Source organism: Talpa europaea (genome assembly GCF_964194135.1).
Source record: "Talpa europaea genome assembly, chromosome: 15".
NCBI classification, from domain to species: Eukaryota; Metazoa; Chordata; class Mammalia; order Eulipotyphla; family Talpidae; genus Talpa; species Talpa europaea.
This window is the reverse complement of record NC_140083.1, coordinates 5441552-5571776: the sequence shown is the minus strand read 5'-3', so window position 1 is coordinate 5571776 and position 130225 is coordinate 5441552. Positions and strand designations below refer to the sequence as shown.

General features: G+C 57.1%; 3 protein-coding genes across 7 annotated transcripts; 1 reads left to right on the top strand and 2 right to left on the bottom strand.

Annotated features, from left to right (window-relative positions):
* Positions 1-36880: 36880 nt before the first annotated feature.
* On the top strand, positions 36881-50555 carry PICK1 (protein interacting with PRKCA 1; the record flags this gene model as incomplete). The annotated part of the gene is made up of 12 exons (XM_084255174.1): positions 36881-36921; positions 37934-38045; positions 41976-42104; positions 44270-44336; positions 45353-45442; positions 47271-47324; positions 47651-47713; positions 48487-48620; positions 48912-49004; positions 49226-49276; positions 49787-49931; positions 50284-50555. The coding sequence occupies 12 exons, from the start codon at positions 36881-36883 to the stop codon at positions 50553-50555; spliced, it is 1251 nt and encodes a 416-aa protein (XP_084111300.1).
* A 5767-nt stretch (positions 50556-56322) lies between these two features.
* BAIAP2L2 (BAR/IMD domain containing adaptor protein 2 like 2) lies at positions 56323-77596 on the bottom strand (the record flags this gene model as incomplete). 2 transcript variants are annotated; one of them, XM_084256408.1, is made up of 14 exons in its annotated part: positions 56323-56398; positions 56508-56551; positions 57107-57320; positions 57600-57713; positions 59659-59875; positions 60076-60214; positions 60525-60677; positions 65172-65318; positions 66107-66223; positions 66443-66514; positions 74975-75036; positions 75442-75528; positions 76422-76497; positions 77546-77596. In XM_084256408.1, the coding sequence occupies 14 exons, from the start codon at positions 77594-77596 to the stop codon at positions 56323-56325; spliced, it is 1569 nt and encodes a 522-aa protein (XP_084112534.1). The 2 variants fall into 2 exon arrangements, with proteins under 2 accessions (XP_084112534.1, XP_084112535.1); XM_084256409.1 differs by having other exon boundaries at positions 60076-60208.
* Positions 77597-79065: 1469 nt separating this feature from the next.
* Positions 79066-115753, bottom strand: PLA2G6 (phospholipase A2 group VI; the record flags this gene model as incomplete). 4 transcript variants are annotated; one of them, XM_084255085.1, is made up of 16 exons in its annotated part: positions 79066-79210; positions 79406-79479; positions 79987-80154; positions 81197-81351; positions 81751-81887; positions 90133-90283; positions 91484-91647; positions 93437-93515; positions 95123-95272; positions 96240-96348; positions 97081-97263; positions 97825-97921; positions 100557-100744; positions 102285-102468; positions 103692-103907; positions 115474-115753. In XM_084255085.1, the coding sequence occupies 16 exons, from the start codon at positions 115680-115682 to the stop codon at positions 79066-79068; spliced, it is 2409 nt and encodes an 802-aa protein (XP_084111211.1). The 4 variants fall into 4 exon arrangements, with proteins under 4 accessions (XP_084111211.1, XP_084111209.1, XP_084111210.1 ...); XM_084255083.1 differs by lacking the exon at positions 95123-95272 and having other exon boundaries at positions 115474-115682; XM_084255084.1 differs by lacking the exons at positions 95123-95272; positions 97081-97263 and having other exon boundaries at positions 115474-115682.
* Between the last annotated feature and the right edge of the window lie 14472 nt (positions 115754-130225).

Sequence of the window (130225 nt, the reverse complement as noted above, 5' to 3'; positions counted from 1 at the left end):
GGTGTAGACCATGGTGTGCTGGGGAGCAGAGGACAGAGAGCGTGGTTGGGAGGCAGGCTCTGGTGTATGTCGCCCCGCCATGCCTCAGTGTCCATCTATAACAGCGGGAGAATTACAGGTGGGGTTGGGGGGGGGTCGTTGAGGCTGATGAGAAGCACTTAAAACAGGGCCTGGCCCACATACCTTTATACCTTTCTTTAGCAGGTGTTTCTTGAACAACTGTGGTGGAGGAGGACCGCACAGGCAAAACAGAACAAAAATACAAATTTCAGTTGAGGACGACAAACAAAACCCCAAATAAGTTATTTTACATGGTGTTATGTGGGGGGATGTCACACAGGAAAGGGGTGTCATAGGTGGGTGGTGAAGGGGACTGGGGCAGACCTAGATCTGAGGTTGCTCCAGCATGTTGGCCTATGGCACTTGGAAAAGAACATTCCAGATACGGGGGCAGCCAGGGCACAGGCCTGGGGCTTCGAGGGCGGGTACCAGTGAGCCAGGGGCGTGTGGTGGAGTAGATATGGCCTGAGGGAGTCAGACAGGGGCTGGGAGCCAGTGAGCAGAAGTCACTGAGGGATTCGGTGACAGGAGATGGTGGCACAGGGCGGCCACAGTGCCTCGGTGAGAAACAGGTGGCTTCTTCTTGGTGTTTTGGTGTTTTAAAATGATTTTTTAAGATTTATTTTTATTTATACAAGAACTGGGGTAAAGGCCAGAGGCGTGGGAGGGTGAGAGGATTCACCAGAGACAGAACGGGGAACAGAGCAGGCAGACAGACCAAAGACACTGCTGAGGGTAGCAGCAGGCGAGGCAGGAGAGGTCTGCCGTGCCGTGTGGGTATCTCCCTGGCTGGCTGGAAATCGAACCCAGGCTGCACAGCCTGTGGACAGCTTCATAGTGCTATACTCAACCCGCTGTGCCACCGGGGGAGGCCCTAAAATGATTGTTTTTTGAATAGCTTCACAGGTAGAGTTGACATACAGGTCTGTATACACTTGTGAAACCATCATCCGATTAATAAAAGAACATCTCCATCCCCCGAAACGTTCCTCCTGCTCCCTGGTCCCCAGGCAGCCCCTACCCGCTCTCTGTCTCTGTAGACGAATCTGAATCTCTGGGCTTGGGTCTCGATGGAGTCACACCGTATCTGCTCTTCTTATTTTGGGCTTTGGTGTCTTTCACTCAGCCTAATGATTTTGAGATTTCTCCCTGTGGTTGTGTGCATCAATAGCTGATCCTTTTTGTTACTGAAGAATATTCCTTTGTAGGGATAGACCACAATTTGTTTATCCACTCACTGGTTGATGGACATCTGGGTCATTTCCAGATTTTGTCTATTACAAATAAAGCTGCTGTGAACATCCATGTAAAGTCGTGGTGTGGACATGTTTTCCTTTCCAGAAGGTAAACACCTGGGGGAGGAGCGCCTGGGTGGTAGGCTTGGTGTGTATTTAACTTTTTAAGAAATGATCAGTGTTCCAAAGTGGTTGTGCCATTTCACACCCCGACTGTGTGTGGGGTGCTGCTTCCTGCACAAACTGGACACCAGCTTGAGGGGGGCAGTCTTAGTAATTCTGACCACCAGTGAATGAGCAGCCTGTCTCACGTGCGGTGGTTTTAACCCGCGTCTCTGCTGGTGATGAATCATCCTGCACGCCCATTATAAATCTCCTTTGGTGAAGTGGCCCATTTAAAAAAATTGATTGTTTTCTTATTTTTGAGTGTTGAGAGTTCTTCATACACCCTGATTATAGTCCTTTAGAGGATAAACAATTTGCAAAGATTTTTTCCCAGTCTCTGGCTTGTTTTCCTAAGAGCAAGTGTTTTTCATTTTGATGAAGTTCAATTTATCATTTTTTTCTTTTATGGGTTGTGCATTTATATTGTATCTAGGGAATCTTCACCTAAGTTCCCAAAGATTTTCTCCTATATTATCTTCTAGAGGTTGTATAGTTCTAGCTATTTAAGTCTGTGATGTTTTGAACTATTTTTTTGTTAAATTTTGAATGTTGTGTGATAAGGGTCAAAGTTCATTTTCTCCTGCACATGGCTAGTCTATTGTTTGAGTACCATTGGTTGAAAGGGCTGCTGTTGGCAATGTGTGTGGGTCTGGTCTTGGTGCTCTATTTTTATACCGATCTGTATGTCTTTCTTTACGCTAATACCATACTGTTTTGTGTATTGCAGTCTTATAACGTCTTCAGATCAGGCAGTATCATTCCCTTGACTTTGTTCTTTACTCAAACATTTTAGAGCTTTTGCATTTCCATATGAAGTTGAGAAGTTGAAGTTGTCCATTTCTTCAAGCAATTGCTGGGATTTTTATTGGGATTGGATTAAATCTGTAGAACAATTTGGGAAGAATTGATATGCTGAGGATCTTGAGTTTTTCAGTCAATGGATGTGACATCTCTCCATTGACTTATGTCTTGTCTTTCATTTCTCTCAGCGATGATTTGTGGGTTTCATCTTTTGTCCAATTTGTCCCTGAGTCTGTTGCATTTTTATGCTGTATTATCTGATAGCTTTTCTTACTTTATAGGTTGAAATAATTTTAGACTTACAGAAGAGTTGTAAAGACAATACAAAGAGTTCCTGTATATCCTTTAGCAACTTCCTCTAATGCCCTTTCTGTTCCAGGATCCAAGCCAGGACCCCACGTTACCTTGACTTGTTGTCTCCACCCTCCCTCCATAGTCTTTCCTGGTTCCCATGACCTTGCCACTTTTGAAGAGTACTGGGTAGGCATTTTGTAGAATGTCCCTTGATTTGGGTTTTTCTGAGATTTGCTCATTATTAGATATGGATTCGGGGAGAGCACCAGCCTGTGGGGGGTATACCTTTCTCATTGTATCACATCAGTAGACACTTGATATTGAATCACCTTGTAAAGGGCACTGACAGCCTTGACCACCGGGTTCAGGTAGTGTTTGCCAGGATCCTCTGTTGTAAAGATGCAGTTTTCCTTTTCATACTCTATCTGTTAGAGCGAGTCGCTAAGTCTGGCTCACTCTCCAGGAGTGAGAAGTTCAGCTCCATCCCCAGTGCTGCACAGCTGATGCTAACCCAGACCCTTGTTTGCTGGTATCTCCTTCTCTGACAGTGAGCAACCTGGTTGTCATCAATAGTCTATTTATCTATTTGTTCGAACTTAAGGGTACATGTGATGGGCCTCCCTGGTGGTGCAGGTGGTTAAGCGCAGCACTGTGAAGCTGTCTGCAGCCACTGCAGCGCTGATTTGATCCCTCCCAGCCTCGGAGCAACCCACATGGCGAACAGACCTCTCCTGTCTCGCCCACTCTCCCCTCAGCAGTGTATTTCGTCAGTCTGCCTGTTCTGCTCCCCACTCTGTCTCTGGTGAATCCTCTCACCCTCCCGCGCCTCTGGCCTGTACCCCGGCACTTGTATAAATAAAAAAATGAATCTTAAAAAAAAAAAGTACATGTGAGATGTTATCATAATGGTGAGGAACAATTTCACCGTACAAACATGCACACAAGTGTTTGTGTACGTCTCTTTCTCTCTATAGCTGTACAGAATCTAGTAAAAACACCATTGCAGACAGTTATTTAGTTCAGGTCCTTTCTTTTCCACCCTCTTCAGTATCGTTACAACGTGCATTTATAATAGACATTTATCCCTAGGTGTTTCATGTTTTATTTTCAATGAAATATAAACTTCAAAATTTCAGGTTGTTTTAGCTAGTATGTAGAATATAATTAATTTGGGAGGGTATATTGATTTTGTGTCTTGAAACCTTGCTAAACTCATTTTTTATTGTGGATATTTTTTGTCGATTATTTGGGATTTTCTTTATCAATGACTTTGTCACCTGTGAATAAAGGTAGTGTGACTGGTTCCTTTCTGATCTGTATACCCTTTAATTTCAATTTCTTGCCTTATTGCACAGGCTAGTCCTTGTGCAATGTCGAACTGAAGTGAGATGGAACATTCTGGATATGTCCTGAAGGCATAGCTGACAGGGTTTCCTAAAGGATGGGTATGGAGTGATTATTATGATACCGACTTTCCTCTGTTAGAGAAAGAGTCACTAGCCACACAGGTGGCCTGCCACCCCAGCAGGGGTGGTAGGGATAGTTTTTGGGGAGCAGGGGTTGTCTGAATGCTCCTGCTTGGCTGAGGTGAGAGGTGGGTGAACCTTGATTGACCTTTCTAGTTTGTGCTTCAGCATGAAGGGACTAAGAGGATTCCCTGTGGATTTTTGTTTTGTTTTTCTTCCTGGAGGGAAGATAGGCTGAAGTCCATTTTGGGATTAGCCCTAAATAGGTCCTTTTCCAGTCTTTGTCCCTGAATCAAGGTTCGTAGTTCTGGGAGTCCATTCCAAAGCAGATTCCCGAATTTGGAGTGTGGAGTCCTGGGTTAGAATCCTGGTTCTGGAAATGCCAGCCGTGTGACCTGAGGGGAATCCCAACTTCAGTTGTTGCATCTGTGGGGCCGTGACCTGTATCTCAGGGTGGTTGTGAGTGTCAGCAACCATGACCATGACAGCGGTGGCCACGCCTCTGGAGCCCTGCTGTGCACCAGTTCTGTTCTCAGTACCTTACTGGTATCACTCAATCTTTTCAAGTACCCTGTCAGAAAGTATTATTATTCCTCCCGTTTTACTAAGAGGAAGTGCGGCGGGGGAGGGCCTCTGACTTCTGGCCTCTGCTGGAATGGCCGCTGTGCTTTGCTCTATCTGCCTCCTTGGCTCAGACTTTGCCTCCTCCAGAAACTCTCCCCTCAGTGTCCACGCTGCCGCCCAGCACCGATGGCTGACATCAGGCCCCCTTCTCTGGGCTCCACACACTCCCCCTAATTCAGCCACTGTCCTGCTCATCAGGGACTCAGGACCCAGCACCTCATCCGACGTGCCCCTGAGAGGGCGTGAGAGGGCAAGCTGAATGCCCCGCTCAGGCAGCAAACTGGGTGGCCATCTTGCCGACTCAACTGTGGGCTCGGGCCACACCCTTGGGGGTCCCTAAGAAGCAGGCTCCTCCAATGAGACCCTGGCCTGCTCTGGAGGAAGCCCCTGGCCTGAGGGCCTCTCGGAGCCCGCTCCTCCCGCCACCGCAGGCCCCGGGATGCTCCAGGAAGTGCTGCGCCGACACCCGCCCCCTCGCCACCTCCAGAGAAGGGTCCATTGTGTGCGAAGGGTTAACAGGGATGCAGGGATGCGAGGAAGGGGCCCTTTAGCCATGATGCCCTCTGACCTTTCATAAATCAGAGGGGCTGGGGGCGAGGGGGCTGCTTGGCAGGACTTGCTGGGGTGGGGGCTCAGAAGCAGCTGCGCGCGACGTTGACATTGTTCCCACCATTCTAAGTGCAACAAATCCCTCTATTGTGTTCCTGGTTTATCTGGTTCCTCTTGTTTATTAGCCGGGTCCTCTGGCCTCGGTTCCAGCCCTGGGCGGGTGGAGGGAGTGTTGGCACGCACCTCGGGGGGAGGGCGCCGGAGGGCCGCCGTCAATGCCCGCATTGTCCCCGCGCTTTTTGTTTCTACTGTAATGACATGTTGGAAGAGAGGGAGGAGAGAGAAAAAAGACGTGAGCTGGGGAGGGAAGAGGAGGGCAGAGAAGGAAGGGGGGCGAGGGCCTGGTGTGGATTGATGGCTGGGCCTGGGCGGATGTGCCGGCAGCTGGGCAGCCGGGCTGGATGGAGCCAGGCCGGGGTGCCCGGGGGGCGGTGGCGGCACGAGGGGCCATCCACCCCCATCCCTCCTCTGCCGCCTGGCACCAGGTCCCCCCACCATCCTCCAGCCCTCCTGAGGCAGCTGTGGGACCAGGCTGGACGGGCAGGTGCCAGGGTCGGGGGTCCTTATCCTGACGTGCCCCTGCCTGGCCATGTGGCCCCAGACGGGCCGCTTGGTCCCTCGGGTGTCCCAGGTCTGCAGGGGCTGCAGGGGGAGAAAGGCTGTCCTAGCATTTTGGAAAGCGTTGCATACCCTGGGGCTATGCTTCTGAGCCTGGGGCGGGGCGGGCACTCACGCAGGCACACAGGGCAGTGCGAACCAACCCAGAGTGACGGTGCCCAGTGCCAGCCTGGCAAGGTGGACCTCGTCTCCCTTCTAAGCCGGTGCAGACAATGGGGGGAGCATGGAGGGGCCTTGTCTCCGTTCTAGGCGGGGTGCAGAACAATGGGGGGGCATTGAGAGGAGCCTGAGCAGGGGAGGGGGGCCCTGGCCCTCCTGGCCGGGCCGGGACTCTGGGCCCTCCTGGGCCTGGCAGTCTGGGCGGTATCCAGGCGGCTGGCAGGTTGGGAGGAAGAGGCGTGAAGCCCCCTCCACAGCTCTGCGGCCGCGGGCTCCTCCTGCCCCTTTCTGTAGCTTCTCTGTGCACTGGCCAGCAAGTCCCCCGCCTCCGCTGGCCGGCCTCCAGCCTCCAGCCTCCAGCCTCCAGCCTCCAGCCTCCAGCCTCCAGCCTCCAGCGACGCGCGCTCAGGACGCGGCCCACAGCGCCTCTGGCCTTGCCCAGCCCGGACTTTTGGAAAGCTCTTCCCTCAGCCGTCTCCCTAGCGCGCCCACCTTTCGGTGTTGGTTCCGTTCCCGCGCTCAACGGAGCCCGTCCCTGAGGCTGGGTGTCCTCCCTTGGAACATGCAGATGACGGTTCCGCCTCCCCTCCCCTGGTAGAGGTGGTGCCAGGGATGCGTGGAAAGTTCTCCAGATCGTCGAGGCTTCAGCGAGGCCTCTGGGGAAGGGGCGAGGGCTGCTCCTCAGGGAGTAGAGGCGGTTTCCTGAGAGGATCCGCTGGAGCGAGGGCTCCAGGCAGGAGGGACGCTGGGTCTGGGCTCAGGCTGTAGCTGGGGTGAAAGTTCATCCTGAAAGAGGGTCAGGGCACTGTGTGGGGTCAAGATCAGGGCTGCGGCTCCGGCCAGGATCAGGGCGCCTTGGGGTCAGGACCCGGGCTCACAGGGCTTGACCGCGGCTCAGGGACAGTTTATTTATTTTTTTAAGATTTATCTATTTATGCATACAAGAGTTGGGCTATGGGTCAGAGAGGCGGGGGGTGAGAAGATTCACCAGAGATAGAGTGGGGAGCAGAACAGGTGTATCTACTGACACACACTGCTGAGGGGAGCAGCGGGTGAGCCAGGAGAGGTCTGCTGTGCCATGTGGGTAGCTCCCTGGCCGACTGGGGAATTAAACTCGTGCTGCAGAGGCTGTGGACAGCTTCATAGGTTGTGTCTTAATCCCTTGCGCCACCAAGGAGGCCCCATTTTTACTCTGGAGTTAAGGTAACAGCTCAGTCTGGGCATCGCTGCTCAGTGTGTGCCCCGGGGAAGGGTTCACTTCTGGGTCAGGATAGAGTCCAGTTTGAGGCCAGGATGGGGGGTGGGGGGCCAGCCTTCATTCTGGGTTTAGGGTTGGACCGCCAGCTGGGGCCCCAGCTAAGGCCACCATCAGACTGTCTCCAAGGACAGTCATGGCTCCATCTGTGGTTGGGGGTCAGCTCCAGTTTGACCTCCTGAACGCATTTTTTACGTCTTGTTACCAAATGGCTCAGCTCACCCAGTTTTTCCATGGCCGACTCCAGCCTCTGGACGTGGTCACCACAGCCAGCAGACCAGGGGAGGTGACCAGGGCGTGTGCTTGTGAGGGGCAGCTGGGGGTCACTGGCCAGAGCTAGGCCTCTGGAGGGCCTGTGTGGCCTGGGCTGGTGACTCCCCAGGGGCTTGAGAGCCAGATCACTGCCTCAGGATTTCCAGCCGACTCTTGGGGTGGCTGGGGCTTGGGAGATGCGGCTGCCAGGGTGGCAAGGGGAGAGTGAAGTGGGACGGGGAGGAAGGTCGGGGCCCCCCCCCTGCGCGGATGAGCAGATGTGCCTTGTATGGTGACACATGCGTGTGTGCTGGGGAGTGTCGATGGGAGGCACTTGTGGGGGGTGTGGGGTAGCAGTGCCTATGTCTGGGGTGTGATGGTGACTGCACATGGGGGCCACCCAAGGGTCCTGCCCCTCCCCACTTGGCTGGCATCTGAGTGTTGGGTGATCCGCAGCAGACAGCCAGTCGCCACAGCTGGTGGCAGAGGACGCTCAAGGACCAGCCATCTCTGGACCTCCATGACCTCACCCAGGATGTCCTCAGGGGGTGGTGGGACATCAGATCCTCAGGTGACAGGTCACAGCTGTGACCTCCGTGGACCACACACCTGTCCTCCAGATGGCCCGGTGCAGCGGGAAACCACCACTGTCCCCAGAAACCTGCTGGGGAAGATGGTCTAGCCAGGGCGAATGGAGGGGTCCCAAGGAGGCAACGATGGGTGCAGAGTGAGGCACCAGCTGAGGCCAGGCCACTGTCGGGGGACGGTGGTACACCCCTGTCATGTGGGCGTGGCCCCTGGTCCCCTAGCTTCCCCCTCTGCTCCCCCCACTCTTTTCTTGATTCTGTTCTGCCATCACCATTGGGACTAGAAAGGAGAAGAGTCCCTTCAAAACCGCCACTCCCTTGTCCTCTGTGTTCTCCTCACCTGTCCCCGGCCCGCTCACTTCTGGGCATTCTTTTTTTTTTTTAAAGATTTGTTTATTTATGCATACAAGAACTGGGGTGCAGGCCAGAGGTTCGGGGGGTGAGAGAATTCACCAGAGACAGAGCGGAAAGCAGAACAGGCAGATTTACTGAAATACACTGCCGAGGGGAGCAGCGGGCGAGACAGGAGAGGTCTGCCGCACCACGTGGGTAGCTCCCTCCCTGGCCACTGGCCGGGATGGAACTCAGGCCACAGTGGCTGGTGATAGCTTGATAGCACCGAGACCTAACCCCTGCGCCACCAGGGAGGCCCCGAGGGTGCTTTCTGATCTGAGAGTTGGCTCCACCATCACTCACCTTGGGGCCAGGGACATGGTGGCCGAGCATGACAGCCCCTCCAGTGTCACGCCTGCTGCCTCTCTCCCAGCCCTGCTGTGTCCCAGGCCCAGCCGAGCACCCAGGGCTGAGAAGAGGGTGCTCAGCGAGCCCACAGCCACTGTGGGGTAACCGCCGTCCAGGGACGGCCCTCAGCGGGGCAGGTGCCCTTGAACTGGGGTGTGTAGTCAGGGAGGACCCAGGTGGAAGGAGTGTTGGGGTGTGGGGAGCAGTCCAGAACTTGCTGATAAAGAGGGAACGGACTGTTGGGGGGCCTGGCCAGGTTCTCCCTCAGTTTGGGGAGAGGAGCTCAGGCAGAGTCACGCCGCTTGGGGTTGGACCAGCTCAATGTTGCCTCATGACTTTGGAGAATCGAACAAACCTGCCTGAGCCTGGTCGTCCGAGCGGGTAATGAATTCCGTCTCCGGGAGTGGGGCGGCCACGCATCTGCTGGTGGCTGTGCCCGTCACTGCTCCGACGGTCCCGCCTCTGTGTCTGGCTATTTTCGATGATGGGCCTTTCTCAGGAGAGATGGGGGGCGGGATGCCCCGGAATATGTCCAGATATACCTCGCTATGGCGCCCGCTTGGCTCCTGAGTCGGGAGGCCAGAGCGAGACGCTGGTTTCGGCGGAGGCCACCCTTGAACTACGTTCCGTTCCCGAGTGAGGGGTCGCGAAGCTCCCAGAACCCTTGGAGTCTGTGTCGCATCTGGAGTCTATCTGTTTATTTAGTTACAAAGAACATACGCGCGCCACTGTAGTCAACATCACAGAGTAGAACTGTCGAAACAATGAGCATAAAAACAAAAATGGACAGAAATGCTAATATTTTCTTTCTGCCCCACCGGGTCATTTTGTGTTTCTCTCGGGGTCTCCCCTTGGGAGCTTCTTGGGCTGAAATGTGGGTACCTGAAGGAGGCATCTGGAGTGGTTATCCCAGAGGGTGGCAGGGCGGGGGAGACCTGGGCACAGGTGGCTCCTCCCTGAACCTGGCCGGGCGTCGGTCTCGCCCACGCCTGCGCGGGCCTGGGTCCCGGGGAAGCCGGACTTGAGCTCCGCCTGCATCTGCTGGTGTCTGTTCATCTTTTCCGATTACTAGCAATGGGTTACACAGAAGGGAAACTGTTTCCTAAAATCTAAAAAGAATTTCCTTGAAAAATTTTCTCTTCCTGATGCTGCTTCCCCCTCCGGGCCCTGCCCCAGTGGTGATCGATACTTAACATAAAATTGACCCTTTTGATCATTTCCAACTGTGTGGGTCAATGGCATTAAGTATATTCCTATTGTTGTGCAACCATCACCCCCTCCATCTCCAGAATGACTTCATCTTCCCCGACTGAAACTCTGTTCCCATTACCCGCTAACTCCCCAGCCCTCCCTCCCCCAGCCTTGGTGAATTCTGTTCCACTTTCTGTTTCCATAAACTTGACCATTCCAGATCCCTCAGAGGAATAGAATCAGACAGTATTTGTCCTTTTGTGTCTGGAGTAATTCATTTAGCATAATGCTATTAAGCCATGTGTAACCCATGTGGACTGCATTCCTTTTTTAGGACTGAGTGATATTCCACCGCGTGGTAAACATACCACATGTTGTTTATCCACTCATCTGTCAATGAAGCTTCGTGTTGTCTCCACCCTTGGGCTATTGTGAGTCACACTGCTATGAGTGTGGGTGCACAGATACCTGCGCGAGTCTCTGATTTTAATTCCTGGTTCCTTTTGCAGGGAGAAATCCTTGACAAGTTTGCCCATGGTTGTGGGTCTAGTGATCACAGTTTCATGAATTACAGCATACCGTGAGGACGAGCACGGATGTATGTGGGAGGACAGTCACAGTTCTATGTGGGTGCGGGAAGGCAGAGGAAGGAATACATGGGGGAGACCAGCACTTGGCGACTGACACAGTGTTTCCCCGGCAGCCAAGGTGGGGAGCAGGGAGAGAGGTGGGGTGCGTGAGCAGGCTATTTGACCTGGCTGAAGAGTGGGGTGTGGAAGAATCCAGAATGGGCAGAGGAGCAGGGACCCTACTGAGGAATCTGGGTTTCTCTTGCAAGGAAGAGGAAGTCCAGAAGACCCCCGACGGACCTGGGAGAGGGACTAGTTAAGACCAGCCCCATGCAGGGTCTGGCTTCACTGCCTACACCTCCTTGGCTTTGGGGAGGCCAGTGGGGCAGGTTTCTCCTCTCTCAAGGTCTCCTAGTTTCTCAGAGTTCCCTTTCTGGTGCCTTCAGCCACCAGCAAGGACATCCTCCTGCTGCTTAGCCTCTTCACGCACGATATTTGAAGGCTTAATTCGGTGCCTTTCCCAGGAAACATTCCTCATGCAAGTCCTTCACCAGACACACAGGTGCACGCACTGTTCACACACATGCTGCTATGCTTAAGCCACACACTTAACACATGTGCTTGCACACAGCCATACAACACATGCACACGCGTGCAAATTCATCCACTCGTGTGCATGCACACCCTCACTCACACCACCGACAGCTCAACACACACATAAACACACTCATACACATGTACACACACCAGCTCCATACTCGAGTGCACCCCAAACTTGCCCCACCCCTCTCACTTCCAGACTTCTCTGGGAGGGCGGAGCTTACATTTACGGAGGACTGTCTGGGGATCAGCCACCAGGATGGGTTCTCTCCTGTCTCATGCTAGTCTTCCCAGCAGACATCACCCCATTGTATAGGTGCACAGCTGAGCCTGGAGCCCGGGGCCTCCTGGTAACTCGTGGGGGTAAGGTCTCAAGGCAGGATCTCAGAGCCCTTAACCTGCACCCCCTCTTGGCAATTTTGCACTGATGAACCCCATGTTCTCTTCTGTCGTAAACAATCCTTGTGGGTTAGCATGATGAGTCAGGCCTGCCTTTCCTCTCTGTGTCTCCCGTGTGCTCTGGAGCCAGAAGATGCACAGTAAATCTCTTAAACCCACCCCTCTGGATTCTGATGTCAATGGGGAGAGTTCAGAAGTCACGCTGTGTCCCCAAATGTCCCCCTGCCTGGAATGGCCCCACCACTGCATGCAGACTCCCCAGAACCTCCAATATCCTCATATCCTCGTCCCCCATGTTTGCATCTCTCACTCTGGAGCTCTTGGGGGACTCTTTCTTGGCAGTTGTTTACCATTGGACTCCCCTGTGGGAATAGGAGTGCCTTGGGAACCGGCTGTCTCTGATTCATGCTGGGTGACCACCAAGAGCAGGCTCCTGGACAAGGTGCCTTGAATGGGGGCACTGTGTGGGATCTGGAACATTCTCGGCACATGCAACTGGTTCAATTCCCTGACTAAGGGGAGCCTTTGGTGGAGGACTCCCCTTGGGTGTCTCTGCCCGAATCCCCTGGTACCCCATGCAGTCTGGCCTCAGATGCACCGGGTGTGCTTGGGGCCCTGATGCACCCTCCCAGGCACTGAAGCCCTGTGGGCAGCTGATGAGCAAACTGCCCTGCTTCCTCCTCTCTCCCTTATGCCCAGGGCAGCTGGCTTTGGCTGATCTTGGGGACCCAGGTCCCTTCCCCTCCAGCATGGGTAAGGCATGGGCACAGGCAAAAGACTCCAAGAGACCTGGGATCACCCTCTCTCTGCAGCCGGCCGGCGCTGGCTCTGTGGTCGTACACTGCTTCGGGCCTCAGTTTCCCCCTCTAGCACCAGGGGTTGGCCTTTCTGACCCCAGGGCCCTCCCCAGCTGTGCCCTTTGGTGACTGAGATTCTGAGAGCAGAGGCGGGAAGGCGAGATGGCCCCTTTCCCCACCGCCTCTCCCTGTCCCCCAGGGTCACCCCAAAGTCGCCCCCTCCCCCGGCTCCCTGGAACTTCCCCGCAGCTGCAGGCCTGGTGAGACAATTGGGTGTTTTAGAGAAATACATTTTTGGGCTAATTTGCCATGCATAAGTGTTTCTTCTTACCCTTTAAAGGCAGAGAACAAAGAGGCCTTTCTGCACCCAGGCAGGCTGCTGGGGAGGGGACCGCAGCTGTACCGGGCCAGCGACCCTCCCCCTCCCTGGTCCCCGAGAGCGCCCCATCACGCTGCCCACCGCCCCCCAGGAGAGACAGCCTGGACTTTCCCAGCCTCCCCAGGCCCCTGCCCCGGCTGCCTCGGAGGCCCCTCTGGCCCTGCCCTGCCCCAGCCCCCACCCTCCCACCAGCTGCCCGGGGCGAGAGGGAAAGTGTGCGTGGGTGGAGGGTGGCTGGGGCGGGGGCATGTCGGGAGAGAGCAGCTTTCCGCGTGGCTCCCGGGGCGGTGATGGCGGGCTGGTGTGTGGCAGAGTCTGCAGGCCGTGCGGCGTGGTCATGGGGCATGGGGTGGTGTCTGCGTCAGGCGAATGACTGGTGTCAGAGGTCACTCCATTCATTCATTCCTGCATCCTTCCATCTGGTCCCCACTGAGCCCTCACACTTGCAGGTTTCAGGGTGCTCTCTCTGGAAGGACAGAGAGGCACTGATGATGATAGAAAGTGTGCCAAGTTCACGTACAGCTGAGAGGCGCTGCCATCTGTGGGAGGAGCTGCATGAATACAGGTGCAGAGGCGTGAAAAGTAGGCTGGGGCGGGGTCCAGAGCAGCTTCCCTCGTGGTGCCCACATCCAGAGGCAGGTGCCCCCCCTCTAGGCCACAGCCCACCACCTCTGCTCTGCCTTCCTGCACCTGGAACTCCCTCCTCTCATTCTCTGGTGTTCTAAAGCCACACATCCCCTCTTTTGGGGGCCCTTCTAACTCTCGATCCTTCTGCATCACAGATGGCCCCTCAACTGCCCTCGTCTGTCTGCCCCAGTGCCCCCACACCACTGTGTGCGCACACCTACAGTCATGCACACCCGGGGCTGCCAGGCGCTCTCCCCCTGGCTGCATCCTCTCCCCACTTTCATGAGCTCACTAAGGGTGGACAGTAGGGGTGTCTTCTGAGCATCCATCTGGGGGTGAGCACTCAGGAAAGGAATAGGGGGTGCTGGCTGCTAATGTTTATTGAACATTTACTACATGCTGGACTCTACGGGAGATGTCTGGTACCCCTCAATCCTAATGACTCTTTAAGGTAGGCGCTGCCCCCTACCCCGGGCCCACAGAGGGGAGGCTGAGATACAGAAAGCCTAATCCTCTGTGCTGGGCGGGAGGAAGACAGCGTGTCCCCTCCGCTCACTCCCAGACCTACCGCCCTCCAAGGTTGGAGCAAAACAGGTGAAAAGGGGTGTGGCTGTTTGCCGGGGGCTCAAGGGGGAGCCCTGCATGATGGGCAGCAGCTCTGGGCCTGTGCGGACAGGACTTGGGCTGCACCAGGGCCCTGCACGCTGCCTGCTCGGTCGCGGCCCATGGCGGCCACTCACGCGTGACGACAGGTGCTCACGCGTGCTGACGGTGCTGGCCGTGGCGGTGCCAGGGTGGGCGGGCGAGAGGCGCACCCAATGTCCAGGGATCTGAGGCATGAGTGGTGAGGTCTGCCATGGAGGGAGTATGATGGCAGCAGAAGAGGGGGTGCTGCCCAGGCCGGGAGTTAGGGAACGAGTTTTGAAGGCTAGAGACGGTGAGGAGAGGGAGGAGGGAGGGTATAAATTCATGGAATCTTAGAAAGTGAGCAGTAGAAGGTCCTTGGAGACTAATTTATACAGAGGGGGAAACTGAGGCCCAGGGGGAGGGGTGACTTATCCAAGAGAGTACTAGGGTCAGCTTAAGTCAGTTCAACACCTTTCTAAATCATTAAGTAATAATAAAATATAATTTGTTTTTTTTTTTTAAAAAAAAAAGTCAGTTCAACAAGCAACTCCTCAGCCCATGAGGATACAGGGCTGAGCCCCCACCAACAATTCAGCGTCCCGTCAAGGGACAGACAGGCAGGAAGCACTCCCCAGTGGCACAAAAACATGTGTAAAGCAGAGGGATGAGGGAGTAATAGAAGACTGTTCTCTAGGCAAGAAGTAGCATCTAGTTGGGTTTTTTTTTTTTTTAAAAGATTTATTTATTTATTTATTCAAGCACTGGGTACAGTCAGAAGCGCGGGTGGGTGAGAGAATTCACCAGAGCCAGAGCGGGGAGCAGAGCAGGCAGAAGGACCGAAGGACACTGCTGAGGGGAGCAGCGGGCGGCAGGAGAGGTCTGCGCGCCATGTGGGACCCTCCTCCGGTGGCCGGGGAGCAGCGGGGGTTCGAACCGGCGCCGCAGACCGTTGCTCAACCGCTGCGCCACCGGGGAGGCCCCATCTAGTTGGGTTTTGAAGGATGAAGAGGAGTTCAAACATTGAGCAGGGAGTGAAAGGGATCGGTTTCCCGGCAACCTGGGTGGCTTGCTTTAGCTCCTGTTTTTGCCCCTGTGAGGGCAGTGATCATTTTGTCCCCCACCTCATTACCTCAGACACTACCAGCAGGTGGGGCGTAGCGGGAGCATTTGGGTACGTTTCTGTCCTGCGGTGGGGAGATGAATTCAGGGTTTCCCAGGGCCCCAGGCTTGGCCAAGACCCCAGTTCAATTCTGGTTTCAGGGCCTCAGTTCAACCCCTTCCATTCAGTCAAAGATCTTTTATTGAGTTCCAGCGATGAGCAAGCCTGATAGAGGGGGAGGGGTTCCACGGGCAGCAGTGAGGGAAGGGCATTTCAGGAGAAGGGACCCGCCTGAGCAAAGGCTCGGCTGCTGGGATGTAAGGCCGATTGGACAAGTGTGGCTGGCGCAGGGGGGCGTGAAGGGAGCGGGGCAAGATGCAGCTGGAGACTGTTGTCTGAGGCTGGAGCTGGCCAGCGGGGGAGGAGTTTGGATTTTCATCTTCAGAAACAGAAGATGCAGTGAATTCTCAGCCAGAGCAACTGCCCAGGAACCCAAGACTGGGCTGGGAGCTTGGAAGGACCAGATGCCTTCGGGAAGCAGGAGTGGGGACCCCTGGACAGTGGCGTGCTGCTCAGTGCCTAACAATCAGCTCTGTTGGGGTTGGGGATGGCCATAGGGACCATTTCACAATGTAAAAACGCCCACCAGGGTCAGTTTCAAGCTTCCAAGGTGACATTAACAGGCTTGGAAAATTCCAGAAAATGTGACCAATTGGCTCTCATGAGCAGTCACGAGCCAATGCATCCCGGTGGGCAGACTGGACTTGCTGACAGTGCCCGGTGCTCAGCTGCGGGACGAGGACCCAGAAGGACGTAGAGGGCTTGTCCAGGCTCAGGGGTGGGGGTGGGGAGTCTGCCCCGGTCTGAGAGCTGCAGGGCCCCTCACACCTCTGGGCTCACATGCTCTGCAGACCCCTCCCTCCTGGGCTGAGGAGATGCTGCAGGGGGTGGGTGGGGCTGGCAGGATTGGGCTGGGAAGGCCTCACCGAGCATGGGTAAGGGTCCCCCACCCCAAAGTCCATCATTTTACCAGTTGGGGTGGGGCAGGCAGAGGCCTGTGCCGTGAGGGGCCTATGGACAGAGTGGGGGCGGGGAGAACCACGCGGGAGACCCCGGGCAGGTGACAGACCATCCAAGCCTCATGCCCTGCCAACGGAGGGGGTTTCTGGGGCTCAGGACATGTTAGTCCTGTGTCTGGTGCTGCCCCCTGCCCTGTCGCTTGGAAAACTCCTACTCAGCCAGCAGGTCTCAGCTGCGGCACGCCTCCTCCGGGAAGCAGGATTGGGGCAGCGGCACCTGCTGGTGGGCCACGATGCTCAGCAGCTGTGGGACTGTGGGACGGTGGCCGGGGCTCCGGGGGCTGCGCTCACCCTGGGAGCCTCCTGATAACTGTCATTATGGCTCAGTTACTCCCCTTCGTCCACGTCCCACAAGGTAGACGCGGCCCTCTGAGGCCCCACCCTGCCTGGCTGTGGCGACGGCCACATGCCTCTCCCGTGGGATGGTGAGCCCTGGAGGGGGGGCTGTGTTTGGAGTCACCTCAGGGGCCCCGGAGAGCAGACCTCGCCCTGGCCCCGCACAGGCCTCGCTGTCCTAGATGGAGGCTGACCCTGGCCACGCCCCAGCCTCCGGCCTGACCCCCCACGGCGGTGTTCAGGCGCCCGCCGAGCTCCGTTTCCTCGCGTGTGACCTGGATGATCTCTGAGGTTGCTCTAGTGGGAAAACGCCGTGAGCCCGCCGTCCCGAACCCCAGTCACACCGCTGCGCCCGAACCAGCCCGCGCCCCATCAATGGCGCCAATGTTCTCCGGCGACCCAGGCGTGAAACTCACTCATTTTTGACTCACCCACCCCTCGCCCCCATGGCTCGTCATCAGCAGTGACCGTCCCCTTCGGGACATTGCTCACATCCGCTGCCCCCCGCCCCGGCGCCTTGGTCCCCTCTCTTTGAAGTCTGGATGATTCTGTCCACTTTCTAACTGGCCAGAGCGCCCTCCCCTGTCGCCAACACCTCCCCAGCAGAGCACCCCACATCCCATGGACCACTCCTCCGGGGAGAACTGTCCTGCGGGGGCTGTGCCGCAGTCTGTCCAGCTGGAGCCAAGCTGCTCCTCGGGCTGAGCTGGTGCTGGAGAGATGGGGGGCTCGGTCTTGGGGGAGGAACAAGGGGCCCTGAGTGGAGGGTGGGGGTGCAACCGTCCACTTGACCTTCCTGGGCTGCTGTGGGCCACTCCTGCGTGCCAGCACTCGGCACAGCCGCTGAGCTGGCCATTGGTGAGCCGGGCGCGGGGCCGGGACCCCAGGCCCATGCGGACACAGCCCTGCCCACAAGGAGCGCACACTCGCCCCGTGGGGGGCCGGGGACTGAGGAGGCAGGGAAGTCGGAGGGGAGCACCTTAGGGCCCATCTTAATGTGCGCACTCGGGGTCTCCTGAATGGACCTGACTTCCCCAACCCGAGGGCGACTCCTCCCTGTGAAAATCAGAGGGACAGCGTTGGCCCAGCACATCCCGGCCCGCAGGGCCGCCCTCCCGGGTCCCTGTCTCTCCCGCCTGCCCCCTGCGGCAGGCTCCCCTGTCCACAGGTGGTGAAGCGCGGCCCGCAGAGGGGAAGGGCTGACCCGGGGACCCGCTGGTCTTTGCACAGCCAGACCTGGAATTTTCCTGGCCCTGGATCCCAGAATCTCGGGGCTGCAGGGGCCTCTGTAGGCACCCCAAGGTCCTTCTGGGCAGAGGCTGGCTTGGTGGTGTCAGGTGTCAGGGCCAGCTGCGGGTATGGGGGACTAAAGATTGTGTCCAGGCCAAAGCTGACTCTGATGGGCTGGGCAGCTTCTGTGGCCAAGCCCCCCTGGGGTGCCCTGGGCAGGGGTCTGGCCCGAGGGAGTGGGAGGGACTGGGTGGCGGATTTGTGTTTCCATTTGATTTCTTCAGCTGTTTTCCAAGAGCCGAGGCAGCCTCCCAAGGGGTGGGGTGGAGGTGGGGAGGCGGCCGGAAGGCGCCGTGGCCCTGCTGCCCGCCCCTCATGTGACTCCCCCGACTGACGGCAGTGCCACGTGGAAGGGCCTCGAGGCTTCCGGCCTGTGCCCGCCTGGCGGGCGTGTGACGCGGGCAGGGCCCTGGGTCCGCCCCGGTGACTTCCCGTGTGACCCGCACCGACTCAAGTGCACTTTCCACTGGGGGCCCGCCCCGTGGACGGTGAGGTGAGAGGCCTGTGACTGCCGCCTGACCCCCACCTGCAGCACGGCCCTGGGGGCAGGCACCCAGCAGGGTAGGGGTGCCTGAGACCTGGGGTGATCACCACTTCGGGCCATGGTCACCTTGACTGACCGGCCCCTGGTGGTCTTTCCTGCCTGCCAAGGCTGCCCAAATGCTGGCGACCGGGCCACAGGCTGGCCTCTTCCCTTTCACTCACCCCTGCATCCCTATCCTGTTTGTGCTTTCTTAGACCCTGGGGAGCAGGGGGAGGCAGAGGGGCGACCTCTCTTGGCGTCAGAGTCTGCTCTGCCACCTTCTGGGCAAGTCCCAGTCCCTCTGAGCTTCAGCACAGGCAACAGGTGCAGAGGTGGGGCGCTGAGGTCACAGCAGAGCTCAGCGGAGCCAGGCCTCCCTCCTAGCAAAACCCCCTAGCTTTGCCCCCTCGGACCTCTCTGGAGCCTCCTGGATGGAATGAAGCTCTCCCAGGGGAGGGGTTCTCAACCTGGAGTTCAGGGGGGCATCCGAGACAAGGTGGAGCCCCATGCCCCTGAATAGAGTCAAGCCGCATAGACCAGGTTGGAGAGGGTGGGGCCAGGCGCTTTAAGCCCTGGGCTGGGAGTTGGGGAGGTGAGAAAGAGCTGGTGCCTAGGAGGACCCCACCTTCTCCCCCACCTCACCAGCAGGGGGGCTGAGGTCCCCTTTCTTGCTTTGCCAGCTCATCCCCTCTCAGGGCCTTACCCTCCTGGTCCTCTGGCCCACAGTCCTCCTGCACCCCCTGCTATGGGAGCCCCCCTCCCCAACCCCTCCCCCTCCACCCCGCCCCCTCATGCCCCAGGACCCGGACAACCACACTCACTTCCTCTGGGGAGACTTCCTGCCCCCTCTCCGGCTTCCTCCCGTTTTCTCTCTCCCGTCTGCACAATCTCAGGGTCAGGCTCATCTTGAAAATGGCACCCAGGCCTGCAGGACCCCGGCTACCATTCACAGCCACCCACGGCAGCCCCCCGCAGGCTGCCCACCCACCCCAGTGCCCGCACACCCTCCATCTGATATGCTACAGCGCTTCCCACGGGGCTCCCAAGTGGAGGGGGGCCCATTTGACAGATGAGGATGAGAAGCCACAGTGTGCCAGTGGGGGGCAGACAGGCTCTCAAGGGCCTCGCTTGCCTCCCCTGCTGCCTGCCCAGGGCCGGGGCCAGGAGGACCCCCTTCTATTCAGCTGAACCTCAGTCTGTTCTGCTTTTGTCTTTCAGGGCCATGCAGGCTTGGGGTCCCCTCTGCTGGCCCGGGGGCTATTGGAGCACCCCACCCATCACTGCTTTCTTCAGGGCTGCCCCCTCCACCCACCCAACCCCCACCCCAGGCTGTCCAGTGTGCTGAGCTGTGCACCAGGGGACACCCGGGACATGTGTGTGTTGGGGTGGGGGACGGGAAAGTTGTGGTATGGGGTCGGGAGGTGCTGCCCCCCCCCCCGCTGGTGATCCTGACACATCCCTTACCTCGGAGCCCCCTGAATGAGCTGCTTCTTTTCAGTGACCCCCCCAAACTTGCAAGTTATGTGTGGTTTTACGTAGAAGGAAACTGAGGCCCTAGAAGGGCGGGATCTGCTGCGGTGGGAGGCAGGTGCAGTCCCTGCTCTTCAGGGCTGACTCCCCAGCCAGGGTGCGTTCAGGGGGTGGGTCCTGAGCACCTTGTGAACGTTTCAAAACTACCTGAAAAGGGGCTTACTTAGAGGAACGGGGTTCCCCTCCAGGCTCCTAGAGCCTCTCCAGCAGGAAGTGCCAGGGCTCATGCCCTCCTCAGGGCCTGCTCTGCCCCCAAGACCAGGCCTGTTCTTAGCTCACAGAGGGGCGAGTCAATGCTTGCTTGGAGAGACGCACCCTACCCCAGGGAGGGCAGCCACCAGGGGGAGTCCCTGCCAGGGGTGGGAGTGCACGAACTTGGGGGTACAGCAAAGCCTCCACTTCTCCACCTGGCAGTTCTCCACCTGTGGCTGCCGAGGAGCCTGGACTCTGACCCCTGTCCCTGCGCGCCTAGCTCCCTCCCCCCCTCCCCGCCCCGCCTCTCTGGCCTCCTGTCTGTTCCTAGACTCATGGCATGTTCCCTCTTGGGGCTTTGCCTGTGCTGCTCACACGTCTGGAAAATTCTTCCCCAATATTCTCCCTCTTTGCTCTCTGACCTCTGATGTCACACCCCTGCAGGGCCTTCCCTCACTCGGGTCTGAAGCAGAAGCTCCTGTCCTGCTCTTCCTTCAGCGGCTCCGTTTTCGTTGCAGGGCGTGTGGCGTGTGGCCGCCTGTCAGGGGACTTCCTCGTCCATCTTCCCAAGAGCATCCCCACCACAGGGCAGGAGTGCTCTGTTGTGTCCACTGCTGTCGCCCCAGAACTGGGAGGGGGCTGCGCACATGGCCAGTGCGGAGGGTGTCCTTGGAAGGGAGGGAGGGAGGGAGACAGGGTGCGGGGAGACAGGAAGGAGCAGAGAACCCTTCTTCCTGCGGGATCAAGGGCAATCACACAAGCTTTTGATCCTGGACGCCTCCCGTGTGGCCCTGTCAGGCGCTTTGGAACAAGTGCCCTCAGCAGAGGGGACGCAGCTCCTCCAGTCAGTCTGGCCCTGAGGTGGCGATGGTCAGCAAGTGACTGGACGGCAAGTGACCAGGGCACAGAGGCTCCTTTGAGGTCATTAGCCTTCTTATCGGATGTGGTCTCCGGGAGCCTGAGAACAGGGCTTGTGGGTAGAGGTGGGGGAAGGGGGATGAAGGAGGTTTAATTAATTTTAGGGGATGACTTTCTAACAGACAAAACTGCAAAGATGGAGGGAACTTCCTCAGGAGGAAAGACGCTCCCTGTCAGCAGAAGGAGGCAACTGGAGGCTCCTGGGTGACCCAGGGCCCGCCAGGATGTAAAGCCAGACGATAGGAGGTTTCAGTGGGTCCCTCCAAGATTTGTATTCCAGAAAGGTCAGACGGGCTGCGTGTCTCAGCCCTGGACTTGGCGCTCTAGACCCAGGCAAGTAGAAGCCCATGACTCCAACCCACGGGCCAATGGCTGCTGGGTCTTGGCCAAGCGGCCATGTTGGAACTCTAGTTCCATTAACCAGAGACCAGGCCTGGAAGACAGGAAATTGCCCCACGCACGGCCCAAGAGGCCCCCAAGCATGCCCCCCCTCCCTCCCCACCTCCCACAGCGGCCTCAGGCCCCTGCACCCCTGCACCCATGGGGTTAAATCTCTCCCCGTCTCTCTCTGCTCCAAGTTGTTTTCCAAATGAGGCAGAGAATGGTTCTCTTGTTACCAACATGGCTTCTGGGCATTGGGTAATGCGCCCTCTTCTCCCTGCCCTGCTCCACAAAGGGACCTTTTGTTCCACTCCCTGCCCCTCTCTCTGGCTCTTCCCCTGCCCCCCCACCCACCCCAACTCCCTCCTCCCTGCCCGTCCCGGCCCACACTGCACCCCAGAGCTGCGAGGAGTGACCGTGGCCTGGCCGCGGTGCCCTTCCTCCCCGCAGAGTCCTGGGAGCAAAAGGGGCCTTATGGCCGTGGCGGCCATTTTGAGAACTGCCTTTCCAGGCAGCCCGGGGCTGTTAGTGAGGCCCGCTGTGTTGGGAAGGTCACTGTGGGGGTGGCTGGGTGCACCTCCTGTCCTCCGGGAGATAGGGACTCTCCCCGCTGCCAAGCCCGCCCCGGGTCGCCTCCTTGCACGGAGACCAGACACCTCCCATCCACCATCTTGATGATGTGCACGGCAGCCTCTGGAGGGGAAGTGAGGTGGAGCCTGAGGCTCGGCAGGTACGTCTGCGTCCCCACCTGTGGCCCGGCCAGCAGGTGCCGCAGCAGGACGGAGCCCAGGGCTTCTCCCCCCTGACCTAAGAAAAAGCCCTCAGAATGTGCCATGGCCCATGGGAAACACCAAGACTCAGTCTGGGCTGCCAGCAAAAACCTGACAACAAATATACTGGATTAAAAGAAAGAAGAAGGAAAGAAGGAAACAGAATGTGTCCAAGCTGGGAGCGCCAGGAAGCCAGTTAGTTACCGCAGTGTCTGCTCTCCGGGAAGACAGTGTCTGCCGCCCCCCACGCCCCGCGGTAGCGCTGTAAGGAGGAAACTGAGGCCTGGAGAGGCCCACGGCCAGGAGCGGGGCCTCGCCCAACTGATCCAGCCATGGGCACCCCCTCCCTCTTCCCTTCCCCCCCCCCACTTCCTGAGTCCCTCGTGCCACTGGGGCTCCGGAACTGACGCCATCCATTATGCAGGGGGAGGCAGGGCCCCAGCCTGGTAGCCATCCCGCCATCCAGGCCACAGAGAATGCAGGGTCACCCCTTTTGCTTATATCTGACTTCCCACCCTGAAGCCAACCTGCTGTCACCCCTCTGTTATCACCCAGGAAGCAGAGATGGCTCGTGGGAGGCCGGGGTGGCAGGTGGGGCTGCACAGGACACCAGAGCCCGGTTGGCGATGGTGACTGGTCAGGACGGCCAGGGAGAGGTGGGGGGCGGGCACAGGGGGTGGGGGGCAGCAAGGATGCCCCCGGGTTTCTGGGCTGGACGACCAGGTAAACGTTGGTAGGTCAGCGCAGGTCCCGAGGGCCGGAGGTGGGGGTGCGGGGCTGTCGGCCAGTCTGGGGAGAGGTCTGGGCTGGGGATCTGGGTGACAGGCAGGGTGAGAGGGTGGCGGGGAGCCCCGCCCCGGAGGCAGTGTCCAGGAACAACAAGGACAGGCAGGTCACGAGTGCTCCCTCTGTGCCAGACACAATCCTTACTCCGGTCCTCCCGAGAAGGCCTATGAGGGGCGCTGCTGCCGCCCATGGCGTGTCCCAGTCTGTTTTATTTGTTTACTTATCCCGCCCTGGGTCACCCCTCCGCCCTCCTGGCCCTCCTCCCTCCCTCCCCCCCTTAAACCCGCTCAGCCGGGTCATCAGTGTCTGCTGGCCAATCTGCTCACCTCACCTGCCACCTGCGGCTCCGCAGAGCGCGCCTGTCCCTGAACTTGGCCAATATTTGTCTTTATTTTTCTGGCTTATTTTGCTTTGGGTGAGCCCTTCGAGTTTTTCCATTTCGCTGTAAATGCTCCGCGGCTGGACCCCGCCTGCCTCGACTCCTCCAGCAGGGCCTCAGCTCTCCGGGCCTGGCTGGCGCAGGTGATGCTGCGCGGACGTGGTGGGAGGCTTGGTTTCCGCCAGCCCGTCCGCCGCTGGGGAGACTGAGGCAAGAGAGGGTGAGCCGGGAATGTCCGGGGCCGACACAGCTGTGGACAGTGCATCTGTGGTGGCTGAGGGCTGGGGGTCACAACTGAAGGGCACAGGGCTTCATTTTGGGGTGATGAAACTGAAAAGGACCAACAGGGGTGTGGGACAGGCCGCCCTGGGAGGGCGGAGGTTTGAGCGTTGCTCCCCTCCCCACAGGGCCAAGGTCTGAGGGGGGGGGTTTCCCCCGGGGGCTTGTCACTGCAGGATCCCTGGCGGCCTGCTCAGAGGGGCCCCGGGCCCTGAGGGGGACAGTGGGGATCCCCAGGGAGTGTGTCTCCCTTGGACCTGGGCCTCTCAGCCCTGGAATTTCGCCCCCCTCAGGGCCCCACTAGCAATCTGGGGCGTTCTGCCTGACGTGGGCAGGGGAAGGGGACAGTTTGGGGAGGATCGGGGTGGGGGGTCAGAGAATGCCTCGGTTTGCTCTTCCTGAAGGAGCAGGGCCGCCGGCAGCAGAAGGCCCAGAAGCCGGGCGCCTCAGCCTCTCCCGGGAGCGGGGCGGCACCTGCGGGGCTTCTGCGGCCTGGAGGAGCTGAGAGGCTGGCCTGGGCTTCTGTTCCCGAGAACCGAGGGCAAGTGGGTGCGGCAGGCAAGGGCCTGGGAGTGCGCTGGGGCACTGCAGGCAAAGGCTGGCCGTCTGGGGCAGCTGGTGTGGCACCGGCTATGAGATCAGGGGGCTGGCCCGGGGAGACAGGCTCTCCTGCAGGAAATGGGGGGCAGGGCAGGTCTTGGGGCTGGAAGAGGGGCTACCACAGGCCTGAAGGCCCTTCAGGAGGGACGGTGATGGCTCTGACTGAAGCCCATGAGGGGCTGCATGGAGTCTGAGGGGAGCATGGACGGGCCTGGGGGCTCCAGCAGCTGGTACAGAGGAGGAGGGGGAGGGGGCGGGGGTAAGGCCAGGTATGGATGGGGGAGGGGGGTTGGAGGCCCTTGGGAACCTCCAGGTGGACACGGTTGCCTTCACGGGTCTGAAGCCCAGAGGAGAGGCGGGAGCCCAGGCGGTGGAGGAGCTGCCACGTGAGCTCTCTGGGTGGGGAGCGCGGTTGCCCAGCGCGCGGGTGGGGTGTAGGGCCCACCTGAGTGGGGGGCTCGGCTGGGAGGAGGTCAGGGCAGGAGGCCCCTGTCACAGCGGCGGGGAGAGACGGGGAGTGTAGCCTGGTGTGGGGGTTCCCAGGCCAAGAGGCCTCCCTCCACGTGGGCGGGGGAGAGGGAGCAGCACTGGGGCAGGGCCAGGTGCAGACAGCGAGCGCAGACAGCCCTGTGGCGGGAGAGACAAGGGGAGGTGCAGGCCGAGGGCTGGAGGGGACCTGCGGAATCCTGGTTGTTCTTGTTCTTTTCCGGGCTGAGGGGAAGAGGCTGGTAGCTGTAGCGGAGAGTCAGGGCTGCGGCAGAAAGATGGACTTGGGGAGGGCTCCTGGGTGGGGGTGGGATGGTCCCAGCTGGCAGGAGGGACAGGAGTGGCTTGGCCCTGAGAGCCACGAAGTCACTTGTGGGGAGCAGGCGGGGTGTCCAGGGACCCTGCGCACTGGCCCCTCCTCTCTGCAATGGAGGGACTTGGGGGTCCTGAGATTTGGTGTCTCTATAAAAGGCTTCAAAGTGGGGTGTCTAGGTGACCAGAAAGGGTGGGCAGAGATGGGAGAGGGCCCAGCACAGGTGCCCATTGAGCTCAGAGGGCGCCCAGGTCTCAAAGGGCCTGGTTCTTTCTGCTGCCGAGAGTGCTCGAGCGGGCCATATGCCCCGGGCCTGGGGCTGTGAGCCTGTTCTCCCCGCTTCTCACCCCTGCCTGTCCCCACCCTGATTCTGGGTGCCCCACCCTGAGCCCCAGGCAGGAGGCAGACCCTGCCTGGGGCTCCCCAGGACCTCCAGCCCCGTCCATGTCCATCCCGTGGCTACACTCACTTCCTCTCCCACACCCAGCTGACCCTGAGGGGCGTCCTCCCATCTGCAGCCCAGCCCCTCCCTCCCCCACGGGGCTCAGCACACAGTAGGGCTCTACCCACCTTTCAGAGCACTTGCCCCACTTATGGGCCAGCATTGCCCCGACCCTGACAGAGCAGGAAGCGACCTCAGGACCCAGTTGGCGCCCCTGCACTCTTCCCGAGGGCGCCCCTCCTGCCTCAGAGCCTGTTGATTCTTTTGGACAGTCTGGTACCCGGGCTTCGGTTCCCTCGACCAGAGCAGAATAAACGGAGACGGAGCGGGAGGGAGGGAGGGCCAGGAAGAAACAGGTGCTGAGACTTAAACCCCCCCCCCCAGAGAGTCTGTCTTATGTTGTCTTCTTATCACAAAGCGGACAAAATATTCCCCGCCGGGGGTCCGCGTGCAGCTTCTGCCATCGCCCCCCCGTCTGAGGTTTCATGTTCCCTGTGTCAGCCCCCACCTCCGCAGTCAAGTGTGGCCCAGAAACATCATGAATGATGAGGTAGTTTTAGAGACATTGCTGTACATATTTCCAGCACTTTGCTGTAATTGTTCTTTTATTGCTATTGTCCGTCGCTCGCTGAGCCTGGTTTATACATGAAACTTGATCGTCGGGAAAGACACGGCACACGCAGGCTTCCGCCCGGCTCACGCTTTGGGCCTCCACTGCGGGTCTCTGACTGTCCCCAGGCACAAGGGGGGCTACTGTCCCTGGGACCCCACAGCTAGGGGCGCTGGGAGTGCAGGGGCGCCCCCTGGCCTGGGGCCTGATGTCGGGACTTGGCAGGAGGAGGGAAGGCCACGTGTGTCCCACCCCTCGTTCAAGCAAACTGAGTGGAAAGACTCACGTGCAGAGATGTCGGCTGCGGGAGGAGCCCAAGGGCGCCTCAGAGCTCATTGGCCGGGTGACCGGTGATGTGGGCCTGGTACGCCCCTATGGCCGCATTTGACAGCCAGGAGAGATGATGCTCGTGAAGAGTTTTAATGACAGAGGAAATGCTTTCCGTCTAATCTTACCCAGCAGGCTGGGAAATGATCTCCACCCAGAGAGAACTTCGGTGAGAACAGAAACCACACGAGAGCCCCGTTACTGTAAAAGGCCCAGGAATCGCAACAACCTGGCAGGAGCTTGGAGTGGAAAGATTTAGGATGGAACGTCTCACAAGGACAAAAAAGGTCTCACAAGGGACGATTAACCAGTTTTCAACCGGCCATGGAATTTTCCAGGAATCTGAGGTAGGATCAGAAAGGATTATCCTTTACAGAGAACCAACCCAACCTGACCTCAAAGAGATAAAATCCCACAAAGGAATGAATCCCCTCCATCCTGCCCCCCAAAAACAATCACTATGGAAGAACCCCCCTTTGCTCTGGCAAAGCACACCTCCTGCCCTTTAAGGCTGCCCACCTGCGTCTATGCAGGCGCCTCTTAACAACACTGACCCTCGCCAATGCAGCTCTTACTGAACAGGTCTATGCAGGGGTCTCTCCCCGAATAAACCTTTACAAAGCAGCCATCACCTCTTCATGTCTACGCAAACATCTTTTTCCCTAATTAACTTACCATCTGCCACTGGATGGGAAGCTGCTGAAATCTCTCTCAGAGGCACCAGGGACCCCAACATCTGACCCCGACCATAACCTTAGTTATTTCTGGGTAGTGGGACTTAGAGTAATTTTTGCATTTGCAGGGCTTGGTCTTTTGCTGCATTTCCAGCTTTCTACAACGAGCAAATTTTACGGTTGCTTGAAGTGAAGACCGAGGTGCAGCCAGGGCATGTTAGAGGCCGTCTCTCTGGGAGATCTCAGCGCACGCCGAGGGGCTGGGAGCAGATTGTCCTGCTGGAGGCGAAGAGCTTGAATGCGAGGAGTGCACCGGACAAAAACACAGGCAGCTTGCCCCTGGGAGCGGCTGCCTGTGCCCTCCAAGTCCTGTCAGGTGGTTGGGGGTGACCTGCCTCAGCAATGCTGGAGGACGATGCCGCTGTCGAAAGCAGCCGCCTGTCACCACGAGATCTTCTCTCCCCGGCTCTGGCCCATCACCATTTTTCTTTTTTTAAAGATTTATTTATTTATGCATACAAGAACTGGGGTACAGGCCAGAGGTGTGGGGGTGGTGAGAGCTTTCACAGAGACAGAGTGGGGAACAGAACAGGCAGAATGGCTGAAATCCACTGCTGAGGGGAGCAGCGGGGAGACAGGAGAGGTCTGCTGCACCACGTGGGTCAGCTCCCTCCCTGGCTGGGGATTGAACTTGTGCCTCAGTGACTGGCCTTCACCATTTTCCAACAGGCTTGTCCACGCCCCTGGACATTAAGAGGTCAGGGACCCTCGGCCGGCAGCTCCACTCCCCATCTTCTTGGTCCTACTTGGGGATGGGACGAGGCAGCCCAGAGCAGCCTGCTCATGGAGGCTGTTCCTGAGCAAGTGACTCCCCAAGGTCACATGGCTGCTCAAGAGCTGGGTGACTGAAGCATCAATGGGTCAAGGAGCCAGGATGAGAACCTGGCTCTCCGCGCGCATACCCCATCCCCTCCCCCCATAGCACGGCAGGTGAGGCCCTGCAGAATCTGAGCCCGCTGATCTGATCCGCTTAGCCTCCTCCTCACTCACCAGCGAAGTGTCCTGGCTCACACAGACGACCCTGATTTCATTCTGTGCCTTTGTTTATGCTGATCCCTCTGCCTGCAGTGCCCTTTCCTGCTGCCCCTGCCCCCTCTGGTCTGACTTCTACTCACTCTTTAAGAATCTGCTTTGGCATCACCTCCTCCTGGAAGCCTCCCTGACTTCCTGGTTGTACAATGGCTGCGGCTTCTGTTCCTGAGTAAAAATAACTTTGCCCAAGTCCCACACCTGTCTCTCTGTCCCAAATCTGGGCGAGTTGGGCTCTACCAGATCATAGATGGGCAGGGTTGGCAGGGACAGGCTGTGCCGGGGCCTGAGATTGGGTGGGGCCAGGACAGGTCAGTACCCTTGGTCACAATCGCTACTGCTACCAGCTGTAGGAAATGGGTATGGGGGTGAAGCAGAGGAGGTGGAGGTGCTGGGATCCAGTAGACTAGACTCCCACCCCCCCAAACAGGCTGGCCTGGCATCTCCACAGTTGGGAGGGCGGCCCCTAGCTGTTATCAAAGGCCAGCAGGGACCCTTCCCTCCAATGATGTTGGGGCGGGGGAGGGGGTCTTCCCTGAGGCTGCTCTCTCTCCCACTGCCACTGACAAGCTGGGCCATCCGTCAGCCTCAAGCATAATGGGGTCATTAACCCCTGACCCCAGCCCCTTTTTAGCCACTTCCTCTGGAGGGCTGCCCCCCTCTCACCCCTCAAGGCAAACAGCAGGAAAGTTCTGTTAAGTCTCCCTGTTCAAGGATGGGTCCAGGAGTGGCTGCCCCTTGACTGATTTAGGGGTCACAGCTCTACAGGCCCTTCCAAAGCTCCAGGGCTCAGAGTCTCCCGGTTTCATGCTCTGTGGCTGCCTTGGAGAGGGGGGGAGCCTGAAGGGGCCTCCTGCCTCTGCCACCCACAGGAGCACCCCTCAAGACAAAGCAGTTGTGTGGGGAGGGACACAGGGAACTCAGAGATCAGAGGTGCCTCTTCCATTTACATAGAACATTCAAAGGAACATTCTAGACTAGTCCTGCTTGTGAGATTAGATGCAAGAAACAAACCCAGCAATGAATGAATGAATGAAGAGGAAGCGTGACAGCACTGGGTCTGCCCCGGCACGCAGGAGTGGCGCACGCTTGGATGACCCACGCTGTCCTTCACCACCTTAATAAATTAAGGGAGGAGAGTCATATGATCACCTGGCACTGGCGCTACATTTCAACATCTACTTATGACAAAAATGCTTTAGCAAACTTGGGATAGGAAGGAACTTCCTTAAACTGATGAATATTATCTGCGAAAACCAGCACAAGTACACTTTTTTTTTAGATTTATTTATTTATGCATACAAGAGCTGGGGTACAGGCCAGAGATGTGAGGGGTGAGAGGATTCACCAGAGACAGAGTGGGGAACAGAACAGGCAGATTGACCGAAGTACACTGCTGAGGGGAGCAGCAGGTGAGTCAGGAGAGGTCTGCTGCACCCTGTGGTTTGCTCCCTGGCCAGCCGGGATTGAACTGGTGCTGCAAGAGGCTGTGAGGCTGTGGATTGCTTCATGGTGCCATGCTTAACAGCCCTCCCCCCCACAAGTACACTTCTTAAAGGTACAGGGCCACATCCCTTAAGGTGAGGGATGGTCCCTGCACCCATTTGTCACTTCAGCTGCACACCTGAGGCCCCAGCTGGAGCAGGAGGCATGGAAACGCCAACAGCAACATGGGAGCACTGGTAAGGATGTGAGACTGGCATTATCTGCTGATGACGTGATTGCCCAGAAATCCCCAACTAATTTGTAGGCACATGATTAAAATGATGGAAGATATTTAGCAGAAATATGGTATCAAAAAGAAGCGGCAGGGCCTCCCTGGTGGCGCAAGGGGTTAAGCACAGCACTGTGAAGCTATCTGCAGCCTCTGTAGCACCTGCTCCATTCCCAGCCAGCCAGGAAGCTACCCACATGTTGCGGCAGACCTCACCTGGCTCGCCTGCTTCTCCCCTCAGCAGTGTACTTCAGTCTGCCTGTTCTGTTCCCCACTCTGTCTCTGGTGAATCCTCTCACCCCCCGCATATCTGGCCTGTACCCCAGCTCTTGTATGCATAAATAAATAAATCTTTAAAAAAAACGAGTGGCAATTACAACGTGTGACTGAATCTTGGAAGCACCAGGATGGGTGAAAAATGCCAAACACGACAGGCCTCGCGTGATATGGGTCCCTTAGAGGGACTGTGCAGGAGACAGATCTGTGGAGACAGACAGCAGGTGAGCAGGGATGGAGACGGGGGTAGGGGTGGGTGAGGAGTGACTGCCAATGCGTAAAGGTTTCTTTTTGGTGTGATGAGCATGTTCTGGGATTAGATGGTCATGATGGTGCTACAACCTTGTGAATATCTTAAAAACCACTGAATAGTTCACTTTAAAATGTGAATTTCATGGTGTGCCGATTCTCTCTCAATAAAAAGCAATTGCATTTATAAACATTAGAGCTGAGTGTAATTTAAAAAATTCTCCTTGTTCAATAAAAACAAAAATTCAACCAAATATTTATAGAGAAAAGCATAAAATGTTGCTGATTGATATACAGTCACCTGGAAAAGAGGGCGGCAGTGTCTTGAAAAGGCAAACCTGCACTTACCGTCTGTTATGACAGAGAAACAAAACCTCACATCCACATGAACCTACGCGCTTGCATCTGGCAGCTTTATTTGTAATAGTCAAAATAGGAAGCGACGTCCTTTAGTGAGCGGCTGGTTAAACAAATGTGCCCATGCAGCCCAGGGAATATTACTGAGCAATGAAAAAGATCTGACTTTATGTTGATGCAGCACCAGGCTGGGTGGAGCTCTGGAGGGGGTGATGCTGAAGGCAGAATGTCCATCTTCAGAGGGCACAGCTGTGGGGTCCCCCAATTTGATCTTCTCAAAATGACTAAACTGCAGAGGTGGGGAGCGTCAGCAACTGGTGGAGTTGCGGCGGGAAAGACACACACACACACACGCACACGCACAAACACGCCCCTCTGGAAGAAATTAAATACTATCGGAAGACATTAGAGACCCCGAAGATTTGCTTCGACATACTGGATGGTGGGGTGGGAGAAAAAGAGGGAGTGGACAGGGTTAGGGTTGGAAATGGAGCCGCCGTGAGGGATCACTGGAAGGCTTGGGTGAAAGAGTTTCTTTATCTTTTTCTCTTCAATTTTGTACATTTGAAATTTTCCTTAATATGAAGTAAAAGAGAGAGAGCTAGCTCACTGCACAGAGACAGCCCTAAACTCGCGTGGGGAGGTGCAGGATTATAAAGATGTCTGTTCTTCCAAGTTCAAGGCAGACCTGATCGCGCCCCTGTGGGGCTCCGGGAGCTTGGCAAGCGGATTCTGAAGGCAGTAGGAGGCACAGAGTCTCAGAACAGCTGAGATGCTTCTACAGAGGAAGGTAGGGGCACCTGGGCATCAAATGTCAAGGCTTATTATAAAGCTGTAGGAATCAGGCCAGTGTAGTATTTTTTGGTGCGAAGACTGGGCAGCAAGATGAGACAAAATAGAGAAATGGGCACAGACCTGGCCCGTGGGCACCGAAGGGGGCATGTCGTCCGGTCAGTGGGAAGGGTGGGGAGACAGTCGCATTGGGGTCACGTGTCATCCTCGCAGCCTCCCGCGGGGGCTGGCTTCCCCCTCAGCATCCCAACACCGCGTTTCATACCCACTGGAGGCGCGGGAGGCCGGCCGTGGCCCCGGTCTCCTGCCTCGGTCCCAGACTTTCCCCAGTGGGGCCTGACCAGACTCCAAGGCCCCGTGTCTGACACCCACACACCACCTGCTGACCCGTGGTCTCTGGGAGGTCCTGACATCTGCACGGTCACGTCCCACTTGGGTTTGAGAACCCCCTTCCCTAGAAAGAAAGAGGGAGAGAGAGTGGGAGAGCGAGAGCTGCCGGGAGGGGAACAACTGGGCATTGTCCTGCTCTCCGCCCCCAGCCTCCCACTGGCTTTCATCACTGACCTAACCCAGGGGGCACAGCAGGAGGAGGAGAGGTCAGGGGTCAGCCCATGACATGCTAAGTAGAGCCAGGAATGGAGCCGCTTTGGGGGTGGTTGGGGGGACTTGGGGCCCCAGGGAAGCCTACATCCCATCTCTGGCCAGAGGCAGCAGAGTGGAGGGAATTGCCTTGCACCCCAACACAATGAGGCCCACGGTGCACTCAAAGCTTCTGGAAGGGTGCAAATGCCTGAGCAATGCTAATCCCTCTTGTCAGCCTCCGCCCACAGCCCCTAGTGGGAGAGGCCTTCCTGTCCCTGGAGATCCGGCCTCGGCCTCCGGAGGCCCTTTGTCCCCAGGGCTGGTCCACCAGGCCAGGGCGCCCTACCACCCTTCTCACCAAACCCATTTCCCTGATGTGCCCTGCTCCCCAGCCTTGCTTCAGCTTCAGGGGGAGGGGAGACACTGCCCCTCCCTCCCTCCCCCCTCCCCTGCTCCTGCCTCCTCAATCCTCAGCGACAGCCACTAGACTCTGGCCAGCAGAGATCTGACCTTGCTGTCCCTGTGCCTCCCCAGTGCCAGCCCAGATGGACTCCAGGGACCTGATTCTGGAATTTGCAGCCTTTGCTATCTGACGCCTGCCCGGGCTCTGGGGTCCTGCTCATGATGACAGTTATTCATTCATTCAGCAACTGTGCACGCACATTCTGATGCGCCAGGCACGGTGTTGCGAGGTGTTAATGATGGCCACGAGGCCCGGCCAGGCCAGGTTCCTGCCCTGGGGAACCGACTGACAGGCAGATGGACAATCCCACACTGCACTCCACGGTCCCTCCCAACAGACTAGCCAAGGGCGGGTTGAGGCAAGGGGTGAATGCAGACCAGATGAAGTGAGGGGGTGAGCACCCCTGGGCGAAGAATATTCCAGGCTGGGGGAGCTTCAAGAGTGGTGGGGGGGCAGGGGGGAGATGGCAGCTGCCCTGGAGCAGCACGAGAGTGGGGAGAGAGTGGGGAGGAAGGGGGCACGGCTGGGGGAGCGGCTGGAAATGGGCAGCGTGAGCAGGGGCTTGACTTCAATTTATTTATTTTTTGAAGATTTATTTATTTATACAAGCACTGGGTACAGTCAGAAGCGCGGGAGGGTGAGAGAATTCACCAGAGCCAGAGCGGGGAGCAGAGCAGGCAGAAGGACCGAAGTACACTGCTGAGGGGAGCAGCGGGTGGCAGGAGAGGTCTGCGTGCCATGTGGGACCCTCCTCTGGTGGCCGGGGAGCAGCCGGGGATCGAACTGGCGCCGCAGAGGCCGCGGGCAGCTTCGCAACCCAGCGCTCAACTGCTGCGCCACCAGGGAGGCCCTTGACTTCACTTTAAAGCCAACACTCGGCTCTTGGGCTCCATTTCACCCCCCAGCAGCTCCTGTGAGTCCACAGTCATGCCTCATCCTGCTGGGCTCCCCTCTTGATTGGGGTATGTGTCCCAGGCTCAGAGGGAACAGAGTACAGGGGTTCAGAGGCGGGGACCGTGCAGCCTGGTGGGCACAGGGCCAGAGCGGGCTCTGGGCAGACACCTCCGGATCCAAACCTAGCTGTCAGCACCACTGTGTCCCCCTCTGGGAAATGGGGGTAACACGCACAGGGTTTGGACTCTATCGACCTCTCTGACCTACATTCCAGCCAGCCTCACCCTCTAGCTGCCCCGTTTGCCCATCTCTCCAAGGTGCCAGCTCACCGCTCCTCAGGGGCACCTCCCGGCCCCTCAGCGCAGCCTCGTCACTGGCATACGTGAGGAACCCCCACTCCCACCACCGCTTCCACGTGCCCCGCCCCGTTTCACAGTTTCCTGCCACCTGCCGGGATGGCCTATTCTTGGTTCCTTGCCTGCCTCTCCCTCTGTGAGCTCTGTCAGGGTTGGGGGGTCTTGTTTTTCTTGCTCCCTGATGTGTCCTCAGAGCCTGGCACAGGAGGTGCCCAATACATATTTGTGGAGTGAATGGGCGTGTGAGTGAGTAGCACCACTTCCGAGGGCGGTGGTGAGGTTTGCAGGAGATAATGAATGAAAACTGCTTGGCGCGGGGCCTGGCCCGGAATAAATGCCCAAGCAGAGCCGGCTGCTCGTATCACCATGTGAGTTTAAAACCCTGCCCGAAGTCTGCGTGCAGCTGATGAGATGAATCGAATTCCACCCACCCACGCCCACTTTCCTGACCTTTACGGGGCCCGCGGCGCTAGTGATGAGTCAGTGGGGAGTCAGGCCCTGCGTGGGGCCACAGCCGGCACGTGCACGACCCGGCTCGCCCATCACCCACTCACTGTGGCCCACGGTGGCTCCAGCAGCCGGAGCTGGGCAGGGCAGCGGCAGTGACTTCACTGGCAAGGGGTGAGGGTGGCGGGGCTGAGGCGGCCCTGATGCCCCGGGTGTTGTTTCCCCCAATGGCCACAGTGTGGCAGCACTGCCCCGGGAGTCGGCGCGGGGAGAGCCAGACAAGCCCTTACGGATTGAACCTGCGGTTGAACCTGGGACTGAGTGGGAATTTAGAAGCGGAGGCAAAGGGGAGCAGGGGCTTCCCCAGGATCGCCCAGCTCTCAGTGGGAGGGCTGGGCGGGATGAGGGGCCTCCAGGCCCACCGGGCAGGAGCGGGGGTAGCAAGCTCTGAGGGTGAGGGTCTAAGAACCAGCTCGGCTTTGCCTCCTGGGAGTAGGTGGATGTCCTCATCCCAGTTTCCACCCCCAGGATCCTGCCCATCCTTGAGAAAGTGCTCGAAACCCCCCGCTGGAGCCTCTTACCATGATTCAGGCAGAGGTGGCCTGGGTGCTCCCCCAGGCTGGGACGGTGGCCTCGTCATACCTGTCACTACCCACACCGCCCGTCCCCCACCACCCCGTGAGTCCTTGGGACTGTGTCCTGTGCCCCTGCCGCCCGCAACAGCTGTGGCACCTGCCTCCTTCTTCTGGGTACCATCAGCACCGCCTCCAGGGCTCAGCGAAGATGTTGCTTCCTCCAGGAAGCCTTTCCTGGACTCCAGGCCCACGGAAGGCCCTGGGATCCCCCTGGGTGGTGAGGCCCCTGGGCAGGGATTGCTGGTGGACCTGAACAGGCCCCAGTGTGCACAGACGCTGCACACACACGTTCGACTGTCCGGGTCTGAAGGCTGCTGCTTTTTAAAACCCAAATTCTGGCATGAAAACAGCCCTAGGTCTGCCACGGCCCACCTGTGAGACAGGGGAAGCGGCCTCTCTGAGCCGCCCCTTCCTTACCCGAGAGCGTGGCCACAACACCGGCTTCCCCTCACAGGTCGCCGGGAGCCGCAAGTCCTGGGAAGGTGATCTGAACGCAGAGCAGCGGGTGCTTGGGAAGGCCGGCGCTGTGGTGGCGTCCTGCACATCTGCAGACTAGCTCCCTAAGGGGTTGTGGCGTGGGGTTCCATCGGGCCACGGGATACGTGGATGGTCATCTTTCTGCCTCTGTCCTTTCTCCACCGCCCATGGCCAGCGACGGGAGGAGGCTGAAAGGCCTGGATCCATGCTGCCTGGATGAACCGCTGCCGGGCTGTGGCTCTGGGAGCACCAGCACCCTCCGGGGACCCCACTGTGCACAACAGCAGTGGCAGCAGAGGTCGACAAGGAGACGAGATTTGGACTCCTCTGCCGGGCAGCGCTGATGGCATTTGCTGGGTCTCAGGTACAGGGGAGCTGTGACCCCCAGCGGGACCCCAGAGGAGCTGCTCCTCAGGACTCAGGAAGGAGATGGGGCGTGAGGAGTCCTTCACCAGATACCACAGGATGCACAAGGCCCTAAGGGTGCCCGCGGGGGCAGGAGGCACAGAAGGACAGGGAAGGGAAGGGAAGGGAAGGGAAGCTGTCCAGTCTGGCGTTCACAGCACAGGTGGGCAGGTGTTAAAGGGGACTGGACCGGGGGTAGCAGCCTCGGGGTCAAGTACATCTGTGAGGGGCTCTTGGCAAAACCTTTCCCCTCTCCGCCCTTCGGTTTCTGTTCTGCAAAACAGGGGCGAAAGGCTTGACACTACCAGGTTTGACACTGCCGGTCTAGTAGAGGGGTCACGGCGCCTCAGGACCGGTCCGCTGAACCTGGCCCGAGATCTCCCCGCCCAGGGAGGGTTCCGTTACCACGGCAACCGGCCCGCCGGCGTATCCCCGGCGCCCCGCTGAGGACGCTGGGAAGAGCCTGCCCTTCCCAAGATGGCGGCGGCCATAGGCCAAGGGGCGGGGTCGCGTCGTCGGCTTGTCCAGATCATCCCTCTGTTTCCGCTTCTTCACGCCCGCGGCGGGCTTCCGTCAACACCATTCTCCTTCCTGGTTCTGGGAGCCCCGGGAGGCAGGGAGAGCAGGGCGGCCATAAGGGATTGGGGCAAAGACCCAGAGGCGGAAGGAGGGACTTCCGCGTACTGCCGGAAGTGACGCGACAGTCGCGGCCGCCGACAGGTGGAACGGCAGGTGGGTTCAGGTGCCAGCCTGGCCCGGACCCGGCTGTGGGACCGACGTTTCCGGTGAGCGGCGGAGACAGCCCCCAAGGGCCTAAGACCCGTGGGGCGGGCTCTGGGATCTGAGCCCACCGCCCTGGCCTGGAGTGCCCCCCCTTACCTAGTAAGAACCACCTGCCCACCCCAACACCGTCCATTGGGAAGGCGGAGGGCCCGCGCTGCCGGATCGCCGAGGTTCGGGCTGGCATCTAGGCACTTCGCCTCCCTCAACCCTACGCACCCTTCTCTCCTGGATCCAGCTTCCCATTCCCCTGCCGAGCTGGGCAGTTAGCCAGCCCATCTCAACTCTCGGAACCATGTTTGCAGACTTGGATTATGACATCGAGGAGGATAAACTGTGAGTATTTGGTTTCCCCAAACCCTAGGAGTGCAGGTTCCTCAAATCCCAGGACTTCCCAGTTCCACAGACCGTTCCACAGGTCTCGTGCTGCTGCAGAAATGAACCGGGCCCCTCCAGGAGCTCACCATCCGCAGGGGGCTGTGGACGCTTTAAGAGATAATACAGTTCCACCCGGCCCCCGACGGAGAGCTGCAAGGAAAGCAGAGCAGATGGAGTAGTGCTTCTCCTGGGGTATTCAGGGAAGGTGTCACAGAGGAGGTGGCAATTGGGATTTTGAAGACAAATGGGAATATCGGAAACATAGCTTCCTCGCCAGTGTAGATGATTAGTGGGACAGATTTTTTTTTTTTAATTAACTTTGTCTCCCCATTGGAAGATACCCTCCCTGAGAGCACGGACTGGGTGCAGTGCCTTTCTGTGTCCTCAGCACCAAGTGAGGTGCTTGACATCAATGGTTTGTTAACAAATGGCTTTCGAATGAGTAAATGAATAACGGGGAATGCTTGCCGTGAAACAAATAATTGCTAATTTATAGTGAAAACTGAGAGGCAATCAAATAGAGCAGTGGAGAGATGGGTGATGGGTAGTTTAACATAAAGCTTCCCAGAAGAGGTGGCCACATGTGACAGACAGGGTGACAAGGGCAGAGTCTCACTCCAACCTGAGAGGTAGAATGAATGGGCCTGTTTTTTATGGAGCACCTGCTGTGGGCAGGGATAAGTGCCTTCCATGCACTATCTTACAAGCACCATTATCCCTGCTATTTCGTGGATGAGGAGACAGATGCAGAGAGGGTGATTTAGCCAAGCCCCACAGCAGATAAATGGCAGGTTTGACCTCACATGTGGATGATTCCAGGAGCCGTGTGTGGGCCAGCCCAAAATGCTGTCTTTTTGGCTAAGTGAGAAAAAGAAGACTGTGGAGCCTGGGGTGGTGGTGGTTTGAAGGACCTGTCCCCTCCGCTCCATCGTCCTCCAGGAGACTCAGCCTCATGCGCTTCTCTTTCTAGCGGAATCCCTACTGTGCCCGGGAAGGTGACCCTGCAGAAGGATGCTCAGAACCTGATTGGGATCAGCATTGGCGGAGGTGCCCAGTACTGTCCCTGCCTCTACATCGTTCAGGTAGTGGGTGCTTTGGAGGTGGGGTGAGGTCCTGGAAGGGATAAGCACCTCCCAACTTGGGCATGACACAGCCAGGTTCATATCTGCCTGTGTAGGACTGGCTCCTTCTCAGTCTTGAAGTCTCATGTCCTTAGAGACCCCCTTTCTGTGGGTCTGCTTTGGTTTTCTCTCCCCTTTCAGTCTGCTCTTTTCCTTTGCAGCACTCATCACCATCTGCAGTCACGGGTTTACTGGTTACTTGTTCCTTATTTAACTGCTTTTGCAGGATCTTTGCACTCTGAGGGCAAGAAGCCAGTTTGCTTTTCCACTGCAGTCACCAGCACCTCTCACAGCGCCTGCATGTAGCAGACCTTCAGGAAAAATGTCTTTAATGAATCAACAAAACTGTCAGCCTTGGTATGAGCACAAGTGTAGTGGAGAGACTAAAAACCTATGGAGTAGTGACTTGAAATCAAATGCAAACTTCCGTGCTTATTAACACAACACGCACAACTCATTTTATTATTGCGCCTTGCAGACTTTCCCACAAATTGAAGTTTTGGGGTGACCCTGCATCTGGCACTTCTGTTGGTGTCATTTGCCAACAGCTCAGGTGCTGGTTGGTATTTGTTAGCCTCAGCGTTTATCAGTGAAGGTAGTACGTTGTTTTTCCGAGACATAAGGCTGTTGCAAACTTAATCGTCTGCAGTGTAGTGTAAACATAACTTTTATATGCACTAGAAGCCTGAACTATTCGTGTGACTTGCTCTATCACCGCGTCACTTTGTTGCAGTGTCTGGGACTGATTCTCTGAGGTGCGCTGATATTTTATAGACTGAGCCTAGGGGTCTTCTATGGTTGTTTTTTAACATTTTTTTAATGGGATTCACATAATGTACAATTAACACTTTATTTATTTTTTAAAGATTTATTTATTTATTTATACAAGCACTGGGTACAGTCAGAAGCACGGGAGGGTGAGAGAATTCACCAGAACCAGAGTGGGGAGCAGAGCAGGCAGAAGGACCGAAGTACACTGCTGAGGGGAGCAGCGGGCGGCAGGAGAGGTCTGCGCGCCATGCGGGACCCTCCTCCGGTGGCCGGGGAGCAGCCAGGGATCGAACCGGCACTGCAGAGGCCACGGGCAGCTTCGCAACCCAGCGCTCAACCGCTGTACCACTGGGGAGGCCCCAATTAACACTTTTAAAGCACACAATTCAGTCGCATTTAGTGCAACCATTAGATGCAGCCCCTACCTCTTTCTTGTCTCAGAACTTTTTATCACCCAGAATACCCTACACCTTTTAAGTCGCCAGTCCTTGTTTCCTGCTTCTGAGCTCCCTGCCCTCCACCAATCTGCCCTCTGGCTCTGTGGACCTGTCTTCTGCGGATATAAACGGAATCTCATTACATGTCACCTTTTGTGTCTGGCCTCATTCACTCAGCATAACATTTTTGAAGTTCATTCAAGCACTTTGTCCTTTTCGTGGCTGAATAATATTCCACTGTTTCATGCATTTGTTGGTGGACATGGGGCTGCTTCCGTGTGGTGCTATCGTGAGGGACACTGCCGTGAATGTTCCCACACACATTTCTGTGTGGAGATGGGTGTTCACGCCTTTGGGAACTGGGACCTCTACCTAAGAGTGGAATTTCTGGGTCATGTGGTAACCGTGTTTAACCTTTTGAGAAACCTGTTTCTTTTTTAACTCAGTCTTTTCTTGTGATTCCACCTCTTCCTCCTCTTGTTTTTCTGTTTTCCCAATCTGCATTCCCCTTGTGTTCTCAGTGCATTTTCTTCAAACATTTCCCATCGTGTTGTTGCCTGTATCATGTCACCCCCCCACCCTTGGTTTACTTCCCCGTGTCAGTGGAGCACATCCTCCTGAGAAAGGCCACAGGGAGGTCATATTTTTGAGGGCTTATGTCCCTGAAAATGTCATTATTCTGTCTTTTAAAATTGTTACTCTGATGTCCTCTTGCTGTTGGTACAAGCAAGATGTGAAGAGCATTTCTGGGTGTGAGGAGCATCTTCACCTGGGGTTCGATGGCGTGCTTGCATGGTCTGTCAGCGTGCCTGTTGGGGCGTGATGATGCTGTTCTCATTAGTGAACCCCTCTTTGTGTGTGTGTGTGTTTTTTTTAAAGATTTATTTATGCATACAAGAGCTGGGGTACAAGCCAGAGATGGCGGGGGGTGAGAGGATTCACCAGAGACAGAGTGGGGAACAGAACAGGCAGACTGAGTGACATACACTGTTGAGGGGAGCAGCGGGCAAGTCAGGAGAGGTCTGCTGCGGGGAGCGAGCTCGTGCTGCAGAGGCTGCGGATAGCTTCATAGTGTGGTGCTTAACCCCTTGCGCCACCAGGGAGGCCCTCTTTGTAGTGTGTTATATTCTTAAGATGTCAAGACCTTAGGAGCTTATTTTTGCCCCTGACATCCTGAAGTGCCATGCTGGTGACCCTCCCTCCCCATGGGCCCATCTGTGTGTGGGTGCCAGAGAGAGGCTTTGCTGGGGAGCCCCTGTCCTCTCCTGGAGGTGCTCCTGCTCCCGTCTTCTCTCCCTTCCCTGTGGGCTCCTGGAGGTTTAACGCGGGCCTTCCCGACTTGAGGCTGTAGTGGTCTTCTGGTGTCTGTCCACTTCCTGCTCACTTTTCTCAGCTGGGTGCCCTTGGCATATTTAACTTCCGGCAATATTTTGCGTTTCTAAGAGAGCGTCCCTCTCTCCTGCTTGGCTCTTCCCACTGTCCTGTCCTGTTTCTCTGGTTGCCGGAGGTGCTCACTGTGGTTTTCCTCTGTCTGGATCATCCCTGCTTTGTTTCCTGTGTTTCCTGCTCTGTTCATTGAAGTGTTTCCACTCTCTCCCGTCTACGTTAGGGGCGAGACACAGCCGCTGGGTGTGTGCTGAGCTCTGCGGGCGGGCCCGGCCTGGTCCTGCGGGGCAGTCTCCTGACAAGCCGGAGGCCTTTCTTTTGGAGGGGAAGGGCACTCAGCTGGCTGCTAGCATTCTGGGGGCTCCCTGGGTTAAGGGGGCTTTGGGACTCACCCTTCAGTGTCAACACTGAGCCCCCTGCTGGAGACCGGTGCCTCCTTCCACCTCCCTCTAGTCCTGGCCCAGCAGACCCAAAGTTGGGAGGCCTCCTGAGAAGGGGGGCAGGGCCGTGTGGGCGGGGCCACCGCCGAGCCCATCCCCCAGCCTTCCACACCTGGCCTCCCCCACCTGTGGCTGCTTCCAGAGGCCCAGCTCTTGACCTGGCATTTTGCTGCAGAGATTAGCGACCTCTTATTACAGCCCCCGCAGGCCCTTGGAGCTCCGCTGCCCCATCTTCCCGACCAGGCCCCGCTCCTCGGCATCTCTCACCAGCCTCTTCTTTCTTTAAACAATGACTGAATTTTTAGTGATTCCAGAAGCTCACAAAAAAAGCATCTGTTTCCTGTCTTCCTTGCAGTATTGCATAGATGAAACATCAAGTGTTCTTTCTGCGTACTCTGTAGAAAGCAGAATTTAAAGGCGAGGTGGCGGGAAGACACAGTCACTGCCTGGCATTTGGGCTGTTTCCGTGTAGCGTCGGTGTCCTGTGCCCATCTGTGCACGCGGTGCTGGCCCTCACCTCAGGAGCCCTGGCAGCCAGGCCAGCCTCACAGCCAGGGAGCCCAGACCCAGGTGGGGGCTCCCCTTGGAAAAAGGGGAACCCACGTAGAGTGAGGTGCGGCTCTTTGGCGGCTCAGGCGCCATACAGGGCGTGACCAGAGGCGCTTCCGGGCTCCCATCAGCTCTGAGCTGCGTTGCTGGAAGTCCATTAGGAAACGCCTTGGAAGAGCGGGTGCTCAGAGGTGCTGGGGGCACTTTCCCCTCGCCTGCCTTCTCTGGTGCCACTTGAGAGGCTGGAGGGCGGGTTCGGATGGGGTGAAGGGAGTGACTGTGGTCCCTCTGGCTCCCCTGCTGCCCAGGTCTTCGACAACACCCCCGCGGCCCTGGACGGCACGGTGGCGGCGGGCGATGAGATCACTGGTGTCAACGGCAGGTCCATCAAAGGGAAAACGAAGGTGGAGGTGGCCAAGATGATCCAGGAGGTGAAGGTAAGAGCTGAGGCGGGAGCAGGGACACGCAGCCACGCCCCTCTGAGACCTTCAGCCCAGCCTGGAAGGGGGCGGCCGCGCTGCTGCCCTCCCTGGCGCACCAGCCCCTGCCCACGGTCCGGCTCCCTCGACTCCTGCTTTCATCCACTGGATACTGAGTGTGCTCCGGCGCCATGCTGGCCTGGCTGGGGGAACTGAAGCGCCCCTCAAGCTCACTGGGCAGCTCCCTCAGAGCCACAGCACGGAGGCCCTGTCCCCCAGCTCCTGGTGGAGCTGCCCCGTGGTCACAGTGCAGGGCCAGCCAGTGAGCCCCATCAGGCTGAGCCGCAGCTGAAGCACGTGGTGGGCCTGCCTGGGCTGGGAGATATCCAGTATCGTCAGCTGGGCCCTGCTGGGCCTTGGCAGGGTCAGAGAGGAGGAGCCCCCATCCCCGTTCCTGTGGGAGCTTCAGGCCAGGGGGCGTCCAGGCTCCCAGCTCTGCTGCAGTTCTGGTCTGGAGACCCCCGGGAGGCTGTCTGTTCCCACGTCCCCTCCCGACCCCCAAGGCCCCTATCCCCGAGTGACCAGTGGCATCCCCACCACCTGAAGTGCACAGGCAGCCTTTGCTGTTTCCTGGAGACCTCGCTGCTCATCACCCTTGGGAACCTTAGTCTAGGGTGGGAGGCGTGAAGCCACAGGATGATGTAAAAGTCTCAGAGTCGAGGCCGACTGTCAAGTGAGCTTGAGGGGCGCTTTAGTTGCCCCGCTCATCTGTCTGGCCCTCCCCTCACCCCCCGCCCCAGCCATCCCCCTTCATGTTTTAAGGACCCAGGTCCTGTGTCCTCTTTGCAGCGGCTTCTCTGCCTTCCCCTCTATTCTCGCTTCTGCCCCTTGGTCATCCCCACTGGCCTCCTGCCTTCGGGAAGGAGGGGTCGGTCCTGTGTCTTCTGCTCTGGCCCTGTCAGCTGCAGGGCCAGGGCTGGCGCTCTGATCTCCTGGGGGCAAAGGGAGGGGCAGGCTCCCTCAGAGCCAGGCGCCTCTCCCCTGGGCCCGGGCGGACTGTCTACACCTTCCCTGCGAGCCGGAGGAGCTCGGCCAGGAAGCAGGTGGGTGGGGTGTGGATCCACACCGGCTGGGGTGTGTGCCCCTTCTGGACCCCCTTGTCAGCCCCTCCCTGGCGCATCGGAACCTGCTGGTCTCCGAAGCCTCTTGCGCCACCAGCCCCCTCGCGCCCTCGGGCCCCGTGCTGTCCACGAGTGTGCCGCCTGGATGTTGACACAGGGCTCCCCTCAGTGCCCGCGTTTGGGTGCCAGCAGGGGTGACTGTCCCCATCTTACTGTGCCAGGGGGAGGAAGATATTTGCTTGTGACCTCACAGCTGACAGGAGCCGGGCCGGACTCCCCTGGGCCCGCAGTGCTCCTTCCCCGCCCTTCAGCTGCTCTCCGTGGTGGCCCCACGCTGTGCTGCATCTGGGGGAGCCTCACACCCCTGACTCTTGACTGCACCAGTCGTTTGGGTTCCCTTCAGAACTCGGTCTTGAGAGCCTGGTGTGTAGTTGAGTGAGTTCAGTCCCAAGTCCGGGGTCTAGAATTGCGAGGGTGAGAATGCCCGTGGGGCCTGGCGTGGGCAGGGCAGGCTGCCCAGGGGACACTGGCGCCTCTCCGCCACGTGCTTTGTGTAGCTGATCTGCATGGGCCTCCTTGGTCAGCTGGGACCTGGGGGACTGGGCGCCCCTACACCTACTGCTTGGCCTCCCTGCATGACGCAGAGACAGTGCCTAGGTGTGTCCGTGGGTGGGAGAGGGGACGGAAAGTGGGGGAGCTTAGAGCACAGGAGAAGATATTCTACATGGGGAAAATGACTTAGTGCAGGTTTAGGGGGTGGCATGCTGTGGGGAGCAGCCCCACCCATCTGGCCGGGGCTCAGGACATCAGCAGACATCCTTGAGACATGTGGCAGCAGGGGCCTTGTCCCCACTGACTCCCGGGGCCTGGCACGTGGGGAGAGGGGCCGGGGCAGCCTGGCGTGGCCCTCAGCCCAGAACACTGAATTCCGAGACGCCCCGTCCTGAGCTTTCCAGGCTCAGCTCCCTCGTGACCGCGGATTCCAGGGCAAGTAGGCCTTGCTGGGGAAGGGGCTGGGGCCCAGGACACACCTCCTCCACTCAGCCTGCCCTGCTCTCTTAGGGGGAAGTGACGATTCACTACAACAAGCTGCAGGCGGACCCCAAGCAGGGCATGTCCCTGGACATTGGTAAGTGTCCCGGGCCAGCCGCTGCCTACTCTGCCCTGAATGACGCGGTGTACAACCGCCTGGCTGCGGACTCTGCCTTTCCTGCCCAAGCCTGATCCTTGGGGGCAGGAGGACTTGGGGTGCACTCCCTGTCCCTGGTGCCAGGAATTTATCCTGGCCTCTCTCTCCCCAGAGTTTCACCCCCACCCACACTCCAGCCACCTCTTCAGGAGCCTTGCTGCCCTGGGCTGACCCCAGCTTACCATGGCCAGGTCCTCACTCTTCTGAGAAAGGGGCAGCAGCCCTGACTTGGTACCTCTTGGTACCTATACACCCCAACTCTGCCCTGGCCTGCCACCCTCCTACTCCCAGGAAGGCTCAAGATTTAAGCTGGCCTGTAGGCCTTGGGCAGAGCGCCACTGGCCAGCCCTCCTGTCCACAGCAGACCTGGCACACACTGCCTCCTGCTGGGCCAGTGGAAGTTTCAAGACTCAAAACTAGCCAGTGGTTTCGAGGTCCTCTGGGCCAGCCCCCTGTTGCAGCTCCAGGCCTGAGACCAGAGAGGGCTCTGTGCCCTGTGCCCCCCTCACACCTCTCCGCTGTGGCGCCCAGTGCCATTGCCCACCCCAGGGCCAGGGCCTCCTGGCTTTAAGGAAAGAGACCCTGGGTAGGCCGAGTCTAAAACATTCCGGCCCCATCTAAGGACTGAGGGTGCCGCCTCACATCAACAGTGGAGCCCACGGCCCAAGGTCAATTATCATCCACGGTCCCCAGCGGGACACCCCGTGCGGGACACCCCATCTGCATGTGGGAGGTGGGACGGGGAGAGCCTCTTGAGCTGCCCCCAGCCAGCGTTGACCCTGGGCTGCTCTGGGCTCCGGCGACAGCCTCTCCCAAGCCAGTACCGGCCCTTGGTGGGGCTCTCTTGATGGTGTGAAACCCCAGTTCAACCTTCTGCCCCCGGGGGCCCCTCCCGGTGAATCATGTGGCTGGGCTGCTGCCAGGTCCCCACTGAGCCGCTTCTGCTCTGACCCCAGTGCTGAAGAAGGTGAAGCATCGGCTGGTGGAGAACATGAGCTCGGGGACCGCGGATGCCCTGGGCCTGAGCCGGGCCATCTTGTGCAATGGTGAGTCCCCTCCTCCACCCTGACCCGGCAGCCGCGCCTGGGGGTGGGGGGTGGGGGGGTGCTGCGGCTGTGCATCCCACCCCTGGGGGTCCCTCTAGGCTGGCCCTGGCTCCTCCGTGGGCCTGTCTTTCCCATCTCTTGGCAGCCCTGAGAGCGCCCACAGCAGACAGCCGAGCCATTTTACAGCTGGCCAGGGCGCCCTCACCCCCAGGCCAGGGGTCACAGCCCCGTCACTCACAGTGGGAGATGCCTTTGCCCCCGCCTCCAGGCCTCTTCCGCAGTGCTCCCCAGTGCTCTCATCTCCCTGCACACACCCCTTCCTGCTCCCGCCCTGCCCAGCTGCCTGCTGCCTTTCTCCAGGAGGGGGCGCCGCAGCCCGGTCTCAGCCGCGCCTGCCCCAGGAGCGCCGTGACATGCACATGCACACCCACACACGCGTGTGCGCACACGCTCCCTCCCCAGGGCGCAGTAAAACACTCAGTCCTGCTCCTGCCGCTACCAGCCTGTGTTTATAAATAGCCGCCGCTCGCTGCGCCTGTGTGGGGTGGATATAAATACCCATATAGCTTGTGGGCTCAGCTGGGCACACGGCTTAATTGGCTGCGCCCTGGGGGTGGGGTCTGAGCTGGTTCCAAATGGCATACACAAGTGGCGCCTGCTATTTCCGGCCACTCGGTGTCTATAAATCCCTGGTACTGTAGTCACCATGCGTCGAGATGAAATTAGAACTGGTGGTTGTGTTTTTCCCCCCAAACCTTGCAATTTCCCTGGCCTTAAATAGGGTTTCTAAAATTGAGGCTGTCATGATGTCCCATGACCCAGCTAAAAACAACAGCGCAGTGCTGACGTGGCTCCGCCCTGCCCGGCACGCCTGGGGCCAAGGCCTGGCCGCCCAACCTGGGCCCGCCAGGTAGCCCAGCCTCCTGGAGACCAGCTGGAGCCAGCCTCTCCACATCCCGCCTTCCCTGCAGGGGGCGGCTGGGGCAGGAGCTTGGGGAGGCCAGGAGGGGAGGCCAGGCCAGCATGGACTCCGGCCCCTGCCCCGAGGGTGTTGCTGGTGCTCCCATGGGGAGGAGGGTGCTTATCTCCTCCCGGAGGTGGAGGAGGGTGGCGCTCACTGCTGGAGGGAGCCCTGAAGAGGACGCCCCCTCCCGGCCCTCAGATGGCCTCCTGAGTGCTCACCCGGAGCCCCCGCCCCAGCCCGCACTCCACTTGTGTCCATTTTGCTCCCTTGGGTAAGCGACTGCCCACCCGCCTCTTCCCGCCCGTCCTGTCACCTGGCCCGTCACCGCCTGGCCACCGTCTGGTCCTCGGCCAGCCATGAGCCCGGAGGGCACGCTTGGACCACGTTCACCGTGGCTGTGCCCTGGGCCCGAGGCAGTGTCTGCACGCGGCGGGTGTCGCGCACAGGCCGTGCTCAGTAAACGCCCTGGAAGCAAATGCACAGCATCGCCGCGGCGTGGGCCTGTGCGAGCTGCTCCTCGAAGCCCTCCTGAAACGCGCCCTGCCCACCGCAGCCCTCCGCGTTCTGCTTTGCCTCCCTGACGCCGCCGCCTCAGAGCCCCGGGCACTGGACAGGCCAGCACGAGGCCCCACAGGTCCAGCCTGGGCACTTTTGGAAATTCTGTCGCCATCACCCAGCTGCCCTTCAGTGTGCCCCTGCCGGCCAGGGCGGTGGCTTAGCCTTGGAGGCGCTCAATCCCCACCCGGGACCCCGTTCTGTGCGGGGGCCACCTCCCCGTCCCGCACCTGGCTCAGGCCGCCCTGGCACTCCTCGCCTGTGGCTCCCTGAGACCGACGCACCTCGCCTTCTCCCTGCTCCCCGCAGACGGGCTTGTCAAGAGACTGGAGGAGCTGGAGCGGACCGCAGAGCTGTATAAAGGTGGGCAGGCGCGCCCCTGGCTGGCAGGCCCTGGCGGGTGGGTGGGGGTGTCCCCGTCCAGGACCGTGGCCCTTAAGAGATCTTCAGAGAAAAAGCTGGAAGACGTTTTCTGAGTGTCACAACAGCATGGCCCCTTCTCTCCCGGCGGTAAAGCCACAGGGACCCCGTAGCCTCTGCCCGCATGAAGTCCTGGCTCCCCTGTCTGAGGGGGCTTCTCATGCTGGGCTGGGGCTGAGCCCTCACCCCATCTGGATTCTGGGGGGCATGTCCCGAGTCAGTGTGGTCTCTGCCACGTGCCCACTTCCCCTGGTCTGTCTCTCCCACAGGAATGACGGAACACACCAAGAACCTCCTCCGGGCCTTTTATGAGCTGTCGCAGACACACCGGGGTAAGGGTGCCCCCAAAGCTGCCCCCCTCCAAACTTAGCAACCCCGCCAGCGAAGGTGTGACCGAGGCCCTCCTTGGGGCCCCTGCCGTGCTCATGCCCAGGTGGACACAGTCTTTGACCTCAGGCCAGCCCTGGGCACTGTGTAGTTGCTGGGATGTGGAGAAGATGGGGCTAGTGGGGACCACCTAGATCTGCTCTTCCATGGGGCACAGCCACTTGCCCCAGACCTGCCCCTCCATGTGCCCTGCCACTTACATGCATGCAGCCTGCCCTGCGTGGCCGCCTTTCTGCAAGCTGGGCCGGCAGCTGGTTCGCCCTGTTAGCGTGGGGCAGGTGCTAAGGTTGAGGCCTCAGCCATAGCAGTAGAGCCGGCTCAGGACCAGGGGTCCAGGCCCACAGAGACGTGTCCCTCAGATAGCACCAGCCTTGACCCCGCCTCCTGGGGCCACTCACTCTGGGGGTGGAGGGCCAGCTCCTTTGGGGTCAGAGACCGGAGCCCTTGAGAGCATAGACCAACTCCTTCAGGGATCTAGGCCTGCCCTGGGCACAGATCAGCTCCTTTGGGTTATAGAGCAGCCTTCTCAGGGGAGTAGACCCAGCGCCTTCAGCTGTCCACTCACCTTCCTTCAGTGGAGCCCCGCCTCCGGGGAAGAGGCCCCCGGCCACCTTAGCCTCCAGCCCGCCACACCGCGCCCTGCTTCTCCCCAGCAAATCCCTGGCATCTCCCTGAGGGGTCAGGTAGGGGCGGCCTTCAGGGCAGACTTATCCTGCAGCCTTTGGGGACGTGTTCTCCGTGATTGGGGTGCGGGAGCCCCAGCCAGCGGCGAGCGAAGCTTTTGTGAAATTTGCCGACGCCCACCGCAGCATCGAGAAGTTCGGCATCCGGCTGCTGAAAACCATCACGCCGGTAGGTCGCACGGGGCACAGTGTCGCAGGCGGGAGGGGACAGTGGCCGCACAAGGGGGCCTGCCTGGAGGCGGAGCACCTGCCGCGGATCTGGCTGGTGCCCTGTCCTGTCCGGCGCACCCTGACCTTGAACTCTAGGCTGGCTTCCGGCCCTGGCGCCCCACTGAGTCTCAGCGCGTCTTAACCTGACCTGTCTTGCCCATGAAATGAGCAAGGGCGGCCAGGAGGGCTCTGGGCCTGGCCGCTGAGCCCAGCATCAGGGCAGCCGCGTCACCCACCGCCCCCCCTCCAGATGCTGACTGACCTGAACACGTACCTCAACAAAGCCATCCCGGACACCCGCCTCACCATCAAGAAGTACCTGGACGTGAAGTTTGAGTACTTGGTGAGTGGTCTGGGCCTCTGGGGTGGGGTCCCCCGAGGTGGGAGCCCCCAGCTGTGCAGCGAGCAGGCGGGGCCGTCACGTGTCGGCATGTGACGAGGTCGGGCTGGGCTTGGGTCCCACCCAACACTCGATGGGGCCTCTCGGAGGTGGGGGCCTGTGTGTGGGGGCCAGGGGGCACTGGGAGCCCACGGCCGCCCCACAGCCCGGCCTCCTGTCCACAGTCCTACTGCCTGAAGGTGAAGGAAATGGACGACGAGGAGTACAGCTGCATCGTGAGTGTCGCCGCGCGGGCGTGGCCCTGGTGCCTCGGGCTCGGGGTGTGCACACTGCCTCTTAGCGCCCCGGATGCCCCGGATGTGCCGGGGCGCCAGGTGGTCAGGCCAACCTGGGAGAAGCACGGGGGCTTGGGTTCTAGAGATCCAGGGCCATGCAGCACCCCTGGGCCCCAGTGCTGCCGCAGGACACCCCCATGCCTGCCCCTGGACCCGCTGCCCCCATCAGGGGCTCTTAGAGGCAAAGGAACTCGCCTCACTCCTGGGAGTGAGGTGCTTTTTATTGGTTTAATTTTTTGACATCAGGATTCATCTAGAACAAATGAATATGGCAAGGGCTTGGGTCTTTCTGTTATTTTTGCACAAGGCTGGTAACAGAGTGGCTTCCAGCAGGAACGAGGGGCCTGACAGCTTTGGAAAGCACCATGTGGTGCCGGGGTGTGAGCTGGCAGGTGGGCGCTGCAGCCCTCCGTGCCCTCCCCAACCCGGGGTCCCTGACGTGCCCCCCAGGCCCTCGGGGAGCCCCTGTACCGCGTGAGCACAGGCAACTACGAGTACCGCCTGATCCTGCGCTGCCGCCAGGAGGCCCGCACCCGCTTCTCCCAGATGCGCAAGGACGTGCTCGAGAAGATGGAGCTGCTGGACCAGAAGCATGGTGAGGGCGCGCTGGCCTCCGCCGGTGGCCCCGGCCTGCAGGCAGGCGCCACCTCCTCCCCCTGGCAGAACTGGGTTTCCCCACATGGAAAGCCCAGATGGTACTGGTCCAGGCCCGGTGGACACCTGGGGGACCATTCAGGGTCCACCCTCCTGCCAGGATTCCCTTGGTCCCTGAACTGGGAGCCAGGGGCCCCTGGCTCGCCCCTCTGAGCAGGGCCTGGCAGCCCTGGCCGTGCCCTCCCAGGGCAGGAGGCTCTGCGGCTCCGGCGTGGGAAGCCCAGGGGAGGACAGGGCCCAGGCCAGCTTGAGCCCCTTCTCCATGGCCCACCGGTCCCTGCCTCCCACCCCAGTGCAGGACATCGTGTTCCAGCTGCAGCGCTTCGTGTCCACCATGTCCAAGTACTACAACGACTGCTATGCGGTGCTGCGGGACGCCGACGTCTTCCCCATCGAGGTGGACCTGGCGCACACCACGCTGGCCTACGGCCTCGGCCAGGAGGAATTCACCGACGGGGAGGAGGACGAGGACGAGGATGAGGAGGCGGCCGCGGGGCAGCCGGGCAGAGAAGCGCAGGGGGCCGCCGGGCCCCTGGACAAGGGTGGGAGCTGGTGTGACTCCTGAGTGCCCAGTGGGGTGCAGATCTGGGGGGTAGGGCGAGTGGGCGAAGACAGCGGGAGCGGGGCGGGGCCGCTGCACATCAGGGTGGCTCATAAAGAAAGGCCTGCTGGCTCGGGGCGCTGCCTCCTGCTCCTCTGTCCTAGACAGCGCACCTGCCCCCGCCCGGGCAGGGCACCGGCCGCAGCCTGGGACCTGGACACTGGCCCCTGCACCTCCCTGCCCACCTCCCGGCCAGGGGGAGAGCTGGTCTCTGGCCCTGCCTTAGGAAGGAGACGGAGGGCAGAAAGGACGAGGGTTGGAGGTGGCAGGAAGCCCAGGACCTGTTGCTCACGGCCCCTCCGCTGGCCCCCCTGGAGCCTACCGGGAGTGGGGGGCCAGCGTGGGCAGCTGAGGTCGGGACCAGTGTCTCGTGTGCACCCCGACCTCAGCCCAGGCAGGCCCCACCCCGTCCACACTCACACCTCGGCGGCCTTTATTTATTTTGTTCCCCGGCTCGGCCGCTGCCCTGGAGAGGGCTGGGCGCTGGGCCTGTATTGAATAAACACAAACCAGACGAAGCGGGCTCGGTGCAGTGGCCTCAGACCCCCCTCTCCCCTCGGCGACCCCTCCGCTCGCTGCCTCCCCGATCTCAGGCAGGGTGGGCCGCAGGCAGAGTCGGGCCCGGGCGGCTGCGGTCAGACTGGGCTGTGCTCAGAACAGACATGCCTTGCCGGGGGCCACGCCAGGTCCAGGGCTGAGGGAGGAGCTCGGGTCCAGAGGGCTCCCTGGTCCACCCCTCCCAGAGCTTGCACCCCTCCCTCGCCCTCCCCCTCCCTCATCTTCCCTGCTTGGTGCTTCTGGCCATTAAAGAAACTTATTTGGGAAAGGGTAAGACAGAGCTGGGTCAGGAGGACCCGAGGTCCCACAGAGGGGAGTGCTGTGCCCGCCACGCCAGGGCTGGGGAGAGGCCTCGCGCCTGCGGAGGTGGGGCCAGGGCGCTGGTGTCCGGCCTCAGCGGTCAGCCGGGCCCAGCCCTGTGGACCTGGTGTAATGGTGCGGACCCCACCCTCTCTCTGGGGGGCAGTCCCGTGGCCATTCACATTGCCTCGGCCCCTCGGTCTGCATCTGTGTGATCTGTGTGGCCTCGGGGGTTCCTGAGTACCGCCTGAGCCGGCTGCTCCCCTCTGTGCCCCTCTGAGCTGTCCTCCCCCAAGCTTGCCTTCCTGGTCCCTGTCCCTGTCCGGCCTTCAAACCCCATGAGCTTTCTCTGCCCGTTAGACCCACCCCAGGGCCATGTGAGCCTCTGGGGAGTCTGGTCTGTGGCTTTGGTGGTGGACTTGGGAGTTGCCCACATGCTGCTGGAGGCCTTGCCATTCCCACTGGGCCCGGGCCCACCTCAGGTATAGCCTGGGCTCCACAAAGGCGACCTTCCCCATCGCTCCCCCCGCACCTGATCTCGGGGTCCTGCTCACAGGCAGGCCACCTGCTGCTTGAGGTGACCCTGCAGCCGGGAAGACCCCAATGTCCCCGCCCCCACCCTTTGATCTTAGTTCCTGCCTCACCTGTGTAGGCCAGTGTTCCCACCCCACGCCTGTGCATGCGCGCGCCTTCTCCTGCGGGTGCCCTGCCCCTGCAGGAAGCCCCCCTCGCCGCCCCCCCCTCAGAGGCACCCAGCAGGCAGTGTGCGCAGTGGAGACCCCAGCACCCGCGCGGCTCCCGCACGCAGCCTCAGCTCCCTCCCTCTGCTCCTGTCCCCAGGGCCGCACCCCAGGCATCCTCCAAAGCCCGGCCTGTTGTGCTCAGAGGCCGCCATCCAAAAGGACGGGTGTGGTGCTGCATAGAGCTCTGCGCTCATTCTGGACAGCGCCTGTAGCTGGCCTCTGTGCCTCAGTTTCCCCATGGAAAAGAAGCATTTGCACTTCACAAGGCCCGTGCCAGCTGCTGAACACCCAGCCAGCCAGCAGCTGTTCATGCTGGATTCCGGCCCCAGCGTGCCTGGCTGCCCCTCCCTCCCCACCCAGAGGAGGGGCAGGGCTTGGAGGAAGGGGCGTCACCCCACCCAGCCATGCCCGCCCGTGGGTTGCTTCTCCTCAATCCTGGTTATTCCATGTGGGCAGGAAGGGCTTCCCTTGACCTGGGGGCAACAGACGGAGCCGCCCCCCTCCTGCGGGGCGCACGGGCAGAAGGCGAAGGCGGTTCCATGCGCACAGCCACGGCCTCGCCCGGCAGCACCGGGCCCAGCGCCCTGGGGAAGCGGGGCGCCCCCGCGGCGGCCGTGAGCGCCTGGAACTGCCGCGCGCCCACCGCGCCGTCGGAGAGGCCGAACGCGGCCAGGGCGCCGTCGGAGCGCGCGCTGCCCGGGCCCGCGAGCCCGCGGCCAGGGGCCCAGGCTGAAGAGGCAGGCGGCGCGCCGGCGCAGGCGGGGCAGGGCCGCAAGTCGGCCGCGCCGCGACGTCCACGACGCCCACGACGGACAGCAGGAGGCGTCCTGGGCGCCGTCCACCAACAGGCCGGCGGGCGCCGAGAGCTCGGGCGCCCGGGCCAGCGGCAGCGGCGCCAGGCCCCGGCCGCCAGGGGGCGCGCGCTCGGGTCGGGGCCCCGCACGCCGCCGCTGCCCCGGCGCCCGCGCTGTCCGCGCCGTCGCAGCCGGGCCGGGGCGGCCGCGTGACCCGCCGCGCGCGCCGAGCAGAGGAGGCCGAGGCGCCAGCAGCCGCCACCCGCGGGCCAGAGGCGCCGCCGCCCGCAGCACGGCCCCAGCGCGGTGAGCGACCCCGGGTGGGGGCCGGGCCCAGGCCGGGGCGAGGGGCGAGGCGGCGCTGCGCCCGGGGCCCCCGAGGGCGCCCACCCCGCCCCAGCTGGGGGCAGCAGCCAGCCCGGGACGTGGGCGGACCCCGGTGCCTCTCCGGAAACCGAGGAGCGGCACCAGGCCGCGACCCCGCGGGGGGGCCCGCAGAGGCGCCCTCACGGCCACACCCCAGCCTCGGGCGCAGCTCCCGGAGGCAGGTGGCCGCGGACCTGGGCCCATGCCCGCCCGGCCGGCCTCTCCCGGGGCACATCCCAGGCGCCCCACGTCCGCGCCGGGAGACGGCGGGGGTCTGGCCGCACCTGGCTCGGCGGGACGCGCCAACAGATGCCGGGGGCGCAGGGCCGCAGGGGCGCGGGGCGCAGGGCCGCAGGGGCGCGGGGCGCAGGGGGCAGGGCCGCAGGGGGCAGGGGCGCAGGGCCGCAGGCTGCCCGGTCCGGAAGCCCCAGCCCCGCCCTCCGCGGACATGGACTCGAAACGCGCCGCGGCGCGGGGGTGTGGCCGCCCGGGGGCCCCTGGGCCGCCGCCCTGCGCAGCCTCCGCTCCCGACGCGCTGGGCCGGGGCGCCGAGCGTCGCCCGCCGCGGCGGTCGGGCCGGGGAGCCCCGGGAGGGCGGCCGCCGCCTGCAGCACGGCGGCGCGGGGCTGCGCGGGAAGGGAGCGGCCGCGCTGGCCGGGCTGCTGCTGGCGCTGGCCGGCTTCCCGCGCTCGCCCGCCCCGTGCCCGGCGAGCGAGGCCGGGCGCCCCCCGCCCCGGGGCGCCGGGACGGTCCGGCGCGGCCTGGGCCGCAGCCGCGGGCTGGCGAGGGAGGCGGCTGACCGGCCCGCGGGGAGCAGGACGGAGCACGCCCGGGCGGTGCCGTGCGGCCCACGCCGCGGTCGCGCAAGAAGCCGCGCGAGGAGGAGCCGTCGGGGAGCCCGTGGCCACCAAGCGGGCGCCCAGCCGCGCGGGCCCCAGCCACCGTCGGGGACCTGCGTCCCGGTGGGGCCGCCAGCGACCTTCCGCGCTGCCTGTGCTGGAGGAGGGGGAGCAAGAGGCCCCAGGAGGGCCCGCCGAGGCCCAGAGGAGGGCCGTGCAGACCCCGTCGGGGAAACGGAGGCGCCGTCCGCTCAGAGGCGCAGCTCCTGAGCCCCGCCCGGAGAATGGAGGTAGGAACCCACCCCCAGCCGCCCTCCGCGGCCGTGAAGGATCGGGGAGTCTGACACAGGCCTGCCCCCCTGAGTCTTGACGCCAGAGGGTGCCCTCCGGTGGGTGCTCGTCGCCCCCTGGGGACCTAGAGGTGGCAGATAGGGGTGCCCCTGAGAGCTGGGCAGCCGCTGTGTGGGGGGTCAGTGTCCCCACTGTGCAGAGTGAGCACCTCCAGGAAAGGAACCACCGCCTGTAGGAGAGGGGGACGGGCCCCAGCTGCGCAGGGGTGGGGCTTGCTTTCCTCCCTGGCCTGCGGTCACGTCCTCACTCCCCAGGGTCGGGAGTAACCACTGGTTTTAGGGGAAAAGCCAGGGGCGTCACCGTAGCCTGGTCTCGAGGCCCGCAGGGGCCTCTGGTCTGCGGTGCCGGCCTGGGCGCCCACCTGGCTGCCCTGGGCCAGCGGGGACTCTGGGGTGGGGGGGAGGGTTGTGCTGGGAGAGAGACCTCTGCCTCCACACCCCTAGCAGCGCCCCCATTCCCCAAGCAGAAGACGGCTCTGCGGTCCCTTGCATGCTTGGAGCTCAGCCCATGTGCCCCCCAGACCTGGCGTGGAGTGGGGCTCAGAGGCAAGATGAAGCACCCATGGCTGGGGCAGGAGTCTCTCTCCCTCCCGAAGCCCACTGGGCAATGCCAAGGGCCCTGAAGTCTCTGGGACTCCCCCCACCCCAGGTGCTGGCTTCTGCCCGTGTCCCTCACTCGCACCTGGGCCCACACTGGCCTGCGCAGCCTGGCATCTCTGAGGCAGCAGGACGCCCATTCAGCCCAGCTCCAGGGGCCTCCGGACCCAGCAGGGGCCACGGCACACCCCCCGGGCCTGGGACTTAGTGTCTCCCCGCCAAAACCCCTCTAAGAGGCTCTTGCTTGGGAGGGGAGGGCCAGGCTGGGGACCAATGTGGGGTTCCCTGTCCCAGGCCCACCTGGGGAGACTGGAGAGCTTCAGGTGGAGGACACAGCCCTGTCCTGGGGGTGCTAGGCTGCCCTGGAGAGTCCTAGTTAGCTCAGCTCCTTGCCAGCCCCGCCTCCGCCCCCCCAACCAGGCCACATGCCAGGAGGGGCCTCTTGGCTTTTCCCTGGATAAGCCTCATCCAGCGAGCTGGGAGGAGGGTGGCGGGGTCTGAACAAAGGGCGCTGTGTTCAGGCCAGTCAGAGGCCCCCAACCTGAGCCCCCAATCTGAGCCCCCGTCACCCCTCCCTCCTCTGGGGAACCCACGGGCAGAAACAAGACTGGGGATGGGTGATGCGGCCTCGGGCAGACCTAGGACTGGCTTCCAAGGAGGGACTTGAGGGACTGGGAGCCAGAGCCCCTCCGCCCCCCAAAACTGCCAGTGACATTCAGGACCTCCTGGATTGTGACCCACCCCCGCCCGCCATCCCCCAAATCACACCCCACTGGCCCCGCTGTCGGCTGCTGGCTTTATTTCTGTTTACAAAAGTTACACGGGAGACTGGAGGGTGGGGGAGGTGGGGTGGGGGCTCCTTCCTACTGGGGCAGAGGAGGAAAGTGGTTGGGGGAAACAGAGACAGGCCCCCCCAGGGAGAGTCCTGGGGCTCCTGGAGGGCTCTTCCCCCAGTCCTGCCTTTATTTGGAAGGTCCCAGACCCCAGGAGGGTGTCCAGGGTGCTGCTCAGGCAGGGGAGGGGAGGGGGGCTGTGCTGTGGAAGGGCGGCCCCCTGGTCTCAGAGCCCCAGCTTTGGCTTCGTGGATCTGCTGCTGCTGCTGCTACTGGTGCTGCCGCCACCGCCAGGCCAGCTCTGGGCACCCCAGGCGGTGTGGGGGGGCCTCAGGGCCGGATGGAGGCCCCTCAGCGGATGAGGGGCGCGGAGCGGTCGTTGGTGACGGTGGGACGCAGCTTCACGGTGGCAAAGGGATTCGTGCCCCTGTGGAGGGAGGGCTGGGTGAGGGGCCCTGGCGGCCAGCAGGGCAGGGCCCTGGGCCACACCCTCCCCGCCCCCCAGCCCCCCACTGAGCCTGGTGCCGGGGACTCACCGCGGGAAGAGCTCTGGGGGCTGCTGCTCCCAGGACGGAAGTTTCTGCAGTGGGGGGAGAGGCTGGTTTTGGTGGGGAAGGGGCGAGCCAGCCCCGCCCCCCTCCCCTGCTCGCCCCGCTCTGGACGGCAGGATCTCAGCAGAGGCCCCCGCAGAGCAGCTTCTGGGAAATGAGGCCCGGCGTCCAGAGCCCACGGTCCTGTGCCTTTCAGACTTGAGGGGCCTCTGGGCCAGGGCGCTCGGGCTGGCCACCACCCCCTGGACCAGACCAGGGCGACCCCTGGGCAGGTGCCCTCCCCGCACCCACCTCGTCCTGCCCTGGTCAGCCCCGCCCAGGCTCTGGGCCAGGCTCTTAGTCTAGCGCCCCGGGAAGAGCAGGGGGAACACCCATCGCGCTTCCAGCAGGACACGGGGCTCCCATCCTCAGAGGAGCTGCCCTCCACCCGCGACGCAGAAGCCCGCCTGCCCTCCCTGCACGGGTGGGCCGATGGAGCCCGGGGCGAGGGCCCCTGCCAGACGCCGGCACGGGGCAGGGCCTTGCCTGCTCGGGCTCCCTGCCCACGGGGGTCCCCAGGTGAGGAACAGGCTAGGGAGGCCCACCTTGGCGTCACTGGCCACCCCCACGCTGCCCAAGCTGCCTCTGCGGCTGCTAGGCAAGGCTGGGGGTGCAGGGCTGGGGGTGCGGCTCGGGACCCGGCTCGGGGTCCGGGAGCGGGGCTGGCCGTCCCAGAGGTCTGGGGGCGGGGGCACCGTGGAGTTGCCCGGCTGGTCCAGGAGGTCATTGAGGCTGTGGCTGCCCCGCAGTGGGTAGGACCTGAATCAGAGAAAGGGACTGGCTCAGGGGCCGGGCCCTGTGGCCCCGACGCCACCTGCTGGGCCCCTCTCCCCCCCAGCATCTGACGGCCTTCCCCCCACAGCTGGGGCAGGATGTTATTGGCCTGAAGGCAGAACTGACAGGAGGCAGAGGATGGACACAATGGCCCTGAATGCAGAGAGAGGGGTGCCCTCTCTCCTGGGGCTGTGGCAACTCACAGACACCACCTCTGGTGGGTGGGGCCGTCCCCACGCCACCCACCTCTCACCGCCCAGGTACCTGGAAGGCAGCTCATTCATAGGGCTCATGGGGTTCACGGAGCCCACAGGGTTCAAGGGGCTCATGGGCAGCTCCTCCAAAGGCTTCACATAGGCCTCAGGAAACCAGCCGCTCCTGTGGGACAGAAGCAGGGGATCCCGTAAGCACAAGGCCCCAAGACAGGGCTCAAAATCCCTCTTCTGGGCCTCCCTGGTGGCACAAGGGTTGAGAAGCAGCCTATGAAGTATCCGCAGCCACTGCGGCACGAGTTCAATTCCCAGCCAGGGAGCAACCCACACGGCGCAGCAGACCTCTCCTGTCTCACCCGCTGCTCCCCTCAGCAGTGTACTTGGGTCAGTCTGCCTGTTCTGTTCCCAGCTCTGTCTCTGGTGAATCCTCTCACCCCACCCCCACACCTCTGGCCTGTACCCCAGCTCTTATATGCTTAAATAAATTTTTTTAAAAAATCCCTCTTCTAAGAGAAGCAATTACTGGGACGCCTGTGTGCGGGCAGCCTGGGCTGGAAGGGCTTTGTGGAGGACTCAAGAAGGAGGCATTTAAGGCCACCTGCCCGGCCTCATGTCCAGCAGGGCCTGGGGGCGCCCCGGGAGGAGGGAAGCAGTGTGTCCAGAAACGAGATGAGGCTCCTTTCCCGACTCACTGAGCACCCACACAGGAGAGCCACAAAACCAGTGCAATCCCTTCCCAGAGCTGCCAGCCTGGCAGGGAGACAGCCCGTGCAGGCCAGGGGAGGGGGTGTGGCCAGTCGTCGGGGCCCAGAAGAAGAGGCACCAAGCTGTGGGGCCTGACTCCAATCCAGTGCTCTGGCCCCTCAGCCCAGCTGCTCCTCCCCAGCCTCTGTCTGGGTGACCCCTGCACCCCTCTCTTGGCGTCTCTGCCTGCCTGGAGATTCACTACTGCACCAACTGTTGTAGAGCAACCCCGATACAAAACGGGGTGCCTGACTGTGGGTCCTCACCCGCGCGCTTAAAAGGACTTATCAATGCTCTACTGCAGGCACACGTGAAAGGTTAATAAAAGGTTTATTTACAAGGGAAGGGGAAATGAGGAAATATACAGCTCTGGGAGAAAAGCGGGAGACAAAGTTTTAAATGAGTCCTACCCGATCCGCCGATCTGGAACCCCAAAATGGCGCTCTGAGAGCTGGCCGCCAGCCAGGAGCGGTGAAGCCGGGAGGCGAGTGATCGCGAGCCAGAGAGAGCCCTAGGCCCACGTGTTTGGTTTTTTATATCCAACCTGGCTGCCCAACTCCACCCTCCGGTCCCAGCCACCCTCCCCTTGGTGGTGATGGGATTTGTCTTCCCCAATGTCCTGATGGTTTTAGTCTGGAGTGGGGGTGGAGTCCACAAAGCCTGTATGGGATTAACTCAGGACATCACTTCCCCCTAACACTCCGAGCAGCCAGGGTTGTGGGGAGAGGCACCCAGGCCCTTCGAATCCACCTGATTCTGGCAGAACACCTGCGAAGGATCGCCACACCTTTAAGATCTCAACAAGCCCCAGGTGAGGCTGACGCCAGGGTCCAGGCCCAGGGCACCCACCGCACGGTCTGGGCTTGACCTTGACCCTACGCAGGGTTTTCAAACTAAGGCCAGGGGGACAAATTGGGAACATAAGCGAAGACAGGCTTATGATCAGGTCCCCGAAGTCCACGACACACCAGGCGGGGGTGTGGCCCCTGCTGCCCTCCGACAGGCTTCTGCAGGGCAGGCGCTTGCCCAAAGCTGCCCCCCATTAGCCACACGCCCCTGGCCCTTCACGCGCCCCTTCTCTCGGCCCCCCACCGCCTCCGGCCACGCCTTCCGCCCTCACCCTGGGCCTGTCCTCTCGTCCTTCGCCCCGGGGCCCGGCCTCGCCCGCAGACCAGCTCCTGCCCGAAACGCCCTGTGGGGCACCGCCCGGCCCCCGCAGGCGCCCACTCCCCTCGAGCAGGGGTTTTCTTCGCCGGCTCACCCCAGGCTTAGTACCCCAAGGCACGTCCCCGTCTCCCCTGCGGCTGCGGCGCCAGAACTGGCCCGGCCCAGGCTCCTCGCGCCTCCCGCGCCCCGGGCGCACTCACGTGGCCGAGCCCTGCAGCCTGCCGTAGAGCCAGCCGTTCTGCGCCTGGCGCACCAGCACCTCCACCACGTCCCCGGCCGAGAAGCGCAGCAGCGTGGGGTTGGCGCCCTCCGAGTGCGAGACGAGGGCGCGGACTCTCGGGGGCGCCCCGCCGCCGCCCGGGCGCTCGCCGAAGGAGTTGGAGCGGGAGCGCGGCGCGCCGCCGGCGTAGAGCGAGGCTGCGGGCGGGCGGGGGCGCGCGTGGGCGGGGGCGCGCGGGCGGGGGCGCGCGGGGCGGGGGCGCGCGTGGGCGGGGGCGCGCGGGCGGGGGCGCGCGGGGGCGCCGGCCCTCCCGCCCGCCACCCCGGGGCCTCTCCCCGGCTGGGGCCCCCGCCCGCACCCCCGTCCTCCCGGGGCGGCCCGGGGCGCGCGCACTCACACGTCGACGGCGTCCGGGGCAGGGGCCGGCGCTCGGGCTCCACCTGTTTCGCGGACCTCGCCTCGGGGGGTTCGGGGGGCCCGTAGGAGCCGGAGCCGTGCCGGCTGCGGGGGGAGCCGAAGTCTCCCAGAGGCTGGGGCTGCGAGGGGAGACGGGGAGGGTGGGGCGGGGAGGGGCGGGGATGCGGCGCCCTAGTCCAGCCCCCACCCCCAGTCCCAGACGTCGGCGTAGGGGTTCACGGGGCGCCGGCCGAGCCACCACGGGGGCGCCGAGGCCGCGCCGGGGCGGAAGGGCGGGCTGAGGGGCGCGACGTAGAGGGGCGCCCTGGGCGGGAGGAGGCTCCAGGCGGCGGGCCTCAGCCCCCAGGGCCCCGCGGAGAGCGCCGGGGGCGGCGGGGGCGCGAATGGCGGCGGGGGCACGAGCGGCAGTGGGAGTGCCCAGGGCCTCACCATGTCCAGGCGGGTGGGCGTCAGGCGGCCCGAGGCGTAGGGCGGCCCCAGCACGGGCCCCAGCAGGCCCGGGGAGTGGGCGCGGGACGGCGCGCGGCTGGCCTCTGACTGCTCCTTCCACAGCACCACGCGGTTCTGGAGCATCCCCCGGGCCTGGGCGGGGACACGGGCGGCCGTCAGGTCTGAGTGGCCCCCAACTCACAGGTGGCACCTAGACCTGGGGACGACAACCCTGCAAGGTGAGGATGACCTGTGTCGTCCATCCCGCCTCCTCTTTGCTCAAAAGCACCTCAGTTTTCCTGGAGGACCTTCCCCCGCCTTCTCTCTCAGTGCATGTGCTTTGGATGGGCTGCCCACTGCCCGGCTATAAAAGGAAGGGGGAAACTCAAGTTGCCCATTCTCCTGGCTATAGTGATGGCCTCCAGGATGGCACTCACCCAAAAGCTGGTACTGAAGAACCCAATCTCAGTACTTACCCTGAACTACACTGGAAACCAGTACGTCCTGTCACTTCAGGGGGTTTGCTAAATAATAGGTGATTTGCTAAAGAATAGGTAGAGCGAAGCCAACATAAGGTGCTAAAACTAATGAACAGGGTGTGGCAAATCGCTGAAGACATCTTGTGTGCTCCTGGATCCAGCTATACCTGAAACCTTCCCACTTCCCAGTAACTAAAGTAATAAATACTTTTTTTCCATTTAAGCCAGTTTGCGTAGTTTTCTAAAAGGGGCCTTTCAAATAGAGTTTTCTAGTCCATCGCAGTCATCTACATAGAATCCTATTTCCGGTATCCACCACACATGGGCATCCAACATACTTGAATACTGTCAAGGACAGGAAGCTCAGCCCTGATCATATAGTCCACATCATTTTGTGATGGGAGAAACTTTAGATGTTAGACTGGCTGTGTGGATTAATTGCCTTTTTTTTTTTTTAATTCTGGGACTTTACTAATCCTGGAGAGACTGCGCCTCCCAGGGCTGACTATCCCAGGGGTAGTAAACAACTTGCCTGTGAGTATTCCTTCTGCATGCATACCAACTAACTCAAAACTCATATCCCTCGCCACTTCCTTTATTTAACTTACACAGTAATTCTGCCCTAAGTCGCCCCAGGGCCAGCTCTCAGACAACTAGAGGCTAGTAGTCTACAGCCTAGAGTCCACTGAAACTACTCAAACTCTCCAACCCTAAACTCTAAACTTGCTTATCAGGCTTTGACCGCGTGAAAAACATAATAAAGGCTCTGGGTCACTTTCCCTTTGCTCTCTGCCTCTCGCCCACCCCCAGCTACTTCCCAAGTGGCATGACACTGCTCGCACAGCATGCTCCCTTTACTTGGGAACTCTAGTTTCTCCCTTTACTTGGGAACCCATGCTCCCTTTACTTGGGAACTCTATCTCATGGCATCGACCTGTCTGTTATCACAACTCTATAAATGATTTCTCAGGTATAATCAAAATACTGTGCTCTCCAGTTATAAAGTTCTCTCCACTTTCTTTTCAAATATCCCCTCCTCCAAGGTCTAGCTCAAGACTGTCCCCTTAGGAAAAACATTTATTCTGTGCCAGGCTCTATGTTAAGATAATGATACCGTAATCGATACCTTTATGGACAAGTGCATTAGCCCTGGGAGGTAAGTGCCATATATTAGCTGAGGGTCAGAGCAGTTAGTGACTAACTCAAGGCCTCACACCCAGTAATGAGGGGATGGTCTGTGCTGACGCGGTGTGAGGAAGCTTCCTGGGCCTTTTCATGATTTCTCCCTGCTACAAACCTCAGAGTGCTCTCAGGCAGCAAGATAGAAAGACTCAGGGTCCCATGTCACAGTAGCAACTAGGCCAGCTGGTCCCTAGCTGGACACATGCTCTATTTCCTTGCAAAATTAACTAGCAAAACAGGATACATTTTAAAAGCCTGTGCACTTTTTTTCAGTGACAGTAAGCAAAGCGAGTCCATTACAGTCTACATGCCATAATTAAGAGGGGGATTTGTCCAATTTGAGAACATTTAACAGGGAGCACCTACCAGGATGCTCGGGATACAGGGAGTCCAGGCCTGGACAGAACTTAAGTTAACTGTCTGCCCTCAGCCCTGCCCCCAGGTAGTTCAGTTAGTGTTTGGGGAAAAACACTGCAGAGTTTGAAAAACACAGAGGAGACCACGGGAGAATTTTAAAAGTATTTGTGTAGCTGACAGGCCCTTCCAAATATGATTTTTAAAAAAACTATAAAAGACCGATAAATTTGATGAAATAAGGATACATTTTCTTAACATGGCAAAACCTACTAAAAGCAACTTCAAAGATAAGTGAGGAACTAAGGAAAATATTTGCAATTCACCCCTAAGAAAGAGCTAATTTCTGTAACATGCAAAGTGCATGCTACGCTCACTATATCTCAGTAAAACTGCTGAAAAAAAATTCCTCGGGAGGATCACTGGGAGAGGAGGGTGTGAGGAGGAACCAACTCCGAGCCTGGGGGAGAAGCGTGGGGCTCATGGCGGTGGTGTGGCAGAGGGACATCCGTCTGGGGAGTGGGCCCTCGGCCTCTGAATCAGAGGCGGTGTCATAAATCAATGTTACCTCAATTAAAAAAAAGAAAAGAAAAACAAGAATATTCACAAGGAGAAAACATTTTAAAGAAGAGAAAAAGAAAGATGGCAAAGAGGTAATAATTAAAGAAATGGAGGAGGTAATAGCTGCTCGGGCTGAGACTGACTTGAGCCTACAGAATGAAGGAGCACCAACAGGCACTCATCTCAGTAGTGTCTGGGCAAGTTTTGAGCCCTAAGGACACAAAAGCCTCAAGCGTCCAAGATCCAGTTACTGAAAGGGAGAAGACAGACCAGCATCAGGCTCAGCATCTACAACAAAGGGCACTGGGAGAAGGTATGTCATCTCAGAGGCGGGGAGAAGATACCCGTATGTATGGAGTTCTGCAACCAGTCAACCTGGCACTCAATAGTCAGGATAAAAGAAGACTTCTATGATGTACAAGCACTCAGTGTGTCTGCAGAAAATACTCAGGAGTGTTCTCTAACCACCACAATTTAATCAAAGGAGAGACCTCAGGCCAGTAGGAGGTGGAGGAGAGTGAGGACAGTGGTGAGCAGTGTATCTGATCACGCATGTGGTGAAATGCTAGTGGATGCTGTTAGTGCACCGAGCAAGGTAATATATGTAATCCAAGCAAAGTCTCTTGAAATAGAAGGGCCAGGCTGCAAAGAAATGACCAGTGAGAATCTGGAACTAAGTCCTGAAGTTATCTCGGCAAAACCAAGAAGTGGGGCTTGGAGCGGCTGAGGGGAGCAGTAAACATTTTCTAAAGTACTGATCATAAAGTATTTGGAAGGGCAGGAAATCCTTCTCAAGATCTCATTTTATAGGGTGGCGGTGGTGGGATCAATAGACTAAGTAGTGTGTGGGGTGTCAATATATATTTTTAAAGATATAAACAAGATATAAACAAGATATAAACAATGTGAGGAAAACATTAGTAAGGAGGAAAAGAACGGTAGAACTTTCCAAACTACAGAGGTGGAAACTGACTAGAATAAGAATGGGGGGAAAGAAGAAATGACAAAGGAAATACAGTGAACCCATGTTTTCTAGAAGGAATAAAATAGGCATATCAGTTACTGTGTTAAATGGGGGAAATAGAAATAAGATAAATTCTTCTGTTAGAAGACATACATTGTCAGATTGGTCAAAACCAATTGAGCTGATGCTAATAACAGAAAACAGATAAAACCAAGAAATAAGGGAGGAGAAGTTAGGATGAGCAATATTAATCTCCAGCAAAATTGATTTTGAAAGTTTCAGACTAAATTATGAGGAACATTTAGTAGATACATAGAAATATTTATAAAGAAGATGTCATTGTCACAAACTCCAAAGCACTAAACAACATGGCAGCTAAATACAGAAAGCAAAATCCATTAGGAATCCAAATGAGAAATGAAAGAATCTGACTAGTATGCCAGATATAATGAAAGCATAGAAGATTTAAATAAGATAAATTAATAGGGCCTCCCAGGTGGCGCAGTGGTTGAGTGCTGGGTTGCAAAGCTGCCTGCAGCCTCTGCAGCTCCAGGTCGTTCCCTGGCCGCCGGGCAAGGGTCCCACATGGGGCACAGACCTCTCCTGCTGCCCGCTGTTCCCCTCAGCAGTGTACTTCATCAGTCTGCCTGCTCTGCTCCCTGCTCTAGCTCTGGTGAATTCTCTCACCCGCTCATGCTTCTGACTGTACCCAGTGCTTGTATAAATAAATAAATAAATCTTTAACCAAAAAAAGATAAATTAATAGACAATAATTGAATAAACCTACAAATTGATGAATTTGTGAATGGTGAATGTATGCCCGAAGGAATGAAAAAATAAACGGCTCATATGTAAACAAATGCATGAGCTAATGAATGAACATGAGAATAAACAAAATCATAAATGAATAAATGAATGACTATCCAGTGATATAAATGAACACAGGAATGAGTCAACAGAGAAACAGATGGAGAGAGCAAATAGACAGACATCTATGGAAAGGGAGGAAAGAAGGGAAAGGGAAGATGGGCAGGAAATTCTTGCACACTCCCTGCTCCCAGTTCACCCCTGGAAGCGCCCATTCACAGTCCTGCAGCCCCAGCTCACCCGGCCAAAAAACTGCAAGAAGGCGTTGGACAGCACTAGGTGCTTCTCAGCCAAGAAGCGATATCGCCGCTTCTCTTCCAGTTCAGCTGTGCGCTGACTCTCCGACACGAAGGCCTGCATCTGGGCATGCAGCCGGTTCACGCTCTCCTGTGGGGACAGGGGGTTCTGGCTGGAGGCAGTAGGTAGGTGCTTCATCACAGCCCCCATGAATGCCAGCTGTCCCAAGTGTCCCTGTCCCTTCTGACTCAGCTGCCTCCTCCTGGAAGCCTCCCTTGAGCACTCAGCCCATCCTGGTTCCTGAGTCTGCCCTCTCGTGAGCCTGGCCTCTGCATCCCCCTGGCCTGGGCAATTTCTCCCAGGCAGGCTGGTGCTGAGCCATCCCTTTTTCCCCAGCACTTTGCACAGATGTGGGGCCTAGGGAGGTTGGCTTAATGAAAATGTGAATGAGTTGGTTAATAATTTCCCACTCAGGAGAGCACATTCTGCAGAGGAGAGATAAGAGCTTATCAAAGGAGCCAGAAGATGAATCAGAAAAGACAGTTCATCTGTGGGATTGGGTCTTGGATGTAGAAGCCAGGGATGGGGCGCTGAGCCTGGGAGGAAGAAATGACCTTAGCCAGGGGCAGGAGGGAGATAGAGGATGTCGGGGCTGCTGATGGATTTTCTCTTTGCTAAGGATGGCCTTGGGTTTTCTCATGGAGGAGGAGAGAGGGAGGCCTGGGGAACCTGGGGAGGGTCAGGAAGCGGCAGGGCTAGTAGCAGTGCTGTGGGGGTCCTTATGAGCCAGTGACTCCTGCCCCACGGGGAGCCGCCTGACCCTTCCAGCTATGCTCACCACAAAGGATGGGGTGAGCCATACTCCAGAGTTGGCTGGTGCTAGGTGGGGGAGCTCAGAGGGCACCACCCCCCAGGCTGCATCCCACTAGCCCTTGCACCTTCATCTCCCGTGCATTCTTGTCCCTTTTGCGCTCCATGTGCCACAGCTCCGACATGCACTTGTCCAGGTTGGCGGCTCGCTGGCGGTACTCAATCTCGTAGTGCTGGCGGCTGTCCTTGGGTGGGGCAGGGAGAGGAGGAAAAAACGTTGCCAACAAAGCTCAAACACCGAGATCGTGGGGCAGAGTGCTGGATGGGGCCGGAGAGGCTCAATGGGGATGTGCATCCCCTAGGGCCAGCCAATGCCCAGTGGCCTCAGTGTGCCTGTGGGGCAGGTGGGGAGAAGCAGTGCTGCCTGTGATGGGCTGGGGCCGAGGTGGGGCAGCCTGACTCACTTTGATGAACTGCATGTCCAGCTTGGTGTTCTTCTCCATGTGCTGCAGCAGGTCTTCATGGAATGTCTGCACCTGGTGGAGTGCAGGGCAGGGCTGATCAGGGCGGCCTCATTATTCCCAGGCCCTGGCATCCCCTGCAATGCCCAGTCCAACACATTAATTGGTTCCTGTAGCCATAGGACAGAATTTCCTACCAGGCCTCTGGTTATAACCCGTCTCCTGGCTCTGTGGGCTGGGCCTGGCACAGGGTAAGTGTTCAGAACTGTTGAGACTTTAGTTGGGGGTGAAGTTGGGGGCAGGGGTAGAGCTCAGACTCAGAAGAGGTATGTCCTGCCCTTGGTTTACTCTGTGACTTTTGACAACTTGCTGCCCTCTCTGGCTCCCGTGTCCCCATCTGCAACGGGAAGGGCTTGGCCAGATGGTCTCTGGCATCCAGATCCATAAATCTGATAAGTTTGATTCCACAGCCCTTGGTGGCCACTGGCACAGCCCCCCGCATGCCTCACACTGTGCCTGGGGTGCGCTAGGTCTGGGGTAGGGCAATGCCCGGGAAAGGAGCGCTGCTCATCTCCTCCAGGTATGCAGGGAAAACCCAGCAAATTATAAACACTCTGAGTTTTAACTTTACCCCCTACATTTGTTTTTGAAACCTTAGTAACTGCTAAGTGTGGTCTCTCGGGACTGGCTATGGCCTCCCCCCAAGCTGCGGCTGCCAGTGGGCATGTGTGCGCGGGGAGACGACGATGATGTGAGCCCTGAGTCCTCATTTTTGCCTGATGGGGGGCCCCTTCCTGCTGGACCCTGGAAGTAAGGCAGTGAGCCTTCCCACCTGCAGCGGGGAGACCCCACAGTGAGGGCCCCCAGCGCCTCCCTCGCCTCGCCCTTGCCTGCGCCCCCTGAAGAGGTGGGCCAGGACTTCTGCTCAGACATAAAGTGTGTCCCTGAACATCCTCACATCCTGCAAAATCGCCCAATATAAACACCAGGGATCATGGGAGATCGGGGTTGGGGGAACCCTCAAAACCCAGGCAACTTTGTAACCACGGCACTAACAGAGATGGTGAATTGAACCTGGAGAGACACACGTGAGCTACACCCAGGGCCGCTGAAAATATTAAAGCCGCACGTGGCATGGGCGCGCGGTACTGCCGTAATCACCGCGGAGCAGGCAGGCGAGACCTGCGGGACGGAGTGGGCTGTCGCCAAGGTGGATGGGCGGAGGGGACACCTGCCGCCACCACCTGCCAGCTGAGAACCACGGGAGTCGGGGAGGCCCTCCTCAGGGCGTTCTGGGGGCCAGAGCTCTATTGACATGTTCGGGAAATGCAGCCCCAAGGGCTCTTTGGCAGCAGACAAGTGGAGGACTCTGCTATCCCCCTAATCTGTTGACCCTGGCCCACTCCCTTGCCGAGGAAACCCGGAGTCGGAACAAGCCACCCTCCATGTCATTCGTCATCGCGCCGGCTTCCTGAGGTGCATGAACTGGGACACGCAGTAGAAACATGCGGGAGCAGGAAAGCTGGACTGTCATTCCTCTCACTGCCATGCTCGGTTGGCTGAGATCCCCGACGAGGTAAGGACACGTACCCCGGGTGCCCCATCAGCTAGAGCCTCGGCGCCCTGCCTGGGCTAATGGAACGCCTTTGTCAAGCTTCTGAGAAGTAGATCGAGGAAGAGGCTGATCCTTGCCGCGAACTTTGAGCTCTTACAGCTGGGAACTGGAGCACTGTCTGTGCTCAGCAGGTGGTTTCCGAAACCAGGAAGTTGCCAACCCCAAGGCAGTCAGAGGGAGTCCCAGAAGGCCAGAAGGGAGACCACCTCTCCCACTCCCCTCCCCTGGGCACACACCTCATTAGCGGGTCCTACAGGCTCCTCCTGGAGGCTGAGAGCAGGCCCCTCCCCCCCCACGGCTGACAACATGCCTGTAAACTCTGGGTACAGTTACTCCAGTAACCCCCAAGAAACTTCTACCATGTGTATGGAAAAACCACCTTGAGCAAACTGTCCCTGTGGGCTCACCCGGCGCCTTTCCTCCCATGTGCCCTTGCGCCCTCTCCAGTGGGGTGAGTGCTGCTCCCTAGTAACAAGCATGTTTTTGTTAAAACCACCAAGGTCAAATCCCATGGCCAATTCTCAGGTCTCACCCGGCTCCCCTGTCATCATTCTAGACAAGGGTGATTATACCCCATCCTACTGAAACACCTTCCCTCAGCTCCCAGCGTCCCCGCCAGACCTCTCCCTTTCTCACTTTGCATCCACACTTAGTGAACTTATCCAGTCCACGTGCTGGTGGTCCCCGGATCTAGGCCCTAGTGCAGCCTTCTCCCCCAAGCTCCAGTCTCACACATACAACTGACCAGGCCACACTGGCCCTCTGGCTGGTTTTCTAACAAGGTCTCAAGCTGGCCATGTCTAAAATTGAGCCCCTGACGCCTCCCTTCCACCCAGCTGCACCACACTTAATTTTTTCCACCTCAGCTAATGGCAACTCTACTTTTCTAGTTGTCAGGATAGGACCTTGGAATTATTTGGACTTTGCTTTTCCTTCTAGCGACTGACATCCAATCCATCAGACAATCCTGTTGGCTCTCGCTTCAATCTGATCTCTCCTCAACACAACTACAGCTGCCACCATTTCTCAAGCCACATCCTCCCTTCCCTGGATTATCTCCACAGCCTGCTGACTGGTCTTCCTACTTCTGCTTTTCCCTCCACTCTTTATCATTTATTCTTAGTACAGTAGCCAGGGTGCTCCTACTTGTTTGGCTATAAGTCAAGCAATGAATAATTGGAACATGAAATTAAAAATGCCAACTACAAGAGCTTCAAAAAACATCAAACACAGGAATAATTCTATGAAAAGATGTATAAAACTTACACTGAAAATGTGAAAACATTTCTTAGTGAAATAATGGAAAAATATTCCATGTTCATGGATCAGAAGATTCATCATTGTTAAGATGACTATTAAGGGCCTCCCCGGTGGCGCAGCGATTGAGCGCTGGGTTGCGAAGCTGCCCGAAGCCTCTGCAGCACCGGTTCGATCCCCGACTGCTCCCCGGACACAGGAGGAGGGTCCCACATGGCGCGCAGACCTCTCCTGCCGCCCGCTGCTCCCCTCAGCAGTGTACTTCGGTCCTTCTGCCTGCTCTGCTCCCCCCTCTGGCTCTGGTGAATTCTCTCACCCTCCCGCGCTTCTGACTGTACCCAGTGCTTGTATAAATAAATAATCTTTAAAAAAAAAAAAAAAGATGACCATTGATTTAGGGATTAGTACAATCCCTATCAAAAGTCCAGTGTTTTTTCCTTGAAGAAAAGCACAAGCTGATTCTGTAATCTATTTTGAATTGCTAAGCATCTTATATGGGCAAAATAATTTTTAAAAAGAAGAACAAAATTCTTAGACTTACTATGAAGCTATAGTACTTAATACAACGTGGTATGTGGATAAGGATGAACAAATCATCAACAGAACTAAGCAGAGAATCTAGAAGCAGACCCACACATATGTGGCAACTCAATTTTTGACCAAGACACCAGGTTAATTCAATGGGTAAAGAAAAGTCTTTTTTATGCTGAACAACTGAATACTTGCACCTCTCGTATATAAAATGAATTTGAGAAAGATCATAGAATAAAAGTAAAGTTTAGAACATAGAATTTCTATAAGAAAACTTAGGACATCAGGGCCTCCCCTGGTGGCACAGGCGGTTGAGTGACGCACTGTGAAGCTGTCTGCAGCCTCTGCAGCGCTGGTTCGATCCCGCCTGGCCAGCGAGGCAGACCTCTCCTGTCACACCCGCTGCTCCCCTCAGCAGTGTACTTTGTCAGTCTGCCTGTTCTGTTCCCTGCTGTGTCTCTGGTGAATCCTTTCACCCTCCCGTGCATGTGGCCTGTACCCTGGTTCTTATATAAATAAATAAATAAATCTTTAAAAAAAAAAAAAAGAAAAAAGAAAACTTAGGACATCATCTTTGTCATGGGGATAAAAAAAGATTTCTTGGATAAGATACAAGCACAAAAGCATTGTCATATTGGTTTTCATAAAAAATCTAAAATTTCTGCTCATCTTAGACACTCATAAAAAGAAAAACAGATAAGTTAAAGCTTGGTAAAAACATTCATGATCCATACTTATGATGAAGGATTCCTATCTTTACTATATAAATATTTTCTATAGGTCAACGATAAGCAAAACTCAATAAAAGATAGGCAAGAGATAATCATGTCACGAAAGAAGATATAAACATATCCAATAAACTCATTATAGTCGTTAGTCATCAGAATGTGCAAAATAAAAACACCATGAGGTACCATCCCGTTTCCACTAGAATGGTTAAAATAAACAAGACTGATAGCGTCGAATGTTGGCAAGGGTGTAGAGTAAACAGCAGCTTTCATACATGGCTGTGGGAGTGAAGAATATGAGAACTTTGGAGTGCTCTTGGCAGTTTCTTAGAAAGCTGAATATGTCAGCCCTACGACCCATAATTCTATTCCTAGGTCTTTACCCAAGAGAAATGAAAACACAGCCACAAAAGATTTGTTGTGTTAGAATGTCCATGCTCATAAAGCCCAAACTGGAAACAACCCAAATGACCATCCATAGAAAAACGGGGGAACACACTGTGGTGTGTTCACACAGTGGCGCTCCAAGCATCAGACAGACAGAGCAGCAACATGTGACGACATGGCCTAGTCTTATAGGCAGATGCTGAGCGAGGAGGTGGGACACAAGGCACACACACTACATGGTGCTGTTCACATGAGCTCCTAAGACAGGCCAAATTAATCCCTAGAGATAGAAACCAGAAGTGGTTGTCTCTGGGGCCAGGATTGACATGAAAGGGACACAAAGGAACTTTCTAGACTGATGGAAATCTTCTAAATCCTATTTAGGATGGGGCTGAGTGTGAACAATTGTCAAAACTCATCGAAAGCAACCCTTCAGAGCAGGGTTTTTATTATGTAAACCTCTTGATAAAAACTAATTCATACAAGCGATGCTTATAGAACCAGCCTGGTAATGGCTGCTGGGGATGAATTGCAAGATAAAGCCAATGGGTCACACGGGCTGTTGTCATTCTTTCATTCTCTGTCATTCTTTCATTCTTTTCATTCCTGAGAAACAAGATTCCTGGTGTAGAACAGAGGAGATTTAGTGAATCAAAGAGGTTTATAAAAACTTGATGGACGAATCAGTGTGAACATGTGAAGAATTTTATCAGTAAATACAAATATAGCCATGTACACATATGATATTTAGTGTACACATGTGTGTTTTGCATCTATGTATTCATGTGTATACATGTATCTACAGCTCTGGCCCCTAGAAAGACCTGGAAACAATGATCAACCCAGTGGCAACGAACACTCCTAGTGCCTGGGGATGCTCTTCAAATGTCACTTTCCACTGAAAATGAAAAGCAGGGCTTGGTGGAGAGATGTTTGATTCTGTGTTGAGAGCAACAAAATTGCAGATGAGGCTGAGACATTTGTCAGACATTTGTCATTTGTCAGAGAGCCGAGGAGCACTGTGAGAGTGGAGCTGGAAGGGCGCAGAGGCGCGTGGAAGAGGCTTCTACTGGCCAAGAGGGGACATTTTCAACTTCAATAAGGACAATTGCCAAGGATGGAGACACATCAACTATGTTTCTGTCTATGACATGATGATGCTAAGCACTACAAAATGGTGATAATAAAAAAAAAAGAAAGCTAATTGATTGCCTTCAGAGAATGACAGTGAGCAAAGTCAGGATCTTACAAGTGTTTATCTTACCAAAGCACTTGACTTATCAAAGTGAAGGAAGTGTGCAGCCTTGGCCCAGATGCGGCCGGCAACGACCCAGGAGAAGGGGATGCGGGAGCATCTCCTTATAGAAATATCCCAGCAGATAAGTGAGAGCATCAGACTGGCAGCGTTTTGTGACCCACAATTAGGAGTGCGCCCTGAACAAGCCCTGCTGCTGTTAGCATCTCACAGCCTCCCCGTGGAAGCGCCCACCCCCTCTATCCTTGCCCGAGGGGTCACACCTCTGGATCTGGAGGACGGAGGTCCAGGCTGAGCTGCATCAGGAGGTGCCATCAGCACCTTGCAGGCGATGGGAAAGTCAACCCGTCAAAGGCCCCAGAACCTTCGATAGACAAGTTGTGAAAAAAAGGAAAGGATGGGGATAGTGGGGGTGGGTGGGAATCAGTAGATTAAGAGACAGAAAGATACTTATTTTCAAAAAGAGCAAGATTGGGCCTCCCCTGGTGGCGCAGGAGGTTGAGCGACATGCTGTGAAGCTGTCCTCAGCCTCTGCAGCACCAGTTCGATCCCAGCCGGCCGGCGAGGGTCCCACATGATGCGGCAGACCTCTCCTGTCGCGCCCGCTGCTCCCCTCAGCAGTGTATTTTGTCAGTCTGTTCTGTTCCCCACTCTGTCTCTGGTGAATCCTCTCACCATCCCATGCATCTGGCCTATACCCCGGATCTTGTATAAATAAATAAATAAATCTTTAAATAAAAAATAAAAAGAGCAAGATCTGACTCTAATGTCTCTGTGGACGTTTGGGAAGGAATACAAGAAAGTAGGACCAGTGGCCACTGTTGCGGGGCAGGAGGGGCTGTGATCCTGTTTGGGGCACATGGAAGGGCCTCTGGGGAGGCTGGTAAGGTTCAAGTGTGTCAAACCACCCGGGTCAAGAGCCACTGAGGTGAAGAGCTTGGCAGCCCCCGGAATGCACATTTGAGGCTTTCAGGCTGTTTTCATTGACAGTAAAGACTGGTTATTGTTTAAGATCAAACCTGTCAGCCCTGTAATTCCTTTGCTCAACACTCTCAGAGAAATGGTTCGTCCCACAAGACCGCACCGCTGCGCCCTGATAGTGGTTCTGGGGTTCCTCCACCTCCGCCCTGGCGGTGTAAGCTCCAGTCTCTCTGTGCTCCTCATGCCTCCGCATAGGCTGATCCCTCTGCCCACATGCTCTTCCCGGAGAGTCTTCCTGGCTCACTCCCTTGGCTCCTTCAGGCCTCTTCTCAAGGGCTGCTGTCCCTGAGCATGTTGAAAATGGCAGCCCTTCCCCACTCTGTCTCCAGGGCACAGTCTGCATCTGACCCCTCACCAGCAAGGACCCTTGCTGGTTTAGCTTGCATTTTATCCAGCACCCCTCATAGGGAGGGCAGGGATCTTGTCTGGTGCACCCCCGTGCCTACGCAGTGCTTGGCATGCGGCGGGAAGTAGCCGCGGAAGGAGTGCAGCTCAGGGGGCAGCGGCCTGGGGCATGCTCAGCCTGGTAGGGCTCTGGCCCAGGGCCCAGCCCCCTTGTCACAGCCAAGACACCAGCCCAGCGAGGGCAGCTCTCCTTACAGGGGGCCTGGGTGAGAGTCCTCCTTGCCCAGCCCGGTGGCCAAGGGGCACCAAGAGCCCCCAAACACAAAGCCACAGGCTGCCGGTCCCTATCTCCCTGCCCCCGCCCGCCCCAGAGGTGCAGCTTAGCGCCAAGCCCCCCCAACACACACACACACACACACACACTGGGAGTGGGTCGGGACGAGCATTTTACCACAGGGAGTTGAAGGCACTTTGGTTGTTGGTAAAACTGTTCCCCAGTTCAACATGGAAGCCAAAGCGGAAAGTTTTCCTGACTGCTTGGGGCTCCCCCCACCACGCTTGAGAGCCACCAACTATCTCAGGGAGTTGAAATTTCCTCCTAAACCTCCCCAGGCCCTCAGCATCAGCACCCATCACTCCCCGCTCTGCTGGGCTCCCTTCTCCAGACACTTCCGTGCGTACTCAGGCACGAGAACAACCATGGCGCCCCTGGAGCCCCTCTCTTCTCCTCTCCTTCCTGGGGCAAGCCCCCCATCTTTTTCAAGCTCTTTCTTTCTGGCCACAATCAGGGAAGCCCTGCTCAGTGCCAGGCCCCATTTCAGGCCCTGGAGCTACAGAGAGAAGGCCCGGCCGGCCCTTGTGGCACGCGTGATCTCAGCAGGGGAGGTGCGGAGTGCAGAGACCATAGTCTTGGCGTGGGTGGGTGCTCAGTCAAGCTGCATGGGGGTGCTGAGGGAACCCAGGAAAACGGCTTATACTTATCCAGTACCTTAATTCTCACAAGAATCCTACAAAGCTCTCCTTGGGATTGTCTCCATTTGACAGACAGGTAAACTGAGGCCCAGAGAGGTGAAGTAACTTGTCTACGATGGAGCTGGGGCGTGGAGGGGTTCACTCGTGAGCACCAGTGGCTGCTCCTCAGAGAGCAGACAGTGAGGTTGGGGAGGCAGCAGAGGAGGGGTCCTCCTTCCTATATCCTCCACTCACTCTGCTGTCAGGCTAGTGACTGGCTGCTGAGACTCAGTTTCCTCCTCTGTGAATGGAGACAGAAATCCCAGGGTAGGGGCCTGGACAGAAGCAGCAGGTAAATGAGCACCCGTGGCTGTCGCCCTGAGGGCCTGGAATCTACCCTGGGAAGGTTTGGGCCCTTATCCCTGGAATGCAGTGACACCTGATCTCGCTAGTGACACCACCAGGCCAGGGGGTCAGACACTCACCACCAACTCCAGGTCAGAGTTCAAGTGCCTCTGGGTGTCCGACATCTGCAGCAGGATCTCACCTGGAGGCCCAGAGAAGAGCAGCCTCAGGGGATGCCTGCCCCACCCAATGTCCTTCCACAGAAACTAGGCCTGCCTGGGGCCAGATTTCAGGACCAAAGTCCTGCAGCCCCTGCTGGTCCATGGTCCTCGCCCTGGATCAATCCCGCAGGGAGTGGTGGGGAGTGGCTGGGCTCCCCAGTGAGAGTCTGGGCTATGGCCTTGGGTGGCAAGTCCTGTGGAAGGCATTTCCCAGGAGTGCGAACCCTTCTGGGGTTCCAGGATAGTGGGCCAGACAGGCCCCAGGCCACAACAGGGACAGCAGGGAACCAGGCCTGGGATCTAGAGGGGTGTAGGGTGGGGTGGGCTGGGAGGAGTGGCCCTCAGGCGCGAGGTGAGGGGGGTGTAGAGGACAGGCAGCGCCTCACCCAGAATCTGCGAGGTGGAGGTCTGCAGGGCCTGCTCCCCGATCTTCTGGATGGCGGTGAAGTACACCTCGGCCGCCTGGGACAGAGCTGCATGGCAAGAAGGGGTGGTCCAATCCCGCGGCCTTCTCCACCAGCCCCCCGCCTCTGGGATCCTCCTTCCCTCAAACAATGTGAGGGTCACTGTAGGGCACCCCTGGCGGAGGTGGAGGGAGAGGGAGGAGGCCCTGGGTGGTGTGTGGAGAAGCGGCGGTGACCAGGAGAGAGGGGGCAAATGGGGGTGCTCCGTGGGGGCCCAGGGCCTGGCCCTGAACCAGATGGGGCAAGCATGTCTTGGGGTGAGGGCACAGGCATCAGGAAGGTGTGGGCCAGAGTGCGGGGGGTGTAGGGGGAGGGGCATGGGGTGGAGGCTCAGAGAGGAGAAGGGTTTTGAAGCTCAAGTCCCCAAGGGCAGGGCGGGGTTGGGTATGCCTCTGGCCTGTCCGTCACAGGGCCTGCTCCCTCTTTTGCTTGATGCCGGTGGAGGGATTGCTAGGAAGTGGGGGGAGGGCAGGTGTTTCACGGGCAGCGAGTGGGTGGTAAGGTCTGGTTGTGGGTGTGTGGATGGGCCTGGAGGGGTGAGAACGCTCGGGCACAGTGGCAGGCTGGGTGCAGAGGTAGGCCTGGCGGCGGGTTCCCAGCAGCACCCACTGGCACGACCTACGTGTTGTTGGGGTGTGCAGAACCCACGGGGCAGGGCAGTGTACCCTGGGAGCTCCAGGGGCCCCTGCAGAAGAGGGCACAGGAAGCTGTGGGTGTGTGAGGGGGTCTCGGCTGCAGGGGTGTGAGGGTGATGGTGGTGGCTAGGAGTGTGTAGGGGTGAGGATGGGTGGAGTGTCTGGTGTGGGGTGCAGACAATATGGGTGGGGGGCAGGTCTGTGTGTTAGGGTCAGGTGGAAGGGGGCGTGGTACTAAGGGGCTGGCGCCTGAAGCCAGGCACTCACCATGGAAGGCCCGGAGGTAGTTGTTCCCCAAGTAGATCAGGTTCTCCAGCGCGGGGTTAAACTGCTCCATGATGCTCTGGAGCCCAAGGAACATGGGACAGAGCGGCGAGGTTGGGAGAGGAAGGAGGACCAGGCCTCAGGAGCAGGGCACCCCAGCCCCGGTAAGTGGCTTCCAACTCCAGGGAAGTCCATCTAGAAACTTGGGGTCTCCCCACATCGGGCTCTTGGCTGCAGAGGCCTCAGAGGCCTTATCTTGGGCTCCCGTTCCAGCCAGGGTCCCCTGGGCCAGTTCCTGTTCACACACCTGTCCTGGCGGGACCTCGCTCCCAGACAGTCACCTGGAAGTGACTTCTCTGGGGGAAGCCTGCCTGCCTGGCGCAGCCCCCATCTGGCCGTGGCCCAGCCCTGTCCTGAGAACAGGCCTTGCCGGGCTGGACACTGGGCTAGACAGTCGCCTCAGTGTCCAGGGCAGACCTTGCCCTCTCAGGAGCCCCCGGAACGAGGCCACGGCCAGCTGCACCGTGGAGACCCCTGGGCTGGGACTTAGACTTGGGTCTTGCTGCCAATCCCGGCGACCCCTCTCCCTTCTTCCCTTGTGACCTGGCACAGATTTTTAGCCTCTCTGGCCTTGCTTTTCTCATCTATCAAATGGGGTGACTATTCCCCCCGCCCCCGTAGGCAGGGTGTGCGAAGGGATCCCACACACCACAGGTACGGAACAGATGTCCATGGAGAGAGCAGCCGCCCCCTCTTGCGGAGCAGGAAGTGTGAGGGAAGGCCCGGAGATGACAGAGCAGAGGGAAAGTGAGACTCAGGGATAGAGAACCCCCACTCCGGGGCCAGGTGGCTCCACGGGCCTTTGCCCCCAACTGCAGGCCCCCTGCTTGCCCTGCCTTGCCCAGAGTTTGGCAGTTGGGGGCTCCCAGCCTGAGGCAGACGGCCCTGAGGGCCTCGGGTTGGGTGCTGACTGTCCTCATAGATCCCAACCCTCGCCCCAGCTCAACCCAGCAGGCTCCAGGCCTCCCTCCCAGAACACGCCGCAGCCGTGTCCACCCTGTCTTCGGCAGCAGGCCCGACCTGCGTGCCCTGGGAGTGGAGCCCCGCCGGGTCTGGCTGGCGCTCACCTTGTAGATGGCCATGGTGGACCTGTAGAACTGGTCCATCTCGGGGGCCATGAGCGGGGAGCACCCGGTGCGGGCAGGAGGCTGGCGGAGCTGGCAGGGCAGGAGCGCTGGGGCGGTGCTCTGCTGCCCACTGCTCAGCGGGCAGGGAAGGAAGCGGCAGAAGGGGGCGGGAAGGAGGCGGCAGCTTAATTATTCACCAGCCAGGGATGTCAGAACGCCATCTGGGGCGTAACCGGACCCGGGAAGGCATCCTGTGACGAGCGGGTTCGTGTGACCTACCCTTCAATTATTTACCCCTCTGAGCCCCGGGCCGGTGGGCACGCACGGACGGGCCGCGTCTCTTCAGGGACGAGGCTTCCCAGGCCAGTCGGGGTCCCCGGTTCCAGGGGGATCCCCACCCGCTGCCTGCCTATTCTGGGCATTGCCCTCCCTCTTGGGCTAGAGCTGCTCAGCACCCTCCTCCGGGACCCTCCCCAACAGAGCCGGCCCCCAAAACCTGAACGCACCCGAAGGCCATCGCTGCGGTCAGGCCACTCCGCCCTGACCCTTCGGAAGGCTGAACACACCCCAAAGGCGAGACTGTCCCACCCACCAGCAGCTTGGCCTGGCCTGCTGCAGGGGTCGGGGGGAGCTCAGAGCTGGGGGCCAACCTTGCAGAGCTCCCTGCCCTCTCTGGGCCTCACCCCTCCCTGGGCAAATGGGGGTCTCCCTGAACCCCACCGTGGGGCACGTGGGCCTGCCTGGCTGCCACCTTTCGATGACCTCCCAGGTCTGACTTGGGAGGCCCAGAGAAGGGGTGTCCCCACCCAAGGGAGCCTGGCCAGCGGGCACGGGAGGATGGCGGCCAGGGCAGGGAGCTGGCCGGGGGAGTGGGCCCGCACACCATGGCACACAACACGGGTGCACCTGGCCGAGCTGTTTATTTGAGGTTGGAGGCAGCCCTGGAGCCCCTCCCCGGTCATAAACCACCTCCTGCCAGGGACAATAATGAGTGAAATCGCCAAGGAGCACTCGTGGGGGTGGGGCAGCTGGGGGAGGGCCGGCAGCTGGGTGTGTGTGGGGGTGCAAAGTCGAATGCAGCACCCCATTCCTGGAGTGTCCCTGCTGATGGGGTTGGGCGATGACCCTTTTCTTTTCTTTTTTTTTTTTTTTTGCGATGGCCCTTTTCTCTAGCCCCCACCTCCAGGGATGAGGGCAGGGGATGGGAGGAGCAGCTGTACCCCCTGGGGACCAGGAAGAGCCTAGAGCCCCTGGGAGTTAGGGTTGGGGTGCACCGGCACCCTTAGTGTTTGAGCTGATGGGGCGAGGACCCAAGAACTAGTTGTCCTTGGTGACCAGGGCAAGGGCCCCAGTGAGGCGCGGACTGCTGGAGACAGGCAGCCTTGAATGACAAACAGTGCCAGAGGTGGGGACAGAGGAACAGGGGCCTTCGGGACCAGCCATGGGCCAGGCACTGGTGCCCTCGAGGCCAGTCTGTGGAGGGGAGCTGGCCCGGGCAGGCACAGCTGGGCCTGGCAGCCTCACGGTGAGAGCAGCAGCTGGATGAGCTTCTGGAACTGCTCGCGGTGCTCGTAGATGTAGACCTCGGTCTCCCAGAGAGCGTTGACCAGCACCATGTCGCTGACCTCGTCCAGCATGATGTCCGCCCCCAGCTGGGGGTTCAATCTGTCCGGGGCAAGGAGGAGTGGTCACCCCAGGATGCTCTGCCTGGGTGGGGACGAGAGCTAGGCTTGGGGCAGGCCCGGGACACATGGCAGCCCTGGGGCATACGGCAGCCCCTGGGGGGAGGGGGTCCATGCAGGGGCCGGGGTGGGGAAGGTCCCCAGGTTCAGCAGGCCGGGTGAGGTGCTCAGCCCTCACCTGAAGTACTGGATGTCCACCATCTCACACCAGGCCCGGGCCCGGTCCACAGCTCGCCCATCTGGATCTGTGCACTGGCGAGAAGCAGCCCCTGTGAGTGGCCAGCCCACACGGCCCCACAGCCCCTGCCTAGGGCCCCAGGCTCTAGCCTAGTCTGGCTTAGCCAGCCATCAGCAGTGACTTCGGGCGAGTCCGCTGCCTGGGCCACAGTGACTTCCCAGCTGTGCATCAGAGGGGCCCTGGTCTCAGGAGGGGCAGTGGCACCCATTCAGGGCCAGTGAGCATGTAGGGGGACATGCTGAGGGGCTGGGCCTCATATCCGCACTTGCTACAGCTTTTGTCCAAGGGACACTCTGGGCTTCCTTACAGGCGGGTCTGCAGCTAAAGGATGCATGAAAACTCCCATGGCAGGTGGTCACTGAGGGCCCCTGTCAGCACAAGATCTTGACTCAGGGGACTCTACCCCTCAAGCTGGCTAACTAGAATGGGCTGACAGAGCCCTGCCATCCCACAGAGGGGCCGAGAACACCGCCTTGAGCTGAGGTCTGGGAAACTGACCTGGGGAGGGGGCTTATACTCACACAGTCCACCACCATCTTGCCCAGTTCCTTGGCCCCAAAAACCGTCTTGGCCAGTTCCCAGGGGTTACTGGGGCGGAAGACATCCACACAGGTCACAGGCACCTGGGGGGCCCTCCCTGTGCCCAGAGAGACGACGATGGAGAGTTTCTTCACCTTGTCACCCTGACCCTGGTGGGAACAGATAGGGGTAGTTGAAGGAGATGTTCTCCCACCCCCTGAATCTTTCCTTGGGTGGGGGGGGCACCCAGGGGTGATAGAGGCCCATAGTGGGGTCCTGGGGATAGTGAGGGGGTCACTGGTCTCCTGGGGCAGCAGTGCAGCCAGTGCTGCCTCCTTCATTGCAGAACAAGCTGTGCCAGTTGGCTGGGCACCCCTGCCCTCACCCACTCTATGAGGTGCTCAGACAGCGGGGAGGCCCTCCTGCAGGAAGGCTGCCCTGCTGTGTCTGGCCCCTAGAGGGCGCTTGTCTCTGACGGCCGAGCTACATCTGGGACTCTCTGATGACGCAGTCAGCAAGGATAGGGTGCCTGGGTGCCGCATTGTCCTAGAACTTCACAGATAAGAGTGTGGAAGCCTGTGACAATCTCCAGCAATGGCTGAGTGAAGCAGGGGCAGAGCCAGGCAAAACCCTGGTTCCGGGCCCCGCTCTCACCTCTGCGGAAGCCTGCCTGGGCCACGTCGCCCTGCTGAGCCCCTGGGGCCGAGAGCCACTTCTCTTCCCTGTCACTAAGTCTGCACTGCGCGGTCCCCAAAGCTCTCCTGATGGGGACCCCTCCTCTGTGAGCTCTTGCTGAGCCCCAGGCCCGCTGACGGTCCTCTCACAGCACTAGAAACTTGGAGGGAGGGTCCCCTGGAGGTGAGCCCCTGGGGCAGGCGCTAGTCTGGGGGTGGGGAGGACTGTGACTGGCAGGGCTGTACCTGGCGTGCCTGCTGCCCACCCACCCGTGCAGTCCCTGTAACCAAACATGACACTCTTCACCCCTTAATTTAGATGGGGCCTCAGGACCCCTCTAAACACAATACTTTGAGGAGACACCACCAATCAAGCAAGTTCAACGTGAGCAAAAATTCCTGTGGCTGCACGAATGAATGAGTGTACGAACAAAACCAACGGCTCCCCGAGGAGTCAATCCTCACAGTTGTGGAAATGGGGTGTCATGTCGGCAGTGGGCGGTCACGGGCAGCCCCTCCAACCTGAAGCAGCGCTCACCTTGCCAATCAAGTCCTGGTTGTACTCATGGATCTCAGTCATGGCGTCCAGCGTGGGGTTGTTGGCCAACAACCCGCCATCCAGGAAGCGCCCGTTGGGCCGGAAGTAGGTGGGGGCTGCCCCACTGCTTCGGGCTGCCCGCCACACTAGTTGGTCTGGGGGGTGGGGAGAGGAGTATGGCCAGGTGACACAAAGGGCTGGTATAAAACCCTGCACCTCAGATCCCAGGGGATGCGTGCGCATGTGTGTGAGCCTGTGTGTGTAAACACGGCTGCGGGAAGAGGGAGAGGCTGGGAACTCTGAGGAGCAGGCCCCACAAGGCTGTGGCGTCCGCCCCACCATCTTGGTGGAAGGCAGGGAGTGGCCGAGGGACCTCCTCTAGGTGCCGCGGGCCTGGCAGCACCCCTGGCCTCAGCTGTAAAGACCTGGGAGAGCAGACAAGGCAGTGGGTGGGAAGGTGGTGGCCTGGGATGCCTGGGGGGAGGCCTACAACTCCCGCCCCACGGCTTCTCAGGCCAAAAAATCCCACAGATTCACTTAAACACGCATTTAACCTGAGGGCCGAGTCAGAGGCTTTAGGTTGATATTCTGGCTGAAGCGAGGCTCCCGTGTGGACTGCGGGGCCTCGTAGTTCCGGAAGAGGTGGAGCTCGGCCGGCTGCCGGTCAGACAGCGTCCCCGTCAGCATCACCCTGGAGAGGAGCAAGAAGGGGCGGGACACCTGGCGTCACTGCCCGTGTCCTCCCTTCACACTCCGCTGCCGTCCCAGGCACGGACAGCAGCTACCCAGGGGCCCGCGAGCCCCGCAGACGATCCTGGGAACACATCCTGAGACTCCACGTGGGAGCTGGGCACGCACAAGCTGCAAACAGCCACTACAGCAACCCCCGGAGAGGACGGGAGCGCCCTCTGTCGCAGTGGGACGTCGGCGGGCGGCCCAGGCGCCACTCTGCCCACCCAGCGGGTTGGGGTCACGCAGGGTGAGCGGGGACACCTGTGTGAGCTGGCAGTGGGCACCGAGGTGAATGGCTACGTGGAAAGCAGGACAGTGTGGCCGGGCCACCAAGGGTTTTTTTTAAGCCTATGTACCCTTTGCTTGGCCAGAGGGTAACTCTGGAAGGACCCACGAGGGGTGCCTGGCAACCACGAGCTGACTTGAGCTGTGGCTCCGGGAGGAGAGTGAGAGGCGACTTTTCACCATGTCGCCTTTGTGCCCCTTCCATGTCCTACCACGTGCGGCTGGAACCTCCTGACGAAGGCTCCCGCCGATGCTGACCGATGCAGGTGACACCCTAAAGCCCTGCGGGGAGCGTGCGCCGACGAAGCCCCCTAAGGATGAACATGTATTAAGACCCTGACACACGTTGGGCCTCTTCGCTCTGGGAATTTCACTTGGAAAATGCCCCCTAACAAGTCATCTCAGCGACACGTGCTCCCCTGTATGCGGCTTGCCACAGCGAGCAGAGCGGGAAGCAGCACTCTGGCGGCAGCAGGCGCGGGTAAGGACGCGATGGGAGTTTTGCAGCTATTCAGAGCGATGCTTGCAAGGTGCTCAGAGTGACGCCGATATGTATTTTTTATGCTGTAAAGAAAAATAGAAAGGAAAGGGGGAAATAGCCTCTGTGCAGGGAAGAGTTCAGCGCCCCAGCCTGGGACACCATGGAAAGGGTAACTGAGCAACCCTGCCACAAAAAACTAGGTCCTGAGAAAGCATTTTAAAAAAATCTTAGAAGGATCAAAGACCTGATAAGAGAGGTGAGCTCTGAGGGTGAGAATCCCCAAAAGTAAAAGTAGCGCAGAGCCGGCCTTGAACTGAAAGGAGACAGCAAACGCAGCAAACGTGGATGTCAGTATCGATGCCTCGTGGAGCCAGATGGGCAGAAGGCAAAGCCCAGGGCCCAGCAAAGGTTAGGGGTCTAATGGGAGATACCCTCACATCAGGTTGGGACCCCAAAGGGCTACACTCTAAGGTAAAGGTGAACTAGAGATAAACCTGCTCCTTTCCCACCCCTGGCAGCTGTGAGGGAAGTGGCCTTGGCAGTAGGCAAAGGAGGAAGAAAAAAAAGTCCCTGAAAACATACACCCACAGGGCCTCCCTGGTGGCGCAAGGAGTTAAAGCACTGTACTATGAAGCTATCCGCAGCCTCGGCAGCATGAGTTCGATCCTCGGCCGGCCGGGGAGCAAACCACAGGGTGAGACAGACCTCTCCTGCCTCGTCCACTGCTCCCCTCAGCAGTGTATTTGAGTCATTCTGCCTGTTCTGCTCCCCACTCTGTCTCTGGTGAATCCTCTTACCCTCCCACATTTCTGGCCTGCACCCCAGCTCTTGTATGCATAAATAAATAAATCTTTAAAAAAAACAAACATAAAACCATAAACTAACCCTCTTGCAGATTTGTCACCTAAATTCACATCATGTGGAGGAAGTCCCCATGAAGTTAGTCTGGGTGGCCCCGGATGGCAGGTACCCAAGTACCTGGAAGGGAGAACCTGAGATACTCTGGAGGAAGAGAGTCTCATTCAAGGCCTCACATATGGTTTTTTAACACCAAGGAACACCACGGGCTTAAGATTGTGGCTACACGTATATTGCTTTTTAAAAATAGTCTGCTAATACCAAAAAAGCAAGCAACAACAAATGTTGGCGAGGGTGTGGAGAAAAAGGAACTCTTCTGCACTGCTGGTGGGAGTGCAGACTGGTCCAACCACTATGGAGAGCTGTGTGGAGGTTCCTCAGTCTACTGAAAATGGAGCTACCATACAACCCGGCAATTCCACTACTAGGGATCTACCCAAAGAACACAAAAACAGTGATTCAAAAGAAGATGAAAAGGAGAGTAGCAAAAAAAAAAAAAAAAGGGAGGGACGGGTCACTCAGGAAGATTGAGTGAAATAATTTCAAATGATCCTGCTGGTGGGTAATTCACTACGGACAGACCCTCTTTAGGGGAAAGCCAAAAGGATGTACTTTAGACAGAAGGAAAGTGGTCACAGAGCAAAGTTTGGGGTGCAAGAAAGTGATTCATACAAACACATATGCACACCCACACACACCTACGCAGCTGTATATCCAAACTCCACGTGTGCTACAGCCACTCATGGTGGTTTGTGGGAGCCTACCTACTGCCACCCTCATGGCCTGTGGCCAGACTGCTGGCCACTGACATCAGACACTGTGGGAGGATTTATGCTGTGGGAACTGAAAACATAAATCAGGGCTTCTTCCCCTAGAGATCTGGCTTACCAGCACGCCACTGGATAAGTCTGAATAAATCTAAATGAACACCAACTTTTAAAATAATAATAATAATAATGTCTTGTAAGGCTTAGCAAAAAAATAGATTTACAATACAGAAAATAATTAAGATAAGGGGGTATATGGAATTAAAGTATTTAAAAATCCTTGCTTATCTGAGGGGAGGGTAGTGGGAGCAATTAAATTTAGTCTTTTATAAGTTATGTATGCACTAAAAATGAACAAGTGCAAACTTCAAGCTACTGGGAGATGGTGGGATATAGTAATTGAAAGTATTCAGTAAATCCAAAAGAAGGCAAGAAAGAGAAAAAGAACAAAACAGGATGATCCATGTTATCCCGAATACCTCAGTCATCATGTAGCCATCAATGAATATCACAAACTGTGATATTAATCCGCTGAAGGTCCTGATAGTCAAGCCAATCAGCTCAATCAGACCTCACTAATTAGCTGAAATAAAGCTATAACTATGAACTACAAACCTATAAAAGGACTAAATATTCCAGGTAAGAAAGAGAGCAGCAGATTAGAGACTAACTCCACCTATATGTTGTATATAAGAGATATACTTAGAACCTAAGGATTCAGGAAGGGGTAGCTAAAGGGTGAGCACAGACAGACCATGCAGATATCACCAAGGAGAGCCGGGGTAACTATACTGACACCACGTAAAATGGGATTGAAGGACAAAAAAATTCCTACAGATAAAGAGGGATGTTGCTTAATTATGAGCTTCCCATCACCAGAAAGCCACATCAACATTTAAGCTCACATGCCCTTTAACAGCATAGTGCCAAATATAAAAAATAGTAAAAAAAAAAAGGGGGGGGCAGAACTACAAATCCTCACAATAGAAGATTCAGCAAACCTCTCTTAGAAACTGAGAAAAAAGCAGACAAAGGATTAGTAAAGATATGGCAGATTTGGAAATTTTAAACAGTGGTCTTAGCCAATACAACTTGATCAAGTATAGAACTTGGCAGCCAGCTAACGCAGAATCCAACTTCTTTGAAAGTGCACATGAGGATGTTTCCAGAAACAATGTGGAAGCCACAGATGCCGTCTGAACAACTTTTAAAGGACTGGCATGAAACAGCGCAGGCCCTCAGGTCACAGAGTTATTAAAACAAAAAGCAAACCCAAAGAAAGTATCAACAGGAGTAAGTATATAAAAACAGAGATTAATGAAACAGAAAACAAACATACAAGGACAGAGGTGGCCCTGCCACCCAGATCCTAAGATTTAGTGAAGCGCTGTGGTTCGGCCCTAACAGACCCCAGCAAGGGCCCTTGGCCCAGTGCGGAGAAAGTAGGGCCTGAAGCAGAGGAGAGACACTCTGCGCCCATGAAACTGGGAACCGGCTTATCCGTGTGGACACAAGAATCTGGACACAAAAATCAGTTCCAGGTGGAGGAATGTGCTGAGCTGGAAAGGCAGCTCTGGAGAGTTTTCTGACCTGACACAGGAAAGCAGCTTCCTGCCTCAGGCTGAGGAAGTGGTTCTTAAGAGAGACAGAAAAAGCACAAACTATACAAAGGGAAATATTTATAAATTCTACTATATCAAGAACATCCGTTCCGCAACAAAACCCCATGGAGAGCGTGAGCAGACAAGCCATGGCAGCGGGGAAGTGATCCCAAAACCGTGATCCATCAGGACTAGTTTTCAAAATACGAAAAAGATCATTAAGTTTTCTGGCCCCAAAATCACACATCCCAATTTTGCCAAAAATAGGCAAAATACTTGAACAGGAGATCCATGTGGCCTCCATGCAAATGAAAAGGCGTTCAGCCTTCTAAGCAGGAAAATGAAAATATAAAGCAAATGGAGGACCCCCCCAACATGTTTTACAGCACCCGCACTGGCGAGGATGAAAATATTGGCCGATAATCAAACACTGGAGAGAATGCAGAGCAAACTCTGCTCATGGGGTGAAAGGAGAAGCCCCCACTTTGGAAAGTAGTTGGGCAGACTCTCTCAGAGTTGAGGCCCGGGTGCCCTGAGACCCAGCAGCTTGTTCCAAGGCTGACATCGCGGGGAAACTCGCACATGCCCAGGCCAGAAAACAGCGTCTCCCAGCAAGAGTGCCTGACGGCACCAACCCAGGTGTCCCAGGGACCGGGGAGGAATGTACCAAGGTGGTTGGCCTGATGGACGCCCCCACAGTGACAGCTTCCACCCCGCTGCCCAGCGCAGGACGGAGGGGAAGGCGAGACAACCACAGCCCAGAGACAAGCAAGACCTGCCCACGTCCAACCCCGCTGCGTGGCTCTTTCCCTCACTTGGTGCTTCTTCAACCACACCGAGAAGCCAGGACATCCTGTCACCACTCAGAAATGGTGGGGCAGCAGGAGGCAGGAGCTGGGTGGGGGGCGGAAGTGTGGGGAGAGACACGAGCAAGGAGCTTTGGATGTGGTTGGTGGTTAGGCGGGTATTTTCTTTATAATTATTCAATGAACTGCTTCATGTACTTTGCTAAAGGCATGTTCTAGTTCATCCCAATAAAAAGAAAAAGTGTCTAGAATAAAATATACAAAATTTCTTTCAAAAGATTGTCTTTTGGTTAATCATTCAACAAGATCCAATATCCATTTATGCTAAAAACTCCAAAAAATGGGACTAAATGGAACCTATTTAAACATTATATATATTGGGCCTCCCTGGTGGCACAGGGGGTTAAGATGCAACCTATGAAGCTGTCTGCAGCCACTGCAGCACGAGTTTGTTTCCTGGCCAGCCAGGGAGCGGCCCACATGGCACAGGAGACCTCTCCTGGCTCGCCTGCTGCTCCCCTCAGCCGTGCACTTTGGTCACTCTGCCTGTTCTGTTCCCCACTCTGTCTCTGTTGAATCCTCTCAGCACCCATACCTCTGGCCAGTACCCCAGCTCTTGTATGCACAAATAATAAATAAATCTTTAAAATAATTAAAAAATAAACATTATATATTAAACATATATGACAAACCCACAGCCAATGTCATACTCAATGGTGAAAAGCTGAGAGCATTTCCACTAAGATCAGGAACAAGACTGGAAAGTCCACTATCACCATGGTGATTCCACATAGTTTTGAAGTCTTAGCTTAAGCAATTAGGCAAGAAAAAGACATAAAAGGTGGGCCTCTCCTGGTGGTACAGTGGTTGAACGCTGGGCTGCGAAGCTGCCCTCAGCCTCTGCAGCGCCGGTTCGATCCCCGGCTGCGGGCAAGGGTCGCAACAGACCCTGTTGCACCACATGGTGCAACAGACCTCTCCTGCCGCCCGCTGCTTCCCTCAGCAGTGTACTTCGGTCCTTCTGCCTGTTCTGTTCCCCACTCTGGCTCTGGTGAATTCTCTCACCCTCCCGTGCTTCTGACTATACCCAGTGCTTATATAAATAAATAAATCTTTTTTTTTTTTAAATGTCAGAGGCTTGTTTATTTTATTTTTTTTAATAGAGGCATGTTTTTTTTTATTTATTCGTTTGTTTTGTTTATACATGCACTGGGTACAGTCAGAGGCGTGGGAGGGTGAGAGAATTCACCAGAGACAGAGCAGGGAGTAGAGCAGGCAGAAGGACCGAAGTCCACTGCTGAGGGGAGCAGCGGGCGGCAGGAGAGGTCTGCGTTCCATGTGGGACCCTCCTCCGGTGGCCGGGGAGCAGCTGGGGATTGAACCAGCGCCGCAGAGGCCGCAGGCAGCTTCGCAACCCAGCGCTCTACCGCTGCACCACCAGGGAGGCCCAATAAATAAATCTTAAAAAAAAAAAAAAAAAAGACAAAAGGAATCCAAATTGGGAAAGAAGTAAAACTGTCACTATTCGCAAATGAAAATATAGAGGACACACGACAGGACAGCTGCCACAAAGATGCACTTGGGAAAACGACCCAACAGCAAGGGAAACAAAAGCAAAAATAAACAAGTGGGACTACCTCAAACTTAAAAGCTTTTATACCTCAAAAGAAACCACAAGGGCCTCCCTGGTGGCACAAGGGGTGAAGCCTCAGCACTATGAAGCTATCCCTAGCTTCTGTAGCACAAGTTCTATCCCCAGCCAGGGAGCAACCCACATGGTGCAGCAGACCTCTCCTGTCTCCCCACTGCTCCCCTCAGCAGTGTATTTCAGTAGATCTGCCTGTTCTGCTCCCCACTCTGTCTCTGGTGAATGTTCTCACCACCAGCACCTCTGGCCTGTACCCCAGCTCTTGTATGCATAAATAACTAAAATAAATCTTAAAAAAAAAAAAAAAAAGGAACCGTCACAAAAACAAAAAGGAAATCTACAGAATGGGAAAAAAATAATGTACCAAGTAGTGACACAACCAACAAGAAAGAAACAAGCGACACAATTACAAAATGGGTAAAGGGCCTTCTTGAAAGAAGATGTTCAGACAGCCTACAGACTTATGAGAAAATGCTCAACATCACTTATTATAAGAGTATTGCAAATTACAACCATACTGAGATACCACCTCAACCCTATGAGAATGGCCCATAGAAAAAAGAAGAGAATTAACAAATGTTGGCAAGGTTGTGGTGAGAAAGGAACTCACATCCACTGTTGGTAGGAATGCAAGGTGACACAACCTGTGTGCAAAACGATGTGGAGATTTCTCAAGAAAATGAAAATGGAAATTCCATATGACCCAGCAATACCGCTAGTAGCTATTTACCCAAAAATAGCTTACAAGAAGAATACGAAAAAATCTAATATGGTAAGATCTCTCTCCACCTATGCACATAGCAGCACTGTTTACAAATGCCAAATCATGGCACCTGCGCAAGAGCCCTTCAACAGATGAATGGAGAGAGAAACCACGGAACATATACTCAATGGAATATTACACATCTGTGAAGAAAGATGAAATGATGGCATTTGGGACAAAATGGATGGACTTCAAGGTAATTATGTTGGGTGAAATCAGTCAAAAAGTGAAAGACAAATTTCATATGGTTTCCCTCATCTGTGGACTATAAATTCCCAAAAAACATGCAAACAACAGAAGGAATAAAAATTTAAACATGGCAAAAAGTGTGGGAAAGTGTGGAGGGGTGGCGGAGGGAGGCAGATGGAGCACAGGCATGAGTAGCGTGGTAGAGGGGAAAAAAGTTTAAAAAAAAAGCCTTTTTATGAATAAAGGTCTACCGCACCCTCTAGGACTCCCTCGTACTCCACTTCCTCCAAGAAGTGCTCCCTCCCTCTTGCGTGATGGACGGTCAGTCAGCGGGGCAGGCACTGGGCTAGATGCTGGGACTACAGCTACAACTGGTCATGTTCCAGCTTCAGGGGCGCCCACTGAGCCGGTGAGACAGCGTGAGGCAGACAATATAGTTGGTGGGGTGGGGGAACCACGGAGAAGGAGCAGTGCTGCAGGCTCTTCTGGGAACCTCAGACACACGCCACTTCACATGGCTGCCGCCTTTTCACATCACTCCTCTCCTGCCCAGACTGGAAGCAGCTCGCCAGCCTGCCCCCGCCCACCCCACACACACATAATCTCCCCACACACACACACACCCCTCCACTCACACCAACCCCTCTAACCCAGGGACATGGTGTTTTTGTGGGAACATCAGCCATGGGCAGAGGGTTTCCACCGTGTTCCCCAGGAGAAGCCCCTCGCACCAGTCACCCACCTTTTACAGACCAGGACCTGGGGAGAGCTGAGGGGCCAAGCAGGGCGCCTGCCCTGGAGCTTACTTGGGCTTCTTGACGTCCGTCATCTTGGTGTGCTCTCCAAACTCCCGCTTCAGGAACTCCTCCAGGGGCCCTGACTCGTAGGGCCGCGAGCCCCGGAACACCTCGTCCTTCATGCGAAAGTACACACCACGCATGTAGGCCATGGACTTGCCTGGGAACAGGGGTGGAGGGATGTGGGGGAGACGCCAGGGCTGGCCCCCAACAGCCGGCTGCGGGAACCAGAGGCTGCCACGGTGGGCACTGCGGCACAGGGCTGGGCTCACCCAGGCACCACCCCAGCTGGAGCTCTGGGGCCTGGAGCCATGGGGAGCGCGTAGACAGAGATGCTGGCTCTGCCCTGGTCGCCTGGGTGACCCTCTCTGGCCTTCAGTTTCCCATCTGTAACTTCACAGGCCCGAGGTGAGAATTCTTAAAACCCAGGGAAGTGCCAGGCAGTAGACTTTCAATACTATGGCAACATGGTCCCGGCAAGTTGTTCTCAGCTGCCCTCTAGGCTGGTGGTGCCCTGTGTCCGTGCGCCCTGGACTGCCCGGTGTGGCCTCCTCACACAGTGAGCACCCAGCGTTCTGTGCCCCCCCCCCCCCCCCCCCGCAGCCCAGCCTGGGCCGTAGGCCCTGAGGCCCGGGAGCGGAGGGTCCCCTCAGGAGGCCTCCAGGTCTGAGGCCGTTCCGGAAAGTGTGGAATCTGACCAGCATGTGGGCAGGGTTGTTGGCTAGAGGCACTGAGGCCAAGGACACGTCCCATTGGGGTGGCAGCTGGACCCTGCTCGGGGAGGGCCCCTCACAGTATCTCACCACCCAGAGGCCTCCCTAAAGAGATACCACTTAAGTCCAGTAGTCAGTCCAGTAAGGGCAGCGCCCAGGCAGCTTCGTGATGCAGCAGTGACAGCAGCTTGGGCAGGCAGCCTCGGGAGTGCTGGGCGGTCCTACCCCGCAGGCGGGCTAGGTGGCTGTGGCCTCCCCTCCCTGAGGGCTGTCATTTCCCCACAGGTAAAATGACATGGGCAGACAAGGGCGCTGGCCTTCGCTGATTCTGTGACTCCCCCATCCACCAACTGAAAAGGTTTTCCTTATTTCCAGCAGGTTTAGAGGCCTCAAGGGGCCTGGGGAAGGGTGGTTGAAGCAATGACAAAAAAAGGCTGCCTTCACCGAAGAGCAATCAGCTCTGCCTGGGCTGCCTACACAACCCGCTCTTCTCCCTCCAGCCTCTGACCCCAAAACCCTCAGGAGCTCCCAGAGGGCTCACAGGCCCGCTCCTTGCCCACGGCCTTCTTTGAAAAGCTGGGAAAACAAACTCAGTCCCCCGTGAGGGCAGGTGTCACCCCACGCCACCCCTCTGGGTCTGTCCTCACCATGTAGAATCGCCAGGGCCAGGATGCCCCCTGTGCTGGTCCCGGCCACCCAGTCGAAGAGGTCCTTGGTGGGGATGCCCGAGGCCTTCTCAATGGCGATGAGCAGCTGGATGATGACCAGGCCTTTCACACCCCCGCCGTCCAGGCAGAGCAGGTGGTCGTGGCTGCGTGGGGGCAGCAGCAGGAGAGAGGGTGCCCTGAGCACCGGCTCCCCAGCCCATGCCCCTGAGCATCCAGGCTCAGCAGCCCTGGAGGAATGTTTAGCCCAACACTGGGGAGCTCAGTGCCTGTGGGATGTGGCAGGGCGGCCAGCAAGAACTCACTTCAATCCCCAGCCCCCTCAAGGAAGAACTCCCTGTCACACCCGAAGGAATGCAGCTCAGGCGTCCATGACCACCCAGAGTCACAGATGGGGTAAGTGAGGCTGCTGCCTCAGGCAGCTCACTCCTGAGTTACCTGCTCCCACAGGCCCTGACATGGTCCCCAGGTCTGGCGGGCCCAGCTCCCAGACCTGGAACCTTCCTTCTGGTCCCATCCCTTCATCTCAGCGGATGTGCCCCTGCTGAGAGTGGCCTCCCCTGCCACCTCAGGACCCTGTCACCAGCCTGCTGGGGCTCACCCCTCCTGGTGCACGTGTTTACCAGCGTTCTCCCCCCACCCCCTGCCCACTGGAGGTTCCCTGAGGGGAGCCACGGCTCTCTCTAGCTCTCCCAGCGCTGAGCACCACCTCCAGCCCCCAGACCTGCAGCAAGTTAGAGGGTAACAGCATGTGGCTAGAGGCCTGCAGGGCCCCTGAGTAAAGAGGCTGCAGCAAACAAGCAAGAGACCCTTCAAGGACAAGGACTGGCAATGGAAGGACCAGCCGAGCTAATGGTTCCCAGGCCACCCGAGGATGATCGCACAAGGGTGTCCTGGCTGGCTGGGGCTGCTCCAGGGAGGACGCTGCAGACTCCCTGCTCCACTGGGGAACCTGCCTTTCCTCTTGCTGGTGCGACACGTCGGTCCTCCCTCTGGTCCTCCCTCTGGTGCAGCACCAGCTGCCTCGCTAGACCCTGCACAGGTGCACAAGTGGGTGTGCACGTGCATGTGTGTGTGTGAGCAAGTATGTGCTTTGCGTAGGGACACCCCCAGGGCAACGTCACAGGATGACTGCACAAGTGAGTGGAGCAGCCAAGAGGAAGTCGAGCCTCCGGTGAGAAGAGGCAGAGCTTCGCCCTGCAGCTGCCTGGCACTGCTTCCCTGCAGGGGCTGGCACTGAGGGCCCAGCAGGAGAAGTCGGCAGTGGCAGAGGGGCACAGACTAGGGAGACCTGGATGTGGGTGTCTGCTTTGACACTCATTCTGTGTGACCGTGAGGAGTCACTCCCCTGGCACTCAGGTTCTGCACTTGTGAGATGAAGCTACTGGGGCCTTCCTAAGGCCAGTAATCATCAGAAAACAACTAAGTTAACTATCTTGAAGAGAGAGGGGGAGAGCGCAGCCCATGGAGGCACATTTGTCCTGGCTCCTTGCCCTGCTGGCAGGTGCTGGCACTGGGCACCAGGGCCTGTGCTCCACGATAGGGCTGGGGCTTCTTCCTTTGGACCCACCACCCAGGCTGCCTCCTAGCATGGGCCTGGGCTGCTCAGGTGTGTGGAATCAGCTCACCGCAGTAGCTCTGGGGAGGGAGGAGGGTTAGTGGGGTGCAATGAGAGGTCCAGGGACTCAGCGTGGCAGCAGGTGAGGGCCGTCTCCAGGGAGAAGCTGGGCAATCCCCCCCCCCCCCCCCCCCCGCCCAACCAAGACAGGGTGGGGGAGGGGCCCACAGGCTTGAGCCCAGAGTTGCTGAGTCAGGCCCTAGACTCAGTCTCTTCTCTATGAGCCTCTTGAGCCACCTCGCAGCTGGTGCAGACCAGACAAAAGCCTGAGCCTGTCTTGGGGCATGCAGCACAGGCCCTCTCCCTCCTTTACTTACGTCCGCTTCTCGTCCCGCAGGGAGCTCAGGATGAAGGCCGGCTTCCGGGCCCGGGAGATGTGCACGATGTCCTGAAGCTCTGTGGGGCATAGGCGGGGTGAGCTGAGGCCAGGCAGCTGTGCCCCCATCCTGGGTCCCAAGAACCCACTGGAGCTGTACCCTCACCCACTGCCTCTGGCAAGAGCGAGGATTCCTGGTCTCCAGGGCTCACAGGCCCCTCAGGGGGAGACTGGAATGTAGGGGGACTCTACTGCTCTGGGGAGGACCCCCACTCATGCCCAGCCAGCCCCTGGACCAGCTTTGGGTTTCCTCCCAAAGCTCAAAGCACAAGCACCCCCGACATGCAGTGCACTGAGCATGGCTTCACGCATGGGGCCAGTGCTGCCGACAACACTGCCGTAGGAACCGCTTTTCCAGTGACAGCGATCATGTTACTCAGTCAAGGTCATTCAGCTAAAAGGCTCAAGCCAGGATGCTCCTGGGGGTCTAACTCTGGAATGAAGGGACATGCCCCAACCACTCTTCAGCTGCCCCTGTTCTCATGTGCCCAAGGCCCAGCCATGCCCACCTAGTGTATCAGCCACCCTCCTGCAGGCAGCACAACCCCAAAAGTCTGGCCCCGCCATGCCAAGGCACCTGCTCTGAGGCTCTCCCACCACTGAGTGGCTAGAAGCAGCAAAACAGGAGGCTACAGGGCGGTGTGCCTCCCCTCGCCAGGGCCAGCACGCAGGCAGTGGGAGGAGAAGCAGGAGACTGGCCGAGAAAGGCAGGGGACAGTGGCAGGGCAGGTGCGTGTGTCTGGACATGTGGCCGAGAGAAAGGAGAAGAGCAAACTGCTCTACAGCTAAGTCGAGGCATGGCCAGGCTCTGCGGGCCCCTCTAGACCCAGCGCGTTACCATCTCATACTCGCCCCAGGCCCACCATCCAGCCCAGCTGGGGTCACTGACTACCTGTAAAATTGAGAGATCAGGATGAGGGGTCAGGACCTGGCTGGGGATGGGCGGGGAGGAGACAGAGCCAGGGCGAGGGTGGCTGTGGGCTTGGCCTCTCCTGAGTGCCAGGCCTGGCTGGGCTCTTCTAGAGCGGCTGTCGCATCCCCAGCAGTAAAAGGAAAAAGGCCGCTTGCTAAGGATCGCTTCCTGACTGGCCTGTCCAGGGGATCCCACACCCAAACCCTCTAGGGCCCCGGGTGGGCCAGCCTTCGGAAAGCCCAGAGGAGGATCCCCATCTCCTTGGGGCTGCCTCATGGTCACCTACGATGCACTGGTCACAGACCGGTTGCTGGGCCAAGTTCAAAAGCTTGTAGGTCAACTGGAGGGGGCAGAGGGGGGCACACAGGCCTGCCAGCAGTGGGACAGAAACTCTATTGGTTGAAACCAGAGGGTTGAGGGCTCTGGGTCCCCATCGAGCCCACTGCCTACCTGGTGCTCCCAGGGCACATGGAGAGGCAGTGAGAGTTCCCACCTCACAGGTGCCCTGGGGATGCCTAGATCTGAGACCATGTCCAGGGCATCCTCTCAGGGGCAACGGCCTGTGTGCCCTCAGCCAGGGGCCCAGCGGCCTCGCACATCCTCCCCTTCTTGGCTCCCATCACAACCTCTACCCTGGCCGTGTCCTACCCCGCAGGACTGCTCGGACCCTGGCACCTGGGGACCAGCTAGAGGAGGGCAGGGGAGGGGGCCTACCTAGGTTGTTCAGGCTGACCGGTGGGGGCTGAGCTCTCTCCTGGGAGAAGGAATGCTGCGCTGTGGTGGCGCCCTGCTCCGAGGGGAGTGAGAGGCGGTGGTCGGCCCCTATGGTTCTCAGCAGAGTTAAGAGCGCCCTCCTGGTGACCACTTGTCAGGGTTGGGGAGGGGAGACGGCACAGGCTCAGAAGTGCTGCCTCGGACAAGTCAGAGGCCCCTCCTTTCCACACTGAACTCTCTCCCACTGACCGGGCCCCCTGGGTAGGTGGGGGCACCAGGGGCACCTCAGAGACCTGACCCCACCCTGACTAGGCCCGTGAATTCTAGTCTGTCACGTTCGTGTAGCTGCCCTGACCCCAGCGGCGCTGGGGCCGGGGCAGGCACTGGGGGTGACCGAGGACTACTGGAGGCGCTGGTGTTGCCAGCCTGAGCTCAGCAAGTCTCAAAAATGCTGGATGAAGTGTCTCTTTCAGAGCTCAAAAGGGACTCATCAGCCAACCAGGGGGCATCTGCCCTAGCTGCGGGATGGGGTACCTGAGGAGGATGCCACAAGGAGCACACCCACCATCACAGAAACCTCCACAGCTCCCTGAAACCCTGTAGCGGGGGTTCCGGGTCTTTAGGCAGGAGAAGCTTTCTCCAGCTCTGAAGCTAAGTCTCCCGGAGCGAGCATGCAGTGGTGCAGGTGCCCGTGGGCACAGGCTGTGCCAGCACTGTAGGTGTGGGGCCAGGCCAGCCCGACCTGCGGTTGCTCTTGCAAGCAATTCCACCAGGGAACACCACCCCCCCAGGAATGAAGCCCCGGAGCTGCTGCTGCTGCCTATGGTTACCCCGCCCACAGGCCCCTGGCACCCTGGGATGGGGCTGCAGGGAAGAGGACGCCAGCTCGCTATCCCTGCTGGGCCTCCATGCAGCAGTCAGGGTCCCTGTGTTTGCAAAAAGGAGGCTTCCCTAGGGAGCCCCCCCAGAGGCGTTCAGCCACTGTGAGGAGCAACCTGGGGCACTGGCGGAGAGAAGTGGGGCAGACAGGATGCTGGGAGCTGATGGCACGGCCCACCGCCCCTCTCCGCAGCCCCCCGCTTCCGCCCATTCTGGCCCCAGGCTGCAGAGCACATACGCTTGCTACTCTTGGAGGCTATGGTGACAGGAGTCTCCCCAAAGTCATTTGGGGTGTCCACTTCTGCCCCGAACACAATGAGGGCCTTGACCATCTCCACGTTGTCTTTCTGTTGAGGATGGAATGAGAGGGGAAGGCAGCGGCTCAGGAAATGAAGACAAAAGGGACCCCTGGCCTCTTCCATGCTGCCCATCAACTCGGTGGGCCCCTCTTTCGTCAGCACGGGGACACTGGGACCCTCTGATCTCCCACCCCCATTCAACCCCCAAAATCTATAGATTCAAGGCTGGTTCCCTAATGGACAAATGTATAGTATCCCCAGGGAGGATAATAACCAGGAAGAATCTGGAAGTGAAGCCTCCAGGCCCCACCTCACCAGCTCCTTCCCAAAGAATCATCTGTGACCGGGACCCAGGACCAGGGGGCACGGGAGGTCTGTGGCTGATCACTTTTGGGAGCAGCAGGCAGGGCCGGGAAGGCGCACCTAGCCTGGCGAGCCAGCTCTGAAGGTGACTAAGCACATGGCCGCCCTGGTGCAGCCTTCATGTGCAAAGAAACATTCCCCATGGACAACATGGTGCAGGGTACATGGAGACATCTGATGCTGGGCAAGGGGTGGGGCACACCATGGTTTCCCAGGACAGACCAAATGCCCAGCTGCCCAGAGGTCTGAATGCTGGTCTGGGGCCTGACTCCTTGCTTGGAAAATGGAGAGGTGTGTCTAAAACGGAGCCTTCCGAACAGTGGCTCCTGTGCCATTAGGGTTAACATGGGCGCAGCTCAATGTGCCCACCACACGGGCAGCGGCTAGGCTGGGTCGGGGGAGAGGGGCGTGGCTCACCAACATGGCCAGGTGCAGCGGGGTGTTGCCGTGCTCCCCACGGGCATCGGCCTTGGCCCCGTAGGTCAGCAGCACCATGACACATTCGAAGCGGCTACGCATCACAGCCACATGCAGGGCGGTGTTGCCTGCAGAGCTGGTGCTGTTCACATCGCAGCCCCGTTTCAGCAGCACGCGGGCCATCTGCGGAGATGGGTGCAGGCCTGTGGCAACCTGGCGGCACCTAGGGACTGCCACTTTGTCCCTCAGAGGTCTTTAGCTTCTGGAAAGTTCTAGTAATAAGAGGAGTCCAGGCAGCAGGTCCCAGTTCTAGGGGTGGCCCTAGACTGTGGCGCCACACCACCAGCACCCCTGGAACTACAGGACTAAAGCCAAAGACATGTTACTGTTTCAAGGGGCTTTGAGGTCCTTTCCTGGAGTTCACAGGGTCCCATTCCCCTGCAAAGAACTGTCCTCCCTGTGCCCTCGCTGGGACCCTACAAGATGACTCCTCCCCAGGCCTTGGTAACCACACCCTGCTCACCCACCAGCCCAGCCAGGGACATGGTCACCCTGCCAGTGAGTGGCAGAGCTAAACCAGGAAGTCATCTCTGCTCAGGCCTATCTGCTGAGGGCACACTACCCAATCAGCCCTCCAAGCATCATCCTCAGAGGCCTCTCAGGAACCTCCTTCCTGCAGAAAGCTGAGCAAAAAGGACACTGGGTATGCCCCCCATCTGCCACTCACCCGCAGGCCCCTCCTACCTCAGCAGTCTTGGCCCAGTGAAGGGGGCTGGCTCCATAGTGAGGATCTTTGCTGTGGATCTGATTGCTGTCCATGCTGATGATCATTTCAGCACATCTGGGGAGAGGACCACAGGGCAGTCAGGAAGGTGGGGAGTGGGGAGGCTTGCGCTAGACCAGGCCACATCTGGTTATAGATTTTTATCACCATTTTTAAAAGTTAATAAAAAGATACCAAAACTTGAAGAGTGGTACACTTTAGAAATCGGGGGGCTTGTGGCGCGTTAATTGTCTTTCTATGAAGTCCTATACAGTCACTACACACAAGAGCGTAGCTGCTGGGGGCAGCCTGCCTGGGCTCAACTCCCTGGTTGCCTCATTTCAACTGGGGACAAAACTCAGCTGCGCCCCGGCTTGCTGTGAAACCATCCCTGCAGGGGCGGGGCCCAGGGGCCAGAGCAGCCTCAGCCGTCAGCAGTTCTTCCCCTTGCCATTACTGCTGCCCTCGTCCCCACCCACGGGGACAGGCCTTTTACAGCCTCTCTCCTGCCAGCCCCACCCCAGGCCCCGGCCTTCTCACTGAGAGGAGCCCAACTCCCCCCCGTGACCTCCTGGGCCTCCAGGACATCACCGAGAGAAGGCTGAGGCCGAACTGGCTAGCCCCAAAGGACCTCTCACAGCTCAGCTCAGCGTTGTGTGCTGGGAAGCCCCACTGGGCCCTGGCTGCTGAGCCACCACTCGATGCCCTCACGCAGCCCTCCTGCACCCTCCTCTGGGTTCACGTTTCCCCTTCTGGGCCATGAGCACCTCCCTGGCAGGGGCTTAATCATCTGAGAGTCCCAGGCCGGAACCTGGGCCCAGTGAAGGGCAGCCGAGCTGAAGCAGACAGCAGAGCAGCTCCCGATGGGAAGCAGGTCGGAACCACTCTCGGAGTGCCACCACCGGGCCGTCCCTGCGGGCTGTAGGACGCACCCAGAGAACAAAGCAAATGGTGCAAAGATCCTCCTGTGATCTGAGCAGGCCCTGTGGCAGAGGCCTGAGCAGGCAGAGAGGGGATGCAGCCTGGACAAAAGCAAGGTCTTGGAAGTAAAGCTCAGGGTGGCTGGAGGCAAGCCAGTGCGGGACGGTGCCAGCCCTGGGGTGAGGAGAGGTCACTCAGCACTCACGTCTGCTGGGGTCGAAGCCCATGACTTGACAGGTTGGGGTGTCACAAGGTCTCCCACCATTTGTTCTACCCCTGAAAGTTCTACATCATCTTGCTGCGCTGGGGAGAATCAAGGAAAGGAGGGTTTATCTGAGCCTGGCCCAGACTTTGGAGAGGACAGTAATGCCTGCAGTGGCCAGCAGGTGGGTGCAGGCCCCACAGGAAGGAAACCTGAGGGGAGTGAGAGGGCCTGTTCCCCACTGGGTGTGGCCCCCCACACTCTCTGCCTGTCCTGTCTCCATACAGCACCCACGGCCCTGGGGCCCCGGCTGTCTGGGACCCTCTCCCATCCAGCTCTGTGAGGCTCCAGTCTCCGGGGCTGAGGGTCCGATGGATTCCCTCATTCACGCCCACATTCGTTCATTTCGACAGAGACCGTTCCTGCTGGGTAATCAATAATTCAAGAGAGTCATCTCTTTTACCTCCCCCCAGGGCCCCCCAACACGCACAAGGAGAACTTTCCTGAGACCAGGGCTTCCAGGTCTAGGGAAAAGGGCAGAAAAGAGCGGTGGAGAGTCCCCAAGACACGGGTCTGGCCCTTGTCCCAGCAGAGCCGGGGCGGGCAGGCAGCAGGCAACGAGGCAGCAGCAATGCTGCTGGGAAGGGGCCCTTTAGATGAGGCCCGAGCTGGGGTGGAAGAGGACCCAGGTCGGGGTGGGGGTGTCCTGCAAGCCTGGGGTTGCATGAGATTCTAGCACTGGAGTACCACCCGGGAGGGGAAAGGAGGGTCCCCAGGGAAGATTAAGATCGTTTTTTCTCAGGTTTGCAAGAGGGAAGTTCATGGTTAGACATTACGATGCATCAGGTAAGAGTTTCCCTTTTTTCCGCCTAATGCTTGGTGTGGCCTTGATTTTAACCATCCATTTAGGTAGTGATGTGTACTTTACATTTGAATTATCTGATGAATAATGACGTTAAACCCTTTCAAAATATTTTTAGTGGGCATGTGGATATCTGAATATCATCTTGTCTGACGTACCTATTGGATCTTTTTTTTTTTTTTTTGCTTTGCACAGAAAAGTGAGGTGACAATGCCAGAAGTTGAACCCAGGTGACCCGGCTCCAGAGTCTGTGCTCCCCCTTTTGGCCGATAGGGTGTCAGGTGGCTCAAAAGTGGGTTGTACTTTTGCACCCCATATCTACAACATGGTGCAGACCACACCCACAGACCCCCAGGGTCTTCTGTGTCCCCCTGGCTAGTTGTGACAGGGGTGACCACAATGTGAGAGGGGCTTACGGGCTTTGTTTGTTTGTTGTGGGGTGAATGCAAGTTTCATGATGAAAAGTTTACAGTGAGCAAATCCTCTCATTCTTCAAGCTCTAGCCATCCCTCATCAGATCTGAGAAATACACACCTGTTAGCCATTTGACCTTTGGCAGGTCAAGTGTTTTATTTGTTTATTCATTTATTTATTTCTATTGGTCAGAAGTCGTTCTAGAAGTGAGCCACACCAAACAATTTTCTTCCACCATCCCTGACCCACATCTGACCCGCATCTATGCTATGAGCCTGCAGGGCCCTGCTCACGGGTGAGGGGGGCAGACTCACCCCTTGTGGGAGAACTTCATGGCTGTGTGGATGGGGTAGCCGCCGGGCCCCATGACGTTGCAGCGGGCGTTGCACAGCAGCAGCACGCGGACCATCTCCTGCTTCCCCATCTGGCAGGCCAGGTGCAGTGGGGTCTGGCCTTGCTTGTTCACCTGGTTCAGGCCGGTGGAGGCGTTCTTCCCCAGCAGCTGATGGCAGCAAGGTGGGGCTGCAGTCACCACCCAGCAGCGCCCTGCACGTCTCTCCCCTCCCTTCACTCCCACCCTGCAGGTCTCTCTCTGGGGACCCCACAGGTAGGGAAGTTTGACCCCATGAGATAAGAACACACAGAGAAGCAGCTGGCAGGGTGACTATTGCTTTTCGCTGCATGCCCTTCTGTCCTGCTTAATTTTTTTTTAATACCTACCATTTTTAAAAAATATTTGTTTATTTATGCATACAAGAGCTGGGGTACAGGCCAGAGGCACAGAGGTGAGAGGATTCACCAGAGACAGAGCAGGGAACAGAACAGGCAGACTGACTGAAGTACACTGCTGTGGGGAACAGCAGGCAAGACAGGAGAGGTCTACTGTGCCATGTGGGTAGCTCCCTGGCCGGCCGGGGATTGAACTCTTGCTCAATAGTAGTGTGCTTAACCCCTTGCGCCACCAGGGAGTCCCCTGCTTGATTTTTTCCGCTATGTGCAGGTATTATTTCTTCAATGAGAAACAATGCCAGCCCTAAAACCCAGGAGGACCGTGTTTCCTCCCTGGTGGCTAGAGCTATCTCTGTGGCTCCTGTGACTGTGGGCCTGGCAGCAGGCTGGGCACGCAGCAGGGAAGGCGGCACTGAGCACCATGGTGCGTGGCCCTTGGTCACATTTCTTAACTGCACTGAACCTCAGTGGCTTTGGTGAGCAGAGGAGGGTAAGTAGAAGCTTTGGAGAATTAACTAGAACCTACAGCACAGGGCCAAGTGCAGGAGCTGCAGCCACAGCTGAACGTGACTCTTGGGGAGAGATGGTGCCACCTCCCACTGCACTGGGCAGGCGCCCCCACTGGGGCTTCTCAGTAAGGGTGAGTTAGCAGAGTGCAGGGTCCCCACCCTGGAAAGGCAGATCGTGATCCGAATCCACACTTGCTGGGGCATGAGACAGAGAGCAGCTACAGCCCTCAAGGGAATTGTCTAATTCTGGGCAATAGAATAGAAATACTTTCGTTTCACTCTAATATGTAAAGTAGCCTTTTAATGGCACCCCTCGTTCTCCTCACCCACAGTTTTTATCCTCCTATTTCTGCCCAGGTGATCAAACAAAGGAGCGCCTCTGGGCCAACATGCATGAGCCGGGTGGAGGCTGGCTGGTTGGGAGGTTGGGAGGTTTTGAGTTCCTATAGAAGGGTAAGCTCCGGGGCCCCCAGGCACTCCAGGCAGGGGCTGCAGTGGATTCACTGCAGAGTGCCCAGCTCACAGCAGAGACTCGGGAGAGGCTGCACCGCACTCCCTGGCATGGGGGCCTTCAACTTGCTGTGCTGGGCTAGAGGCTTCCCGGTGGTCAGAGCAAAGTAACAGAGCCTGTGCCAGCCAGACCAGCACAAGAGGTGAGATTTCAGAATGGGGGACACTCACCACACTCAGGATCAAAGGGGGAACAGCAAGACGTGTCACCAGCAGGTCACCTGAGCCCGGGGACCCAAAGATAGCTGGGGGCACCATGATGGGCACAGGTCACACTGTCCCACCCCTGCTTACCTGCAGCACCTGGGAGTTGTCCCCCTGGACGGCGTAGTGGAAGGCGGTCTCCCCGTTGTCGTCGGTAACATCCATTTGCACGTGGCAGTAGTGTACCAGCTCCACCAGGATCTCCCCATCGCCCTTGCGGCAGGCCAGGTGCAGGGGCGTGCAGCCCTCCTCATTCTCCCTGCTGTTGGCACAGCTGTGGGGAGGGCGGGGGTGAGGGCCCAGCCCGGGTGGAGGCGTGTAGAGCAGAGTGGGCTCCGAGGGCAAGGCGTCTGTGCCAGGCTCAAGCAAGCAGGTTCACACTTGGGCCAAGCCACAGCCGGTCAGGACCCACGCGATCTGTATGCAATTTTAGTTGCTGGCAGTTTTAGCTGTATGGGCGAGGCGCCTGGGCCGCTCCAGCTGCACCAGGCCCAGGGCAGTACAGCGGCAAGAGAGCGTGGATGAAGGCAGAAAGCTCACTAACCCGGGGCCTTTCACTTCACCTATCTGGGCAAAAACCAGATATAATCCCTGCCGTGCCTGCCCAGGATGTGGGCAGAACTGCCGGGATGATGCCCATGAAGCAGCTTGTCAACTGTACAGGGCAGTGGGGAGGTCTGTGCTCCAGGCTGGGGAGCTGAGCTGAGCTGCTGGGTGGAGAAGCAGAGGTGTGGCCACCCCAGGCCAGCAGCCAGCCAGCGCCCTCCCAGGGGCACCCACACCGATGTGCACTGGCTGAGAGGACATGTGAAAGTAAGTGTCCCCGCTTCCAGAAGGGCAGATCCCTGGAAGGAGACATTCAGGAGCTGAGGCCTCACCTGCCTTCTCCCTTGCACAGGTCACATGTGCACTCCCTGGTGATTATGGGGGTGTGGAGGATGCGTGTTCAGGGTGGGGGTCAAACAGCTCCCAGGGCCTGACCTGCAGAAATCTTCCCTTTCTCCTGACTCTCTGACTCTCTCTCTCTCTCTCTCTCTCTCTCTCTCTCTCTCTCTCTCTCTTTCTCTCTGGGGTAGAAGAACTGGGTGAAGGCCAGAGGTGAGGCGGGTAAGAGGATCCATTAGAGATAGAATGGGAAGTAGAGGAGGTGGATCTACTGAAATACACTGCTGAGGGGAGCAGCAGGAGACAGGAGAGGTCTGCTGCACCATGTGCGTCAGCTCCCTGGCCGGGATCGAACTCAGGCCATAGCAGTGGTAGCGCTGAGATTTAACCCCTAGGCACCTGGGAGGCCCTCTCCTGACTTTCGTCAGCAAGGTGCTGACGGGGCAAGGTGCCCCTGCTGAAGTCAGGCCACCTGGGCAGCCCTTGTTTTCACAGAGGGGAACCAAGGCTGGCCTGGCAGGCACCCCCGTACTCTATCCCCACCCGCCATCCACACATACTGTCCCGTTGGTCCTGTCCTCCTGCCCCAGCTGGCCAGGCGCCCCCACCCACCTGATGATGCGGCTGTGATGGAAGCACTCTCGGATCCCCAACTCCACTGCCAGGTGGGCCACCGACCAGCTGGGGTGGTTGCGGATGAGGTCGGTCAGGTGCTGCAGGACCTCCACCTGCAGGACGTTCGCAGAGCTCTCATAGAAGGGCGGCAGCTGGGCACAGTATTGCTGGAAGTTCACTATGGCCTCGGCCTCCGACTCCAGCTGGAAGAGCCTGAGGAGCCAGGACGGAGGGGGGAGACAAGGCCATGAGTCAGGTGAACCCTCAGCCTGCACCCACACGGCTATGAATCAGAAGCCTCGGCTCCACACAAATAGGTCACTGCCTGCCTCCGGCCATGGTCGCACCTGCTCCAGCCTGGCTGCTCTCTCCCACTGCGGAGAGACATACAGACCCAGACACACACCATCTTTTTATTGATCTCCTTACTTATTATCACAAGGTATTTTTATATTTCATTTTATATCATTTATGTCATATCCATTTCTTAATTTAACTGTCACATCAGGGAGCCCCAGCTCAAGCGCCCAGCCCCTGGCATAAATGTCCAGCAACAGGATAGTATAAGATTGTGACTCCTCTCAGAAACGGAATATTATGCAGCCATTAAAAGTTACATTTAAAAACAGGGACCTGTTCGTTTTGGGATCTTTAGTAAAAAAGCAAGACACAAGTCTTGTATTGTGCAACCATGAAGGACAAGAAGATTGGTGGGAAATATGTCAAAACGTGCAGGCCAACAAAACAACTACGTTTTCTTCCTTATAAACTTCTGTCTTTTCTAAATTTCCCACAATGAGTATATATAATTTTTACCATCAGAGACAAAAAAGTTTTGTTCATGTTTGAAGCACTGGATTCATGAGAAGTTGCTGTGTGACCTCCGCAAAACGCCTCCCCTTCCTGAGCCCTGTTGGAAACATGAACCTATTACACTTGCCCTGCCCACCTCACTGAGGTGCTGTGATAACACTTTAAAACTGTAATAATTACACGTCACTGATAGTTCAGAGCAGGATTCAACACAGCAGGTTTTGTCCCTTACGCCTCCACAGCCCAGAGGCCTGCAGGGTCCAGCAGAGGCAGTGCCCAGGGGCTCCAAGCCAACCTGTGCTTTCCAAGAGGGTGCAACTGCTCAGCAAGTTTTTACTGGTGACCTGTGCCCGACACTGCTAAGTGGAGGGAGAATGAATAAGTGAAACAGACAAGGGGCTGTCATCTTGGAGCCTTATATTCTTATGGGGGGATCCACCAAAGGAGTGAGGAAAAAGCAAAATGAGGAAGTGCATTCCTACGCTACCACGTGACAGCGCCCCAGAGGAAGCCTGCAAGCAGGGGGAGCTGTGGGGCCATGGCTCATTCTCCTCCGCCAGCCGCCTCTGGGCCTTCTCACCTCCCTGGAACATCAGGGCGCTCCACATCCAACGTGGCTGCTGTGGCATATATAAGGAAGGCTGAGAACCAATCATTGGATTCAGTGTCCTTGACAGAAGCACCTGTGGTGGGTGGGTGGGCCCAAAGCTTAACGGGAGTAGGTTGAAGAAATAACAGGGTGCAAGAACTTGCAGATAGCAAGTGCAAACAGCAAGTACAGACAGTGTTTTGAGTTTTGCCATAGAGGGGAGCAAATAAAGGCAGCTACTGGGAAAAGTGTAATTAGGTGTTTGAAGGCTGATGGAATGAACCAAAAGAAATGGGATCTGTCTGCAGACTTCCTCCATTCATGGCAGACCAGGTAATGAGGTGAGTCTGCTGGGAACCAGGCATGCGGGGCACAATATAAAAAGCAGCTGCTGGAAGGTGCTGGGTTCCTAACCAGACAGTGACGAACATCTGTGCTGCGAGGCATCGGGGAGGCCCAGGAACTGAGGCCAGTGTTTTGGGCTGTCAGAGGAGCCGATTCTTAGACTCTGAAAGGATTCTAAGACCCATTTCTTGTGGTAGAAGAGACTAAAGTAACAGTTATGCTTCATTAAGATCAAGCATGTGTGTTACACTCTTGAGGGTTCCATCAAGAACTGTGAAGGGGTTCAGATTTCACCCTACTTGCAAATGAACAAGTGAGCCTGACACGCTTTCACGGATACTGCCAGAAGACACAAGATTCCCGATCCAAGACAAAGGGCAATTGACTCCTCACAGCAACTGCAGCAACCACAGCGGCATTTGTGTCCATTCCTGGGATCCACTTCCTGCCGGGTGACACGAAGAGGGTCGGGTGACACCCGCTCATGTTACGTTAGAGAAGAGAAACCCTGAGCTTAAGGAACTTGAACTGCTTATAATTGTCAATAAGAAAATCTAAGCTTTGCTCCGGAGGGAGAGAGTATCTCTATGATACAGGAAAGTAAGCAACTGACAGCCAGCTGGAGGGACAGATCTTGTCTCCATCTTCCAAGGCTGTTCACGCTACAAACATCCTGAAAAGACAGTCTGGGACAGACAGTCAGTGTCTTTGCCCACAAGCCGTGCAGAAACACAAGCGGCCCCACAGCACTGGTTCTCCACAATGACCACTGAAGACAAGAGCAGAGTGTAGATGGTCAGGCCACAGACGGGGAAAATGGGAAAATAAGAAAATACTCGGTAATATGTTGCAGAGGATTTATGCTGAGTGAAAAAAGCCAGACTCAAAAGACCACGAGCTGTATGGTTAAAAGGCAACACTATGGTGAAGGGAAGCATCTCAGGAGCTTTGGGAGTACACAGGACTTACTGCAAAGGGGCGTGGAGGAAATCTGGGGAACAAAAGAAACATTCTACTCCTTGGTTGCGGTGGTTACAGGGGTTGATCAAAACTCATCGAATGGTACGCTTAACACACACGGATTTTATTTTTTGCAAATTGCATCTCAATAAAGCTAACTAAAACAAAACAAAACCAACCCAAAAATAAATGTCTTAAGAAGACAAAGAAAGGAATGAAAAAAATAAGCAAAACCAAAAATGAAAAGAAAGGGCCTCCCTGGTGGTGCAGAGGATTGAGCACAGCGCTGTGAAGCTGTCCGCAGCCTCTGCAGTGTGGGTTCGATTCCTGGCCAGCCAGGGAGATTCCCACATGGCACGGCAGACCTCTCCTGTCGTGCCCACTGCTCCCCTCAACAGTGTATTTCAGTAGATCTCCTTGTTCTGCTCCCTACTCTGTCTCTGGTGAATCCTCTCATCCCCGCATCTCTGGCCTCTACCCCAGCTCTTGTATGCATAAATAAATAAATCTTTTTAAAAAATGAAAAGAAGGGGCTCCCTGGTGGCATAGCGGTTGAGCGCTGGGTTGCGAAGCTGCTCACAGCCTCTGCAGTACCAGTTTGATCCCCGGCAGTTGGGCGAGGGTCCCACATGGTGTGTAGACCTCTCCTGCCACGCCCGCTGCTCCCCTCAACAGTGTATTTCATCGGTCCACCTGTTCAGTTCCCCACTCTGGCTCTGGTGAATTCTCTCACCCTCCCGCGCTTTTGACTGTACCCAGTGCTTGTATAAATGAATGAATGAATGAATGAATGAATGAATGAATAAAAAAAGAAAAGAAAACAAGTAGCAAGATGGTAAATTTAAGTCATGATACATATTTAAATATAAACATTAAATGTTCCAAGTAAATATCAGCAATAACAGACAGGGTAACTAGGGCGGGGGCAGAGGGGGGATGAACAACTACAATACTCTTTCCAAGATTAAAAATATAAGGAAATATACTATACAAACATTAACAAAAAGAAAGCTAGTGAAGGGCCTCCCTGGTGGCGCAAGGGGTTAAGTACGGCACTGTGAAGCAATCTGAAGCCTCTGCAGCACGAGTTCAATTCCCAGCCTGCCAGGGAGCAACCCACATGGTACAGCAGACCTCTCCTGTCTCACCTGCTGCTCCCCTCAGCAGTGTGTTTCAGTCAGTCTGCCTGTTCTGTTCCCCGCTCTGTCTCTGGTGAGTCCTCTCACGCCGCCCCCCCACCATCTCTGGCCTGTGCCCCAGCTCTTAAGTAAATAAATCTTAAGAAAGAAAAAGAAAGAAAGGAAAGAAAGGAAAGAAAGGAAAGAAAGGAAAGAAAGGAAAGAAAGGAAAGAAAGAAAGAAAGAAAGAAAGAAAGAAAGAAAGAAAGAAAGAAAGAAAGAAAGAAAGAAAGAAAGAAAGAAAGCTAGTGAAGCTATTTTAACATTAGACAGCATTTACAGGTAAAAAGAATTTCAGGTAAAATTACAAAATTGTAGGTAAAAAGCATTACAGGACACAAATGGGCAATTCATATAGGATAACTGTTTCCATTCACTAGGAAAATGAAACAATTATAAGGTAGTACATATCTAAAGATAAAGCTCTGAAATAAAGAAAATCGAATTTGTCAGAATTAAGAGAACTAGACAAATCCACACTCAGATTTGAGATATTTTACTGCCCTCCACTAATTATTTATACAGCAGACCAAAAAAACCCAAAAAACAAAACACCCTACTGTAGCCAAAGCAATCAGTAAACTCCACCTCACCCACACATTACTATTGACACCATCTAGAGAACATACATTCTTTTGAGGACATACACACAAAATTCAAAGTAATGGACCATGCTGGGCCATAAAACAAATATGAACAAATGACAAAGACCTGAAAATATTTAGACTGTGTTCTCTGTCCACAATGCAATTGAGCTAAAAATCAATAACAAAAAGATAGTTAAAATGTCTCACACATTTGAAAGTGAAGCAAGAAACATATAATTGACCTATGGTTCAGACATTAAGCCATGTGAAATTCAGGAAATCTCTTGACTCAATAATGATGCAACTATTACATCTCAAATGTGTGGGATGAAACTCCACTTCCAGCTATGACAGGGAGTTTATATCACACTAGCCTTCCTGCTGGAAACAAATTTAAAGGCAGGATTAAATTTAAACAACTGTTTGAAGGCACTGGAGCAAACCCAAGGGAGGTCAGGCACAGAGAGTCAAAATTCTAGGAAAAATAAAGGAAGCACATGGAGGTGTGTGCCCCACATTTGTACTCAGGCCACCTTGGGATCTCTGGTGCAGGATGAAAAGGCCAAGTGCAAACCCACAGCTTAGTGCGCTTCTAGCTTCCTCACCAGTCCCTAGCCTTCAGTGTTTCCAAGTTCTGGTCAGAATTGGAGGGAATCAGAGATGTGAGCCCAGCATTCTGCCTGCAGTGTTCCCTCTGAAGCTACACAGAACAAGGTGTCGAGAAATCAAACAGAATACAGCAGTAGGGAAGACAGAGAAAACAGTGGCAATTTTTCAGTCCTTGGGAAAAAGGGGTGAAAATTCGAGGTGGAAGGCCCCTGGTGACACCTAGTGCTCCAGCTGAGACATAAGAGCTTCTACTCACTAAGAGTGAAAATTAGAACTTAGGAGTGCAGGCAAACTCAAGGAAGCCTGAAATGCAGCCTTCACTAGATCCTCTGAAGGAAGACACCGCCATCCATAGCCTCCATAATTCGTCATACGCACTAGCCAGCATGCAAACTGGACACGCCAAGAAACAGGCCCAGAGAGCCAGAGGCCCAAAAGGAAAAACAGACCATCAAAAAATAAATCACAGGTGATCTAGATATTTGAGTTCTCAAATCAGGGCTTTAAAAAATCTGATCTGTTCAAGGAAATAAAAGATGGGATATATTAAAAAGGATCAATTAGGGCCTTCCTGGTGGCGCAGGCGGTTGAGCGCCGCACTATGAGGCTGTCCGCAGCCTCTGCGGCACGGGTTCGATCCCAGCTGGCCGGCGAGAATCCCACATGGTGAAGCAGACCTCTCCTGTCGCACCCACTGCTCCCCTCAGCAGTGCGTTTCATCAGTCTGCCTGTTCTGTTCCCTGCTCTGTCTCTGGTGAATCCTCTCACCCTTCCGTGCCTCTGGCCTGTACCCCAGTTCTTGTATAAAAAATAAATAAATCTTAAAAAAAATAATTATATAAATAAAATAAAAAGGATCAATTAATATTCTAGAACTGGAAAGCACAATAACTGGTATTAAGTATTCAACTGACTGGCCTAAAAGCAAACTAGATAGGGCAGCAAAAAATTAGTGAAATAGATTGGAAAAAAATGCCAATTGTACAATGAACACTGTAAGACGCCAGGTAAAGAAATGGAAAAGGACGCTCTGCTTGTGCATCAGAAGAATCAACGTTCTTAAAATGTCCTTTTCACCTGAAGTAACAAAGATTCAATACAATCCACACTCCGATCCAGTGGCATCCTTCACAGAAAAAGATCAAAAAAAGTTTTGTGTGGGACCAAAGAAGACCTGGAATTCCTGAGAAAAAAAGCACAAAAAGAGAAGCTGCAGTAACTGAAACAACATGGTGTCATAACAAAAACAGGCACACAGATCAATGGGATAGAATCTAGACCCCAGAAGTAAATCCGTACACAGATGGACAACTAATTTATGCCTAAGGAGCCAAGAACACACAATGGACAAACAGGTGGTGCTGGGAAAACCAGACAGCTACAAGCAAAAGCATGAAAATACACCACTGTCTTATAACATACGCAAAACTCAATTTAAAATGGATAAGAGATTTGAATGTAAGATTTGAAAACACTAAATACATAGAAGAAAGCACAGATGATAAGCTCTTCAACATCGGCCTTCATGATATTTTTGTGGATTCTTCTCGAACATCAAGGGAAACAAAAGAAAAGAAAATTAATGAGATGACATCAAACAAAAAAAGAAAGAAACCACCTTTAAAATGAAAAGGCAGCCTAGTGAATGAGAAACAATATTTGCCAACTATGCATGAGACAAAGGGTTATTAATATGCAAAATACATAAACAAATCAACAATACAAAACAACCTAATTTTGAAAATGGACAAAGGGGGTCTCCCTGGTGGCACAAGGGGTTAAGACGCAACCCATGAAGCTCTCCGCAGCCTCTGCAGCACAAATTCAGTCCCTGCCAGGGAACTACCACATGGCGCAGCAGACCTCTCCTGTCTCCCCCACTACTCCCCTCAGCAGTGTGTGTGAGTAGATCTGCCTGTTCTTTCCCCACTCTGTCTCTGGTGAATCCTCTCACCCCCTGTACCTCTGGCCTGCACCCCAGATCTTGTATACATAAATAAATAAATCTTTAAAAAAAGAAAATAAAGCCAAAACTTGGTTCTTTGAAAATTAACAAGCCACTAACAAAACTGAACAAGAATCAGAAAACACAAAGTACCACCTCTTCAGATCCTTCAGAGAGTAAAAAGCAAGTATAGGAGACTAGGAACATTATACTAACAAATTTTATAACTTAGATAAAGTGGACAAATTCTTTGAAAATACACATATTAAAACTGACAAAAGAATAAAAGAAAATATGGTAGCTTATAGCTGTCTGGTTTTCCCAGATAGTTGTCAATTCTCACCAACCAGAATCGATGCAACCCCAATCAGAATCTCAAAACCTAAAGATGTTATGTGTTTATTTTTGTGTGTAACTTTTTTCTAGTTAAAAACTGCTAAGAGCTACGAAAAGCCAACACAATCTTGAAGAACAAGTTGGTGAATGTGTTCCACCAGGTATCGAGGTTTATTATAAAGTTACACCAATTAATTCAACACCAAAAAAGAAACAAAACAAAAAGACAGCAGTGTATTTGTGTAAGAAAAGAAAATAGTGACTCTAAACACCCATTCACATAGGGAGACCTGATTTCTACAGCCAAGGTGGTATCTGAGAGCAGCAGAGAAGATTGGTTTTCAATCAAAGGGCCTGGGGAAACTAGGTCTCCCAATGAAAGATAACCTGAGCCCTATTTCACACTATCCATTAAAAAAGAAAACCAAGGGCCTCCCTGGTGGTGCTAGGACCTAAGTCTCAGCAGCCACCGCAGCATGAGTTCGATCCCCTGCCAGAGAGCTGTTCCACAGAGAGCAGCAGGCCTCTTCTGTCTCCCCACTGCTCCCCTCAGCAGTGTATTTCAGTCAATCTGCCTGTTCCAACTCCCACTCTGTCTCTGGTGAATCCTCTCACCCCTGTACCTCTGGTCTACGCCCCAGCTCTTGTATGCATAAATAACTAAAATAAATCTTAAAAAAAAAAAAGAAAAAGAAAATCAATTCCACGTAGATTAAGGTTGAGAACTCTTATTTATCAGTGAATTCCATCAAAACAGGAAAAAGACAAACCACAGGGTAGGGGACCACAGCACACGAGCCCACACGAGCCTGCATTTGGGATGCAGAGGCCCAAAGGAACCACCCAAACCGCCACAGGAGACAGAACTAATTTTTAAAGTCAGAAGAATTGAGCTGGTAGTTCACTGAGAACACTCGCCAGCCAAATGCTTCATTAACTCATCAAAAGTGCTCCACTTCACAGGTCATCAGGCAAATGCAAATTAAAGCCACAATCACATACTACTCCACGCCCCACTGAATGACAATTTTTTTAAAACTGGCAATGCCAAGTCTCAGGATGGGCGGTGACAAGAAATCGTCCACTGCTGGGAGGAGAACTGAGGGGCATCTCTCCACTGGGGCTGAGGCTATGGCTGGGGTCGGCCCAGCAATCCCCTCCCAGGTCAGGCCTACTAGAAACCCTTGCACAGAAGCACCAAGAAGACTAGAAACCACCCAGATTCCCCTGGGCACTGCAATGAAGAAATGAAACCATCGCAGTCACACAGGGCACCAGCAGCGCAGACTGACTGGCAGCTACATGCAGAAGCGCACACGCCTGGCAGAGTGCTGAGCTCAGGGCCAGCGGCAAAAGCAGCTACCCTGAGAGTCAGGTTAATGGTTACCCTTCCTTGGGGTAAGGGGCAGGAGAGGCGGCTTCCAGGGTGCTATGGCATTCTCTGTCTTGACAAGGGTGTGATTATAAATCACGAGGCTGCCCATACTGTTCCATTTCACTATTGAAAAAGTTTGAAGAGAGAATGGGGGAGGCAGGGGAGCAATAAAAGAAGAGTGAATGCAGGCAGGGCCCCAAGGGAATGCAGAATCACGGAAGATTACTTTCTAAGTAAAAACATCACGTTTGTAGCGTGGTGGGAAATAGCAAATAAAGAGAAAACCCCCCCCCGTAGGAAGAGTGGACAGAAGTGCTGAAAGGAAATCTGGCAGCAGATGAGGGGGGCTGGGGACCCAGAGGGGTGAGCCTCCTCTGGCACAGTGAAGCCACGCATGTGGGTGGGGGTGGAGGGCTGGCCGTGGGGACCTGGAGAGGGCAGGTACCCAGCCCTGGACCTGCAGAGGAGCGCCCTGGGAATGCTAGGGTCACCAAGAGTTGAGACAGGAATGATGAGGAAGAACTCACCTTTGTGAGGGTGTAAGAAACGCGGAGGGGCGGGGGGGTTGTGGCCCAGAGGATGATGGCTGAGGGATGGAGAGGACCCTGGAGGAAGTCTCAGCCCCAGGGGAGAAAAAGGGAGAGAAAATTCTCAAGAGGCCTTTAGGAGAGGCAGGTGTGGTCTAGAACACGGAGGTGAAAGAAAAATTCAGAAAAAAAGGTTAAGGATCTAGAGGATTTGTGGTTCTCTCTTCTAGAACTGAGCCCAGAGACCAAAGCCACCTGGCATTAGCTCTGGGACTCTTCAGTCTTGAGGAGCATGGCTAAGCAGCATATGGCTAAGGATCAGGGTAGGAGGGGGACATCAGCAGACCTTGGGAAATTGCCTTTAGATACCTGGATGTGATGTGGGCAGGGGGTGAAAGGGTTTCCTGGAACTCTAAAGAGAAAGATTTTCCTCAACCAAAAAATGGCCAAGAACCATTAAACCAGGGAGTTTCTAACTCTCCAGTTTCAAAGTCAGGCACAAGTTTCCCCACTGGCTTTTCCTCTGTGTTTCTACTCCTCCATGCCTCGGTGCCTCAGTGCTTTTGCACATGATGTGCCCTCTCCCTGTTGCACACTTTCTCACACACCTCCTGGTGAAATCTTCTTGTCCCCTTAAGGTCCATCTCTGGCCAGCAAAAGCTCGGCCTTTTCCAACCCTTTTGTCAAGCACACTTTGACCTTCCCTGATCATGGATTTACTCATCCATTCAACAAATATTTACCAGGCACTACCAAGTGCCTGGCACTACACTGGGCATGAGGAGAAATGACTCAGACCCAGGTCTGGCCGTCAGGAGCCCTGCAGTCTAGCAAGGAAGACAGATGTGCAAACAGACAAGTGGCAATCCATCAGAACAGGGAACGTGCTGGGAACTCAGCGGGTGAGGATGGGCGCATGGAGCAGGGGGCTGTGAGGCGGTGTGGGAGTAGCATTCTCAGCAGAGGGTAAAGCAAGGGCAAAGAGAGAAGTGGGAAGGAGTGAGGTCTGTTCGGGAAACAAGAGGCATTTTTACAGGAGCCCAATGCATTTACCCAGGCAGATGCCCAGGTCAGATCAACCTGTTTCTGGCTACTGCCTGAGCTCCCGGGGGCAGAGACCTGCCTTATTCCGCTCTGCTGGGTGAAGTGGGGCCATGGGCTGGAGAACGAGCAACTCACAGGGAAGGTGGACAGGCCACAGGCCACGCAGCTCCCAGGAGGTTTCCTGACAAGCTGCAGAGAGCCTCAAAAAATCAGTCCCCTCTTGAGATGCCAAGAACATGTCACACATGCTTTGATCTTTCCTCCCGGGATTCCTGGGAAACGCAGCCCAGCTTCTGCTGCGATATCCCTGAGGGGCGGCGGGTTTCATCCACTATCATCGGTCGTAGTAAATACCTGCAGCAAACGATTCCTTTGCTCCAGGAACTGAGTGCGATGCTGTCAGAGTGGACACACATGACCCCGGCAGAGCCAGGGCCCTGCCTGCCCCCTGCACAGCAGGCCCTCCTGGAAAAACAGCAAGAGGTAGGCCCCGGAGCCAGAACACCTGAGTCTGAGTCCAGTCTGCGTGACCTGGGGGGGTGCTTCAGTACCGGGGCTGTGATTCCTCATCTGCTAGGCGGGGTCAATATCCCCCGCCCTCTGGAACTATGATTAGGGTTGAGAGCTAAGGCTTGAGACAAGAGCTGACCACATGGCCCCTCGGAGCACACTACAGATGCTGCAGTTGTGGGTGCTGTTTACCACCCAGACCTGCCAGGGTCCCACGGTCCATCTCGCAGGGGTGCGGCAACTCACGGGCCTTAGGTAATAAAAGCTGAGGGTTCAGAAGACTTGACTGCAGCCCCCCTTCTGAAGCTGCACAGTCACGGGACCCGGGAACTCCTCCCAGGAGCGAGGCCAGCATCTGCCTCTCTCCTAACATACTCAGGCGCTGTGGAGACAGTTGAGAGCCCTGTAGGAGGCATTTAAAAGACAGGCCCTCAGCCCCTGAATAGGAGCCTGGCATACCAAGCCTTTGTCTATAAGCTGCAGGGTCAGGGTTCTTGGGCAGCTGGGCTACTCACAAGTGGGACCTCAGGGTTCTGGCCTAGGCCTGCCCCCCATGCAGCCCTCACTCCCAGCACTCCCTAGGCCTGGGCCTTGCCACTCTCATGCCTCCCACTTGCTCCCTCTGCTGCCCTGACACCCAGTCTGCCAGGCCCCATGCTGGGTGCTGGGGATATACAGTGGGGTGACAAGACAGACCCATCACGGCCCTCCTGGGGGTGTGTGAGCTACCAGGAAGGTGTCTACTGGGCTCACGGCAGAAGTCGCTACTCTAGTCTGAAGGCAGGGAAGGGCAGGTGGAAGTGAGGCAGGCACAGGGGAGAGCATTCCAGTCAAGGTGAGGACCAGGGAAAGCCTGGCAGGAACGCCAGGTGGCCGCGGCTGAGCGCAGAGGGACAGGCAAGGCCTCACGCAGGCCCGGAGCAGCACCTGCCGTGATAAGGAACTAGTGGTCGTCACTCACCGGAAGCCACTCTGTGAGTTCCTGGGGTTGACAAGGACACAGTCCCAGGTGCGACTGGACCCATTCCGGAACAGAAGCAGCTGCCCCTCCTCCTGAACCCGGCCGGCCACAGGGTACTCGGCCACGGACACCTCCTTCACGCGGAATGGGCTAGAGAACAGGTTGGACACGGTGCTGAGGGTGTTGACCAGGCGACCGAAGAACTGCATCTTGCGCGCGGCGGGCGGGGAGGCCCCACCGCCGTGCCCCCGGGTCTGGAAGGAAAGGGGTCTCTGGTGAGCTGAGCTCAGGGTCCCACGCCCGGGGGCAGTGGTTTCCGGCACGGGTGCCCAGACGCGCCCCCCAACTCTGGACCCAGAGGACCCCGAAAAGGAGGGGAAAGAAAGAGAAAGAGCACTGAGGGCGTGGGAAGAAGTCCTGACGGGAGGAAGACTCGGGCCCGGCCAGGCACCTGGCAGGTCCCCCCTGGCCGCCACTGCGCTCGGGTGCGCAGCAGGGCGCGGGCCCCGGACGGTTTCCCAGCGGAGATGCAGCTTCCTCACCGACGGCTGGAGTCGGGGCGGGGGAGAACGGGTGCCGGGCCCTGGCCCGTGCAAAGGGCGGGGTCTCAGAGGGTAAGCGTCAGCTTTCTGGTCCTGCAGGTGCTTGGACGGGTCATTTCAGTTCCACCGACACCAGTGTCCGCCCTCGGCTGGACAAGGTGGGGGGACCAGGACCAGCGCACACTCCCCCAGGGCGGGGACTGAGCGTCTGCGGAAAACCGTGGTACCTGCTACCCCGGCTCCCCAACAAGCTCTGGAGGAGACAAAACCACACTCCTCGGAATGGACACGAATGAAGACTCAGCAGCTGCGTGTCTGGGTGGAAAGTGCGCGTGTCACAGCCACGGGTCTCAGTGTCTGCTGGGGAAAGTGTCCCCCGTTTGGGGGACAGAATTGGATGTCTCACTGTGTCCCAGGTTCCCAGAAAGCAGAGCGGCTTCCTCAGGCAGGGCGCCAAAGCCAGAACGCCCCTCTGTGCCAGGACATCACCCGTCAAAAGAGGGGGTGGGGGCTGAGGACAGTGCGCAGGAGAGCAGGCGCCCTGGGGAGCAAGCCTGTGCGGTCACACGCTGGCCGCGTGCTGAGAGGATCAGCCTAAGGGATAACAGGGAGGATGAGGGGCCTCCGAGACTCAGCCAGGGAAGGAGGGAGGGTTAGTTGCTAATGACTGTGACATCAGGCGATGTTCTGAGCACTTGAGAGGCAGCAGGCCTGGAGTCATGAATGTCAGTTTCCTCGCCTGTAACACAAGGACTGGAACAGTCCGAGCAGCAGGAGGGGCGGCAGTGCTTGTCCACTAATCACCGGCTCTCTTGCCTTTGACAGTGAGTCCTGACCTGTCCGCTCCAAACCACGTGCGCGTCCCGCTGTCAGGCGCCTCCTCGCCCGTCCGCAGGCGTGTGTCTCCCTGCAACGGCCTTCCCTCCCTTTCCATCTGGAAAAGCCCTGACTGGTCTTCAAATCCCAGCTCTGCTGCCACAGCCTCCTTGTGGCGTTCTCACTGCCAGGCCCAGCTGCCCACTCTCCCTCCCTGCTCTGGGCCGCCCCTACTTTCATGACCATACGCAGGTGTCACGACTGCCCCCCCCCCCAGGGGTCACGTCCCAGCACAAATCACACCAAGCGCTCAGACGTGCTGCGCTCTGATCCTTTTCCAAGAGCTTTACTTAGAGGAGCCATTTCTCCCCACCAGCACCCCGCAGAACTGCTCCACAGTTATCCTCATTCTACACAGCAGAATCAAGGAACAGAGAGGGAAGGGAATGGACCCAGGGTCACACAGCAAGAGATGGAGGAGCAAGGTCTGAGCCCAGATGGGCTGGCTCCAGAGTGCGAGCTTCTGAAGGGCAGGTGGACAAAGCCGAGAAGCTCCCCGAACTGAGGACAAGTCATGCAAGCAAAAAAACAAAAACACCAGCAAACACTGAAAGAAACATTCCAGAGCACGCAGGGCAGATGAAGGTGCTGAGTATATAGGCAGGGGCTTCTTTTCCCGCTTTTCTCAGAGGTATGCAAAAGGATTACATATTTCTTTAAAGAAGGAGTGGAGGCTGAGCTCCTGGGGCCCACAGCCAAAAGGGGGGGGAGCCTGGCTGCACAGGACCAGTGCTCACAGGAAGTGGGGGGAGCCAGGGTATCCACCACCCGGGAGCCCACTTGGATTTACAGGGGGCAAGTCTCTGTGGGGTGCAGAGGGATGGAAGGCAGACACCCCACGCCAGCGAACAGACACCCTCCTCAGGGCCCCGGGGCTGGCAGCTGGGGCACCTCCCACCATGACAGCTGCCCAGCCAGGGAAGGACACCCGGGCTCCAGGCCTCGCAGGGCGGGGTGAGGATGAAGTGACACAATGCAGGGAGAGCGTCCGGGACTCTGACCAAATCTGGGTGGGCAAACAGTGGCCATTGTTATCATGGGGTGGAAGGAGGAAACGCGCCCCAGGTCACATCCTGCAGCCATCACGGCCAGGAAGGCGGCCAGCGCGAGGGCTTCCTCCTGGGGTCTGTCATCTTCCGCCCACCCGCCTGCCCAGACCGCAGAGCCCAGCATCTTCCAGCACAGGCAGGGGCGGGTGCTGGGCGGGGGAGGGGCTGCCATCCCAACCTGGCCGCACCCACCCACCCCAGCCTCCCTGACTCTCTGGCTCCTAAGGGCCACCTGCCCTGTCACCTCCCTTAGGAGCTGCATTTGCTTTCCCCGATTGACAGCTGTCCTCTAGGCTCCGGGCTCCGTGGCCCCTGCGTAGGTGATGCCAAGGCCTGGTGACTGGACCCATGGCTCCTGGGCACCTGAGGCCCTTCAAGCACTCTCTAATGCCACCGGCAGGAAAAACACAAGCCCCAGAGTCTTTGTGGCGCCGGTGACATTCTGCCTTTCGGCTCCAAGCCATTTCCAGGTCCAAGTGTGTCTCCCCACTGGGAGACTGGGTCTCTGTGGCCCAACCTCCTTATTTTTGCTCACCCACCCTGCTATAGGCCCAGCGGCCTGCTTGGTTCCCTCAGGGAGGACTGGCCGCTGGGGGTGAGGCTCTCCTGGTGGAGCCAGAAGGCAAGAGGGAGAACATCTCCATTTGAGAGGTAAAGAAACTGAGGGCAACAGAGGTGGGTGCAGGTGGGTAGGTTTGCAGACCATCCCCAGATACCTGGTTCCTTCACGAATTCCCTGAAGGCCCCTGGCAGGTCTCTGGCAAGAGAGGAAGGGTGAAGTTGCCAGACTCTGGTCCCCTGACCCCTCCTACCACTCTGGCCAGTGACACTTGGAACCGCTCTTCCAGAGAGGAAGGGGCAGGGCTTCCGCTCTCTCTGGCCTGTCTTACCTGGAAGCCCCCCTGTTCCTGCCAGGGTCTCCGTGCATCTGCCCTTCGGAAGGCAGGGAGCGCTGGGTGCGCCCTCCAGCCATGCTCGTGCAGCCTGAGGGGAGCACAGGGGCCAACTGCAGGAGCAACACACACTCCCCGCTACGCTCACCCTCACCCCGGCTCCCTGTCACCTTCCCGAGACAGCCCAAGGCCAGGGCAGGATGCAACGGCTGCTCCTTCAGCCACTGCAGCCTGGCCACACTCGGGCTTCGACCTCTGCGAGCCCGCGTGCACACTCGTCCACGCCGCCTCCCGCTCCCAGCCCACACAGAGCGTGCGCGCTCAGAAAGGAGCGGCAGACAAGGAACACTCTCCGCCTTGGTCTTGGCGACTCAGTCCGCCACAACCTCTTCTAAGAACTGTGCCCTCCGCTCCCCACCCCCCAGCAGCCCCCAGGTGCCCCTGCTCCTCAGAGCCCCACACTGCCCTTGCACACACCCCACGGGGGCAGGTAACTGTGTGGCAAGGGTGTGACTGTTCTTTGGGGTGCCTCCCCCACCCCCGCCTTTGTTTATCTAAGCACCTAGCCCCATTCCTGACTCACGTGGCTATTTCATAAGTGGGTGGTGAAGGAATGAGTGAGAACAAATGAAGCCCCCAGGGGCCACGCCTCTGAGGCACCCTCTCCCCTCCCACCTCACAGCTCTGGCCTGAGCGACTGAAAGAACAGAGTCCCGTGCCACTGAGGACGGGGACACGTTCTGAGGAACAGCTCTGGAGGCAGTTCCGTCCTGTGTGAGGCCATCGAGTGTCATCACACAAACAGCTGGCACGGCCTTCTCCACCTCCAGCGACACAGAGTCGCTGCTGGGGCCACCGTTCTCTAAAGACGTGCAGTGGGCGGAAGGGACAGGTTCCGGTGGGGGGAGAGGAGGCAGGGGGCAGGTATCAGGTATCAGGACTTTCACTCTAAATACTTTAAGATATTTGTGAACCACCAGATCGGTGAGTCCGCTGTCCAGGGGAGAGTGTGGGCTGGCCTGGACAGATAAACTGAGGATCATCAGAGTGGAGATGGCAAAGCCACGAGAATGGATGAGATCACCATGAAATGTGGACGGGCAAAAAAGGAGAGGCATGGATCTCTGCAAGTGTTCTCCCAGGGAGCCACCCTCCATAAAGTGAAGCTCTTAATACAAGGCCTCCCCTTCAGGCCGCTGCTCACCCTCCCACGCACACCCAGCGCAGGCTCATGGTCACTCTCACACACAGAGCATTGAAGTTCCTCCTTCCTCTGTCTCTCTCTCGGTGATGTCACTCTCCTGAGTGAGGAGGAAATTTCCTTTTGTGGGTACCGTCATGCAACCAGCAAGGAGCCCAGGGGAGGGCGAACATGTGCCCTGGGCACTGACAGGACTGCATCTTTCCCAGGGGGACAAGCACCAGGCTGCAGTGTGATAAGGACTGAATTCAGAATCGGGCCGAGCCTCAGCAAGCTGCAGAACCTGGCAACCCACAGCGCCTCCCTCCCCCGAGTTAAACAGGAATAACACTGGCGACTTCAAGGGCGGCCTAGAGCACAGTAGAGAGTACACCGCCGCTCGTTCAGGGACTGAGCAATGAAGAAGGCCAGAAAAGCATGAGAGAGCCTGACTCGTGGCTGTGACCAGTGAATACTGCCAACGATAAATCAAAGACAACAAACCTTCCACTTGTCCTCTTGTTTGTCATTCTATCGCCTTCCCTTTCCTGCCTCTAACACAATAGACAACCCCGCACTCATACGGGAGCACACCGGTGATGGAAGAGAATGGGAATTTACACAGAGGCTGCAGGCTCTCCCCACCCCTGCCCCATCCAGTAACTCTGAAAAAAATTTTCCAAGCACATTCCTGAGCAAGGTGATCCAGGCCCTCCTAGTTCAGAACTTTTATCTCACATTGGACACCATGGACACCATGGATTGTAAAACTTCTATCTTATTTCACCAACGGCATGTTAGGGCCCAGGGGTCTTGTTAAACAAAATTAGTCAAAACCCATTCAGGGGTCTCCCTGGTGGCACAAGGGTTAAGACGCAGCACTATGAAGCTATGAGTGGCAGCACAAGTTCAATCCCGGGCCAGGGAGCTACCCACATGGCGCAGCAGACCTCTCCTGTCTCACCCGCTGGCCCACTCAGCAGTGTATTTCAGTAGATTCACCTTTTCTGCTCCCCACTCTGTCTCTGGTGAATCCTCTCACCACCCCACCACCTCTGGCCTGTACCCCAGATCTTGAGTACATATATCTTAAAAAAAAAAAAAGTTCAGGATCTCATTTATGAGCCCTGCTCCTCAAAGGAAGAAATGACAGCGCAGCCTTAAGACCCACAGTGTGACTCTGGAATCTGCCCACACTCTATTTTCTGCTCCATTTCTAACTCTCCTACTCTGACTTCCTCAGGAATTCCTGCACCAAAGTCAAGAACCTCTGGGGTCCCTAAGCAGCCCTGAGTCACAGCAGCCTTGTGAGGGCAGAAAATACAATCCCCCGGTCACAGACAAGGAAACTGAGACTTGGACAGAAAATAACCTCCAAACTCCGGAACATTTTAAGGCAGAGACAATAACAAAAGCAACGCGTTCAGCGCAAGGGTGGGGTGTCCGCCTTGCCAAGCCAAACCTGCCTAACACCCTGCTGGGCTGGTAACAGGGCCGGTGAAGGAAAGCAGCGCAGGGGGAGGGAAGGTATTTGTTTGGGGTCATGTGAGTAGATCATTACAAAAATGTTACAGATCCCTGAGCGCCGTGCCCTCCCTGTCCCACAGCCACGGTCTGCCTACCCCGGTCACATGGCCGCGCGGTCACACTCCTGTCACCAGCCTCCAGGTCATGTGGGCGCAGGGAGGGGGACACATGGGAGGGGGCCACATTATGGGGTCTTAGGGGGGAAAGGTGGGAAGGTGGGAGCATGGAGGGCGCAGGCACGATGAAAAGCGGAGGCCCATGAGACAGAAGCCGCGAGTTAGAAATGGGAAACAGCCTCACGGAGGAGACACAGGTGAAGGCACGCGGACGCGAACAGGTGAAGATGCGACCGGGAGGGACTCCACGGAGAGCCGGGAGCACCTGGCACGCAGCCCCCCGCAGTCACCGCGGCCGGGGGCTCTGAGAGACCCCGAGGTGGGGGAAGAGAGTGACTCGGGAAGCGGGGCCGGAGCGCCCCACGGGGAAGACGGGGCGCGGAGGGGGCCCCGGGGCGAAACCCCTCTGGGGCAGGGGACAGAAGTTTCAGGCGAGACAGGGTGGTCACGGGTGGGGAGCACTCGGGGGTCACGCAAGGGTCACGGAGGACGTGCCTAAATCGGGGAACCCGACGGAGGTCCTAAGCAGGGTCCCGGCGGAGACCAGAGTCTGGGGCGGGTCGTGGACGAGGTTTGGGGAGGGCCCCCCAGGCCCCGCCTCCCCGTCGCCGTCTCTCACCTCGGCTGAGTCAGCACTTCTACTTCCCTTCACTTCCGCAAACAAACGCGTCCCGGACCACGTGACAGCCCGACCACCGCTCCCCGCCAATCAGCGAGGCCCAGGCCCTCGGCCGCCGCTGAGGCTCCACCCCCGCCCCGCCCTGGTGGCGCGCGAGGGAGGCGGGAGCGGACGCCGCCATCTTTTATAACTGACCAATAGGAATGGCTTCTGTAGCGGAGAGAGGCTGGGCTTTGGGGTGGAGCCAATCCCGGGTGACGGGGCGGGGCCACGCTGCGCGGGGCGGAAGGGCCGCACACTGCTCCTCGGCGGACATGTTGGTGAGGGGCAAGAGCCCGCCCCGCCTCCGCCCGCCTGAAACGGTCGGTTGGAGACCTCCGGTCTGAACCTGGTGTTAATGACGGCTCATAAAAACAAAAAACAACAAAGACGTGGGCCATGCAGGGAAGTTCGTGCTCTGATTTTGCCAGATACTCCCAACCTAGAATTGCCAGAATCAGGAAAAAAAAAAATTGAGGAACACGCAGTTAAATTTCAATTTCAGTTAAACCACCAATCCTTTTTCAGTTTAAATTAAAAAAAAACAAAAACACTAAATACAGTTATGCTAGAAAGAAGTATTCCTTGTCATTTGGAAGACCTGAGCTGATCTCTAGAGATATCTTAGCACTTTTAGTAGAAATTTGAGCAAATGACTTGGTCTCTCCCAACTCACCTCCCGTGGTTGTTAAGAGGATTAGAAGTAAATATCTCCCCGTGCCCATCCCATAAATGGCAGTGGGATTTCAATAAATGACAATTGTTATCGATGCTGAGAATGAGGTACTCTGGAAAGAAACAAGGAGACGGTTTTGTGGGCACAGATCTGCTGCTGACCAAGCAGATCCTGTGCCCTCTCCAGCTCATGGGGGTGTAGGGGGGTGCTTGTTTGGGCTTTTGTTATAATGGTTCCCAAACTCTAGGTCTAGATGAATCCTGCAACTTGCTTTTGCTGGACACGTGAAAAATGTAGTTGCTGTTGTTATTCCTGTGAAAAGAAGCGTTCCCTTCCAAGTCTGTCTCTAGGATCTTAGTGTCCAGGCGAGGGGCCACCCACACAACAAGAGCAAGGTCTAGTGAAGAATCTAGACAGGTAACTAAAGCTAACCATAGTAACTCATATTTGTAAGAGCTTTACCAGTTCCAAAGAAATTTCGAATCCATCATTTTGGGATTGTAGTTATTCTTTCTTTTCTTTTTGCTTTCCTTATGTAGTTATTCGCATCAACATCTTATAAATGAGTAAACTGTTCCCTTAAAGTAATTAAATTTTGCTGATTAAAATTTTCCTGCTAGAGTTTCAGCGTGGAACTGAGAGAAAGGGATCGAGAGAATTCTCCACGAAAATATCTTGCCCTCCACACCCCAACCAAGGGAAGTTAGGACGATGGTTATCAGGAAGCTTACAAAAGGTCATGCATTCCTCTCACTGCGGAGCAGTCTGACAGGAGAAAAGACATAGATTCAACAGGATGAGTCCCATTTCTCAACTGACACTCAGGGTGTATATTCAGGGTGTGTTTGTAAGTTTGGCAACACAGACACACAACTGCATCTGAAATGCAGAAAAGGCCAAGTTGAGGCTGGCTCAATCATCGGAAATACTCAAAGATCCAGGGAAGAAATTCATTAAATAAAATCTCATGACCTGATGAAGCTGTGTACCCTCCCTGTAGGTAATTCCAGTAAAAACTGTTAAATGAGTAGATAAAGCAAGAGATGAAGTATAGGGGATTATTAGGTGCCATTCAGGTGACAGAAAGAAGGGGCACATCAGTACCAGAGTATGCACTCTGTGGGCTTTCTGCAGGGCTTTGCACTGGAATAGTGTCAAGCAAAGAGCTCTTGAGGAGGCACACTGGGTCCTGCAGCTGCAAACATCCACAAGCAAGGGGCCTCTCTGCTACTCGCCCAGAATCCAGAGGGTCAGTCTATACCAAATCTGCTCCCTCAGGAGTCAGATGGAAGTGTAACTGACTGGTCTGCTAACAGTGCCGTCTTACAGTCTTCCCTTGTCTGATCCTCGCAGCTGAAAAGTAGCACTGCGGTATTCACCACACATTACAGATAAAGAAACCACGGCTCTGCAAGAGGAAATGCTCCTGAGTCACATGTCAATGACAGGCATGACCAGAATCAGGACCTGTCTTGTCGTTTCCTCTGCTAAACTACCGGAGTAGCTGTTAGATGCCAGGTGACGTTCTTGGCAGTGAGGAAACCACAGCAGACGCAAATGCTTGCGATCTGGGGCTCACAGCCTAAGAGGGAAAGACAACGAACAAGACAGAGAAATCAAGCACCGTGTGCATGTCACTAGTGTCTCTGGCTGAAGTATCACGTCATTAAGTGACGTCGGTGCCTCCTGCCTTGAGTCTGGGGTGGCGTATGAGCATGCTACTGCACTGATCCTTCCATTTCACTATGTTTGAGGATCTTTAATAATTAAAAGTAATTGAAAGTTGAGGGGGGTGGATATAGTGTGGTAGAGGGTGGTAAATGCTATGGAGGAGAGACAGGAGAGGGCTTCAGTTTCAACAGAGTGGCCAGGGAAGGCCTCCCTGAGAAGGGAGACATTGAAATAAAGACCTGAGGGGAGGGAGGCAAGGAAGGGAGCCATGCAATAACCTGGGAAAGAGTGTTCCAGATGGCTGAAGGGCAAAGGCCCTGAGGCAGAAGTCTCCCTGGCTGCTTTCAGGAAAAACAAGGAGGCTGTTGTGACTGGAGTAGAGTGAGAGAGCGGGTGGGAGGTAGGCAGTGAGGTCCAAATGCTATGGGGGAGTTGGACGTGTAAGATGGTAGAGACCATTTTAAGACTCTGTCTTTTTCTCTGAGGGTAATAGGGAGCCATGGAAGGTTTTTGAGCAGAAAACTTACCTAATCAGATTTACATTTTAACAGATTGTGCCTGTTCTGTATGAATAGACTGGCAGGGTAGGGCAGAGACTGGGAGACCCAGGAGAAGACTACTGCAGAAACCCAAGTGAGAGGTGAGGACGTGACCACTGTGTCATTTAATCGTCACAACTGTAGAGTCATTAAAATTGGGGTGTGTGATGACAAAATATGTGAGGTGGAGGGGACATTTTGAGAGGGCCTGTTGAATTCTGTTTAGTCGGAGGCTGCATGAGATGAGTCCAGAAGCAGTGGGCAAACTGGCCCACCTGCCAGCTGGTCTTGCCACCCCAGCTCTATTGGGACATGCCTCTGTGCTTCACTGACCTGTCAGTGCTTTCTGCAAAGGCAGAGCTGAATAGTGGTGGCAGGTCCCCAAAGCCTGAAATTTTTCTACCTGGCCCTTTACCGGAAAAAACATTTACCAACTCCTGTTCTTAAGTTGGATTCCAAAGGTTGAATAGGAGTTTGCCAGCTGGATTAGGAAGGAAAGAACTTTCCAGATGGAAAGCACTGGCCAGAGCCAGCATTGTGAGGTTGTATGGATGCTGTGGGGAACAGCAGGGGGTTGACATCAGCACCTGGCATGTGAGCAGGTGAACAGGCCGGTGGGTCACAGAAGCCAACTGAGAAGGGGCTCGAGCTGCAGGCTGAGGATGGGGACCTTTGCCCTGCAGGCAGTGGGAGCCCAAGAGGGTTCCAGCAGGGAAGCAGAGTGGAAAAAAACCCCTCCACTGCTGTGGGAGAGGTGATGGCAGGGCACAGAGGCCACAGGGCAGTCGTGTAATAATTACACTAATTATGTGGCTTCTGGGGGACTTGTGCCCTCCTCAGGAAGGAAATGAGTGCAGGTGACCTTGAGCTGGGAGGCAGGAGCCACATGTGTTCCTATAGAGCCAGTCCTGGCCAGCCAAAGCAGGATTTCCCCACCCTGGGGGCCGTGGGTCCAGCTCATGAGCTCAAGGGACAGAAGGGGGCCTGGAAAGAGGCTGCTTCTCTCCTGGGGGGCCGGGACACTGGCCTGATGGCGAGGGTGGGGAGGCCAAGCGTGGGGAGGGCACCACTGGCAGCAGTCACATGAAATTGGGCCTCTCAGGATAGGGACCCAGGGTGGAGTCCCAGGGGTCAGTTGTGTAAAACCTTCATCCCTTCCTTCTTTCTGCTGAATTTCTCACGGTCACTGCACTCTCTTCAGCCAGTAATTATGAAGCAGCTGCCCCTTGCACAGCCTCATTCTGGTGTGGGGACAAGAGCCATTTCTAGTCCTGTTCTCAGAGTTCACAACCTGCCTAAAAACCCAGATAATTGTTTATTGGAAAAGCACCGGGACAGAAAGCAAACATGGCTTCCTGAAGCGCTCACGAGGTTCCAGCGGCTTGCATGCCAGGCTGGGTCGGGCAGGAAGGCTGGGAACGCTGTGCTAACAAACAACATGGTCACCTCAGCTCAGCCGTCCATGTCCTGGTCCTCACCTAGGGTGGGGGTGTCTGCTGATGGCGGTCACGCGGGAGCGTTGGCTGAGAGGGGCCCCTCAACACAGGCTGGTCGCTGGGGCAGGGAACTGGGCACATTGTGGGTCAAAACACAGCACAGAAGTGACGTGTCTCTGCTGTTCATTGGCGGAAGCAAGTCACATGACCACGCCCAACTGCAGTCCCACCACATGGGCGCAAGAGGAATCACAATGTTTGTGAATTTCCCAAATGGCTCTACATTGGCTGACAAGGCAATAGGGTGCTATTTTGTTTGGGATGACAGAAACTTCCAGGCTTCATCAGCCACAAATCATGTTCCCAGTCAGTCATCAGCACTAAGGTTACTAAAATGCGTGTCAGTTCATTGAATATGGCAATATCACCATATTTTTTTTAAATATTTATTTATTTAATTATACCAGAGCTGGGGTGCTGGCCAGAGGTACAGGGGGTTAGAGGATTCACCAGAGACAGAGTGGGGAGCAGAGCAGGTGGATCTACTGAAACACACTGCTGAGGGGAGCAGCGGGTGAGACAGGAGAGGTCTGTTGAGCCATGTGGTTAGCTCCCTGGCCGGGGATTGAACTGGTGCTGCTGTGGCTGGCGATAGCTTGATAGTGCTGAGACTCAACCCCTTGTCTCACCAGGGAGGCCCCAACACCACCATATTTTTGGACACTCCTGAGAAAGGGAACTGCATGAGAGGAACTGGACTCTGCAGGATAAAGCGGAAAGGGATTAGAATGTGTCAGGTCTCTCTTGACTCGGGGGCAGGAATCCAACTCAAGTCAGCACAGCCAAATAGGCTAAAGGGGTGGAAAGCAACCAGAGAATCTCCCAGAATCCAAAGAAGAGAAAAACAGTTGTGCTAGAGAGGCCTCGGGGTGACCCCAACCAGGCCCTCCACTGTGCCCTCTGCACATCCACCTCATGCTAGTCTCTGTGTCTCTCCGCCAGCCCCCTACCCCCCACACCCCCAACCCCCCCACCCCGCCCACAGTGAGCGACACCACCCCGCACCACAGCTCTCCTCCCGGGGGGCCAACTGGCCTTCTTCCCTCAGCTCCCAGAAAGACGGCTAATCGGGCTACAGTAGGTGCGTCCACCTGGGTCACTGAGCTCTGGCCAGGAGCTGGGAGCTATGACTGAACCCCAGCACAGTCAGCTCTGACACGCCCGCCAGCTGGCACAGGTGGTTATCAGGGGTGGGAGAGTGCCAGGCACACCAGCGTGCACACACAGATGCCTCCCAGTGCACACGGACGTGGTTTCGGGCTAGGAAGACCTCCACAGACCCCAAATGCCGAGAGGGCCTCTGAAGCCTTGGGGGTGACAGGAGACCAGACAGCGAGTGAGGTGGCGGCGAGACAGGAGAAGAGGAACTAAGCAGAGTGGGCAGAACCCACAACAACCAAAGTTGCCCAAAGCAGGAGTCATCTGCACTCTGTCCTGGTAGCTCCCCATTATGTTTCCAGGAATCCCAAACTCTGTGACAAACCACACGTTCATGAGCAGGCAGAACTGAATTGTCCCTGGGGTGCAGTCACCCAAGGGGAGTACAGTGACCCCTGGGGAAGCTGCATCAGTGTTCTGAGGGGTGTGATGGGCAGCGATCCCCACCATCAGGGAGTAAAAGGACCTCAGAGGACGTGGAACCCCATTTCTTCTCCCCCTCCCCCTGGCCTCACCCTCCTGCTTGGGCCCAGGACAGGGCCCAGCGGGGCAAGGACCCGTCATCCACTCGCCTGGTGAACACTCTCGTGTCCCTACTACGGACCATGTCCTGGGCGAGCTGGGGACACAAAAATAAAACAACGTTCTCTTTGTCCTCAAAGAGCTTGTGGTTTAAGGGGAGACAGGCGGTCGTGGAGGAGGCAGGGTCCCTGCAGGGAGGACAGGGACTGTGAGCTCCCAGAGGCACTGGGAAGCCCTGGGGAATTGAAGGACAAGCTGGGGAGGGGGTTCCCGGTGGAGGCGTCTGTGCGAGCAAACCCCGCTAAGCATGATCAGGGGCCTGTGAGCCAGGCCCCAGGAACTAGTGCGGGAGCCCCGGGGCAGAGAGAGGTGCCCGGCAGGCAGGTAGACAGAAGCCAGGCCTTAAAGGACGAGGACAAGAGTTTGTGTTCTGAGGGCAACACGGAGCCATGGAAGAGTCTGAGCAGAGGAGGAGCTGGCAGGCTTCTGTTTTGAAAGTGCTCTCTATCGTCCGCGTGGATGCTGGCGTAGAAGGCGCTGGAGGCAGGAAGACCGGGCGGGAGGCCATCAGAATTGTCCAGGAGGAGAGAGCGACCAGGCCTTCCACCTGAGGCCACAGCCCAGAGAGAAAGCAAGGACCAGGAGAGGTAAGCGATGAGCTCACAGAGGCCTGAGTGGCTTGCCGTGGGAGTGAGGGAGAGGGCCTAGCAAACAAGCCAGCATGTGGCCTGGTTTCTCTCCGGGCGTCTGAATGCCATGTGGTGTAATGAGGCTGGGAGGGTGGTGCTGGGTGGCATGTGACTGTGTTGGGTGGACATGCCAGGGAGGGGCAGGGGGAATCCACATTGCCTTGAGGTGCTTACAGAGATGTGGACGTCAGCAGGATCAGGTGACCCCTGAAATTGGGGGTTGGGGGATGAGGTTCTCCAAGGAGAGCAGGAGAGACAAAGGCCAAGGTTCTGGGCATTGCTAACCCTGGGGGGCAGGAAGAAGCAGGGATAGAGACCTCGGGGAAGATGTTTCCCGAGAGCGGGTAGGGAGCACCAGCAAGGTGGGCAAGCAAAGGACAAGAGGGTCAGGAAGGAGAGTGGACCCTAGAGTTAGCACAGAGAGGGGGCTGGGACCCCAGCACAGTCCCCCAGAGGAGTGTGGGGTGGGAGGCGAGGAGCAGGAGAGCTCAGAGGCCGTGAGTGGAGGAAAGAGAAGGCAAGGTGGAGACGGGGGTGAGGAGGACAGGGTGGGTGTTAGGTGGACCAGAGAGTCAGGGAGGGCAGAACTGGCTTTGGGACAGGAAGAACAGCTTCCGCGGGCCTGGGAAGAAGGACAGGGGGTGTCTGGAGAAGGGATGGGGTTGATTAGGGTCCCAAAGGACTCCAGAAACCCAGGAGCCCCTGGTTCCTGGTTGTGACACAAGACTGACCTAGAAGTGCCCCCCTCCCTTGTCACTGAGGGGTGGTTTGTCTCCCTAAGCCCAGAGCAGCTGGGGTGCAGGAGCGCAGCAGACCAATCGCAGGTGCCCCGGTTTACGGTTTCTAGGCTTGGGGCACAGGAAGGCCTGGGAATGGCGAACTTCCAAGTACACCGAAGCTGCAGGAATGGGGCGGGGGCGGGGGGCGGGGGGGACGTGGCATGAGAGAGAAAAACCAAGGGGCAAAGGAAAGAAGACTGGGAATACGCGCAGCGCCCGGCTTCGGTGCCCTGAAGCGTCAGTTTGCAAACAGAAAAATGTATTTTCTAAAATAGACAAAGTACATACAGATAATTCCCAAAAGAAGACACCCAGCTGGTTAGCAAACATATGGGGATCTAGTCAAGTTCATTCGTATTCAGAAAAATGCAAATTCAGATG